The 123,427-nt window shown below is 56.8% G+C and overlaps 35 protein-coding genes across 35 annotated transcripts; 19 read left to right on the top strand and 16 right to left on the bottom strand.

Annotated features, from left to right (window-relative positions):
- Positions 1-4,027: 4,027 nt before the first annotated feature.
- GAOA-2 (Galactose oxidase) lies at positions 4,028-6,163 on the top strand (the record flags this gene model as incomplete). Its single annotated transcript, XM_036636622.1, has 1 exon — positions 4,028-6,163. The coding sequence occupies one exon, from the start codon at positions 4,028-4,030 to the stop codon at positions 6,161-6,163; it is 2,136 nt and encodes a 711-aa protein (XP_036497179.1).
- A 1,889-nt stretch (positions 6,164-8,052) lies between these two features.
- Positions 8,053-9,068, top strand: RYL2 (Ras-like GTP-binding protein RYL2; the record flags this gene model as incomplete). The annotated part of the gene is made up of 2 exons (XM_036636621.1): positions 8,053-8,245; positions 8,296-9,068. 2 exons carry the CDS (start codon positions 8,053-8,055, stop codon positions 9,066-9,068), a joined length of 966 nt encoding a protein of 321 aa, XP_036497178.1.
- A 432-nt stretch (positions 9,069-9,500) lies between these two features.
- mug81 (putative helicase mug81) lies at positions 9,501-15,473 on the bottom strand (the record flags this gene model as incomplete). Its single annotated transcript, XM_036636620.1, has 2 exons — positions 9,501-14,537; positions 14,583-15,473. 2 exons carry the CDS (start codon positions 15,471-15,473, stop codon positions 9,501-9,503), a joined length of 5,928 nt encoding a protein of 1,975 aa, XP_036497177.1.
- Positions 15,474-16,351: 878 nt separating this feature from the next.
- CGCS363_v004770 (Synaptobrevin-like protein ykt6) lies at positions 16,352-17,188 on the top strand (the record flags this gene model as incomplete). Its single annotated transcript, XM_036636619.1, has 5 exons — positions 16,352-16,372; positions 16,439-16,517; positions 16,595-16,727; positions 16,778-17,097; positions 17,148-17,188. 5 exons carry the CDS (start codon positions 16,352-16,354, stop codon positions 17,186-17,188), a joined length of 594 nt encoding a protein of 197 aa, XP_036497176.1.
- Positions 17,189-18,045: 857 nt separating this feature from the next.
- On the bottom strand, positions 18,046-20,199 carry CGCS363_v004769 (uncharacterized protein; the record flags this gene model as incomplete). The annotated part of the gene is made up of 1 exon (XM_036636618.1): positions 18,046-20,199. One exon carries the CDS (start codon positions 20,197-20,199, stop codon positions 18,046-18,048), a length of 2,154 nt encoding a protein of 717 aa, XP_036498135.1.
- A 4,470-nt stretch (positions 20,200-24,669) lies between these two features.
- cdc3 (Profilin) lies at positions 24,670-25,382 on the top strand (the record flags this gene model as incomplete). Its single annotated transcript, XM_036636617.1, has 4 exons — positions 24,670-24,682; positions 24,782-24,797; positions 24,903-24,987; positions 25,050-25,382. The coding sequence occupies 4 exons, from the start codon at positions 24,670-24,672 to the stop codon at positions 25,380-25,382; spliced, it is 447 nt and encodes a 148-aa protein (XP_036498136.1).
- Positions 25,383-25,803: 421 nt separating this feature from the next.
- Positions 25,804-26,496, bottom strand: GOT1-0 (Protein transport protein GOT1; the record flags this gene model as incomplete). Its single annotated transcript, XM_036636616.1, has 5 exons — positions 25,804-26,100; positions 26,159-26,174; positions 26,234-26,282; positions 26,347-26,373; positions 26,466-26,496. The coding sequence occupies 5 exons, from the start codon at positions 26,494-26,496 to the stop codon at positions 25,804-25,806; spliced, it is 420 nt and encodes a 139-aa protein (XP_036498127.1).
- Positions 26,497-27,427: 931 nt separating this feature from the next.
- ies6 (Chromatin-remodeling complex subunit ies6) lies at positions 27,428-28,021 on the bottom strand (the record flags this gene model as incomplete). Its single annotated transcript, XM_036636615.1, has 1 exon — positions 27,428-28,021. One exon carries the CDS (start codon positions 28,019-28,021, stop codon positions 27,428-27,430), a length of 594 nt encoding a protein of 197 aa, XP_036498128.1.
- Positions 28,022-28,270: 249 nt separating this feature from the next.
- dad4 (DASH complex subunit dad4) lies at positions 28,271-28,683 on the top strand (the record flags this gene model as incomplete). The annotated part of the gene is made up of 5 exons (XM_036636614.1): positions 28,271-28,273; positions 28,325-28,381; positions 28,430-28,474; positions 28,522-28,606; positions 28,655-28,683. 5 exons carry the CDS (start codon positions 28,271-28,273, stop codon positions 28,681-28,683), a joined length of 219 nt encoding a protein of 72 aa, XP_036498129.1.
- Positions 28,684-29,157: 474 nt separating this feature from the next.
- Positions 29,158-31,559, top strand: arp5 (Actin-like protein arp5; the record flags this gene model as incomplete). Its single annotated transcript, XM_036636613.1, has 4 exons — positions 29,158-29,335; positions 29,386-29,706; positions 29,754-31,477; positions 31,527-31,559. 4 exons carry the CDS (start codon positions 29,158-29,160, stop codon positions 31,557-31,559), a joined length of 2,256 nt encoding a protein of 751 aa, XP_036498130.1.
- A 495-nt stretch (positions 31,560-32,054) lies between these two features.
- Positions 32,055-33,948, bottom strand: kapC (putative transcription factor kapC; the record flags this gene model as incomplete). Its single annotated transcript, XM_036636612.1, has 3 exons — positions 32,055-32,516; positions 32,702-33,174; positions 33,894-33,948. The coding sequence occupies 3 exons, from the start codon at positions 33,946-33,948 to the stop codon at positions 32,055-32,057; spliced, it is 990 nt and encodes a 329-aa protein (XP_036498131.1).
- Positions 33,949-38,781: 4,833 nt separating this feature from the next.
- On the bottom strand, positions 38,782-40,143 carry CGCS363_v004762 (Uncharacterized protein; the record flags this gene model as incomplete). Its single annotated transcript, XM_036636611.1, has 1 exon — positions 38,782-40,143. One exon carries the CDS (start codon positions 40,141-40,143, stop codon positions 38,782-38,784), a length of 1,362 nt encoding a protein of 453 aa, XP_036498132.1.
- Positions 40,144-40,996: 853 nt separating this feature from the next.
- omt2 (Pterin-4-alpha-carbinolamine dehydratase) lies at positions 40,997-41,657 on the top strand (the record flags this gene model as incomplete). The annotated part of the gene is made up of 3 exons (XM_036636610.1): positions 40,997-41,263; positions 41,321-41,383; positions 41,430-41,657. 3 exons carry the CDS (start codon positions 40,997-40,999, stop codon positions 41,655-41,657), a joined length of 558 nt encoding a protein of 185 aa, XP_036498133.1.
- Positions 41,658-42,076: 419 nt separating this feature from the next.
- Positions 42,077-43,186, bottom strand: CGCS363_v004760 (Methylsterol monooxygenase; the record flags this gene model as incomplete). The annotated part of the gene is made up of 4 exons (XM_036636609.1): positions 42,077-42,730; positions 42,781-42,924; positions 42,978-43,089; positions 43,173-43,186. The coding sequence occupies 4 exons, from the start codon at positions 43,184-43,186 to the stop codon at positions 42,077-42,079; spliced, it is 924 nt and encodes a 307-aa protein (XP_036498134.1).
- Positions 43,187-48,689: 5,503 nt separating this feature from the next.
- Positions 48,690-49,608, top strand: rab8A (Ras-related protein Rab-8A; the record flags this gene model as incomplete). The annotated part of the gene is made up of 3 exons (XM_036636608.1): positions 48,690-48,719; positions 48,894-49,161; positions 49,298-49,608. The coding sequence occupies 3 exons, from the start codon at positions 48,690-48,692 to the stop codon at positions 49,606-49,608; spliced, it is 609 nt and encodes a 202-aa protein (XP_036497219.1).
- A 575-nt stretch (positions 49,609-50,183) lies between these two features.
- On the bottom strand, positions 50,184-51,749 carry CGCS363_v004758 (uncharacterized protein; the record flags this gene model as incomplete). Its single annotated transcript, XM_036636607.1, has 1 exon — positions 50,184-51,749. One exon carries the CDS (start codon positions 51,747-51,749, stop codon positions 50,184-50,186), a length of 1,566 nt encoding a protein of 521 aa, XP_036497218.1.
- Positions 51,750-58,852: 7,103 nt separating this feature from the next.
- Positions 58,853-60,343, top strand: ERG1 (Squalene monooxygenase; the record flags this gene model as incomplete). The annotated part of the gene is made up of 1 exon (XM_036636606.1): positions 58,853-60,343. The coding sequence occupies one exon, from the start codon at positions 58,853-58,855 to the stop codon at positions 60,341-60,343; it is 1,491 nt and encodes a 496-aa protein (XP_036497221.1).
- A 727-nt stretch (positions 60,344-61,070) lies between these two features.
- On the bottom strand, positions 61,071-62,392 carry ALG5 (Dolichyl-phosphate beta-glucosyltransferase; the record flags this gene model as incomplete). Its single annotated transcript, XM_036636605.1, has 3 exons — positions 61,071-61,472; positions 61,523-62,242; positions 62,315-62,392. 3 exons carry the CDS (start codon positions 62,390-62,392, stop codon positions 61,071-61,073), a joined length of 1,200 nt encoding a protein of 399 aa, XP_036497220.1.
- Positions 62,393-65,597: 3,205 nt separating this feature from the next.
- CGCS363_v004755 (uncharacterized protein) lies at positions 65,598-67,013 on the bottom strand (the record flags this gene model as incomplete). Its single annotated transcript, XM_036636604.1, has 2 exons — positions 65,598-66,472; positions 66,521-67,013. 2 exons carry the CDS (start codon positions 67,011-67,013, stop codon positions 65,598-65,600), a joined length of 1,368 nt encoding a protein of 455 aa, XP_036497223.1.
- Positions 67,014-75,034: 8,021 nt separating this feature from the next.
- On the top strand, positions 75,035-77,870 carry CGCS363_v004754 (Uncharacterized protein; the record flags this gene model as incomplete). The annotated part of the gene is made up of 4 exons (XM_036636603.1): positions 75,035-75,151; positions 75,249-75,502; positions 75,561-76,933; positions 76,984-77,870. The coding sequence occupies 4 exons, from the start codon at positions 75,035-75,037 to the stop codon at positions 77,868-77,870; spliced, it is 2,631 nt and encodes an 876-aa protein (XP_036497222.1).
- Positions 77,871-78,575: 705 nt separating this feature from the next.
- On the bottom strand, positions 78,576-81,593 carry CGCS363_v004753 (uncharacterized protein; the record flags this gene model as incomplete). The annotated part of the gene is made up of 1 exon (XM_036636602.1): positions 78,576-81,593. One exon carries the CDS (start codon positions 81,591-81,593, stop codon positions 78,576-78,578), a length of 3,018 nt encoding a protein of 1,005 aa, XP_036497225.1.
- Positions 81,594-83,074: 1,481 nt separating this feature from the next.
- On the top strand, positions 83,075-84,355 carry norB-0 (Norsolorinic acid reductase B; the record flags this gene model as incomplete). Its single annotated transcript, XM_036636601.1, has 4 exons — positions 83,075-83,366; positions 83,414-83,559; positions 83,611-83,735; positions 83,785-84,355. 4 exons carry the CDS (start codon positions 83,075-83,077, stop codon positions 84,353-84,355), a joined length of 1,134 nt encoding a protein of 377 aa, XP_036497224.1.
- A 585-nt stretch (positions 84,356-84,940) lies between these two features.
- On the top strand, positions 84,941-85,682 carry CGCS363_v004751 (uncharacterized protein; the record flags this gene model as incomplete). The annotated part of the gene is made up of 3 exons (XM_036636600.1): positions 84,941-85,134; positions 85,184-85,617; positions 85,675-85,682. The coding sequence occupies 3 exons, from the start codon at positions 84,941-84,943 to the stop codon at positions 85,680-85,682; spliced, it is 636 nt and encodes a 211-aa protein (XP_036497227.1).
- A 914-nt stretch (positions 85,683-86,596) lies between these two features.
- Positions 86,597-87,820, bottom strand: BUB3.2 (Mitotic checkpoint protein BUB3.2; the record flags this gene model as incomplete). Its single annotated transcript, XM_036636599.1, has 4 exons — positions 86,597-87,309; positions 87,360-87,442; positions 87,498-87,750; positions 87,811-87,820. The coding sequence occupies 4 exons, from the start codon at positions 87,818-87,820 to the stop codon at positions 86,597-86,599; spliced, it is 1,059 nt and encodes a 352-aa protein (XP_036497226.1).
- A 547-nt stretch (positions 87,821-88,367) lies between these two features.
- Positions 88,368-89,466, top strand: tif211 (Eukaryotic translation initiation factor 2 subunit alpha; the record flags this gene model as incomplete). The annotated part of the gene is made up of 3 exons (XM_036636598.1): positions 88,368-88,454; positions 88,559-88,929; positions 88,989-89,466. The coding sequence occupies 3 exons, from the start codon at positions 88,368-88,370 to the stop codon at positions 89,464-89,466; spliced, it is 936 nt and encodes a 311-aa protein (XP_036498193.1).
- A 428-nt stretch (positions 89,467-89,894) lies between these two features.
- On the bottom strand, positions 89,895-90,800 carry lvr-2 (Levodione reductase; the record flags this gene model as incomplete). The annotated part of the gene is made up of 3 exons (XM_036636597.1): positions 89,895-90,117; positions 90,177-90,456; positions 90,506-90,800. The coding sequence occupies 3 exons, from the start codon at positions 90,798-90,800 to the stop codon at positions 89,895-89,897; spliced, it is 798 nt and encodes a 265-aa protein (XP_036498194.1).
- Positions 90,801-92,285: 1,485 nt separating this feature from the next.
- CGCS363_v004747 (Satratoxin biosynthesis SC1 cluster protein 4) lies at positions 92,286-93,783 on the top strand (the record flags this gene model as incomplete). Its single annotated transcript, XM_036636596.1, has 5 exons — positions 92,286-92,469; positions 92,520-92,576; positions 92,624-92,694; positions 92,753-93,129; positions 93,189-93,783. 5 exons carry the CDS (start codon positions 92,286-92,288, stop codon positions 93,781-93,783), a joined length of 1,284 nt encoding a protein of 427 aa, XP_036498191.1.
- Positions 93,784-94,348: 565 nt separating this feature from the next.
- Positions 94,349-94,950, top strand: CGCS363_v004746 (Mitochondrial inner membrane protease subunit 2; the record flags this gene model as incomplete). The annotated part of the gene is made up of 2 exons (XM_036636595.1): positions 94,349-94,608; positions 94,671-94,950. The coding sequence occupies 2 exons, from the start codon at positions 94,349-94,351 to the stop codon at positions 94,948-94,950; spliced, it is 540 nt and encodes a 179-aa protein (XP_036498581.1).
- A 615-nt stretch (positions 94,951-95,565) lies between these two features.
- Positions 95,566-96,874, top strand: CGCS363_v004745 (putative mitochondrial carrier; the record flags this gene model as incomplete). Its single annotated transcript, XM_036636594.1, has 2 exons — positions 95,566-96,103; positions 96,156-96,874. 2 exons carry the CDS (start codon positions 95,566-95,568, stop codon positions 96,872-96,874), a joined length of 1,257 nt encoding a protein of 418 aa, XP_036498189.1.
- A 548-nt stretch (positions 96,875-97,422) lies between these two features.
- Positions 97,423-99,159, top strand: ash2 (Set1 complex component ash2; the record flags this gene model as incomplete). The annotated part of the gene is made up of 2 exons (XM_036636593.1): positions 97,423-97,853; positions 97,905-99,159. The coding sequence occupies 2 exons, from the start codon at positions 97,423-97,425 to the stop codon at positions 99,157-99,159; spliced, it is 1,686 nt and encodes a 561-aa protein (XP_036498579.1).
- Positions 99,160-99,491: 332 nt separating this feature from the next.
- CGCS363_v004743 (uncharacterized protein) lies at positions 99,492-100,862 on the bottom strand (the record flags this gene model as incomplete). Its single annotated transcript, XM_036636592.1, has 2 exons — positions 99,492-99,757; positions 99,809-100,862. The coding sequence occupies 2 exons, from the start codon at positions 100,860-100,862 to the stop codon at positions 99,492-99,494; spliced, it is 1,320 nt and encodes a 439-aa protein (XP_036498187.1).
- A 639-nt stretch (positions 100,863-101,501) lies between these two features.
- Positions 101,502-102,482, bottom strand: CGCS363_v004742 (Non-structural maintenance of chromosomes element 1-like protein; the record flags this gene model as incomplete). Its single annotated transcript, XM_036636591.1, has 1 exon — positions 101,502-102,482. One exon carries the CDS (start codon positions 102,480-102,482, stop codon positions 101,502-101,504), a length of 981 nt encoding a protein of 326 aa, XP_036498576.1.
- A 2,424-nt stretch (positions 102,483-104,906) lies between these two features.
- On the top strand, positions 104,907-106,361 carry CGCS363_v004741 (uncharacterized protein; the record flags this gene model as incomplete). The annotated part of the gene is made up of 5 exons (XM_036636590.1): positions 104,907-105,033; positions 105,086-105,274; positions 105,322-105,543; positions 105,594-105,819; positions 105,878-106,361. 5 exons carry the CDS (start codon positions 104,907-104,909, stop codon positions 106,359-106,361), a joined length of 1,248 nt encoding a protein of 415 aa, XP_036498573.1.
- Positions 106,362-107,376: 1,015 nt separating this feature from the next.
- Positions 107,377-109,360, top strand: CGCS363_v004740 (uncharacterized protein; the record flags this gene model as incomplete). The annotated part of the gene is made up of 2 exons (XM_036636589.1): positions 107,377-107,614; positions 107,664-109,360. The coding sequence occupies 2 exons, from the start codon at positions 107,377-107,379 to the stop codon at positions 109,358-109,360; spliced, it is 1,935 nt and encodes a 644-aa protein (XP_036498574.1).
- A 2,494-nt stretch (positions 109,361-111,854) lies between these two features.
- On the bottom strand, positions 111,855-113,010 carry CGCS363_v004739 (uncharacterized protein; the record flags this gene model as incomplete). The annotated part of the gene is made up of 3 exons (XM_036636588.1): positions 111,855-112,107; positions 112,160-112,774; positions 112,853-113,010. The coding sequence occupies 3 exons, from the start codon at positions 113,008-113,010 to the stop codon at positions 111,855-111,857; spliced, it is 1,026 nt and encodes a 341-aa protein (XP_036497317.1).
- Positions 113,011-123,427: the final 10,417 nt, after the last annotated feature.

Here is a 123,427-nt window from a genome sequence, read left to right as displayed (position 1 = left end):
GCATAGTAAGTACATGGTAGTGAAAAAATGTAATCGAGCAACCCAACCACACAAGTAGTCCAAAAATCACAGCAGCGCAAATAGGCATGCGAAAAATCATAAACAAAGAACGAACAAACATCGAGATAGAATAGTCTCTATTCATTGATAGTCCCTTTTGCACTTCACATCCTTGTCATCCACCATCGTCCGTCATTGTCTCATATGTATCCCCCCTGATTCCATGACGCCCTATCGTGGGCCTAGATTCATAGACTTGGTGTTTTGAGGCGTTCCTAGATCTAGTGACACGTTCTCGTCTTATTACACCGTCTTGCGTCGTTCAAATCCTCTACGGACAAGCCCAGACCTTATACAAGTCCACATGCAGCTCACAGTAGCTATGAGCTGAAGCTTCTTGCAGGGTCGTGAGTTTCATCTTCATATGTTGCTCATCGATGTTATCCCCCATCGTCGTCTACTGCTGTTTATGGATTACAAGCCCTGCTGCCCTGACTCCTTGTCTGAGGCGTTCCTGAAAGCAGACTTAATCACATTACTCATTTCATCGCATCCTTGACAACCAGACCCGTGGACCTGGTGACACATCTTGCTACATTCAACACTTTAGAGACGAGCCCAGACTTATATATAGATCCATAACAGCTTCTGAAGCTTCTCTGTTACTCTTTGCCACCATACTGCTGCCGTCGTCCCCTATATCGTCCGCTATCCCTTCAGTATTACCCATGCCTCTGACGCCTTATCTTCTCACCCCACATCCTAAAGCAGAAAGTGAATGAAAGCATAAGTCTGCCTGCATCCAGCTCTAGATTTCCTGTCAGCCTCTCATCCTCGGTATGGCACTACTGCTGTCATCCCTCTCATTGTCTGCTACCATCTCTCCTGCATCGCCCTTCTTCTTATCCGCGACAGTCTTAGCTAGTTCATGCCCTCAATGAGTTACCCGTCCTACCTTCTCCCGCGTGGTTCGGACGATATTCTGTTGTTTCGTTAACCTCTCTTTAAGTTCTTTTACCTATAATAATTCCTCCTACCACAGTTATAAAAGGGCTAGTAGAGCAAGCAGTCTTCTCAAACTCAGTATTAGCAGGTTAGCTTTCTCACTAGATATTAATAGGTCCATATTACAGATCCGTATTACAGGTCCGTATTATAGGTCCGTATTCCCACGTCCGTATTCCCACGTCCGCATTTCAACGTCCGCATTTCAACGTCCGCATTTCAACGTCCGCATTTCAACGTCCGCATTTCAACGTCCGCATTTCACATCCACCTTCTTAATCTGTATCCACATTCCACGTTCTCAATCTGCTTCACACCTTTACTACACACTTTCACTATGCAATCTTCTCATATATAACACACCTCCAATCTAAGTCACTACATCACTACACTATTACATCACAAAGCTACAATAAGAAGTCGCCAACCAATATAAATACACTGCAATATCTGGAATGAAACGAGAAATAGAGAGTAATTAGAGAGAGACCATATAAACTGTCTTTGCTGCTGGCAGCCTAGATGTCGGTGATAGAGACCTTTTATGACCAGAAGGCTGGCCGGCTACTATCGCAGGAGCCGCGCCCTCTTCAGGCTTGGAAGGCTCCGCGATTTTCGCGGGAGCCAGACTGACCACTGCTGCGGCTCCTGTGACATCTGCAGCAGGCAGTTGAGGAGTGGTCTCATGGACGCAGATATTCTGAGAAAGGCGTGTCGTTGTGCCCGCAAGGATCAGATCAAGGATTGGAGCGCGAGGAACTACGCAGAGCTTCATTTGCGATGGGACATGGTGACCGAGTATGCCGTGGAGGTAACCGACGGTGTCGTGACGTGAGAAGTACGGCTCAAGTGGAAATAGCTGTCTCTTCAAAGTAGATAGATGGCAAGGAAACCGACTTGAATCTGCTTTGCTTAAAGTGGTTCGAAGAGATACATCAGTGATGATTGAGTGTTTCTTGCATTTATTCGGAGAGTGTCAAAGGCTCCAAGTGAATGGCGCAGCTAGGATCGACACAGAGATTGCTTTCGAATCACAACGAGACCTGTTGGAACTGCTTCGAATTGTCAAGTAGACTAACGTTTCCCGGCGAATGACCGCAACTCGCAGGCGAAATATGAGTAGAAGCCCGCCGCAGGAAGTCTTATTTGCCGGGGACCGGGAGGGGTGTCGTCAGGGAGGCGGCAGAGCCTCCGCCCCGGCGATCGGAGTTTTGCTTTGCCTTGTCCCGTTACATCCGGCCCCGTCCAAGCGGTGACGTCAGATCGCACAAGTCGCATTGTGCATGGGAAATTCGTTCAGGAGAACAAGACGGGATACGAAGCTTCTGTGCACGAACACCCGCTGCACAGCCCATGGGGCCGGTGGGCAGATCATAAGATGTGCATAGTTATCCATCGCGTGAGCGACTCAGCTCCCGCAGACGAACATGAATGCGAGTCATACGCGCGGCGCCAACAATAAAAAAGACATTACGGTTCGGAAAAAGGGGAACGGGGGCAGCTCCACGATGGCCTTGGCCGCCCAACTTTGTTTGGTTTAGCGGCATCTCAAACGGGCAGGGGAGCGCAGGCCAAGCCCAAAAAGATCGACACACTGTATTCCTTGTTTCATAATCCGGTAGACGGGTGACCCCTGCCATCGAGGCTCCGAGATCTCTGGAAACTTTTTTGAGTTGGCGCCCTGGGAGATTTTTATCCCACATCACCTACGGATATCCCACATTTTCGGATGCTATTTTCGTTGCACAACTCCCAGCGATGAGGTCTGCGCTCAACCATGTTCCGACGCAGATTACCGGTGTTTTGAACCCGTAGGGCTGGCAGCATTTCTGCCTGTTGGGTCTGGCCATTGGAAGGCAGTTGGCCGGCGCCTCTCGTCGTATTTCTCATCGATCGTCGAAGCTATCGTGATACGAAGACGCGGTGTCGAACCAAGTGGTCCGGAGGCGTGCGGCGGTCTGTGTACGACATTGAGAGTTTGTCCTGCATGCGACAGAGGATTTTGTGCACGATGGCCTCAACCTGTGGTCGCCGGGCAATTACTCGGTCTTCTCCGTTCACCTTAATTCCTTGGCCGTGGGGAGGAATCACGCCCTCGCGGAGCAGGGGTGATGGCAGCGCGAGGTGAACGTCGACGGTGAGGCTATTGGGATGATGCTGACAGCGGCAGGTTTACGTCAGCCGAACTTCCGGTACATCAGACGACGGGAACGGACGGGAACTCTAATTGACAGCTTTTACAGCAGCGAAGCTTGTCTCGCATGAAGTTCAGACGAATTTTTTCCTACAGAGTCTTGCTCGATGGCCGTGCCGGCGATCAGTCATGCGACCCAACCGCAAGAGCCCCAGAGCAACGACGGAAACGGGGCAAACTGCGGGCCCCATGGCAGGGAAGGCCAAGGGGAAGGCGTCCAAACCTTCGATGGACGATGGCCGCCGACGTCTCTTCAGAGGTGGCCGGGCGGGCGTTTAAGCACTCCACAGGTTGCGGTGCTTTCACACGTTCGGATCCCACATCACGGCAACCTTGGCTTGGACCTCCGCCCGCCCAACACTTAGCGCGCCAGGACTCTGTTTCCACCTTATCCCTTCTCGTATGGAGAGCCTCCTGCTCGCGTTCGGTTCCTATTCGCCAGCGCCCTCTCGGCCTCGACGATGTCGTCGGTTCCCCTGGCAGACTCTATCGGGCCACACCGTACCTGCGGGATGGCGCAGCCCAGCGGGGGGCTCCCAGGTTTCCACTCCTCGATGGACCTGTGTCTCCTGGAGGGAGGACCGCAGCGCTTGGCATCGACTGAGCGTATATACAAAATGAACAAGTTTCTCCCTCCTCTTGTTTGTTTGGGACCCTCTCTTCAACGTCGCTCTCGCGGATCACCAAGAGTTGCCTTTCGTTCTTTTCCTTTAGTCTTTTCAGTGCGTTGTCCTAATAACAGATACGGTCCTTCTTTCATACGTATCTGATAATCACACTCACTCCACATACACTCACTCAACACTTACTACACTCATTCGACACAACATGGTTCGCTCAAACACTTACACGGCACTCGCTGCCGCCACACTCTTTTCACAACTGTCCTCCGCCGCCATCACCAAGTGCCCCAACGAGGAGGCCGTCTGGGAGACCCCCATCGGCGTCAAGTACACCGTCTGCCCCGGCTCCGACTACCAGTATGGCGGCAACAGCCTCCAGGTCGTCAAGGATGTGGCCTCGACCAAGGACTGCGTCCAGATCTGTGATACGGATGCCCGCTGCTACCGTGCCGTCTACGACACGGAGGACAAGCTCTGCCACGTCAAGGACAACAAGAATAACATGAACTGGGCCGCCGACGGCCGCTTCGTCTCCATCCGCATGACCAACGACCTGCCCGAGGGTTCCTTCCTCGCCACCTGCCCTTTTGACGAGGAGTCGTACAAGGTCCCCAACACCGACAAGGAGTTCCGCGTCTGCCTCAACACCGACTACACCGGCACCAGCGTCAAGATGGTCAAGGACGTCACCACCGTCCAGGCCTGTGCCGAGCTCTGCTCCAACACCAAGGACTGCACCAAGTCCGTCCACGACAACATCAACAACGTCTGCCATATCAAGGGCGCCGAGCCCGCCAACTCGCTCTTCTGGGTCCAGGACAAGCAGTTCACCACCATCCACGTCCCCGAGACCTACAACCCTGCCGTCGAGGGCAAGTGGGGAGATCTCATCCGTCTGCCTGTCATCCCCGTCGCGGCCTACATCGTCCCCGCCTACCCCCAGCCTGACAGGCTGCTCTTCTTTTCCTCCTGGGGCAAGGACGCTTTTGGCGGCGCCTCTGGCATGACCCAGTACGGCGACTACAACTTCGCCACCGGCGAGATCTCCCAGCGCACCGTCACCAACACCCACCACGACATGTTCTGCCCCGGCATCAGCCAGCTCCAGGACGGCCGCATCGTCGTCCAGGGCGGCTCCGACGCCGAGGCGGTCTCCATCTACGACCCGGCCACCAACAACTTCACCCGCGGCCCCGACATGAAGATTGCCCGCGGCTACCAGACCTCGACCACGCTGTCCAACGGCAAGATCTTCACCATTGGCGGCGCCTACTCAGGTCCCCGCGAGGGCAAGAACGGCGAGATGTACGACCCCGAGACCAACGAGTGGACCCTGCTCAACGGCGCCGACGTCAAGCCCATGCTCACCGTCGACCACGAGGGCATCTGGCGTGAGGACAACCACGCGTGGCTCTTTGGCTGGAAGAACGGCAGCGTCTACCAGGCCGGCCCCAGCAAGGACCAACACTGGTACGGCACTGACGGCGACGGCTCCGTCATGAAGGCGGCCACCCGCGACGACCAGAACGCCATGTGCGGCGTCTGGGTCATGTACGACGCCGTCGCCGGCAAGATCCTCTCCGCCGGCGGCAGCCCCGACTACACGGACAGCGTCGCCAACAACCACGCCCACATCACCACCATTGGCGAGCCCAACACCCCCGCCGAGGTCGAGCGTGTCGCCGACATGGCCTTCCCCCGCGGCTTCGCCAACGCCGTCGTCCTTCCCGACGGCCAGGTCCTCGTCACCGGCGGCCAGCGCAAGTCTCTCGTCTTCACCAACACGGACGGCATCCTCATTGCCGAGCTGTTCAACCCCGAGACCAAGGAGTGGAAGCAGATGGCGCCCATGGCCGTCCCCCGCAACTACCACTCCGTCTCCATCCTGATGCCCGACGCGACCGTCTTCTCCGGCGGCGGCGGCCTCTGCTACGTGCAGACCATCCTCGGCTCCACGGCCAAGTGCGACAAGACGGTCGACCACGCCGACGGCGAGATCTTCCAGCCGCCCTACCTCTTCAACGCGGACGGCACCCTCGCGGCGCGCCCCAACATTGCCACCATCGGCACCGACCCCGTCAAGGCCGGTGCGACCATCACCTTCACGGTCGAGAACTGCGAGGGCCCGGCCAAGGTCGCGCTGATCCGCACCGGCAGCGTCACGCACTCGTCCAACACGGACCAGCGCCGCATCCCCCTCGACTTCCAGGTCAACGGCAACGAGTACTCGGCCAAGCTGCCCGAGGACTACGGCATCCTCCTCCCCGGCTACTACTACCTGTTCGTCTCGAACGCCAACGGCACCCCCAGCGTTGCCAAGACCGTCCACGTTGTTTTGTAAGCGTTGATTTACTGCTGGATGGATAGACTATAGACAAAAGCGACAGAAGGATAATACCCCCGATAGACTACTTAATGTATAGTATAAGGTCGCGCCAAATGATGCGATGGTACTGTGACGACGTAATGAAAGAAGACTAAGATTAGAACATGGTTGCTCGCGCCGTAACGTTGATGTGTGGCGACACGTTCCAGTGGGGGCCAGATTCAGCCCAAGTTTAGAGCCTCCAATCTACCCGTGACTGCGCATTCCAACGTGAAATCGACCGAGACCTGTGAGATTTCTGTACCTGGCGCGCCAACGACCGGTTCACCGACAAAGGGGCGGCGGCTGCTGGACAAAGCCAGCGGTCGCCGGCGTGGGGGATCAGCGGTGGCGTCGTCGGACGAGATGCCGAGAACGTCGACTGATTGGGCTGGTCTGCACGTGCATTGGACGCCGTGTCGACCGGCCGGCCGTTGTTCGTCCCAATGGTCAGCAAAGCTCCGGGGCGCGTCGAGTCTGCGACGGGAGCAGCGTCCTCCGAACGTTGTTGAATGGATGCTGCTGGCTGAAAGGTGAACGATGACGCCATGCTGCATTGTAAAGATAGCGAACGGTGGGGAACAGGCTCACCACGCGACCTGCTGTTCCCACAATGCGCCGAACATCGACCGTCTAGCGTCCCTGGCGCCGTCTCGCCAGAATACAGCGCTTGTTTCAGCGGTCGCCGGCGCTGAGCCACCTCCGCGTTCACAGACCTTCCAGGGAGGTCACCCTCACCGAGGTCTGTGGTGGTGAGATAGCCTTACCTTTCTTTGGCCTACCTAGGTTTGGTTTACGAACAGTGGCAGCCTCTCGAATCACACCACCAGAGATGGGCATTCTCAGCACTACCGAATTCTGCTCTTCATGCATACGACACGACCCTCATCTAATCCATGCAGCCCTCCCCCGCCGATGGCACCTCGCCGTCTTCGTCAGCTGAGAGAGGCTCGGTGTGCACGGCGGGCAAAGCAGCATCATCCCGACAGCCTCCCCGCGGCGGGCACTAAATCCCATACCCAGGCCTCTGGAGCAGGTCTCAGAAAGAAACGAGAAACGAACGACGGTGCAACTCCAATCTCCCCCTGGAAACTTGACTTTCTGGTATTCCTTTTCGGAGAGCGTCTGTGTGCGAGTGTGTGTGTTGCAACCGTCGAGCCGGCCGTTCGTTCGCCCCGCAAAATAAAGCCGATTACATCTCACAAGACTAGTCCCCGTCCCCCCCCATGCCGTCCGTGATCAATGATCCCTCACTCTCATCCCCCCATGTTACGTACAGCGAGGGAAAATAAAACAACAAAACATCAACAAAAACACCAGCCCGCCCACCCTCGTCCCTGCCTCACCACGCACTTTCCTTATCGCACGCTTCCGTCTCCTCTTCTAGACCAAGCCGTAGAAGGCCATTCCAGCGCATACCCTTCCCCCCCCCGCCGGCATCCGAGACCACGCGCCGCATCGGCCGATCTGTGACCTCGTGGGTGCCTACATCACACTTGGCGCGGCGTGACTATCCTTAGATCCAAAAAGTGCCTTGAGAGTGCCTGTCTGCCTTCCTCGTACTACAGCAAACGAAAGCCACACCCGACTGCACCCACTACGTACCAAACATCGCATCGTGCCTCGAGTACTCGGACCACTCCTCCAGCCGAAGACTAGCACGACAGCCACACCCGGGAACCACAGCACACACACACACACGTCGTCCAGCTCGTCTCGCGAATTCTTCAACAACATTCCGGGCCCCCTTTTTCGTCACTCTCGGTCACCATCGCCGACTGCCCGAATCGAACCGATCCCGACCGATAACCAGCGCGCGACCGCGCTTCTCCCTTCTCCCCTCCTCTTTCTCCTGGCCTCTCAGAATGTCGTCCCTCGAGGCAAAGATCGTCGTCCTCGGCTCCCAGAATGTCGGCAAGACGAGCCTCGTCATGCGGTACTGCAAGGGCTCCTTCAACCCGGCACAGACGACGTCTACCGTCGGCGCGAGCTTCATGACCAAGCGCGTCGTCGACACCGATACCGACACCATGGTGCGCCTGCAGATCTGGGATACGGGTACGTCTTGCTCTCCCCAATGTTCTATACGTATCGACTAACAAACCCAGCCGGCCAGGAACGCTTCCGCTCCATATCGCGCCTCTACTACCGCGGCGCCAACGCCTGCATCCTCTGCTACTCCATCACGGACGCCCAGTCCTTCACCGAGATGGGCATCTGGCTGACCGAGCTGCGCCGCAACCTCCCCGGCGACGTCGTCCTGCACGTCGTCGGCACAAAGGCAGACATCGTCGCCCGCGACCCCTCCCGCCGCGAGGTGCCCTTCGAGCGCTGTATAGCCTACGTCGCCGAGAACCTCGCCCCGGGCCTGGCATCCACCCCGCCGCCCACGGCCACACCGACAGGCATGCCCTCGCTGCTGTCGTCCTCCGACCCGCGGACGTCCTCGTCGCAGGTGCACAGCCAGTTCGGCAGCGGCGGCGGCGGCGGAGGCGAGCCGCGGAGCCCCTCGTCGAAGCGCAGCTCGGGCTTCTGGGGCCAGGAGGTCGGGTGGGACGCGTGCCACGAGATCAGCGCCGAGAGCGGCGAGGGCGTGGAGGAGGTGTTCCGCGTGGTGACGCGCAAGCTCGTCGAGCAGAACCGCAAGATGCAGCAGGCGCTGCTCATGGCGACAGCCACCCCCGGCACGCCGGGCTACGAGTCCGGCATGGACGGCGGCTACTTTGACGGCATGAACCCGCGCGGCAGCTTCCGCGTGGGACGGGACCGGCGCAGTTGGCTCTTCTCGCCCGGCTTCTCGCCCGCCGTCACCGTCGAGCAGGGGGGCACGGAGCAGAATACCGATGATGGCGCCGCCAAGGCGAGGAGGAAGTGTTGTTGAGTGAAGGTTCTGGAAGATTGGGCCTTCCTTTATGCAACACGAGACGACGGTACGAAGAGACGGATATTTGACGACTGTTTTTTTGGGCATTCTGCGACGAACGACACGATCCGGACTGGCTGAGGACATAATCATGCAGTACACGACAAACCACATTTCTGGATCAAGCATGGTGCGAGGCGTTGGGGCATGGACTGTTGGGCTTTTCTTCAAATGGGATCACGGCACAGGTTTTGATTTTCGCATGCGGCATCACTGCATGGCTGTTTTACGGTACTGGGTTTTACAGAGAGAGCATCTCTCGCGAGAAAGCATTGTTTTGGTGGCAAAGGGGTTTCCTTTCTATCCTTGTGTATAGTTTCATCATGAGCGCGGGCTGCATTCGTCATAGCATGGCTTGGCTCCATCTAATACCATCGTGTCATCAAGGCCTTACGCCCGAGAGGCACCATTACCGCTCTGCTGTGCCTGTGCCTTCTTGGACTTGTCTACATCGTCGTCCACCACGGGCGCCGTCGGGATGTCGATCCCGCCGACCCTGTACTCTAGCCCTACATAAGCATCGCTGACGACGAGCACGTCGAGCTTCCTGCCCTGAGCGGCTTCGGGCACCTTGAAGTTGGCGCGGGCCGTAGGCTTGGAGCCGACGGCGACGCTTCTGCCGGCGCCCTGAGACCAGCCCGCGCGCTTGACGGCGATGACCTCGTCCCGGGCCGCGTCGGCCAGTACGACGAACCAGCCTTCATTTTGCGGCTTTGGGAAGCGCGGTGCGTAGACATGGGCGTCGCGCTCCGTCAGGGGGTTCAGACGGCGGAGGTCGACGGACACCGACAGCGCGGTCGTCTCCGGGACCGACACGGCGAGGTTCGGGAGCTGTGCGACGGCCTTTGCGAAGCGAGGCTGCTGGTGCGGCGCGACGGAGAGCTTTTTCGCCAGCTGCGTAACTTTGCCCGGGGATCCCAGAGCGCCAATCTTGGCGAGGGTGAGGTCCGATGTGTCGTTCTTGAGCGTGTCCACGCCCACGCCGGGAAGAATGGAGGCCGGGTGGTCGGTGGGCCAGCGAGCCGACTTGATGCACTGCAGGAGCTTGATGAACTCGAGGCAACTGGAAAGGTGGCCCAGCTCCGTGAGGACGTCGATCGAGGCCTGGATAATACGGATGGCCTGGTCAAGCACGCTGGTCTGGTCACCGACGTAATCCGTGATGGGCAGGGAGATGCGCGACATGTGCGCCTGGAGCAGGAGGAAGGCCTTCACATGGGGGTCCCACATGGGCAGGCCAAAAGAGTTGCCAGAATAAGTCAGGTTGCGGGACAGCTCGTCGTTGATGAGGTCTTCGTTGTGGCGGACCGGGAGCTCGTCGTACTCGGTCGCGCGCGACATCCACGACAGCACATCGAGAAAAGACGCCTGGGCCTTGGCGTGCTTGACGAGGTGGCGGATGGTCTTGTGAGAGAGGTAGTAGTAACTCATAATCTTGCCAAAGGGCGTGGGGTCGACATCGCCGTTGGGGAACACCTCGACGCAGCTGGACTTTGCCAGCTCACCCAGAGACTTTTCAATCATCTCAATCATGTAGTCGTTGGCCATCGTCTGCGCGGCGATGCTGTTGTGCTCCTCGGCGGAGATCTCGAGGCCGTAGTACGAGGGGTTCTTGTGCAGGCGGCGGAAGAAGAACGTCCACGTGAGGTAGTCCAGGGCGTCCTGCTTCGTGACGACAGTCTCGGCCGAGACTTCGGCGCACAAATGATTGTCGAGGACGGTGTGGAGGGAGGATTCCACGGGGAAGCCGGTGTGCAAAAAGTGCTTGTAAAAGTCCTTTTTGGCGTCTTGTGTAAAGATGCGCGCCACGCCCGAGTTGTCGAACTGCGGGCGGCCGGCGCGGCCCAGCATCTGGAGGACATCTGTCAGGTCCATGTCCTTGTAGCCCTCGATCTTGGCGTCGTAAAACTGCGTGCCCTTGACGACGACGAGGTGAGCGGGCAAGTTAACGCCCCAGGCGAGGGTACTGGTCGCGACCAGGATCTGGATCTTGTTGTTGAGGAAGAGCTCTTCGGCGAGCTGGCGGTCAGACTCGACGAGACCGGCGTGGTGCAGGCCGATGCCGAAGCTGATGGCTTCCTTGAGGGCGTCGTCCTTGACGCGGGCGAGGTTGAGCTGCAGGTCGTCCTCGTCCATGTGGAGGAACCGTCGCGGGTTGTCCTCCATGCCGCAGTAGTTGATTAGGTCTTTGGCCGTCAGGCGGGTCTGCCTTCGAGACGGGACGAACACGATGACGGGCTTGTCGGGGCTGTGGGTCTTGACCGCGAGGAACGTCGGGCGGTTCATGGACTGCATCAACGGACAGAACCCCCTGGTCTCGGGGAAGCCGTCGATGTAGAGCTCCAGCGGGACGGGGCGGACCGAGTGTCGGAAGTTGAAAAGGCCCTCCTTGACGCCGAGCCAGTTGCCCAGGTCCGTCGCGTTCGCGCAGGCCGTCGACATGCCGAGCAGGCGGACCGAGTTCTTGATGGACGCCGCAATGTAGTTCATGCGCGAGACGATGATCTCCAGAATCGGGCCGCGGTCGCCGGCGAGCAGGTGGATCTCATCAATGATGACCAGGCTGACCTGGCGGACGTAGCCTCTCGTCTGCCAGCTACGGGAGATACCGTCCCACTTCTCAGGGGTGGTGATGATTACGTCGGCGTCCTTGATCGTGCGCGTGTCGGGCGTGTTGTCACCCGTCAGCTCGACCAGCTTGAGGCCGAGGGGCCGCGCAAGCCGGGCGCCCCAGTCCTTGACACGCTCGCGGACGAGGGCCTTCATGGGGGCGATGTAGACGACCTTTGACCCGGGGCGCTCCTTGAACGCCCACCACATGGCGAGCTCCGCCGCGACCGTCTTGCCGCTGCCCGTGGGCGAGCCGAGGAGGACATTTGCAGGCGTGTGGTAGAGGGTGTGGAAGATTTGCGTCTGCATGGGGTTGAAGAACTGGAAGCGCTGGGCGTAAATCTCCTCGAGGGCCGGGTTCTTCAGGGCGCTGATGGGCAGCGGCTGCAGGTTCAGGAGGTCGGTGTAGACGCTCTCCGTGTCGGGGCGGATGAGGTGCTGGAAGGAGACGGGCGTGACCGTCTCGGCGCCGAGCCACCGGTCAGAGACCGCCCGCACGTAGATTTGATTCGGCAGGGGGTCGGAGAGGGGAATGGTGAAGTTGAGCTCGTGGTCGTCGTGAATCTTTCTCCTGTTGAGGATGAAGAACTCGTGGTGGTAAATCTCGGACGTCTCCGAATTCTCGACCCAGATGTAGTACGACTCGGACGTGCCGTGGACATGGTCGTTCCACTTGAAGTCTGGGTAGATAAACAGCTTGATGCGGAGAACGTCACGGTTAAGAGGGGCGATCTCAGCCTCGACGCTGACCGTGGGGAAGTTGTTGAGAATGTGGGCAATCTTCTTGCCGGCGCTCTGGTTGTGGACGAGGCTGCCGATCTCTGCGGGCTCCATGTCCCTCATGGCCTCGATCGACAGGTTGTCCTTGGCGTCGAGCTGGTTGAGCACCGACTTGGGAAAGTCGAACTGGTGCAGGGGGTGCTGGAACGCCCAGATGCGCTTCTCGATCGACTTGGCCAGCGTGAGCAGGACCAAGCACTGGTGGCCCCATCTCCTATTCAGGGCAATCATGAACAAGGCTCTGCAGATGCGGCCGGCCTGCTGGGCCACGTAGTTCAGGTCGTTGCCCAGCGCAAAGTCCTCCGGCTGGGCTCTGCAAATGTACGCCTGAAGCAGAATGTTCGTCTTGGCCTGGGGCGTGTCGATGCCGCTGTCGACCTCGCAGGGCACCACGTCATACTTCATCTTGGTAAGCTCCTTTTCCTCCGAGTCTCTCGACTGGATATTGTCAAACTCTCCGCTCATGCTAATCATTTTGAGGATGTCGGCCTCGGTGGCTTGCGGCTGCATCATGGTGTTGAAAATCTGGATGCTGGTGTGCAGGATGTAATACTGGCTTGCGATGCGGCCAATGTCCTTGCTGCGGAGCTCCTCGGTCACCTCGTTGAAGATGATCATCTGGCTCTGCTGGAGCGTGCGGGCCGCCTGGATCGCTAGCGTGCGGCGCCTCTGGACGAGCGTCGGGTCGTCCCTGATCTCAGCCCACTCGATGCCGTAGCTCATGGGGCTCCGTTGCATGCGGACGAACAGGTACGAGTAGCCGATCCACTGGACGGCCTCGGGGATGGACGTCACCGTGCCCAGCGCGATCTCGGCGTTGAGGTTGTCGACCAACTTCGTCGAGAACTTGGACTCGATCGGCTGCTGCTCCGTGACGGTGGTCAGGTAGTGGTGGAGCCTGTCCTGTGTCGTGCAAATCATGCCAATACCGGTGTCCTCGAACTGCGGACGACCGGCACGACCAAAGATTTGCAACACGTCGAGGATGCCGAGGTCGACAAACTTGCCGTCCTGGGCGCTGTAGACCTGGGTGCCCTTGATGACGACGGCCGCGGCGGGCAAGTTGACACCCCACGCGAGCGTCGCCGTACAGCAGAGCACTTTGAGGACTCCTTCAGCAAAGAGCCGCTCCATCAGGTTTCTGTCGGAACGGGCCATGCCGGCGTGGTGCACGCCGAGACCTTTTGGGATCAGCTCGCGCAGGTCCCGCGCCTTGGACGACTTCATATCGCGCACCGCGTTCTCGTACCCGGGATGCATGGTCGGGTCGAGGAGATCGACGCAAAAGTCTTCCACGGCCTTCTCGTACAGCATCTTGGCCGTGGCCATGGTGTCTCTCCGCGAGTGCACAAACACCATGACCTGGTGGTCCCGCTGGAGCATGTCTCTGACCTTTTCGAAGGCGACCTGGTCCAGGTTCTCCTTGGACTGCTTCGAGCCGGCCTTGCCCTTGACGCCGATGAAGTGCTGCTCCAGCGGCACGGGGCGGAAGGAGGCGTCAAAGTAAAAGAGACCCTGGTACCGGTTGACCTTGAGGAAGTCGGCCACATCAATGTAGTTGGGGAGCGTGGCACTCAGACCGACGATGCGGATCAGCGACTGGGTGCTTTCCACCTGGCGCTCCGTTCTGGCAACGAGCGACTCCAGCACAGCACCGCGTTCGTCGTGAAGCATGTGAACCTCGTCGATGATGAGGAGGCGGACCTTTTGCACCAGCTCGGTGTCGCCGGTGCCCTTTCTCGTGACGACGTCCCATTTCTCAGGGGTCGTGACGATGATTTGCGTCTGGACGATCTCGGCCTTGGTCAGGTGCATGTCTCCGGTGAACTCGCGGCACTTGATGCCAAGCCAGGCCAGTCGCTTGCCGAGCTTCTCGGTGACTTCCGCCGCGAGCGCCTTCATCGGGGCGACGTAGACGATCTTGAAGTCTTGCGCGTCGACTGCAAAGTCTGTGGTGGCCGGGTCCTCGATGGGATTGGGCGTGCAGTAGTGGCCGATGGTTTGCAGGATGGTGAGCATGGCGGCGTCCGTTTTACCCTGCACCCGTCAGTATCACCACATCTTGAGGGGATGACAACTTACAGCACCAGTGGGCGCGCAGATGAGCATGTTCTCGTTCGTCCTGTATGCCACCGGATGCACCAGACTCTGCATGCGGTTGAGCGTCTTGTACCCCTTGAAGGTCCCGCGGCAGAGGCCATCCATGTCGGTGATCTTGACCAGCTTCTGGCCGGGGCCCAGGACGCCTTTCTTTCCCGCAGGAATGGCGTACTCTTCGTACTTTTCGAACTGCAGCCTCTCACTCCCCGTGGGGAGCGCGTACTTCTTGCCAGAGTGGCTGAGAGAGTTCCCGGCATTGTACGCCTTGTAGACGTGGGGGTACTGAATCTCCTTGGTCATGGCCGGAGCGAGAGCCGCATTCTTGTGCTCGTAGTCCTGGCGTCTCAGCGCCTCCTCGCGCTGGGATTTGGTCAACAGTCGCCCAGTCGCCTCCTGGTCCCCCTGTGACTTGACGGCGGTCACAATCTCGTCGCGGTGACCGAGCAGCTCAATGATGAAGTCAAAGTCATCAAAGCCGATGAGGTCAGCCAGCTGCGACTGCAGCTCCTCGTCGCCACGGCCCGAGGTCAACACGCTCATGACCTGGCTCTGGAACACATCCTCGGCCAGGCCATTCTTCGCAGCAATGCCAGAGCACTTGCTCGCAAACCAGGCAGCGCCGTACGCGCCGTCTCCGTTGAGTGCGTCCGGGCCGTCGAGCTGGTCACTGCTGTAGTCGTCTTCGTCGTCGTCTTCGATAAAATCCCACACGTCCTGTGCGCCGTTTCCTGAGGAGTACCCCTCGTAGTCGTCGTCAAAGTCCACTTCAGATGGTGGCGCGGACGGCAGCTTCAGACCGGCCAGGGCCGTCTTCATCGCTTCGAATTGAGCCCGCCATTGGGCTTCGGCGGTGTCGAGGTCTGCGGGTGCCATTGTGAGTGAGTGTTCTATGAGATATGAGTGGTGATGGACTCGAGTGTCCGTCGACGACGATGAGACATCATCTTCATGGCACTGCACTAAACGCTGATAGAGGAGTCATTCACCGAGCAAAGTGGGGCGAACCAGCCTGCAGTGTCGTCTCTGTAGCAGTGGTGTCGTTCAGCCAGTGAAGTCCGTTTGTTGGTGGGGTTGTGGCCGTCGCCCGCCAGGCACTCGAGACACTGTACGGATGCAGCGCTGACCGCCACCCTCCACTGATGTGGACGGAGGTGAGGGCCATCCGAGCCTCCGACGACCATTGTCCTTTATGCATAAGCCCGCCCAGCCATTGACATGCTGGACCTGATGAGGCAAGGTACGCCATCATGCCGTAAATCCAGACGTCCACCCCCTGTAGCGAACTCAAAGGGCACCCATCCACGCCAGCACGCCAGGTCGGGTGCCGCACCACCTTAATTGCTCTGCAGCCTGGAGGGGCAGAGCCAGGCCAAGTTCCCCTACTTTAGTGGGCATGTGATGTATCGCCCGCCCAAGACAGCGGCCTGCCGTGCGGCCAATCCCACCATAAACCTTGACGTCGCGGAGACGTTCTCCATCTTCCTCCAACTTGGACAATCCCCTTTCTCCATTTCTCATATCAATTCCGCCAACTCCTGACATTTACCCCCGCGATACCGCCCTTTGCCTCACCCGACGACCTCGAATCGCGTTGACACACAACACCGCACAGCGCATCGCCCACACGACACCGACTTGTTCCCCCGCCCCTGAAATACCGCCGTAAGTCCAGTCGGACCTCCCCTCCCCGCCTAGACCGCCACAGGCACCACGACGATGACGATAAACTGACAGAGCAAATCGACCAGAAAATGAAGCTTCACTACATTGGCGTACGTCGACCGTCCACGCGCACTGCTCTCCGGCACAACCCGCTGACGCCATGCGCCCCCGTGTAGATCCTCCGCAACGACAGCAAGCCGGCTGTCGAGCTGTGCAGTGAGATGGAGCTGTCGGCATACTCGCGATTCACAAGAAGTACGTTTGCGACAGCACCACGGACATGGGCGGCAGCCTCGCAGACAGGCACCAGCGCTGACAGGATTGCGCCGCAGACAGCTATGCCGAGTTCATGACCCTCTTCTCCAAGAAGGTTGCCGAGTCTACCCGTCCCGGCCAGAGACAGGATATCGAGGAGGGCGACAACACGTTCCACTGCGTGGGAAGGAGCGAAGGCATCTGCGGCGTGTAAGACGTTTTGTCCTGTGTAAAGTGCGGCGGCTCACCATACGGCGTAGCATCATTTCCGACCACCAATACCCCAGTCTAGTAGCCCACCAGCTTCTCTCCAAGATCGTCGACGAGTTCCTCACCAAGCACCCGCGCTCCACGTGGGCCACCGGCGAGCCCAAGCTCGCCCTCCCCGAACTCAAGGAGTACCTCACCAAGTACCAAGACCCCCAGCAGGCCGACTCCATTCTTAAGATCCAAAAGGAGCTCGACGAGACCAAGATTGTCCTGCACAAGACCATCCAGAGTGTGCTGGAGCGCGGCGAGAAAATTGACGATCTGGTCGCCAAGAGTGACGGCCTGAGCTCCCAGAGCAAGATGTTTTACCGTGAGTCTGCCGGTGAAGTCACAGGAGGGCTTAGACTAACACACCCAAAGAACAGGCAAAGAAGCAAAACTCGTGCTGCGTCGTCATGTAAAGCTGGTCTTCTCGTAACCCCCTTATCCTCATCCTCCTTGGTCATTTCACGTCTGGCGTTGGACGTTTGGACTCGTTTCAGCATAAACACTCGCTCCGGTCACGCTCGCTAGGATTGCAATGACAGAAACATCTTGCAGAGTCGGGCCTTTCGAATGCCTCATCAGTCTTGTGGAATGAAGGCCCGTGTTCATATTTCCGCAACTTGTGAACGATAGTTCAGGAATAATACAACATTGTGTGAACACCCCTGAGACATCCCTTGGCAGTGACATACTTCACATTGGCGCTTAGTCACGCGGCGGCACATCCAAACTCATCAGAATTTGTTTGTATAGGTTTTAAGCTTTAGGATTATCTATCCAAAAAGCTTCCGTCGATCATGGATGATTCAAGACTGGATAAAAATGAACAAATCAGACTGCCCGTCCAATGTACGCGCCGCGCCCCTAGAGGTAAACCCCTTGAACAGTGGTATCGATGCGACAACCCTCGAGGTTGTATTAGAGAAAATGGAACAACAAACAACACGCCCCCCAGTGTCCTCTCAAAGTGTTTGTCAAAGTCGCTTGCAGACCGTTTTTTCTTTTGGTTGAACCCACACACACACCGCTCAAATCAAACAAATGAAACAAGAAAAAGCAGCCCAGCTCTCCAAGCATAATCGTCTCGACGCAAAAAAGTGGTCCTCCAGAGTAATAGGGTTTCGAGAATGTAATAGTCAAAAGGGGTGATTTTGAACATGACGGCCTGGGCGTCGAACGAGTGGACGAAGGGAATCGTGAAAAGAAGTGTCCGTGAAGTGGGAAGGTCGTGATAGTGTTGTCGCATAAAGGGACATAATAGTGGCGAAGGCGATCATTCTCCCTCGACAATGATGCGCTCGCTCTTGCGGTTCTGCGCAATCTGCTGCTCAAATGTCTCCCCGGGGCTGATGAGCGTCGGCGTCGAGCTCTTTGTCGACGAGAGGCGCTCGTTTCTGCCAATAGTGACCGTGTTCACGCTCACGGGGCTCCTCATGCTGGGGCTTCCGGAGGGAAGGGCCGGCGTCTTGAGCGGCCGGAGCATCCGGCGCTGCGACCTTGAGATGCTGATCTGGCGGGCAATGGAGATCTCGACGGCAGCCTTCAGCGCGTCGTCGGGCTCCGACTCGTCAAGGGACGGCTTTGTGACGTGCGTGTGGGCCGACGAGACGGATGCGGGCGATCGGTCCTTGGCGCTCGGGGCCGCGCTCGAGGGCGCCGTGGAGTCGGACAGCGTAATCATCTGCCACGCGGGCTCGTAAATGGTCGGCTTCAGCTGCTCCGTCAGGTGAATCTCCTCCGACTCCCGATCGTCGGTGGGAGAGTCGAGGAGGAGACCGGACTGCTCGGGCCCGAAGGCGAAACCGATCGGCACGTCCTGGGGCGCCCTCATCGAGTCGGGGGTCGCGGTCCTGGCTCGTCCCGAGGCCTCCGCCTTCACGGCCTCGAGGTAGTAGCGGGGTCGCGGAGGGTCGAAGCTGGACCTCGACGGGGACGGGAACGGCGACGTGTGCGAGCGGTGGCGGGGCGACGCGGGCGGGTTGTTGGCCGATTCCGAGGGCGTCGCCGGGAACAACGACAGCGAAAAGGCTGGCGACTTGAGAGGTTGCGGCGACGTCGCGCTCCTGCCCCTCATCCGCTCCTTCTCCTCCTCCTCCTTCATGACCTGGTCGTTAATCGTCTTGAGCCTGTCCAGCGTGGCCTGCCGCCTCGCCAACAACGCAGACGCCCCCTGTTGTTGCTGCTGTTGCTGCGCCTGCTGTCCCGGCGGTCCTTGCGGCTGCAGGATGCCGCCAAACATGACGCTATACCGCTCCATATTGATGCTCGGGATCTCCACGTCCAAAAAGTTTCCTGCGGGCTTCGTCGGGAGCGCGGGCACATGCATCGATACGTGCACCGGCGCCGAAATGTCCGACTTCTTCACCTTTTCACGGGTCGACCGTGTTGATGCCATCCTGCTGAGCAGCTTTGGCGGCTTCTGCTCCTTCGGGCTGGGCGGCGCGGCCATCGGCCCCGCGGTTTGTGAGCGGACCATGGCCGGTTTGCTGTCCCCCGGTCTCCTCTCGGTGTTTCGTCTTCCCAGATCAGTCGCCTGGTTGCTCGGCGGTAGGCTCTCAAACTCCCGGGTGCTGGCCATTGGTTGCTGGAGGTTCATTGGTTGTGAGATGGCGACGGGTGATGAGGCGAGCCTCTTGCTCTTTGAGCGTCCAAACAACTTCCATCGCCCCGACTTCTGTTTCGGCGCCGGTACGGGTTCCGCGGTCTCCATCGGCGAGGGTAGAGGCTCTGGTGAGGCTCTCATCATGCTGGTGCTCATGCTCGACGCCTGCGGTTGCCAGTCGTTTCTCGGCTGTGCGGGTGGTGGCGGCGGCGACGAGAACTCGGGCGGGATGTGAGTTGGGCTTCCTATTGCCATGCCAATCGCAATCGTTCCCATGTTGCTGTCCATCGAGTCTGGCGTCTGCGTCCTGACGGTGAATGTCCGAGCCGGTGAAAAGTCGCCGGGACTCTCTACCGGGGATGCTGGGTTGTCCCGTATCGGGATGTGGTACGATTTGAAGCCTCCGCGCGCCGACGACTGAGGCCTGATGTACATGTCATCCTTGGAAATCCGCCTGTCGGCAAAAGACCTGAAGCTGGCGGTGCTGTTGTTATGAGGGGAGAGCCCTCCGCTGGTGCTCGGCCGCTCGGCCATTGTTGATGATGCCTTGGAGCGAGGAGGTGTAGGCAGCGGGCGATGGCGGTACGTGTTACGAGCTTCGACGACGGCGGCGGCGGCGTCGGCGGCAGCACCCTCTGAGGAGAAGGAGGGCACGCTCTCGTTTTGAGAGAGGCTCGAGTCTTCCTTGGCCAGTTGGAAACTTGACACAAGACCCGGCTCCCCCAGGACGGGGGACTCTGGGCCGTGCGTCTGCGCACCACCGGGGGCCCCTCCACCAGTCCTCATGCTCTTCATAGATCTGGAACGGTTGACCAATTTGAACATGCTCCTCCAATGGTGCGTAGCAGGAAACCTCACAATGCTAGCGCCTGGCCGATCCTTGTTGACAGGGCTGGAAAGCAAGCAAAGCAGGCGGGCTGCCCAGGACGTGGAGCGGGGTGTTGGGTTTCGAAAAAGGAGATGATGAGAGGCGATTTGCAGAACTAGCGGCCGGGAGAGACTTCCAGGTTGGATCGTAGTTTATCTCTCTGAGAAAGTAGAGGGAATGGGCGGAAGAAAAAGGTTGATTGAGCGGGAAAAAAAATAAGACACACAGAGACCCGACGAAAATAGAGAGTAGACCCAAAACCTCCCCAACCCGGTTGCCTGTCGTACCCATACGGCATGCAAAAGACAGGAGATGACCCAGACTGGGGGTCCCTTCGACTTAACTTTACTTTGATATCATTCACTCTCGAGAGTCGCCTCTCCCGCGGCCGGGCGACCCAGAGCCCGCAGCCCGCAGCCCAGAAAGCCCAGAAGCACTCTGTTCTCGCCCCCAGCACGCGACTCGCAACTTTGTCGCCTGTTTGAGATTGATAGGACGGATATTTTAGGGGGGGCTGATCAACACAAGGATGACGAACCTCCCATCCTGTCCATGGGGTGGTCTGTGGATCAAGGGTCCCGGTCGTTTGCGAACGATAAGTCGCGTATCTTCTGCGGTCGAGTGGAGGTTGTGCGGTTTCGTGTGTCAGACTAGCGAGAACTGTAGGGAAGACGGCGGCGAAGCATGATTAACGGAGTCGTCAGCTGCATGGCATGGGCGGCCGAGAGGTCCAGAAGCATTTCACGGTCTGATTTTGTTTTGACACTGCCGTGCGCCCAGGGCTGCTGGCTTGCTGGCTCGGGGGTCTTGTGATATGCAGTACCTGCAGTAGGTGCCGGAGGGAGGGGAGCTCGAGAATAGCCTCATGTCGTGTTGCCGCGTCTGGTCATCTCCCGCCCCCATCGCGCGCGGCGGTTGCCGGCGAATGACCCAACATCGTTCTGGGTCCCTCATCACAAACCTCATCAGAGGCAATTTGAGTTCAAATTGACGACGCCCACAACCTGACGGTGCCCTTGTCGAATCGTGCCGTACCATGCCGCTAGAGGGGGGAGGGATTCGAGAAGGATGGAAAGAAGAGGAGGGTCGCATCCGTGCTCGGTCTGCGGGACATCCTTGGTTGGTTGGGTTACCCCGGCCCGGGGGACAAGCCTCAGGGTCGTCCCTGTCAGACCGCACGTCCTCTCGTCGTGGTTACGCCCCGACCGCTCAAGCCCAAGCCTCGATGAAATCGATCCGCAACGCTGGGGGGAAGGACGGCTTTGCGACAACTGACCGTTGACGTCGTCGTCGCCTGGTTAGTCTCCATGGCGAATTGGACTGCCGGGATCCGAAGATGAAGCGATGGGACTGGCCCGTCTGGACGTCGCTTTGCTGCCCACAGGCCTGAGTCGCCTGCCATCCAGACTCGCCGTGCATCGTCAACGGTCGCCGGGCTGAAGATTGCTTCATTTGAAGTTCAATCAAACAACCGATGCCGCCAGCGAATGAGAGTTACACGACGTTGCAGTCGCGGATCCTCTCCGCGCCAAAGACTCATTAACGGCGCCCTGCCCGCGCATACTCCGATCCCCCACTCTGACATCAAACGGGTCTCTGGTTTAAAATGAAAGGATCGGAGACGTTGTTGCTCATCCGGCTTCCCACCAACCACGGTCCGCTATCAAGGAAACAACCTTCTCACACAAGCTCTCTGCCCGCCCAGCGTGACGCCAGCGCAGTGCAGTGTAATCTCTCAAATCTTGGAGATTTCCCGGCTGATTCTCCCACCGCTTGTTTTCTGTTGGACCCATGGGCCGTTGCCTTGCTGGACCTCCGGGCATAACAACCCGTTGTGTCGCTCGTGCCGTCCTTGCGATCGACCAACAATGCGATGGCAATGCGATGGCAGCGCGATGGCAGCGCGATTGCGACCGGCTCGCAATGCTGGCCAAGCCACCGCGCGTGCTCGCACCCACGAGGTCGGGTGCTGTTGGTGCACGCTGTTGCTGAATAAGTCCGCCGCGAACCGTGTCAGCATCCCAACGACTCTGTGGGCTCCTAGCCCTTAGGGCCGTCGTCTCGTGTATGCGACCCGGTATTCCAGAGTGACAGGTACACCGTCCCAAAAAAGCGCACTCTGACCGCGTAGCATTAAAAAAGCGTCGTATTGAAACAGACTTCCTGGGTCACGAAGCGCTATTGCCAGGCGTCGCCGAATATTGGGGGTTTGGCTCTCGCTTGCTTTTAGGCGTGCTCTGTCTGCGCTTGGGCCGTGTGCTTCTTGCTTCTCCCAGTCGACGATAGACCCATAGTCGGATCATGTCCTGGGTTCTTGAGATGACATTTACGGATCGCTGCACATCCAGGAGCTCTGCGCGCGACAAGGCTGAACGTGACCGGGCTTCTGAGGGAGTCAGGAGGACTGGAGGATGCGACGAGGCTGCCCAGCGAGTGGGTTTCATGTGTCTTGTCCGGGGTCGACGGCCGACTGATCGTCTCAAGATTGCAAATTCGCGGGATCTGCTTTGTGGCCGGAGCGCAGACTGTCGATAAGAAAAAGCTCCGACGTTCCAGTCGCTTCTGATGTCGTCTATGATGAAGGTGTCAAAGTCTGCCCCTGGAGGCGCCCTAGCCAAACATGCCCTGGTAGCGTCCCTGGTCACATCCAGGAGCCTGACGGACGCCAGGAGAACCAAACTTGTTTGATGGTGAACCACAAACCATTCTTCCAAGGTTCGTCTGAAGGCGCTGACTTTATCGCTGCTACCGGGCGGTTGATGTGGTGATGGTTTAGTTCAGCGCTTCTAAGCCGTGAACCTGCATGCGCTGGGAGCCGCAGCACCGTCCGAGGGCTGGATGCGTCGACCCAAGGGAAGAGGCTCAAGAACCACGCTTCCTCTGCCGACGTGCTTCTCGATGCCCAGCCGCAATCCTCCCGTCCATTCTTCAGCCTTGTATGCCGGTCGTCTGGCTGTGTGTAAGACGCAGGTGCTGAGGCCGATGGGATGACAAGAGGATCAGGCAAGGAGTGATGCTGCGGATTCAAGCGTAACGCAGCCCCAGCCGACGATCCGTTGACAATGTTGCATCCCGTCCGCCGTTCCTGGGAGAGCTGAAAGAAACAATTCGCCTCACCCTTCTGCAAGCATCCGATGAGCAAGAGGCCCAGGCCTTTTTCGTTATTTGCAGCAGCCCATAACGGAGAGCCAGCCGGCTGGCCCAAAGCAGACCGGGACCGAGCTGGACGGAAAGCATGCCATCCAACGGAGGGCGAGTTGTGCTCCAGACCACGAGCGGCAGCGCGAGCGGACCTCCGTCGTCGGTGCCTTGATGTTGCCCTCTTGCAGCTGCGCGCCGTCAGTCCCAATGGGGTGTTGAGTTCACGCAGTTGCAGGCCTGAGAGTCTGCCGGCAGGCTTGGCACGACATGGGGCTCATCGTGGCTGGCGGCAGTAGGTGGCTGATGCATTGCCGTGGCGCAAATTCATGCATTCTAAAGCGGAATCGCGTCACTGCCGGCCGCACGGTGCTTAGACAGGCCAATTGGCACAGTCACCCCGCCATCACGTGATGGCAGCCTTTGGCGGGGCAGAGTCCGCAGTGAAGCTGGACGAAGGCAGTTCCTTGTTGTCGCAGAGCCCGTCTTGTTGGGGGCGGACGCTAAATGGTGTTTGCCGTGGATAGCAGGCCTGTTAATACTGCTAACGTGAGTCGAGGTAGGGAACCATCTTGCGGTAAGATATTTGGCCCCAAAGGCGGTGATGGAATGGCCCGGCGGATCACCCCTATGGAGACCGGCCGAGCTTTCTCCCCCTGGTGGTGGAGGACGATTGGCCGAGGTCGCAATGGCAACGGTCAACAAATGGACTGACCGACTGACTGACTGATGAGGCTGGTGATGTGTGCAAGCAGACGATGCTGCTGCTGCTGCTGCTGCTCCTGAGCCCGGGCCTGCGGGATAAACACAAATGCCAAAATGATGGGATCAGGTACACTGCAGGTAAGGTAGCAGAGCACAAAGCCGGCTCGGGAGGCGGTGGTCGCCTGGGAAGCCAGACAGAGTCACCACCCCGCCGCATGAATCCAGGACAAAGCAGCCCGTGGCAAGTGGAAGGGACCAGAAACACTTGTATTCGCCTAGTTGCAACCCGTGCTGAAGAAAGTACCCCGCCCCGCGGCGCTCGCCCCGGTGACGACCTCTCAGTTCATAGCGGTGTACCCCGCCCGGCCCGCTGGACCTAAAAATTGATGTATCTCTAAGAGGGGCAGGTCAGGCAGGAGGGCGACCAAGAAACACATCTCAACCCGAAATTCCTCCCTCCAATATCCCACCACACCGCGTCAAAGCTTGGGCTGCTGCACTCACACTCTTCGACTGAAGCTTCTTGTCTCTTTTTTTCCCGTATTTGCATCAGCGAGCACCAGGTTTCCTTCCACTCCTTCACCATGTCGTGGCAAGGTAAGCAGAGCAACGGCCCAGCTCTGTCCAGAGAGAGGCCATCCCCGAAAACCCCCACCTTTGCCGAAACAGAGAGCTAACCTGTCGCCTTCGTCACAGCTTATGTTGACACCAGGTAGCCGCGCACCAGAGCTCTCCCCCTTTCCCATCCCGCGCCCGTCCCGTCACGGGCACCCGATGGGAGTTACACGGACGATCATGGCTGACATGGACTTTGCAGCCTCGTTGGCACTGGCCACATTGACAAGGCCGCCATCATCAGCATCGCTGGCGACAGCACGTGGGCGTCGACCGCCGGCTTCACGGTATGTCGCGGTGTTCTGTCTCTAAACATGCCGCCGAATGCTGACTACGCTGGTGCACACAGCTTGCCGCCAACGAGATGAAGGTCATCTCCGACATTGTCAAGGGAGACGCCGGCGCCAAGGACAAGGCCTTCGCCGACGGTCTCTACATTGCCGGTGACAGATTCGTCATGGCCCGCGCCGAGGACGGCACCATCTACGCAAGAAAGGTTGGCATCACAAGCCCTGAGAAGAGGCCCAAGGGACTGACATCAAGCCAGGGACGTGACGGCATCGCCGTCGCCAAGACCAACCAGGCCATCCTCGTCGGCCACCACAACGAGAACCAGCAGGGTGGCAACGCAAACCAGGCGGTGCAGAAGCTGGCGGACTACCTGGTCGGTGTCAACTACTAAGTGTTGCGAGCGTGGAAGAGCGGCGGAGGGTGGACGGGCGGCCCATCTGAAGGCGCCCTTGGAGTTTTACCGTGTGCGAGGCAGGCTGGGCATCTCGCTCCCACACACACGATGAGGATTTGACATACGAATCGACGAACACTAGATTAGCAAGAGTTACCAATGGCGGAATCTTTGCTTAGCCACGGCCATGTCCGGAACAGAGTCCCTGAATCATGCACCACAAGGTAATGCGGAGTGCTTTCGTACAGTCATTATCTTGACACTTTGGCCAAATCGATACACCTCGACGTATGATACATGTTTGGAGAGACCAACACGCTCAAATCCAGCTGCGCCGTTCTGTGGTATACAACCCGTCTATACGCTGTCCCATTCCGACCAACCCAATAAGTGCGCCGTAACTTCAGATATCGTGTGACTAGACAGGCAGCTCCGCGTTTCGTCGACCAACACCAGACCGGTCGACCGCGACCCCAATGTACGGTCCAATAACGGGTATGTTCCTCGCGAACGCCGCAATCGTGCCCAAAAAGTCACCAAAAAGAACCATTATGCCGTAGAGCTCAATACAGAAGCCGATAAGGGGCCACCGCAACAGGATCAGGGCGAGACCGCCAAAGAAGGCCGCCGTTCCCTTTGCCTTTTGTTTACGCGCGAAGAAGAGGAGCGTCTTTTGCGGTCCGATGATTATCGTCAGGCCGATCAGGAAGAGGATCTGCGGCCGCGTCGGTCAGTTGGGTCGCACGTCAGCGTTTCAAGGGGGCAGATCGTACGTTTCCCATGGCAAGCCTGCAACAGACCGTCAGCTTCATCTCAACAGACTCGTGTGCGGGAAAAGGGGGACGTACATGGCTCGGTCAAAGAAGAGCATCACTCCTCCGATGAGGAAGAAACCTCCTGAACCGGCGTCAGCTCCGATAGACCACCAATGCGCCAGAGCTTGGATAGGGCGCAAACCTACCACCAGAGCAGAAAATGACCCCAATCTCTGTAATTCATGTCAGCGACCGTCCAGAACGGGCAGCGAGGCCTAGGCAGCGTCGTGATGCGGCCGGCGTGGAGCTCCGCGGGTCGACGTACTCTGGGAATCCGACATCCACATCGACGCCATCTTGCACGGTTTGGTTGACTGTCGAGTCGGATGGACTTGGTTTGATATCGGGGTTTGTTCGAGTGATTCAATGCGAGCCACAGGTGACTTGTGAGACTCGACGCGCAAACGTATGAAGGCCAAGGAGTTGCTGATCTGTAGCTAACTGGCGGGAGCAGACGACAACTTTTAGATTTAAGACCAGATCACTACTACACTAGGAGGAAACAAAGCCAGCGTTCCTGCCACGAAACAGGGGTTGCGCTGCTGCTGCCCGCGCTGTCACGGATCGTTTGGGGGATGGGACAACGCGCTAAAAATGCGCTGCGAGGGTTGGTCACGGCATTTGGACCAATAACAGCGGGGGGCAGACCTCGGTGGGGGTCGTGGGTGCTGATTTAACCCACGCTCACCTGTGGAAAATTTAGACGCTTCAACTCACCATCCTCACAACCATGGAGCTCACAACGACCGTCGCATGAACCGCCAGCTGGCGAGATGGCGGTTTATGCCAACGTGCTTCTCGACGCGGCATGTTTGTTGAGATTTGTCTGCTGAAGCTGCAACTCAAACACGAGTTAACGGGCACACGAGCAAGCTCACAATATGGGCAGTCGATGGACGCGGCAAGTGTCACTTCATCTAATTCGCCGCGGCGGCCGTAGCCTCGAGCTATGGCAACTGAGTATCGTCTCCCATACGTTCTCGGTAATCTGTCGATTCACAGGCGGAGAACAATCTCTGATCACGATTAAGCCGGAGTGTCATCTAGCACCCTTTGCTGAAAGGCGGAGGGCTGTGTAGTTGAGATTTGACTTTGTTGGTCGCACATATCCCAGCTGGTAGTACTGTTTTGAATACAATTCGTTTCCCATGCTCCAAGTCCCAAACAACGCGATGCCGTAACGCCTTCGCCGTGACTCCGCAAAGCAGATAACCCATTGACGCCAACTTATTTGAGAACGGTGTGCGCTCCACGCGCCTCCAGGAACTGCTCCGCCGCGCCCTGGGGCAGCGTGCGAATCAGGCCAAACACCTCCTTGTCGTGGTACCGCAGCCGCGTCTTGGGGTCGAGGTACGGCGCGGGCAGGCCCGTGATGTCGCAGTACCGCTTTGTGTGTGCCAGTGACGGCGCCGACTCGATGTTGGTGTACGTGACGGCCGGCGCGGCGCCTCCGTTGGGCTTCAGACTCTTCTCGAGAACGAGCTTCGACAGGCTGCGCGAGGCCTGGGCCAGGTTCGGCGGCAGGCCAGAGGCGTCCTTGCCGGTGGCGGGCGTCGAGGTGCCGCTCGTGGAGAGGCCGTCGTCTTGCTGACCGGCAGCCGGGGTGCCGGCGCCGCTGTTGTCATCCTGTTGCGGGGTCGCCATGGCCGAGGCTTCGCGACGGGAGGCATCGCCGAGGATGGTCTTGATGTTCTTGTTGCGGCGCTGGTTGGGGCGCCAGGACGGGTTGCGGAAGCTCTTGTGGATTGAGTGGATGTCGATCTCGTCGAGGAGGGCCTGGTGGGCGATTTGCGCCTCCGTCTGCTCTTTTGGTGCCGCCATCATGTGCTTTACGTAGATAAGGTTGGGTGAGATGTTTCGCGCAGGTCGTCACAGGCGTTGCGGATCGAATTGAGGGCGACGGGATGACGGTGCTGCTGGTTGAGGCAGTGGCAGGGGAGCTTATTCTGCCGCGGCTTACCGCTTGTCCGGTGTGCTCGGTGTACTCGGGTACCTCTGCATCTGTCCTGGCGGGGGTCGTAGCGTCAAGTAAACAAACGAACCACCTTCACACACAGCAGCGAAAGCAAGATGGTAGGCCATTGTGATGAGTCTGTTAGTTTCTACAAGCTGACGCCCGAACAGGAGAGCCCACACGAGCACCAGCAGAACCTTCTGCTTTCCCGCATCATCACCAATGTGGTATGTTTACCAGGCAGACTGCGCAGCATCGCGACTTACACGACGCAGGAGAAACTCAACGAGGCCGTCATGGTCATGAACAAGTCCTTGCAGGTAATGAAATCACATTGACATGCAGACGTCCGGTCTGACTGTGACAGGAAATCAACATCCAAAACATGAACGTCGAGCTTGTCGCTCAAATGTTCAAGAACTACCAGTCCAACGTCCTCTTCCATCTTGAGGGTATGTCCGCCTGCATCTCTTCTGCTCACATCTGCTCATTCGCATTAGCAACGGACAACTTGAAGCCACCTTCATAGATTTCCTGGGATTTTCTTTGGGGTGATGGATGATCAATGAGATATGATGAGACGAGCTGGCGAGAAGACCAAGAGGTCATGGCAGAATACCCCAGAAGAGACTGAATACACAATATGGTTAAACTGATTGACTTCTTGCTATTTCTTTGAATAAAAAGCATCCACGGATGTGGTCACCTCCCCCAGACTCAAGTCATGCTGTCCGGGCACCTGTGACCACTAACAGCTACGCCGCAGCACGTCCCGACCCACTAAATTTTACAGCCTCGTAGCTCAGGTAGCCTCGCAAGACGGCGCATCGCGACTTGAACACGACGACCGAACAGACGCATTGAACGAGACACAACTGACGCGGCCCCTTCGAGACAACCTGCAACGGCCCAGACGATTGAATCCCATCCGCTTCGAATCGACTCACACCCTCGGCATGGTCAGTCGCATCGCGACAGCCTAGACCCTTCAACGAGCATCGCGATGGCGCCCTCAGCAACCGAGGAGCTCCCTCCTCTTAAGGGACCGCCCGAGAGGACGTATCCGCCCGCCAAGATATTCCCGGTGAAGGAGGCAAAGTTTGAGAGGCCGATTGCCGTACAGCATGATGGAAGAGAAAAGGCAGCGGCGCACCCGGGTGCAGCCATCGTCATCGACAACGGTGAGCACGACGACAGCGAGCAAGGATTGCCCGCCCGCTAACAATCACAGGTTCATCGGCAGTGCGCGCCGGCTGGTCCTTCGAAGAGAAGCCCAGGCTGAACATCCCCCCGATTATGTCCAAATACCGCGACCGGAAGGCTGGCAAGACGTACTCCTTCGCCGGCAGCGATTGCTACGCCGACACGACGGCGAGGAGCCACATCCGATACGCTTTCGAGCAGGGGACGGGCATCGTCAGCAACTGGGACGTCATGGAGCACCTGCTCGACTACATCTTCCTCAAGCTCGGGCTCAACGGCGACGATGCGTCCATAGACGTGCCCATCGTCATGACGGAAGCGGTCGCCAACCTGCCGTACTCACGGAAATGTAAGCCTTGGAACCAATCTGGAGACTACACCTCTAACGCATCACAGCCATGACGGAAATCGTCTTTGAATGCTACGGCGCTCCATCTGTGGCGTACGGTATCGACTCCCTCTTCTCCTACAGACACAACAAAGGCAACACGGGCATCGTGGTCTCGTCGTCCTACACCTCCACGCACGTAATACCCGTCTACAACCACAAGGCCATGTTGAGCCAGGCCACAAGGCTCAACTGGGGCGGCTGGCACGCGGCCGAGTACCTGCTCAAGCTCATCCGGCTCAAGTACCCGGCCTTCACGGGCAAGCTCAACGTGTCGCAGGCCGAGCACATGCTGCGCGACCACGCCTACGTCTCGGAAGACTTCGACAACGAGCTGCGGGGCTACCTGGACTGGACGGGCCTCGAGGACCGGGATATTGTGATCCAGTACCCGTTCACGGAGGAGGTCGTCGTGCAAAAGACCGAGGAGGAGCTGGCCCGCATCGCCGAGCGCAAGAAGGAGAGCGGCAGGCGGTTGCAGCAGCAGGCGGCCAAGATGCGGCTGGAGAAGCTCATGCGCAAGGAGAACGAGCTGGAGCACTACAAGAAGCTGCAGGTCAAGCTGGAGCAGCAGACCAACAAGAAGGAGGTGCGCCGGCTCCTGGACAGCAACGACCTCAAGGACGAGGCCGCGTTGGAGAAGGCCATTGCCGTGCTGGACAAGGCCGTCAAGAAGGCGCGCACAAAGGACGTGGGCGGCGACGCCGAGGAGGACCAGCAGGAGCCCGTGTTCGACCTCCTCGATGTGCCGGACGAGGAGCTCGACGACGCCGGCCTCAAGGCCAAGCGGCAGCAGAAGCTCATGAAGTCGAACCACGACGCCCGCGCGCGCGCAAAGGCCGAGAAGGAGGCCGAGAAGGCGCGCATCGAGGAGGAGAAGCGGCTGGACCAGGAGCGCCGCGAAAACGACCTCGAGGGCTGGCTCGAGGAGAAGCGGCAGCGGCGCGACCTCACGCTGCAGAAGATGAAGGAGCGCGAGCGTCTCAAGCAGGACCTCGGCAACCGCAAGTCGCTCGCCTCGCAGATCCGCATGAAGAGCATCGCCAACCTGGCCTCGGACAACCCGACCAAGAAGCGGCGCCGCGGCGGCGACGACGACAACTTTGGCGCCAACGACGACGACTGGGGCGTGTACCGCCAGATCGTCGTCGGCGACAACAGCGACGACGAGCAGGAGGAGGAAGACCTGAACGCGAACCTCAAGATCTACGAGGAGGAGCTGCTCCGCTACGACCCGGACTTCACGTACGAGGACACCCACGAGGCGCAGACGGACTGGTCCAAGTCGATGCTGCACGCCTTCGCCCGCGGGCCGCGCCCGTTCGACGCGGGCTCCCAGGCCGAGCTGAACCAGATCCACCTCAACGTCGAGCGCATCCGCGTCCCCGAGGTCGTCTTCCAGCCGTCCATCGCGGGCGTCGACCAGTCCGGCCTCGTGGAGATCATCGGCGACATCCTCAACCAGCGCCTCGGCGCCGTGCCGAACCGCGACGACTTTCTGAAGGACGTCTTCCTCACGGGCGGCAACACCATGTTCCAGGGCTTCGACGAGCGGCTCCGGTCCGGCCTGACGCCGCTGCTCCCCGCCGACTCGCCGCTGCACATCCGCCGTGCCCAGAACGCTCTGCTGGACGCGTGGAAGGGCGCCGCTGGCTGGGCGGGCTCGGCCGCCTGGAAAGCCGCCACCATCACGCGCGAGGAGTACCAGGAGAAGGGGTCAGAGTATATCAAGGTGAGTCCGCTTCATGATGCAGCGCTTAGACATGCTAACACGAGCCTAGGAACACGACCTTGGCAACACTTCATATGTATGATTAGTCGGGCGCTATTGCGGGAGCTAGAATGGGTAGTCAGGGAAATGGTCAACATAGTTTACACAGTCTGTCACAATGAGACGAAAAAGTCAATTGACTCCCTTGTTCACCGTGACGAATAACAATGGTGCGATTCTGCCCAGCGAAATGTCTGTATACACATGCAAGTCCCTCCATCCAAAGCGCATCACTGCCAAGGTCCTGCTGAAACCGAGTACTTCTCGAATGCTCGAAATGAGGGCTGCTGCTGCCTCCTCTTCCACTCACACAACAACCGTTCTCTTTTGATAAGTAGCGCAAGCCTGAGGCTTTGGCCCAAAAATACCCCTACTCGGGAGTCTTGACTCAGGAGTAAGGTGGCTAGAAAATACAATTCATCCCTCAAACGCCTGCCCCTTGGTAATATCTTGACAAACCATTATACCGCAACGCCAACTAAGCATAAACATTGAAAGGCGAGGCGTCGGCCCAGGATCAGCACGTCCACGGCGAGCCCTACATCGACGCGGTCGGCGCAGCCGGAAGGCCGTCCTGCTGAAGCTGGCTGTCAATCTCCTCACCCTCGCGCCGTGTCTCGTCCTTGCCCTGCTGCTCCGGCGAGAATGCCTTTTCAAACTGCTGGCGTCCCGCGAGCTGCTCCTGGGCGGCCAGTCCTGCGACGGCCTGCGCGACGGCCTCGAGCGGCGTGCCGGCTGCCGGATTGCTGGGCGCGACCTCGGGGGCGCTCGTCGCGGCGGAGGCGGGCGGCATGGGGGGCTGCGCGAGGTTGACGTTGGGAGGGGGCTGCGGGATCTCGCCCTGGGCGTCCAGCAGCCGCGACTGCAGGTGGATGACGTATTCGCGAAGGGCGTAGTTCTCTGACTGCATCGCCTTGTAGCTCTGCTCCATCTCCATGTAGTCCCGGACCTGCTGCTCCAGCTTCTTGATGTAATGCTCCTTGCGCTGGCGGAAGGCTCTCTGTTCGACATGTTAGTCTCTGTCAATTGGCGATCAAATCAAGGGCGCGGACGTGTCAGATGCGCTTGCACCGACGGGACCGCAGTCAGACGACCCAGGTGACGCAGTAAGCACCGAGACAGCTCCTGCGACCCGCACCAGTCACGCGCCCCCGGCGATCCAGCGCAAACCGTATCAAGACATACCTGGGCAGCTCTGTTTTGCGCGGCGCGCTTCGACTGCGAGAGCTCGCGCTTCGCCTTGCTACCGGCTCCACCGTCGTCCAGCGCCATAGCTGTCGAGGCGGGATGGGTCGGAGGAGGAGGGGCAGTCGATGGGCCGGCAGCGGTAACGGGAGGAGCGGCTTGCTGAGGCGGGGGAGGGCCAGCGGGCATCATGTTCACGTCTGGCGCGTGGACGTTGCGAGCGGCTCGAAGATCGGGGTGGATGTGCGCTTCGGGGTCGGCGTTGTTGTTGGAGCTGCTGTTGTTGACTATCGGCGGCAAGACGTCAGAGGGCGGCGAGTTCGTGCCGTTACTATAGCCATGAGCAGGCGACGCGGTCGGTGGTTTGGCAGCTTGGGGACGAGCTCCGCGAGATGGGGCCGTCGCGTTGTCAGACGAGATGGGCGTGGTGTGCTGGCTTAGTAGCTCGAGCTGCGCTGCCAAGTGGGCTGTTTCTGTGGAGAGTACATATCATGTCAGCGAGACCGTCCGAAACAAACCCCGAGGCTTGTCAAGAAGCAGAGCCACTGATTTGGGTTAAATAAGACGAGTTGCAGCTCGATGGAAGCGTCGGCATCATGAAGGGGAAAAAGTTCCCGAGAGAGCAGGGGTGTGAGAGAGGCGGCTGGGAAGGTGTAAGAAGGAGAGACGGCCACAAAAGCCGCAGCTCCCTCTGTACCTGGCGCGTCTGGTTCTGGAGACTGAAAGGACCGAGATGCTGCCAGATACTGCCGCTCAAAAGACGGGGTTGGGGGGTAAGAGTGATTACATATCACCGAGAGACGAGACAGTAAAGAGAGCGGGAGAGCGCAACCTCTTGGGATATAACGGATATCGCTGATTGCAACGTAGTTTTAACGTGAAAAAGAAGCCTGTCTCGGGCAAGAGTATATGGGAGTCGGGCCAGGTACAACGGAGAAGCAGTGAGCGATGGATGATGAGGTAAGGCGACTGACAGGCTAGGTCGAGTCGATGGTAAGAAGGACGAGAGAGTGAGTGTGCAGCGCGCGAGCGCAGAGGGATGGGGATGGGACGCTCGCGGGACAGGCGGGAATTGCTCAGGCTTGAGGTGGCCGGGCGGAACGGGAGATGGAGGGCTGGATAGAGCAGGAGACGGAGATGGGAATGGCGACGCTTGGAAGGGGAATAACGAGAAAGGCAGACCACTACTCACCTGTATTAGTGGTGGTATTCGCGGACGCAGAGGGCGAGGGTGAAGCGCTCTGCATCTTCAAGCTCCGGTTCTGACTCAGCATGAAGTGGACGGAGGATTGATTACTACAGGCACCCGAGAGGACTTATAAAGAGGGCCCGGACGATGAGACTGGTGGATGAGACGGGCGACCGATGCGGCAGTTCGAATATGTTTAGGTAATCGTCTGCGACCTTAGCGCGTCGAAGAGGAGGGGAACCTGACGAGGGTGTGGGTAGCTGCGATGGGTTGTGTTGTGGGAAAAGCGTGTTGGAGGTGGACGCGGTAACGTAAGGTGAGGCAGGGAAAGTGGCCCGTGGAGGGACACAAGTATCCGAAGGTACCGTTGTGGTGAGGTAAGAACCCAGGAAAGGGAAGGCCGTCCGTCGCCCGCTTGCCGTGCGAGTGGTAAGGGTGAGTGACGGGTTGCGTTGAGGCGGGAGCAGCAGAGGTGAGCAGCAGCAGCAGCAACAACAAGGTGAGGTAAGGCAGGTGGCAGGCCGCGGATGGGTGGTGGTCGTAGCTTGGACCTTTTTCTGATCCGCGGCAGCATGCAAAATGCGTCCCGTCCCTCTTTTTTTTTTTTTTTTTTTTTTTTTTTGTCACGCCAGTTGGTACCAATGCGCCCAGGTGCGGCCAGGTGGTGGTGGTGGTGGTGGTGGTGTGGAAGGGGAGCTTGCCTGGTGGACAGCTCTGAGCTCCAGCCTCCGAGCGCACGTCGACGGGAGCTTGATGGAGGGAGGGGGTGGGTGGGAAGGCAGGTGAATGGACGAGAGGGGGGAATTGCCTGGTGGCTTAGAGAGCTGCTTTGAGGCGTTGAGTGTGTCGTGTCGTCCTGTTTCCTGGTCGCCAAAACCACGCAGGCACGCAGGATTCCTGTGATGGATGGATCGAGAGTCGAAGCTGCCTTTCGAAGGGAAAATCGAATGGCTGGGGGGCGAAGGATTGGCTGATTGGATTCGGATGCGAAAGACGAAGGGACGCGACGAGACGAAGAGAATCTCGGTAGGGCGGATGCTTGTAGCAGGTAGCAGCAGGTACCGACAAGAGGTCCCAGGGCGGTACTTTCGTCCGCTGTTCCGACCCGGTGCTCTGTTGCTGCTCGCAGGTAGCTCAATGTATCTTTCTTGGAGAGGGAGACAGCTGCCAGCCTGCCTGCCGGAGCCGACGGGGCAGATGGTCACCCAACAAGGTGAGAGTACCAGCAGACCGTCATGCTTCAGCCAACCGATCTCGGGTGTGATCTTCTCCCCAGTACTAGCACTGGTACTAGAGAAAAATGCAGGTAAGGGCGATAAGGAGCGCGCAGTGGGGCGTAGTACCTCTTTTACCTTATAAATTTCCCCAATTTAGAAATAACGTCTCCACCTATAAGTTATACAAAATTTACTCTATATCGACGAAGTACTTTCGCGCTCTAGTACTAATACTAGATATTTCCGCTTAAAACCCTGTTTTTCTTATATAAATTTCCTAGTACGCGGAGAGGGTTAGAAGTCACCCTCTCCGCGTACTAGACTCTAGTACTAGGGCGGTCAGCCGCGGCAGAACTTTTATGCCCCCCTAAAGTCACTTTTCTCTAGTACCAGTGCTAGTACTGGGGAGAAGATCACACCCCTCATCTTGTATTTCAATTCCTGAATATTGAACTTTATGCATTGCTGACGGCCATCCAATTCTGCGTTTTGTCCATTCTTCTCTGTCAAGATAGCTAGCTTATTGTGTCATCTCTTGAGTAGAGGACTGGCTACCTCTCGGCCTGAGGTAATCAATCAGGTCTGGATTCAATGGACAAGCGAATCGATGTCTCCCGCATGCTTCACCCAGCTAAATAAACAGGCTCAGCTGCGCACCGAGCTGAGGACCTGTAATTACCACATGCGCGATACCGCACAGTACCTGTCCTGCTGTGTAGCCTCGACTCAGAGGAGCTGCTTTGTCAGGCAGCACAGGTCAGCCACGTGATGCCGTCTGTTTCGATTGGCCATTCCCTTCTGGCGGCTCGCAATCGCATTTGCTTTCGAGCGGTGCTGCTGATGATTCACCGAGGTCTGTCTGGCACCCCGAGGTACCTCCTTTGACACGGAGTTGTTCCACGCATCCGATGCCCCGGCTACATGGCCGTCGGGCGTGACAAGTTACCTAGTACTGTCAGCAAGACTGGTTTGTCAGCACAGCGACAAGGGGCCGGGTCCGCCAGTGGGTTTATTGGCTGGATCTGGTCTGGCGCAAAGAGTGACGGCACCCAAACGCGATCCCATACAGAGAAAACAAATAAGCGGGACAAATTACCTCATCCGAGGCGTCTCCACAGGGGCCAACCCAACACCACGACCACGACCACGACCGCCCGCCTGCGTTAACATACTCACTTAGTACTTTAGTAGTAAGTGGCGTAAGCTAAACTTTATATAATTCTATATATACGATTAGAGTATTTATCTTATACTTAATATTTTATAAGTTTTCCTTTATATAAAACTAATACTAAGATTAAAAAGTATTAATACTATCTAGGTTTAAGATATTTTATAAAGTAAATAAACTACTTAAATATAAGAAATTTTAAATATAATACTCTCTATAGATATATTTATAAATATATTATAACTAGTTTACTATATTAGTTATTAAACTATATCTTATATAATATAAATCTTAATAGATATAAAGATTACTATAATAAGAAAACTAAACTAAAGTTTTATACTATAGTATTATATACTATATAATAATAAAACTTTAGTTTTAGCTTTATAATTAATATTATAAATAAATATAAAGTGATAAATAAAAATATATAAAAGTATAGTATATTACTACTAAGTAGTAGTTTAAAATAAGTACTTATAGCTATCTTAATAGCTAAAATTAAACTTAGAAGATTTAATATATTACTTAGAAAAAAGAATCTCTTATATTTTATTTAAAAAAACTTTATAGTTATATATTATTAAATAAAAGCTAATTTTATATAAAGTAGAAATAATATTAATTACTTTATTTATTTCTATAAACTAAAATATATAGTATAATATACTAATTTTTAATAAGTATATATATTACTCTAGGAGATAGATAGGGATAGGGATAAATAGGGATAGTGTGGGGATAAACGAACGGATAAGTATAAGTATATAGTAATCTAATATAATATACGGTTAAAAATACACTATGTTCCTTCGTAAAGGAGTCGACACACTCACGGCGAGGCGACGGACATGTCGAAAGAGCCGACCGGAACCCGGTGCCAGGCCTCTCCAACCAGACTGCGCGGCCAAGGCAGATGCATTAAATCAGGGCAGGTGAAAAGTACCCCTGTACGCAACCACGAGCGAATTTACCGAAGCCTCACCGAGATATTCCCTATTCGGCAGTAGGTAGGGCGATGCCAGCGCCATCGCGCGCGGACTGGTTCCCACGTTGCTGCTGTCAATATATCCCGCTTCACTCGACTCTCGCGTCGACATGTCAGGCTTGGGAAAAAGCCGCACTTGCAGACCGCATGGTCTCGGACAGCGAGCACCGCGACTTCCGTTGTTTGACTTACATAAGCCGGTGGCTTGGCGTACCTGCATCCACCTCTTGTTGCATTTGGCGGGGTTCAACCCCGGTACTTTCTGACGATGCGGCCTGGCCAATGACATGTTACTGACTCGATTACGTGATGATGCATTTGAGCATTGCGTCGCAAGGGTCGTTGTTGGGTTGTTCATAGACTTCTGGTAAGCCCGGGCTGACTTGTGGCAGTTGACTTTGAGGTGAAATAGAGCGCAACAACAACTTCAGATTAAATAAATAATGAGCCCAAAGGGTGCCGAACACAGCATTCAGGTTTCATACCAAGTTCACAACAACGCTCCAGAGCATTGTACCTCTAAGTAACTTAAGCCTTCACTTGGCTGTAAACGAGTGAAGTTGGAGCTGAACGTAAGAGAAGACCTCTGCCAGGTTGCTGCTTTTTTGATCCATCGGGCTCAGATCTGATAAGAGCCTGGACAGGTTCGCTGTCCATGATGCTTTGGATTGATGCAACGAATAAAAGTCGACAGATAGATACACATGAATAACAAGAGACTTCACCAAGTGCCCTTTCCACGAAGCATTCCAATCTACAGACTCTTGCATGATGGGCTCTGAGTAGCTCACTCAGCTACACATGCCACTCCGTCGGTTCAAAGGTGGTTTTCGGACTTCCGCACATCCGTCAACATTCTTCTATTCAGCTATCTAGGGATAGATCTCGCCGTTTGCGCCAAGCTATCAAATCATCCATGACATTCATCCACCACAGCTCGCCGCTTTACCGGCCATCCCATTGGCTTCCTGCCAGCAAGCTCTGCACTTACACCAAACAGCCATGTCCATCTCGGCAATGACAAGAGCAAACCACATGGATGGTACCGTGTTGTGGGGGAATCCCGCCGAGATCAGATTGGACGTCTTGCTTACTATGCAGCAACTCAAACACGGCAGCATGCATCCTTTCGAGGGAGGGGCATAGCAGACTATGATAATCAACCCAACGCCAGTCATGACAGCTCGCTAATGCATTTATAGGACGATTCCATCACCTACAAGCATGCATGGTGCACAGTCAGCGTTGCGGCGGCTGGGATGCCCCGCTCCGGCTGCGAATATGCGGAGTTATGAACGAACCGACGAGTCTGACGGCGCGAGGAGGCCCAGAGACGGGATACCACGAGCTACACAACAAACCAAGACGCAGTCTACCGTCTTGGCGGCCCTGAACTGGCGGACGAGGCTCCTCCCCCGCCGACGAGATGCGGAATACCGCTATCATTGACAAGACGATTCACCAAACTACTGATTTATTTTTTCTTGCCATGCTCTCCTCATACCAGCACACTCAAGGAAACTTGAACAACCTCCCCCCTTTCCAGACGTGCGTAATGTTCTCCTGGTTCAACAGCACCTTGATATCGTCGAGAGGACTCTTTGTAACGGCAATCAGGTCCGCATCAAACCCCTCTTTCAACTGGCCACTCAGGGGCGCCATCCCGCCGAGAACTTCAGGGGCATTGGCCGTGCCGGCCTCGATAGCCTGCAGCGGCGTCATACCCCTCTTCACGGCCCAGTAAAGCTCCCTGGCGTTGTTTCCGTGCGCCATCTCCTTGGTGTGGTCGCTGCTGAGCGTGTCCGTCCCGAGAGCGATCTTGATGCCCCTCTTGATGGCCAGAGCATACGAGTCCGCGGCCCTCTGGAGGAGCTTCTCGATCTTGCGCGCCATGTGCGGCGGCAGCGTGGGGTCCTTGCTGACAGTGTTGACAATGTGCTGTGTAGCCACGAAGATGGCGCCCTTCTCCAGCATGGCATCGGCAACCTCGTCGTCCAGGTACATGCCGTGCTCGATGCTCTTCACGCCGGCCCGCAGCGCAGCCATGATGCCCGCCTTGCCGATGGCGTGAGCCGCAACCGCTCGGCGGGAGCGCGCGGCCTCGTCGACGATGGCCTTGAGCTCGTCGTCCGAGAACTGCCTGTCTTCGGGGTCGTCCAGCACGCTCAGTACGCCGCCGCTCGAGCAGACCTTGATACACCGCGCGCCGCGACGAACCAGTAGCCTCACTTGCTTGGTGCAGTCGTCCGGGCCGTCCGCGATGGCGCAGGGCCCGCCGCACCGGGCGAAGTTGACCACCGTGTCGATGGGAGACGTGTGCTCGTCGCCGTGGCCGCCGCTGATAGACATAGCGGCGATGGAGGAGTACACGTTCGGGGCCACGAGGCGCCCAGACTCAATGGCGGGGACGAGGTCACCGGCGTACCCGCAGAGCTCTCGGACGGAGGTGTAGCCGGCCATCAGCGTCCTCTCGAGGTCTGCGACGGTGACGGCGCCGATGAGCGCATTGGAGCCGGGTAGGAAGTTGAACATGCCCTCCTTGAAGTCGGTCGCAACGTCCATGCCCATGAAGTGGACGTGGACATCCCAGAGGCCCGGCATCACGACGGGGACGCTGACGGTGTTGGCCGATCGATACTTGTCCGGCAGCTCCTTGGCCAAGCCAACGAAGGCAATCTTGTCATCCACCACGGCGACGGCGGCATCGCTGAGGGGATTGCCACGGCCGGGTATGAGCAGATCGGCCAGAATGACGGTGACGCTTTGGTCTTGTGGTGTCTGAGCAGGCGGCATCTCGTCAAGTCGGTCGGCTATGTCGAACTTGGTCGCCTGTGATGCTGCCTGTGCTGGCACCGTACGAAGAGGAACGCGCATGATACTCAATCGTTCGAGTCGTACGATGAGTTGGGTGAGCTGGCAGGTGCAACAGTTAGACGCGGAGAGACACTCGGCTGTTGACTCGTTTGCAGTGCCGCAGAGGATGAGATGAACTCTGATCAGGATTGCGTAGTACGTCGAGAAGCTTATACGGATAACGCGCGGGGTAGTTGATAACCCCTAGCTGATAACCAGGGGAGCAGATATCTTACCTGGTCCGCTTCTCCCAGTGCTATCGTAAATCAGTCAACCGGCGTCAGCAGCATGGTTTTGTCGGGACTCACCTGCCGTAACTAGAAGTGAGCTTGTTAGTGCATCACTCGGATCAGCAGTAAGCTTGATGTGGGAATACTGCCAAGCTTGGGGAAGTGATGCTACACCAAGCTTACACCCCTGGCTCACTCCATATGGGCTGCTTCCATCCACAATGGGAAGCTTGGGTCAATTACCGGCGGGATGACTTGAATCGAGGCTCTCAAAGTCGCCAGGAACCCCTCGCTCGTGAGAATGAGATTGAGGTTGATCAGCCTCTCGCGGACCGACCCGCTGAAGCCATAGCTCCTGATCATGTCCCCGAGGCCCTGTCTAGTGTATTTCGATACAAGGACTCATGCAGAAGTGCCATCGAAACTAAAGTATGAACATGAATATGAGATTCACTCGAATCAAAGTGTTGTTGCTTAGTTCATGAGGAGTGAGTTCCATTTCCCCACCTGAGCTCGGCCACAGACCAAGGTACGTACACTCAACTCCTCAAGCACCGCGGCTCCCACTGGTGGAAAAGACTTACATCACACCTCATCACCACCTCACCTCTGCCCTCACTCACCTCTCACTCCCCCCAACGGCCATGAGCGCCCCTTCACTCCTACGACACTTTGCAACACCCGCGCGGTCAGTAGCAGCAGCCTCCCGCCTTGCCTCGTCAATTCGATACACACAGCAGTTCCGCAGCATGGCCAACGCTCAACTGCAAGCCCGCTTCAGCGAGGGCTCAGATGAGGCATCCCTCTCGTCGACGCTGGACACTCTCCTCAGCAAGGGCCGCTGGGCGCTCGTAAACGAAGGCGAGGCCGTCGAGCGCAGCTTCAAGTTCAAGAACTTTGCCAAGACTTGGGTGCGTTGTAATGTTTCCCCATACCTGTAGATGTGAGGGACTGACACCACGGTCCAGGACTTCATGACGGCAGTGAGCCTGCAGTGCAAGACTCACAACCACCACCCAGAGTGGTCCAATGTATGTGTGCGCCTTCACTTTAGCGTGACGAAACTGACGGGAACAGGTCTACAACACGACCTTCATCCGCTGGACGACACATAGCCCCAAAGGCCTGTCCGTCAAAGACCTCAAGCTTGCCATGATCTGCGATGCGCTGGCCAAGGACTTTGGCGAGGTCGAGGCACCGGCTGCCGAGACCCCTGATGAGGGCGCCAGCTGCGGGATCAGGGGGCTGGCGGACAAGGCCGCCCGCACGGCCGGGGACTGCTGCGTCCCGAAGCCGAAGAACTGACGTGCCCCCACCACTACGTGAGAAGCTTTGCGGCCGGTGGGTGGATTCATGGGACGAACGGCCGGAGCACGCCCCGCCTCTGTACACTGCTGTATGATATCACTTGGGGGCCGTTTTCAACGAGTGTTGTGCTGTAATTAAGTACTTTACTACGTGCCATTGTGCGGGTGGCCTCCCCAATATTTACGTCAGAAATCGCATCAGCATTTTGCACACCCATCAGTCCCTCTTCGAACGCCGCCCCAATGATATTAACGTGACTACGTAGCCCGTCTCGGGCCGTGTCGTTCGCTTCCTTGCGGTAGTACCGTCCGCCGCGTCTACAAGTCGTATCAGGGGATACTCATCGGTATCCATAACGTGCCGTTTGCGTCGTCGCTCAGCGGCCGTGTATCGTCATAAGTCTCGTGTGACCTTGTCTACTGAGCCTTTTGAGCCTTGATGGCCTTGAGCTTGCGCTCGCGGCGCTTCTTGTGGGCCTCGGCGCCAGCCTCGGTGTCGAGGCAGTAGTCCCACCAGCGGAAGGAGGAAGCGTAGTTGCCGATGAACTTCTCGTGGTGCAGGTCGTGGTGGTCGGCGCCGGCCCAGAAGGGCAGGAAGTGACGCAAGCTCCAGGGGAAGTCGTAGCCGCTGTGGGCGTCGATGGCCTGGAAGAGACGGAGGACGATCCAGGCGTACATGGTCAGGAGGTGGAGGTCGCCGGTCAGGGTAACCCAGAAGATGGGCGAGCCGACGATTCCGATACCCAGCAGCATGACCTCGATGGGCGAGGCGTACTCGGCGGCGAGACCGAAGGGGGCCGAGTAGTAATGGTGAAGCTTGTGGATGGCCTTGTAGAGGGGGCCGTAGTGCAGGGCGCGGTGGAACCAGTAGTGCCAGGAGTCCTCCATGACGAAGAAGATGGAGATTTGCATGGCCATCTTCCAGAGGGGCGGGAAGGGGACGCCGTACTCCATGCCGCACCAGGTGGCCAGGGGGTGGAAGAGCCAGATTTGAGGCAACTCGACGGTGAAGTGGGAGATGAGGACGACCATGGCGCAGTCCCACTGCTCCTTGAGTGTCGGCATTTTTTGCTAATAACATGTTAGGTGTGTTTTCTATTGTCGAGCAGCAGGCGTCTTACGGGTTGGATCTTGTACTTGTGGAACCAGGGGATGAGGTCGAAGATGATGAAAGGCAGACTGCGGCCAAAGTAGACGGTCTCGTGCATGACGAAGCTCATGATGCCGGTGGCGAGGGTATCGTTCTGCATCCAGAGGTACCAGGCCTTCACAGTGTTAGTCGCGTCGCGCGTAGCTATCGGGTATTCGGTGAACGTACGGCCCAGAGGCGCTCAAAGTAGTTGAGCTGCACATTGTACTTGGAGACCTCCTCAAAGACGCTAAAGTAGGGCTGAGTGTGGTTGAAGGCCGTGTTGATAACGGTCGAGTTGCTGCGCAGACGGAAGCGTTAGCGGCGGGCTCGAGGATATGTCATCGGGATAGGGGGCGCGGAGGCGGTCGGGAGGACACTCACATGAAGGCGGCCATGATGGCGGGGAGCGCAGATTCGCTTCACGATGCGCAGGATTACCAGTCTGCAGGGTGAAAAGTTGTAAATCGAGTATGTAGGAAGAATGAATGAAAGCAGCCACCCTTCTCGACGATGCGCGAAGGCGAGATGCAAGCGGTGGGTGTGATAAGGAAAAAAAAGACAGCGAGCGTCAAGGTCGGAGGCAAAAGGGTCCAGGACCGGGTCTTGTTGAGGTTTTATCCATGGATCATTTCGGTTGACGGGGAAAGGAAATGGCAAGCAGCAGAAAAATACTGGACATGCCTTAGCTCGGGGTTGTGCTATGAAAACGCCCCTGCACATCGAGGTGTCAGCCAGCCAATGGCGTGTTGCGCCTGGACATGAGCCCATGCAGTCTGTGGGTCCTTCCGTCTTCCGTGGCGGGCCCGGCCAGTCAGAAGCCAGCGTGCCCTGGCGACTGGGTCGGGCGGTGTGAGGGCCACGGGAGGCGAGAGGTGTGCTAATCAGTGGGGTGGAGGGCCATTGACACGCTGAGAGAGTGCTAAAGGTACAGCGGCCACCGCAGACGCCGAGGCGCGCACGGGGCATGGAACATGGGACAGAGCTCCTTTTTTGTTCTGTGTCAAGCATGTTTCTAGACGAACGTTGCTGTCTAACGAAGCTAATGCTAAAGCAGCTTGGATGGCTTGTCGGGGGTGACAGTCAGCACTCAATTGGGGGGCTTCAGTCAGATACGGATACGGGTCATCAAGTGAAGGCGACAGACAGAAAAGGGGACGGGAGGACCAGGAGGGAAACGCCATTGTGACTGAATGGGGGATCTGATCCACTGCGCCAAGTCGCGGGCACTCGAAGGAGACCGATGTTGGGATAGCCCTATCTTATCGGCGTGCATGGGGTGCTCCTGATTCCTGCGTAGTGGCCTCGCACCTCGACAATTCGTTGCTACGCCTCTCCCAGTCTACGTGGATGATGCGCTTCCTGTTCCTCAGATCGCGCCGTGCTTCCCATTGGCGTTGGGTTAGGTGAACCATCAGCTTAGCTTGCGGTACGTACCCGTGTTCGCAACCCGAATACGAACGTGGAGGGGTGCGTCTCTCGTGGCTTGCTGGATGCTCGACACCACTGCCGCTCACTGTCGCCGTCACCTGTGTGGCCCGGACTTGACACTAAAAGAGCCTCACAAGCTATTCCGCCGCCGTTCCCCAAGCTTCAATCTGCCACACCAGATTGCCGATTGAGATCCATCTGACCTCCGCCGGGCGCTGCCTTTGTGCACCTGTCAGAAGCATGCTGGATCCACTGCTGTTGCTGCCACTCTCACCGGAACTGACGAGCGCGGACATGGGGCAGTACGTCGAAATGGCGTGTTCCGGCTGAGCCTGTTCCGCTGCATCGGTCCCAGCCTGTGATGACCGGTGCTTGGTCGCCGTGGTCTGAAAAGGCCTGCCGTCCCAATCCCAGCGTTGTCGTCGCCGTCCCGCCTCTTCCCGTCCGTCCCCGCGTTGTCATGACCGGAGCCGCGAAGCTTTCACCGCCCCGCGATGGAAACTCATGATGACTAGGCGTGGTGTTTTGTGTTTTCATTCCCGCGGCCGCGCCCCGCAAGGTTCAGCCAAGCATCGAATGAACCGACACCCGGAAGCTTGTCGACCAAAGACTAGAACTCGTGTCATCATTACTCTGGCCTCTTTTTGAACTTCATCTCTATCAGTCTCGTCGCGACAGAACGAGGGCAAATGCACCCGCTCGTCTACCCCTCCAATTGGATGGAACTCGACTTCCTCAGCGGGCACTGTAGCGGTCTGCCGCGAAGCACCGTCAGTGGCGCCAGCTCATCCGGCTGACTAAGGCACAGCGCCAGCTCAGGCATCCACACCGTCATTCCACTTCCGCCAGCACGCGCGCGGGGCCCAGGCCCGACCCTCGCAAAAGTGTTGTTCAGGGCAGTCCCGTCGTCGCTTGCTTACCTATGGCATGACGTCTACCCAATTCTCTGCTGTTCCCTTGAATGAGTATCCAACACACGCACGAAACTGCAATATTCACAGCCCAGACCAGGTCAATCACCGACCCATGAACGTGGCGGAGGAGCGCTCTCTGAGTGAGAAGCAATAATGTCTGTTGTGGCCGAGTAAGTAGCCCGTCCCGTCTTTTCCCCTCCTGCCCGCACCTCACCCGGCATCGCCCGCCAAGAAAAACAAACACAAAAACATGTGGTGGTTAACAGCATGAACACAGCCAGATCCGTCGCTTGGACGCACAGCTGGATCGAATCCCTCTGGGTCTGAGTATCTCTCAAGAAAACGGCGAGCTTGCTGCCTCGGAGCATGGCATCTTCAACTCCACCTCCGCCGACGCCCTGTCGTCGCCGAGGGTCGATGAGCTGCTGCGCATCGTGAGGGCCCTGTCCACCACCTCATCTTCACGCTCCCTGCTGCAGTCACACAAGATCCGCGCCCTGCTGACCCAGTCAAAACTGGCTGAATGGGACTTTCTGGCCGAGTACAGCGAGGGTGAGGGACGGAATCACTATCAGTCAGAAATCGAGTGGCTGCTCATCAGCAAGGCCACCGTGCAAACTTACGGAGTCATCCTCAACACACTCCTGGACCAGATCATTCCTCTCAGCGACGACATCTGGTACTGGGACGAGGTGCTCAGCTCCTACACCTACAGCAGTCTCTACACCATCCAGACGTCGCCGCTGCGTCTGTGGGCCTTGACAAAGGACGTTTACCAGGACAGCAAACACCGCTTCCAACACCTCAGCCACTCGCCCGGCGAGTTCGTGGAGTCTACGCGGACAGGCCTGGCGCAGCAATGGAGTCAGTTTTACGGCATTGTGCGAGAGAGCATCCGGGAATCCTCCATCACGACCCTGCAGCGACGAGTCTTGTCGCCCGTTGCTCTCAGCCGAGGTGAGGCCAGGCGGAAGCTGGCTCACCTCAAGCGGCTGCGCGAGATGACGGCGAGCGGTCTGGGTGTCTTGGTTGACGAAGGCCTGACGTTTGGCGTGGATGACGACGACGACAAGAGCGAGGCGGGGGTCAGCAGCCACGACTGGAAGGGCGTGGTGGAGAGGAGCGTTGCCCTCATGGACATGGTCCTCAAAGACGTCTTGAGCCTCGAGTCGGGCGTCGCCGAGTTTGAAGACAAGGTGTTTGCCGGCGTGGAGGAAGACCCGGAGCTGTCCATCCATATTGAGGACGCCAACGCCGTGGAGAAGCCCTCTGTGCTTGCGAGACGTCTCTTGAACATTCTCGACTCCGGCCTTCCCAACCACGTCGTTGCCACGCAAGAACTCGTCCGCGGCAACGGCCGCCCCTCACGACTCATCCGCTACTGGCTCCCCGCGGGAATTGCTCTGCTTTCTTCGACGACTGTGCTCCGGGTTCTGGTCAACAGGCGCGCCGAGATATTCGATTGGATCCGGGACATTGGCATCACGGTTAAGGACTTTTGGTTCAACTGGGTCATCGAGCCGGTGCGCAAGATTGTCGGAACCATCAGGCACGACTCCAACAGCGAGATTGCCATCATGAGCCGCGACAGCCTGAAGGCCGACCGCGAGAGCCTGGAACGCATGGTTGTGGACTTTGCTCTTGACAAGCCCCATTTCGCGGGCGAAGGATCGACCGCTCTCACGGACGCCCAGATCGCCGACATCAGGACCAAGGTCAGCGAGGGAGACGTCACGCCGGTCCTGCGCGCGTACGAGAAGGACCTCAGGAGCCCTTTTGTCGGCGCGGTCAAGGGCGACCTCGTTCGGTCGCTCCTGATCCAGGTGCAGAAGACCAAGGTCGACCTGGAGGTGGCCATTAGCGGAATCGACGCTCTGCTGAAGAGCCAGGAACTCGTGTTCGGCTTCGTGGGACTGACCCCCGGCGTGCTCGTCTCCATCGGCATTGTGCAATACCTCCGTGGCGTCTTCGGCGCTCGCAAGGGCGCACGGTACAGCCGCGAGGCCGGCAAGAGCATCCGGGTGCTGCGCAACATTGACCGCATCTTCTCCGAGGCAACGCCGTCGCAGAACAACCTGCTGTCTTACAAGGATCACGGCCTCCTGCTCTGCGAGGTGCACGTGCTGCGCAACCTGATGGAGAGAGTGCTGCCCCGCGACAGGCAGCACGAGTTCCTCGAAGACCTGGACGACCTCGCGAACCTCAAGGGCATCCAGGTGCAGGTCAGAGCATTGGACCGGATCCGCTGGGCGTATGCCCGGTGGCTGCAGTAAAAGATTACGACGGCCTCGGAGCCTTTAATGATTCGCACGGGTACACGGTCTCAAGGGTTTCAGCATACAGGTCACCACAGCACAGCCATTCAGACGATTGTACCATACGTGGACGCTCGCTGGAGGCATCATGAATTGTCTAGGGAGCATCGCAACTTGGTAACGGAGCTTAGCAGGCGGCATTGTCTTTGGGATGCGGTTAACTAAAAAGTTGTCTCTGCGCAATTGAGCAAGTACTTGTCAAATTCTGCCATGGACAAATGACGATATGACGAGGCGCCCGTGTGACTGACTGTGATACTGGCCATGCCAGGACCCGTGACCCGGTCTAGGCCTGGACCCTGAGAGGCGAGACAGTGCGATGACGTTGGCGTGGCTTTGCACCTCCTGGCAAACCTCGCGGTGGCGGGAGACCGATGCTCAACGGTGAGGTGACGGGGCGGACAACGCATCAACAGGGAAGTGGCCTCGTGGTGGTGGTTGGCGGTGGCAGGTGTGTTGAAGACGGCGAGGCGCGAGCAAGCGAGGCAGCTCCCGTTGTGCCGTGGAGGCTGTCAATCATGCAGGCGCCTTGCGGATATTGGGGAATGGTGAATGAATGGCCCTGTATCTTGCATGACGGATGCTGTGCTTTTTCCTCCCGCCCTTGGCCAATTCCCATTGCATATCTGCAGCGAGGTGCTTTGATTGCCCAGCAGGATTTGCTTCTTTTAGCCTTTTTGATGCCCTCCGACGCTGATCCGACGCTCGTTGAACCACCTACCAAAGGGTAACTCCAGGGAGTACCTGCGTAGCAGATGCCACCCGCTGGCCAGTGACATTACAGTGCCAGTCGAGTCCGAGTCGCTGTGATAGCTTAGCTGCCCGCCCCTCAGGCCCTCCACTGTTCCAGCACTTTCCCATCCCTCGCCCGTCGGATCGGTCAAGTAAGAGGCCGGGCAGCGTCTTACCCCAGACGATAGGCGCCACTCTTCCCCCAAGGGCGCTACGTACCGTCCTCACAGTAGAGCGGACTGTACAGTGTGCCTCGCCTCGTCCGCGACCCAGTGCTGCGTGCTGCGTACCTACATACACTACTACGACACGACAGACTACCGCCGCCAGTTTCCTACCTCATCCCAATCGACTCCCCCCGTTTCCCCGATCCGACGACACATCGCGACAACCTCACCGCACACGCCCTTGACCACGATCCGTTCCGCCGCCCACGCCGTCGGAGAAGCAGCCCGTTTCCCCCTTCACATCGGCCCCCTCGGTTTAGTCCCTGACCACCCGCCGCCAAAATGTCGAGCAACCGCAACTACGACTTTCTTGTACGTGTCGAATGCCGTGCCCCTCCTCACCTCTCGCCGCCCTTCCCTCGATGCCCCTCGTCCTCACATATCACCGTCTTCCGGGCCATCTCCAGAACTGCCCGCCGCTGCGACCGTCGCCGCCGGCGTAGAGGACAACTATGACATTGCACATATGGCTGACCAGCACCCCAGATCAAGCTGCTGCTGATCGGCGACTCGGGCGTAGGCAAGTCCTGCTGTCTGCTGCGCTTCAGCGAAGACTCCTTCACGCCGTCCTTCATCACGACCATCGGCATCGACTTCAAGATCCGCACCATCGAGTTGGACGGCAAGCGCGTCAAGCTCCAGATTTGGGATACCGCCGGCCAGGAGCGCTTCCGCACCATCACCACCGCCTACTACCGCGGCGCCATGGGCATCCTCCTCGTCTACGACGTCACGGACGAGCGGTCTTTTAACAGTATGTTCTCTCTGTCCCTTGCCGACGGTGCTCCTACACCGCAACTCGGCCCGGCGAATTACACCGCACCCACGCTCTCCACATGAGCCGGTGGACACACCCCAGGCATGTGAAGGCTGACAGGACCCCTTGACAGACATCCGCACCTGGTTCGCAAACGTCGAGCAGCACGCCACCGAGGGCGTCAACAAGATCCTCATCGGCAACAAGTGCGACTGGGAGGAGAAGCGTGTTGTCTCGACCGAGAAGGGTCAACAGCTCGCCGACGAGCTCGGCATCCCCTTCCTCGAGGTCTCGGCCAAGAGCAACATCAACATCGACAAGGCCTTCTACTCGCTCGCCGCCGACATCAAGAAGCGTCTAATCGACAACCAGAAGAACGAGCAGCCGACCGCCTCGGGCGTCAATGTCGGCGAGCAGGGCGGCGCCGGCGGAAAGTGCTGTTAGATGGGCGCTTGAGTCGTGCTGTTTGTCTGGAGCAAGATGTTGATGTTTTGGTCGATTCTGCGCTGCCGCCACTGCAATCACAGCTGAGAGAGAGAGAGGACGTTGCCGGAGGGCTGCGGACGATGATAAGAAGAACATGGCATTGATTGGTACAATAGCCTAGAAGGGATCCGGATACTGGAGAGAGGAGGCTAAGGGAGGCCGATCGAGAGAGCAGCGGGTCCATGGATTATTCGGGAGCGGGAAGACGAGAGGCCTTGCGCCGTCGACGGATTTGGCCAGCGGGCGAGCTCGAGGCCGAAAGGCGGACTGACACACTTACCCTACCTACGTACCTTGTTTTCTCAGCCGCGGAAAGAGAGTGCTGCGTGGTTTCTGTCATGTGGTTTATCGTTGCCGACAACGCCTTTCATCGCTAACCTAGAGAGCAAATATCTGGTCTGGAGTTTCGGGAATTTCTATTTTGGGTCTTTTTTTTCTAATACATCCTTTACCTACGCCTGCTGACCGAATGGGTGATGTGTGTGACGTACGTCTCGGGCATTACATATATGATACATGGTTTTGTACAGATTCTACCACACAAAGTGGGTTCTCACCGTCACGCTCTCGCCCCGCGACCGGACGAGCTCCTTGTGGTGCCACGCCCGGACGAACCGCCGTGCCTCGTGGGCGTCCGGGAACGACAGGACGAACAGCGCCGACCTGGCCGTCTCGTCCATGGTCTTCCGGGCCACCGCCTCGGGGTCGACAATCTTGGGTGCCGAGTCCTCGTCCCAGTGGTAGTCGTCCTCGGTCGGCTCCTCCAGCGGGCCCCTTTGGTGTATCCTGGGCGGGAAGTACGGACGTATGTGCTGCACCGGCCAGCCCAGGCCCCTGTCCCGCGCGTCCCGCCTAATCCACTGCGACAGCGAGCGCTGGTCGAGCGTGCCGCCCTCAAGGGACAAGACGACGGGGGAACAGGCGCGCGGGGGCGGGTCGGGGGTCATGCTCAGCAGGCCCTGCACGCTGAACGACTCCAGGCGCTTCTCGGCCGCCTTGTTGAGTTTGTAGAGGTGCAGGCTCAGCGGTGCGTTGGACGGGGCCGCGAGTGTGAAGATGTCGGGGTCGCCCGGCTCGGGAGCGGCCGCGAGGGGCGCGGCGGCGGACTGCAGACGCAAACGGGCGGCGTTGTGCCGGCGCTGGGCCTCACTCTGGTACAGCGCCGCGGCGTGGTGGGAGGCGAAGAGGATGAAGTAGCGGCCCAGCGGCTGGAGCGTGTTGTGGTCGTAGGCCTGCATGACCTTGCTGATGGAGACGCCCCAGCCGTCGAGGTGCTGGCCCTGCGGCCCGACGCGGTAGAAGTCGCTCTCGCTGAGGTTCGTGCTTGCGTTGGAGAGGATGAGCAGCGAGGACTGCTCCTTGTCTGCCGGTCCGCTGTCGCCTCTCGGGAGGGAGTCGATCCAGGCCTGGAGGTCGCCGTGGTTCACGTGTCTATCCTCGGCCGGGTCGGTCGGCTTGGGAGGGGCGTCGTCCTTGAAGAGCTCCTTGTATAGAGACGGGCACTTGCGTGCTGGCTTGGGTGCCTCGGCCTGCTCCTCCTCCGTCTTTGGTGCTGATTTGCGTAAGGGTATCACCGAACTTCCAAGGCCCCATTGCATGTTCTGCGGCGTGTCCTCCGGTTTGCTCTCCGGCTTGTCCTCCGTCTTGCTCTTTGATTTTGTCTTGCCCTTGTTGTTCCTCTTGCCCTTCTTTACCTTCTCCTTCGGCACGAGCAGGTCCGGTATCGAGGACAGTGCCGCGCTCCTGGCCTCCAGGTATTTCCTTCTCCTCTCCTCCCTGGCAGCCATCGCCGCCCTCCACTCGGTCACTTCGGACTTGTCGACATGCGTAGACGTGACGATGCGGACTTTGGTCTCGTCCTCCTTCTCGCGCTGTCGGTATGGAGCGTTGTTGTCGCCCTCTTCAGGGAACATCTCTTGGAAAATCGAGGACTGCGCTTCCTTCTTCTTGCTGTCCTTACGGTCCTCTCCGCGTCCCTCGAATTCGAGAGGGCGGGCGCTGACCCATTGAAAACGAGCCGGCTGCCTATGCCATTGCGGCGGCGGCGGCGTGCGGAGGAGCAGCAGCGGCAGCTGTCGTCGGGTCGCGATCGTGTTCATCCGTGCAACTCTGAGGGTCGAGCCGCGCAGCCCTCGTAGGTCAGCCCATTGCATGGGGTATCTGATGGGGAGCCGCCGCCGGTGCAGATTGTCGATAGGGTGGCGGGGGAGGCGATCAATGGGTGCTCGTGGCTGAGGTGACAGAGGTTGAAGGTGGTCGGAATGAAGCTGAAGCTTTTGGGCTCTTTTTCGCGATGCTACCTACCGCACGCTGCGGGACAGGTACTTTTTCGCATGTACCTTTTTTTTGTGAGCTGTGGTGGGGCAGCCAGAAAATTGTTCAGAGGTGTGGTCGAATTTTTTTTTTTTCTGGTGGCACTTACACGGCGCAGGTCATTGGAGTCATTCTGACGACCACACCATTTGGCCAAGTCGAGAAGGTTTACCCTTCTGATCGGAAGGCGCAGAGATACCCAGGTTTTCATTTGTACGTAAGATAGAACCCTTTCAGAGACACTTCAGCCCTCCATGGTCTTGCTGCGTGAATTGCGTCTTCGGTACGCCTCCGATTTGATCATCTCTCTACCGGGGTCGTCTGCTTTGCTAGAGATGCTTCACTCTACAAGTTAGATGTGACTCGGTGAGGCCGAGGTTTAACTGCAATATCACAGAGTGCCATAGTCTGACTGGTGTTTTCTCCTTTTGAATTTCATTCATGTTTTCATTTGGCAGGTTATCGCCTGCCGGCACACCTTTGGAATTGCCTGACTTTACTGTGTCTGCGCGACTATAAGATGTACACCGAGTTAATTCGATTGAGGACGACAGACAAGGGCTAGACAGAATAGAGCCCGGTAGAGCGACGACGGACGATAGTAACGGACAACGACAACGATAAGGATAGTGCTAGTGAGTATACATGGCAATATCACGGAGGGCTCGTCGTATATAAAAGCCTAGAGAATCTCAGTTGCATCTGCCCGGCCAGCCCCACTTGCCCATTCTCACTCATTTCACCCATGAACGCTCCGTTCTAACACTCTACAGAACAACGGGCGGCGACCAGAAAGATGGCCCCCAAATCGATCGAGGGCAAGGTGCGCCCTCTCGCCCCTTTCGATAAGACGCTCGAAAAGACAACGCTGAAGGGCGCATCGCGCATTTACGTCAACCGGGACTCACTCATCCAACTGACGGGAAGCGTCGACAACGGGCGAAGATGTATAGTCACCAGAGTGGGCGAGGATAAGATGACGACTGTACGCCAGGCCGCCCTCTGGACCCTGTCGGACAAGAACATCAGTCCCAACATCATCCTCATGAGTGAGGCCTACCGCGAGGCCTGCGGGTTCGAGCTCGGCGATCAGCTGACAATCACGATGCATGAGAAGACCGCCGTCCCTGACGCTGAGTCTGTAGTTATTCTGCCCGTAACAACAACGGACAGGGAAGTGAACGATATCAAGACGTTGGAGGGGGCGTGGATCGGAGTGATCAGGTTCTACTTGAGTATGCCCCCCTCCCCTTCGCCGCACCAAAGAAGCGATGCTGACCATCCAGTACGTGCTGAGCAAGTGTTCCCCGGCATGAAGTTCGAATGCGTGGCACCCGGGGCCAAACAGATTTTCAAGGTAGTGTCCGTCGACGGCCAGACGGACAACGTTGCCAAATTCGTCACATCGACAGCGCCTAGTATCATCTACAGTGAAGAGGAGGCGCCAGTCGAAGAGGTCAAGGAAGTCACAAAGCTCGACGTCAGGGGCATCCCCGGCCTCCACGCGGAAGAGAAGAAGCTGAGAGGGTTCCTGCACGGCTTCAACGGCAAGTTCTTCTACCATGGCCAGCACAAGTCTTGCGGCATCGTCATCCACGGCGGGCGAGGCACTGGCAAGTCGTACATTCTCAACCGCATCGCGGCCACCGGGTGGGGCAGGGTGTTCAAGATTGAGGAAAATGACAAGTCCTCAGCTGTGGAAGAGGTGTTCAAGCAGGCGCGGTCCCAGCAGCCCAGCATCATCCTCATTGACGGCCTCCAGTCGTTGATCGGCAAGGACAGGGCCAACTCGAGCGCCATCATCCACAGGTTGGGTCAGCAGCTCGACCAGCTGGCCGAAGAAGCCCTGCAGAACCGCGCCCTGCCCAAGGTCGTCGTCGTGGCCACTTGCCTGGACTACATGACGGACGTGCCCCCTGAGCTGCAGAAGCGCACGAGGTTCGGGCTGAGCATCCCTCTTTCAATCCCCAACGCCGAGGGCCGGCTGGAGATTCTCAAGGCACTCGACACTCCCGTCCAGCCGGCGATCAAGGACTTGATGCTCGGCAGACTCTCACAGCAGACGCACGCCTACAATGCCGACGATCTTGTTGGGCTCATCGACAACGCAAAGATCGCATCGAGACAGCGACTCGACCCCGACGGCAACGGCTTCGACGAGGAGACGATGCAGGAGCAGCAGCTCACGAGGGAGGACCTGGAGCAGGCACTGCGCAGCTCCAAGCCGACAGCCATGCACGACGTGAACCTCAAGCCGCCGACGATCCACTGGCAGGACGTGGGAGGCCAGGAGAGCCTCAAGGTGGCCCTGCAGAGAATGATTAAACTCACGACCACAAGCAATCCGTCTGTCCAAAAACTGATCCTGACCCCGCCCAAGGGCCTGCTCCTCTACGGCCCGCCCGGCTGCTCAAAGACGCTGTCAGCGCAAGCCATGGCCACCGAGTCCGGTTTCAACTTTTTTGCCGTCAAGGGCGCCGAGCTCCTCAACATGTACGTGGGCGAGTCGGAGCGTGCCGTGCGACAGCTCTTTGAACGCGCGCGCGCGGCCAGCCCGAGCATCATCTTCTTTGACGAGATCGACTCCATCGGCGGACAGCGCACCGGCAGCGGCGCCAAGAGCCAAGGCTCCGTCAACATGCTCACGACGCTGCTCACCGAGATGGACGGGTTTGAGGCCCTCTCGGGCGTGCTCATCCTGGCGGCCACCAACAGGCCGGAGCAGATGGACCCCGCGCTGCTGCGCCCCGGGCGTTTCGACCGCATCGTGTACGTCGGCCCGCCGGACGACGCCGGTCGCGAGGCCGTCTTCAAGCTGTACCTCCGCAAGCTGCCGACCGCGGCGGACGTGGACCTGGCCGAGCTGTCGCGACTGTCCGAGGGCTTCTCCGGCGCCGAGATTAAGCAGATTGTCAACGTCGCGACGGAGCCGGCCGTGGAGAAGGCGTTGGCACTGGCGGCGGACGGGAACGGAGACGGCGCCGAGAAGGAGATAGAGGTTTGTATGGAGGACTTGGTGGCCGCGATCAAGGCGTCCCCCAAGGCAATTACACCGCAGATGCTGGAGGGCTACGATAAGTGGTCCAAGCAGTTTCTCAGACACCAGAACCAGAAATAGAAGTATAAGTTGCCCCGTGCCAAGTCCCCAAGTCTCCGTTGTAATTCTTGCGAGGTGAAACCTATTCCCAGTTGACAGCCACGAGGCCAACTTTGAGAAGTGTCCGTACAAGACATTTGGAGGCATCATGCTTATACGCATCCCGATCGTGGCGGAGCTGAAGCACTTGGCAGAATGTCAACCCGCGCACGGATGGGGCAGTGAAAGTGTACATGATGCAGATGAATGAAGGCCTCAAGATGCAGACCGTACATTGCATTCGCTTGCATCTGCGTGGTCTACTTGCTGCGCATCCTGTTCGTGGTCTGACGTTGACAAGCCTGCATTCACATGCTGAAAAGAGCCAAATGAAGGTGGTGCAACTTTTGAACTGACCAACGTTGAGTCGTGATTGGCTTCTGACCACAAAAGCGGCGCTGCGGCGCCCCTTTCTGCGTACGTCTCCCACCCACCAACTACTGGACCGATGTTGGTTATCTGGTGACTGCTCCAACGACGAGCAGTCTGATTCAGGCACTGCTTACTGGTTGGCCAGCTTGGAGCCAGGGGCGTCACCTCATTCAGGTGCTGCTCGACTCTCGTCGCCCAGAGCCCTGCTTCGCTTTCCGGAAACGGCTTCCAAGCGCAGCGCAAATCTGGGGCACCAGCAAATAGGGATGGAGTACGTATCGCGTTTTCTTAGCAATATGTTGTTTTAATGGGCAAAAAACGTTATATTTTAGCGATAGTATAACGTAGGGGTACTTTTATTACGTATAGAGCTAATCTGAAATAGGCTATTATAGCTCCTCTACTATTACTTACTATAGTATTTCTTTAAAATGCTATAAGTCTAACTTAGATACTTTTTCTTAGCGAAATAAGCTTATTTCTAAACTTTCTTATATACTATATAAGTATTTAAGTACTTAAGTATTAATATAGATAAAAGTTAGTTTATTAGTATACTTAGGTATTAATCTATTATATATATAGTTATAGAGAAAATTTATTATTAAAAAAAACCTCTTAAAAAGTATAGAGTTAGTAATAATACTAAAAAGATATAAAGTAACCTTTATTAGTTTTAAACTTATACTTTTTACTACTTATTAAGCTTTAAATAGCTTTAGATTAATATGCTAAAACTTAGTATTAAGCTTAAAAATAAGATAGCTATAGTAAGCTTATATAGTAAAAAGTTTATAAGATATATAATATACCTTATTAAATAGTATTAGATTAATTAAAAAGTGTTTAATATAGTTAAAAGTAAGTATATCTAACTTTTCTATTATTATAGATAGATTAAGTGTTTATATAGTTTAGTTAGTATTATTAGTTTATTATATAAAGTATAAGTTATAGAGTTTATAGATATAAGGTTAGATTTAAGCTTCTTAAAGGCTAAGTAGGGTATTTAATGCTTTAAGCGTTTACTAAGTAGCTAGAACCTTATACTACTGAGGTAATATATACTTAAAGTAACTATAATCTACTTTAGAGAACTATTAACTTTTTATAATAAAATTAAAGAGAGCTTTTAATACTTTAAGATGCTCTTAAAAGTTACTATTAATAATATATTTAATAACCTTTTTAACTTTCTTAGGAAAGTCTATTTTTAGGATATAAAGTAATTTAGTATAGTAAATAAGTATAGTATAAGATTAGTTAAGTAATTAAACTACTTAATTTTAACTACTTTAATAAGTAATTACTAATATAATTAATAACTTCTTATAGCTATAGAGATAATATTAATAACTATAGAGGTATATATATTATAGCTTAGAGGCGTAAAAGGAGTTAATAATATAGAGGGTTTACTGAAATATCTTTTTAAAATAAAGTATCTTAAGTAGGTTTTTAAGTAAGAGTTAGAAGCTATAAGAGTTATAAAGTATAATAAAAATAGAAAGATTAAAGTAGGTTTCTAAGAAAGTATAATAGCTTCTTATAATAGGGGTTATATCTATAGTAATAGTATTAAATTAAGATAGGTTATAATTAGAAATAGTTTATAGTTTAAGCTAAATTAGATTAATAGTAGTCTTAATAGTATATTATTCTTTATTTATATCTTAAGTATACTAATAAAAAATAGAACTATTAAGAAAGTATATATATATATTAATAACTTAGTATAAAGCTATATTATTAAAGCTATTAAATATAATATTAAGGTAACTTAAGTTAGTAAGATACTTATAAACCTCTTTCTTAATATTATTATAGACTAAGTTAAGAAAGTAGTTAGTAAGGACTTTATAAGTAGGTAGTTACTATAAAGATAAGAGTTAAGTAAAGAGAGTTTTAGTTTAAAAATCCTTAAATATTATAAAGAGGTACTTATTATAAAAAATAGATAGAGCTACTTTATATTTAAGCTTTTTATTTATTAACTACTTCTTATTAAGTATTAAAGAGGCTAAAAAAGTTATAAGGGGTTATTATTACTTTTAGTATATTAAGATCTTCTAATAAAGCTAATAAGTGCTAAGGTATTTATAGAGATATATATTACTACTTATAAAGCTCTTATTATAATATTTATATTAATAATAAGTTAACTTATAAATAAAATTAGTAAGTAAGTATTAAAATTAGTTATATATAAGGAGATTATAAGAGTTACTTATACTAGTAGTAGTAGTATAGTGAAATAGTATAGTGTAGTTAGTTAATAAGATTTTTAGCTTAGATAAGCTAACTTAGCTAGAAATAGCTAATAGAGGCGTTATAGTAGTTAAAATTAGTGTTAAAGTGGAGAAAATCTGACTAGAGGGGGTTATTCCGGCTAGAACTAGCCTAATTAGGACTAGTAGTATTATATTATATTTGTTGTTTTTTAGGCGTAATACGTAATACGTTATATTTCGTGAAAAATACGTATTTCCTCTATCCCTACTAGCAAACGTCGCCCGTTAAACAAGCACGACAAGCTACCGAAAAGGCACGGCCAGGGGAGCGTGCCTGATGGTTGGGCCGAGCGAGAATCCAACGCGCATGACGGTCGTTCGACACGTGAAGGAGGCGGTGTGTGGGCACCAATTGGACGCCTGCAATTGGCTCATGGCTGACGGCGGGAGCCGCGATGGCACGACTTGTCGTTGAGATCGCCTCTTGTAATTTTTCTGGATCCTCTGTAAGCTTCACTGCAGCACCAAACCATCGTGTGCCTCTGCTGCTGCCAGTGCTGGCTGTCCAGAAGACTGTCAAGAGCTGAAAATGTAGTGGTCCCCGTACCTCTATTGCAGAATCCCGCCGTTCGGTGACCTCTCCCCGTGTAAAAAGAGACAACCGTTGCGGCGTTGAACCCGGCAGGTCACTCAATCACTTGGCGGGCTAGCAAGCAACTACCACCCCAGCTAGGTTCATGGTGCAGGGGCCCCAGGAGCCTGAAATTGTCCACTCATCACGCTTCTTTTTTTTCTTTCTGATCTGCCATCCATCGTTCGAGGCCGAACGACAATTCCAACCGGCGGCCACTTTCAAATCTCCCCGTGAACGCTCGACCTTCATAAGAACCGGCGGTGGCGGCTCCTTCTTCAACTGCCTCCCCTCTTCTCCTCGCTCGCCCACGGTCAAAACTCACCCCAACCGATTTGAGCGCATTCCCAACGCAGCAGCTCGGCCCCGACGTCCAACTACTTGGACCCCTATCAAAGCGTCATCCAAACCGCAGGAGCCCACTTCCTCGCCCGACGATAAACACACGACCTCCCCACCCTCTCCTTTGCTTCAACAGCAACACCACAGACCCAAACACACCCTCTGCAGCCGACCGAAATGATTGAGAGTCCGACAGCAGCTGCCGAAGCTCGCGCCGAGCGGCGTAGCAAGTACCACGAGGCCGACGTTGTCGTCGTCGGTGCCGGCGTCTTTGGCTGCGGTATCGCTTATGCCCTCGCCCAGCAAGGAAGAAGCGTCCTGCTCCTCGAGAGATGGATGCAGGAGCCCGACCGCATCGTCGGTGAGCTGATGCAGCCCGGCGGAATCGTCGCCCTGCGTCAGCTCGGTCTGGCGGACTGCCTCGAGGGCATCGATGCCATCCCCTGCTACGGTTACAAGGTCAGCTACCACGGCCAGGGCGTCGATATCCCCTATCCCTCCTTGGACGAGAGCGGCCGCATTGTCAGCGCCGGCGCCAATGACGCCAGCGCGAAGCAGAAGGAGGGCAGGAGCTTCCACCACGGCCGCTTCATCATGAACCTCCGCAAGGCCTGCATGAAGCAGGAGAACATCACCATTGTCGAGACCGAGGTCACCTCCACGATCCGCGGCGACGACCAGGACACCGTGCTCGGCGTGAGATCAAAGACGAAGGACAAGGCAACGGGCAAGACGAAGGACGACTACTTCTTCGGCCAGCTGACCATCATTGCCGACGGCTACGCCTCCAAGTTCCGCAAGGAGTACCTCCCCCAGGCTCCCGTTGTCAAGTCCAAGTTTTACGCCCTGGAGCTCATCGACGCCCCCATGCCCTCCCCCGGCTACGGCCACGTTGTTATTGGCAACGCCTTCCCCATCCTCCTGTATCAGATCGGCACACACGAGACCCGCGCCCTCATTGACGTGCCTGCTAACATCCCCGAGGCGTCTCCAGCCGCCGGCGGTGTCCGCGGCTACATCAAGAACTGCGTCATGCCCACACTCCCGCCACAGATGCGTCCCTGCTTCGAGGCCGCCCTCGCCGACGGCAAGATTCCCCGCTCCATGCCCAACTCATATCTCCCTCCCTCGCGCCAGACGGCCAAGGGCATGCTTCTCCTTGGAGACGCCATGAACATGCGCCACCCCTTGACGGGCGGCGGCATGACCGTCGCGTTCAACGACTGCGTCATCCTCTCGGACCTGCTGCAGCCCTCCAAGGTGCCCAACCTGGCCGATCAAAAGGCCCTGGAGGGCGTCCTGAAGGAGTTCCACTGGCGCCGCAAGAGCCTGACCTCCATCATCAACGTCTTGGCCATGGCTCTCTACGCCCTCTTCGCCGCCAACGACCGCCAGCTGCGCGCCTTGCAATTGGGTTGCTTCGACTACTTCCGTCGCGGCTACGCCTCGGAGCCCATGGCGCTCATGGGCGGCATCATGCACCAGCCTACACGCCTGGCGTATCACTTCTTCAGCGTCGCCTTCCTCGCCATCTGGCTGAACGCTTTTGAGGTCATGAGCGGCGCGCTCGGCTTCCTCAAGCTGCCGCTGGCGATGATTGACGGCATCCTCATCCTCTGGAGGGCGAGCGTCGTCTTTTTGCCCGTCATGTGGCGCGAATTGAACTAGAGCATGCTTACGGCATACATGAGGACATGTTTTGAGACATGAGCAAGCGGACGAGTGATGAATTGAAGAAGACTAAAAAAGAGATTTATTCCCCCAATCTTCTATGAGGAGGATATCGGCTGTACATATAATGCAACGCGCGGGCGGCAACACATATTTGGATCATTGGATCAACGGGGCGGTACAGGAGTATCAGGCCACACAATAATATTAATTCGTTCAAATGACTTGAGGCCACCATGCGTGATTGACCGTTCGCAACTTGTATAAAGGCCACCTGATGGCTCAGACGTGTACACACCCACCAGGGTGCTTTGCTGCATGTGTCGGCTACGAATTTGGCATTTATTCGGAACACCTACCACGTGTAAGCATCCCTGGTAACAGTGCCATCTGTAATGAAGAACACCAGCATGTGCCTGTCTGGTGGTGATGAGAAGGTCTGGGTTCTCCAGAGCTTTCTGTACATCCCGCGTCCCATTTGACGTTAGGAGTAGGACGACGTACATCTCTCTCACCCTTATCCTCACTCACAACGACAATGATCACCATTTCATGCTCTCAAATGGGGCCCTTCGCCCTCTCTATTTGGCCATGCAGCAACTCATGCCTGCATCTAATGTACCTGCCTACACTTGCTTTTATTTGGAGGCAAACATGCCCCATCCCGACTCCTCGATGCAAGATGAACAATGAAAAAGAAAAGTACCAAAACACGTCTCTCTCTCTACGTCAACCTCCGACGATAGACGCCCATCATCCAGCTACCTCGAAGCACAGCCAGGCCAATAGCCATCTTGATGCTGTCCGAGATGACGCTGAGCTTGCTTCCGGGGACCTCGTGCCAGTCGACGGGCACCTCGGCGACGTGGATGCCGGGGCTGGTGCCAATAACACTGCCGTCTTCTCCGATGACGGGGGCCGGGGGTGCCGATTCGGCGAGCAGGAGCATCTCAATGTCGAAGATCCAACCCTCGGTGTGCATATACGGGACGATGTGGGGGAGCGCGGCGCGGGTGAAGAGCTTGAAGCCGCACTGGGTGTCGCGGAGGCGCGAGGTGGCGGGCGGAGTGAGGATCATCAGGACCAGGTGGAAGGAGCGCATCAGGAAGTTGCGGAGGGCAGAACGCTGGTTGTCTGGTCAGCATATATACAACAGAAGGGGACGAGGGAGCTCACCTTCACAACGGCCTCGCTGCCGACGAGATGGGCGCGGCTGCCGATAGCAACGCCGCGGTGCGAACCGTCGACGACCTCCTCGCAGCCCTGGATCAGACGGCCGAGGTCGCTGAACTTTGTGGCGCCGTCGGCGTCGGCGAAGAGGACGTACTCGCCGCGGGCGTGACGGAAGCCGTGGGTGACGGCGCCGCCCTTGCCGCGGTTGCGCTCGAGCTTGATGATGCGCAGGACATCGTGCAGGCCGTTGTTGTGCGCGAACTCGAGGCAGACGTCCACGGTGCTGTCCCTGCTTCCGTCGTCGACGATGATGATCTCGTAGCCGGAGAGGGCCTCGGACGGGGCGTTCTTGGTGCGGCGGCGCGAAGTGGTCGGGCTGAGGATGGGCTTGGTGTCGGAGGAGGGGCGGCCAAAGTGGGCGTCCAGGTAGGCGACGGCCTCCTCGAGGGTGGGCAGGATGCGGGCCGCCTCGTTGTAGGCCGGCAGGACGACGGTGACGCGCACGTCGGCGGGCTCGATGGTCGCGCCGGAGTCGGGGACGTCGCGGGGGTCGGTCAGGTGGGCATTGGTCTCGGAGACGCGGCGCTCGGCGAACCAGCGGTCGAACCAGCAGGGCGCGGTGGTTGCGACGGGCTTGCCGGAGGCGGAGGAGGTCAGGTAAGTCCTCTCGGAGGGGAGGACGGCGCGGGGCTTTGGTGCGACGAGGTGTAGGGTGATGAAGATCTGTTTTGGGTCAATTGGTACCGTTGAAAAGTGTTGAAGGTGTTTTGGGACTGCTCCCATGGACTGAATTACCGTGAGGAGGCTAAAGGCGCCCAGGACGAGCAATGCGACGCCAAGAGTCGGCCATGATGCTTGGGTTATGTGATCCATAGCTCTGTCGCGGGTGTGACCGTGGGCTGGTATCGCCCTGTCGATCACTGTGTAGTGGGTGAGAAAAAAAAAAGAGAGAAAGAATGAAAACACGTTGGCTGTTCACCTGAAAGGAACCTGGAAGGAAGAAGAAAATAATAAAGGTGCTGCGACTGCCGCAGCTGCAGCTCAGATGGGAGGTTAACAATGAGATGAACGCGGTGCGCAGTGCTTCAGCACACCTGTTCTGGGATACGTAATGCGGAACGGCCCAGCTCAGTGCCCTGCAGCACAGCTCGTAGAAGCCCCCCTTTTGTGGCTTGACGAGGCTGGCCAATTGGGGTAAGCGGAATGCTGTGGAGGGGTAGGTCCCCTGTGGGACGCTGGAACTGTCCTTCTATTTTCGGGACGTGGGGGATGGAGCCTTGCATTAGTGCACTGGCCTGCCAAATTTCAGATGGGCATCTGCCCTGCAGTTTACTGCGTTGCGAGCGACTTTGCTAGAATCGCATGTCTGGGTTCTTTGAGGTGTTCTTTGGCACCTGGATGCGACCCAGCTTATTCATGCAGCCCGGGCTGGGTATTTCTAGTACTGGGCTCTTCAAAATTGATCTTTTTGTGAAGTATTCCATCAAATTGAGTCCTGCAACTTACCAAAAACACCAGGGGATGACCACCAGAACACTGAAGAAGCCTCTTGTCAAGCCCCCACGCTCCCAGCAGCATATCTCAGCTTCTGAATGAGATCGTCCCGGATCAACAAGGTTGCATGGAGTTGACGCGTGAGCCGAGCCACCCTCCCACGCTCTCTGCTACCCGCTTCAAGACACAAAGATACCGAGGTGCGGTCCGAACCATCCCACATTCCAGCAACCGACCCCGGCGTGGTTCAGTGCCCCGCGGTGCTACCCGGAGGCGACGACAGATTCCAGGGCTGCGCAATCGCCAGCCTATTTTGGACTGCCTGGCCCTTCCCCTTTGGTTCACCATCCCACGTCTGTTACGGTTCCTTGGGACGGCATTGCGAGTCCCGGGTCCAGTACCCAGGCCAATAAGTGACCACAACCGAAACGATGACACTGCAGGAGCAGGAAACAGTCTTGATATCGCAGCGCGTGCCGCCCCAGGGTTCAATCGGTCCCATACGCGGCGCATAAGCTGATAACGCAATCCGCTACTCCCGTCCCCAAACCTACACCAAGCCCAAGCATATCGCAATCGATTCATGGCGCGAATTTACACGAGACTGCCATGCTGACGAAAGTCACCAATACAACACAATGTGCCGTTCTGATCCAGCCAGAACGTGGCTCGTCTCTCACTATCGAACCTGGTCCAATTGCAGCCGGCTTCCGAAGCCACCAGAGGGACGTCCAAGCCCAAAGGATGTTTTCTCTCGGCCCTGATAAACGCACGAGCTTTCCCTTCTTTCCGTCTTCAAGCCACCAAACAATCCTTATTGCGTATCTGGTGGAAATTGCTGCGCAAGCCATCTGTCCCTTCCCCAGAAAGAGGCTTCCAAGTCTAGGATCATCGACGGTCCAGAACGATGTTCCCCCCGGGCCTCTCACCAACGGCATGGCTACTCAACTGCAGAGGGAACGCCTAGCAATGCCAGCGTCCAGCTGGAGCCCATCATCTCAATATAACGTCCGAGAACCTGCAGAAGACCGGCCCCGGGACCAATGAGATGGGTGCAATCAGGTGAACCGCAGCAGATAGGGAATGCAGAGACACAGAGATTGGGCGCGCGCCAGGTGGTACTGCATATGCCACGCGCTGCACAATCCTCCGCCATCACCCAATATTCGAATGGCCCTGCATGCATGCTCGGTCAATACTGCTTACTGACAAGACTGGCACGGAACACAAAGAAAACGACGCCCAGAGGAATATCTCTTACAATGACAGCAGCAAACCGAACGAGGAAGGCGGAGGTCGCCGAACCAAGACGATATCGCACGTCTACCTGAGAAGAGGCACGGGCGAGATGTGTTCGTCAGCCACGTCTGAAAACTCGCTCCGTCTCGATTCGTCCTAGGCTTCATGCAGGCTCTCGATAAGAGCTGAGCTGTCCGCCGCCCACACCGCACCCCCCAAAAAACGGCCCGCTTCAATAGTTTCCTTTGGTCCACGCTGGCCTGCCCAGATCTTGGCCCGCTGAAGACGAGGGAAAAAGACTCGAGATCCAGGCTTCTTGGTCCCTGACGATCCCAACCTCTTTCAAACCAGGACACGACCGCGGGGCCGGGACAGTCTAAATGTCGACATTTTTGACAAGCGCGGCCGGCAACCCGATAGTCATGAAGATCGCAATGCACCTACCGGCGTGAAAAGAAGAGGGGGGGAGGCCGCCCCCGTTCCTTGGATGCCGCCGGAACTAATTATAAGCTCGTCGTCTGTTCACACAAAACATCAACTAATAGGGCGGGGGACTAAAGCAAGACAAATGCCCTGTAAACCAGACTTTCCCGTGTGGCGCCAGGGGGGGGCTACCTAAAGATATCGTATTTCGGCGTCCGTGAGGCTAAAACTTGACTGGCGTATTGTACGTGCGTGCCTGAGACCTCCTGTTCCTTCGGAGAGTGTGATGGGGCATCAGCCGTTGTCTCACACCTTGTCTCGCATATCACACCGCCGAGAAAGCAGTGAGACTCGTACCATGCGATGTGCCAGAAAATACGTCACTGGAGCAAGAAACAAGCGCTGGGGAAGCATGACGTTTGGTGTGAATGTGTGTGTTTTTTGCTTCTTTTCAGTCCGTTTACCGTCCGAACATGTAGCGTGTAAATGAGACACGTCAACATCAGACCAGACGTAGCTAAAATAGAGGTAGGTAGGTAGGTAACAAGCCCGTTCCAAGGATGTTCTTCCGTGTGGCCTCCTCCTCCTCCTCCATCTGACACAGTAAAGTGAAGATAATGAAATAGGTTTGTCTATAAGTTTCCCAGTCGGTATGAGAGAAATCTGTCATCAATCGTTATGTGAAATAAGAGAATCCTAGAGCCTCGATCCTGAAGAAATGTCCAGTCCTGTTGTGGGTGTTGCTGAAGTCCAGCGCCAGCAACTGCGATTTGAATCGTGATGAAATGTTGTTGTCCGTGTTTTTCTTTCTTTTCCCGTCCCAAGTGTTGCATGGTGTGTGATCTGGCGGGATGTGCCAGATTGATATAAAACATTACTCTTAAATAACGCCGTCTTGAACAATAATGAGGGAGCAGGGGGCTTAAACCGCAACGGGCGAGCTCTTTGTTGACCAGCGGTTCTTCTTGGTCAGCTTCGAGCCGGGCTGCTTGGACAGCCGCTTACCCGACTTTGGCGCAGAGACGACCTCGGCCGGGGCGGCTGTCACCATCTCGACGGCGATGGCCTTGTTGATGGCGTCGTTGGAGACGTAGGGAGGCGTCGCCTGGCGGGATTCCTCGTACGGGACGCTGGGGATGCTGCCGTGCGGCGGCTGCTCGGTGTGCGAGTCGATCGTCTCTAGCTCGGTGAAGCGAGTGACCTTTGACTTCGACGCGTTCCGGCGGTCCTTTTGCTTCATGGCGGAGGGAGCGGCGGTCGTCGCGGGGGCGTAGGTATACGACGACGTCTCCTCTTCCTCCTCGACGGACTCGTAGACGGGCTCGGGGGTCACGCATGCGGCGGGCGTGGTGGCTGCGGACGACCTGCCGGACATGGGCGCGGAGAAGGGCATGTTACTGATGTTGAAGTTAAAGGAGGACAAGGATCCGTGGGTCGATGAGCGGGTGGACGCTGACGAAGACATGACCGGCTGAGCGGGAGGCTGAAACTGCATCGGCGGGAGAGAGGGCATGGCCGGGATGGCGTTGAAGCCTCTCATCGACGGCGGCGGTCGGGTCTTGTCGGTTGGCGAAGACTGGGGCTGGAGACCTTTGGGTGAAGTGTCGCCCTTGTCTGACGCATCTGAAGCCCGACGGGAGCTGGGATGAAGGCGATGAGCGTGGATGGAGATGGCAGGGTTGCGAGGCCCTTCGGCGCCCGTGGGAAGAGGCGGCATGGACATGTGTTTTGACGGCTTCATCTCGAGGTCTTCCTGGGAGGAGGTCGACTGGCTGGAGCTGCCGACGGGGGATCCGACTGACTCTGTCAGTAAAACATCTCATGGACTGCGCTCCCCGAACTCACCCTTGATCGATGTCGGGCTGTTGCGGCCGGACTCATATGACCTGTCCACCTCCTTGCCCTTGAGTGAGATACGGGCGGTGTCGGGGACGGAGTAGACGGAGGCGTTCTTGAGGGTTCGCTGCTCCCAAGGCATCGGGCCGGGCACGCCGCTGTAGCTGTAGGCTCTGGGCATGTTTCCTGCCGGGTTGGCGTGGGCGGAGGGATACGTGACGTGAGAGAGACTGCTTCCAACACGAGGCAGGCTGGGTCCAGGCATCCTGTTGTTGGTCAAGCCGCTCATGGCCATTGCACTCCTCCTGCGGTTCTGCTCGGCGATTCTGGGTCGGTCTTCAGCCTTCCAGCTGGACGGCGCACCGGAAAGGGCGTCAACGGCGGCATGGGTGGGCACATGGCGGTACGGCTGCTTGGGGGGCTCCTTGGCCTTGTCGGCTTGCTTCTGGCTGTGCTCCTTGGCCTGCTGCCGCGACCTCTTGATGAGAGAGAAGACAGACATGTTGAGTTGTATGAGACGGTATTATTCCAAGAATGATAACCTGTTGGCGAAAAAAGCAGACCCGGTTGGATGGATTTGAGGTGGTAGTTAAACAACGCTGGAGGCGCACAGTCGTCCTCGAGGACGGGACGTCGTATAAGTCGGGCCCGGACAGACGGTTTTGGCTATGCTCAGGCGGTACAGGTGAAACTCGGATGGTAGCCGTACCACAGACACAGTCCCAGCTCCAAAAGCCCTCTCTTGGGATTCAAAAGATTTGTCGTCTTGGCGTCGGTCGTCCGTTCGCTCATCAGCCGTTATTACGGATGATGGCTCGTGCCTTTCTGGCAGGTGGACGGACTGGTCGTCGGTAGGTTGAAGCGAGAGAACTGGAGAGTAGCCTACACGTGGGACAAGATCGGGAGGGACTCAATCAATATAATTATTACAGCCTTAGGTAAGGCCTGGTGGATAGAGGGAATGGAACAACTAATAAGAGAGAAAGAGGGTCGATGGATGAGAGGGAGTTTGCCCAGAACAGAAGCTGGGTTCGGGAGCCCTGGTTCCTTTAAGGCGTGGCAGTGTGCATGGTGTGCCGGGTGTCTCTTGTCTTGGGATTGGACATGGGAGGAGTGGCATGGGCATGGGGGTGTAGTCGCAGTAGTGCAGGTCGAGGATAGGACAGGATGGGATGCCTTCGTTAGGTGCAGATGGGTGTGCATGGAGGTCGACGTGCAGCTCGCTCGTTTTCTCTGCAGCTTCTGGCTCCCGACAGGGCCCCCAGGGTACATACTTTTCTTGGCGGACCGAACCAACCTGGAGGTCTAGGAGGAGCGCCCTTTCAGAGTACTCTCTGGAGTCCCTCTCATGGCGCCGCCGCCAGTCCCGTTCCTTGGGCTCGGAAGCAGCGTGTGATAGTGTCAAGCTGGTGCCGCTGGGCCGTCGTCATGACCGTGGTCCGCTCATCTGTCGATACCCCTGGATCGCACGGTCCGGCCTGGAAGCTGCCTTTGATGGAGACCGACGATGAGGACGACGACGACGACTCGCAATGGGGCCGGCGCAGGTCGGTCGCGGCGCGAGTAAGATCCACGGGAGGCAGAGCCACTAGCTCATGGCTGGCGGACGGTACCGAAGGCGGGCGACGAAGAGAGACGGCACGACAAGGCGTCGATGGTTTTGTCAGACTGAGAGAGTGGTGGTGATTGATGGAGAGCAACTACTGACTGATTGACGCCCCCGGATGGAATTCGCGGCCTCCGTCTCGAGCCCGCCCAGCAAATCACAGCTGCGTCGGCTCGACAAACGGCTTTCTCCCAGCTGTGCCTCTTCTGCTTGGGATCATCAGAGATCAAACGGGCCTCGTATTCAGAGCAGGTAGCGGTACCTGGCGGCAGGGATGCGCCGGCCACAGCTCGAGCCGTTATGGTCGCGGGTGCAAAAGAAAGCCTCTGGCCTAGATTCCATAGCGTCGGGGAGGAAGACAAGCCGCTAGCCAACGCCCAGGTACCCAGTACCAGATTAGGTCCAGTCCATATCATCACGGAGACTCGCGCGGGCCTCTTTTCCTCAGGTCCACGCAGGATGAGGTCCGAACAGCTGCTGGCTGCTGGCTTCTTTTGGCTGCTGCTGCTGATGCAGTTTGGCAAGGTTTGATGGCAGGAAGCTGGGGGTCTTTGGGAAATCCTTTCCCTCAGGCCCAGTCCAGAACACAACAGAACGAACCCACTGGAGTACCTGACGGGGTGGAAGTGCAGGGTCAAGAGGGGGAGAGCCAGCCGCACAGGACAGGGGCCTTGAACCCAAACTGAAGCTAAAAAGTGTGCTGGGCTGGCTCGCTTCAGGGGAGTCAATCGCTGCTGCTGGACGATGCCCGCCGATGATGATGAATTGGCGAATTGCTGATGGTGTGCCAATGCAATGTGCCCCTCCCCACCACTAAGAAAGGTAAACGGCGCTGAAAGGTCTCCTCTCCCGCAGTTTGTCGCCGCAGGCTAGGCTTGGTCGAGTAAAGGCCAGCACATCAGCTTCTTCGTCTTGTCAAACGGGCTTTCTGTTTCCAAACCCAGCCGTGGCAACGGGCGGGGATCACGCTGCTGCCATTGTTTTACGCACTCGAAAATCGTCTCGCTGGCAGTGTGGTGCGCCACTCGGCATCTGGTCTCATTACATCAACCACGCGTCGCTCTTGTTTCACCAGGCCGAATATCGACGATGGCGATGCCAGTGGCCCGCTGAGCCCGTCGTTGACGTCTGGCTTCTTTTGTCCTCCAGGCTGGCTCGGCCAAAAGAGGTAAGCAAGGGTAAACGCTCAACGATAACGACGTCGTCTGGCGAGCCTCGGGGCCATGCCGGAGGATCAGGGAAACCCCCACCCCTCACAGGGCTCGCCAGAGACACATACTGCCAGCGGCGGCCGTTCCTTGCTTTTTCTCTGGCAGTCGACATCGTGGCAGATGTTTTGGCCGCGCAGGGAGCGAGGGAGGGTATCATGTATGTCAGATTGTGCCCCTGTTGGAAACTTGCCAGTACAAGTGGATTCTGCAGTACAGTACCCGCCGGGTTGCAATAAGGTGTGGTCTGGTGGACAGACCTTTGTTTGGTGGAGGTATCCGTAGACGAGAGGTTAAGGTTGGGGGAGGGAGGTCGCGTCCGCGAAAACAAGGTTGACGGTCGGATGACGGGTAGCCATTTCCTGCCACGCTGCCGGGGCCAGGGCGGGTTTGGAATGGCAGGAATTATCGAATTGCAATCTTGCATCTCTCCATGTGATGGGGACCGGCTTCAGTTGTTATCTGTACTTACCCTCGAGTAAGCCTCTTGCAACTCTTCCATCTCCACTTACACACAATCGACATGAGCATTGCACAGAGGTTGCACAGAGGACCCCTGTGTTGTCAGCTTCAACCCGCCGTGCCCCAGGCTAGGTAAGCTTATTACTTGTTAGACACTCCAGATATCGTCTCGAGGCGTCTCCTCAAGCAAGGCATAACCTTGCCGAGTGAGAATGACAGCCACTGTGCACACAGGTCAGCCCGGCTCTTGTCTGACAACAACCTTTCCATCGCGCTGAGGTCTGATTCCAGTGCCTGAACGCCGGTTCCTGGCGCCAAGCACGACGGTCCAAACTCTTGTCGCGCTCGATGCTGTCATCCGTATTGCAGGTCCAGACGCCCCCAACTCCCCCCTCATCATACCCGACCGGGATGTGCCAATATTCTTCAGACTTCAATTTGCGCCCTTCATTTCGAAAGTCCGATTGCCCTATCTCGCACAGGTCGACATGGGCATACGGCAAATTCGCTGCCGCCGGCTTGCACACCTACCTTTTAATCCCCGACCGCCTCAAAAGCCCGTCTGCCTGCTCTCCTGTGCTCCGATGCACCGACTTGCATGTTGACCCAGCCTCCTGGACCCAAAACAGAACTGGACGGGGGGTTTCCTCCACATGAATGGTGAAAAAGCAGCATAGCACAGGCGCTGGCCGAGTCGAATTGGGTAACTACCAGGTGGTATCTCGACCCCCGGCAACTTGGCCCTGGAAATATTGTTTTCGAAAGGCCCGGCTTCCTCTTCGAAGCCTCGAGCTGAGCAATAGTCCGCGTTGCTGTCATGACGCCGTTTGAGTGGAATAACCTCACCGTGCAGCATACCGTTGCATCGCCGACGCCAGATCAGTCTTTGCTTTTTCTCTCTTATCTCTGAAGCCCCTGTGCCGGTGAGATGGCGTCTACCCACGACACCTCCTCGTGTGTACCAGACGCCCCTGCCAGACATTCAACGTCAAGGTTGTCGCCATTCAGCCTCGTCCTCTCGCGTTTCCGGCCAACGTGAGGCTGGGCATTGGCAGCGCTTGCCTGTGGCTTGCCTCAAGAGGCGCGAGATATCGTATAAACCACATGTATGTCTTGAATGGCTGCCACCACAAAGACTCCCAAAAGGCGGACGGCGAGACTAGGCCTGGGATGGAAGAGCTTGCCGTCATGCCGGGCGGGCTGGCGACACGCTGCCACGCACCAGCTGAACCAAAGTCTCAGGGAGCAGGAGGAGGGGGGGCGTGTCTCTTGATCGACCAGTCCAAGCCTAGACTGGACCGTCCCGATCAACGCATGGGTGGTGCTCTATCAATAACTACGCCATGATGCGACCCTGCCATTCGAACAATGTTCCGTCCCATCCCACCCTCGCCATGCTTCGCGTACCCGCGGGATATCATGTATGTCGCGGCCGCCGCACGGCAGCAACGCACAAGTAAAACATGTCCATATGTCAATCGTGCCGCCCGTCCTTCTTATCCTCATGCATACGGCAGAGAAATCAGATGAGATGCTTCTGCGACACAGACCGGCCGCATCACATCTTTTCGGCCTGCCTGGTCTTGGGCGGGAAAACTGGGTAATATCGCGGTCTGACATGCATATTGGCCACTCGCCAGACAACATGGGGCATGAATGGATGAGCGTCTCTCAAGCTACTTGGCTGCCCTCTCAGGCACCGACCGGAAAGCCACAGAGATAAGATGCTGAGTTGAGACGTCCCCATCGACCTTGATCTCATTCGCTCGCAGAGGGCCCTAGAAAACTTGATTGTTCTGCACCGTCGAGATTGTTGGGCTGAGGCGCCATCCGCGGACGTGCCAAGGACCCCTGTTTTCGCCCCAACTGGAATTTTCTCCGTCGCGGTGTCGCCAGCAGGTTCCGGCCCGCCCGGGTTCGCTACGGGTTCGCTATCCCCTGCTTAGGGCCCCAATGATGCTCCTTGGCTCGGCGCCAGAGTGGGAATATTTCCTTGGTCAATCCGCATATGACCCTGTCGCGACATGACAGTCAAATCTCACTGCTGGTGCGCCAATGCGTCTTCGAGATTAACGCAGAGATGAAAGACGGGCTGCTATCGTCGGCACAGGCGCAGGCAGAATCCTCATCGTCTTATCGCGCAGGCGGGATTGCAGGACTCTATTCTGGTGTCGCCGCCGCGGGCACTCGCATGACGGCAATTGGGCGTACGCCCGGCGCCGTGATTCGAGAGGTGACAACGTCGGACAAGTAACCGGCGTGAAGCTCGCATATGCGCCGTGGCCAAGAGACGCCGCCGATCCGGGAATATCGGAATAGCTTAAATCGTGAAACTGCAGCTTGCCGTTCAAATAGCCCGAACCGTCCCAGTTCCCTTTGTCTCGTTGAGGTCACCGCGCCATTTCTGCACAGTTCATGACGACGACAGATGGGTGATCAGCTCAGCCACCGCGGCCCCGATAACCGCTGAGAACGCACCCTTTTTTTCAGCCATCGCCATGCGTGTGTTGATGGACAAGGCTTGACGGCGATAGGAATGGTGGACCCCACTCGATTGCGTTCTCCCGTTGCTCTACACAAAGAAGCGCAAGTTTCGTCTCGTATCTGGCGCGACTCCATCTGATGACCGAGCATGCAGGCGAGCAACTCGCAGCTTTAGGTCCACGGAAATAGCAGCGGCGGTGGTTGAGATTCGGCCCGCGCTGACCATCATCGTCAGCACGATTGGGAAAGTCGTGCTCGAGCGACAGCAAACGTCCCAACTGCAGCTGCAGGTCTCCGGTGGACCGTCACATGCTTTGCTGGCCTCTGTATCCGTATTTGACGATAAGGCACGGTTGCCAATTCGTGGGGGGTTTGATGCGTTTCCGTCAAGATGCGGGCAGACGCAGGCAAACGCGCCTGCACCTGCTGTTGACCCTTTGGCATCGATTTCTCCAGGACGTCGCCAGTGCGTGCGTCTGTTGACATGTCCATGCAACCAACTTCTGCGGGTTGTCTGGTGAACATGAAGGATTTGCTGCTTCTTTTGGGTGACCGGCGTAGCTGACGCACAGAGGTTTTCCGATCGAATCGGGCCATGCCACCTCGATTCGACTAATATTGGAAGAATCTTATCCTGAACAGAGTTCGACGGCAAAAGAGAACGGACAGCTGTGTCATTGCTCCTGGGTCGTGCTTGGCGGTGAAAGCCGTGAAAGAACGGGAATTGGAAATGTGATATCGCGGAGATGGTAATCTGACAGCGCTGGATCCCTGCATGTTTGAATTTTGCGTTCCAGGCGAGAGGAGAGCCCTGCTTTTGCTGGCCCCAGCTGGGTGGCTCGAGCTCCCGTGATGATCTGCACGGAAGCAACCAAGCTGGAGCTGCTGATCCGTTTGGGAGCCATATTGAGACGTGGGGCACATCTGACTCTGGAGTTCTCTTGCTGCAGCTGCCCGGGACTGCGCGCTTGTTTTCACGGATGAATGCTTTGGATGCAGAGGAGACTGATGATTGCATTGAGAGCAAAGAAACCACTCAACCACTCAAGACGAGGTGGCATGGTGGGATGGACCATTGCGATGTCTGACTATCGACCACAGCTAGCCACTCGCCAGGGAACCCAACACCTCTTTGATGGTGCTTGCAAGTGGCCGTTTGTGACTGATCCCTCAAAGTCAATGTTTGGAACGGTCTCACCCTGGAGCCCACATGCATTTGCAGACTTGACAGCGGGCCAACTTCAGATGGACATCAGCTCAAAAAAGCGAGGAATGCCGCCAGGAGCTAGTGGCAGATAAACAGCCATTCCAGACAGCTGGAATCGCTCGGCGCTGATCAACAGCAGGATCAAGTGCGGGGAAGCTGACGGGAGTTGCGTTCGAGTGTGCAGTAGATCAACAACCTTGTGTTGCCAGGTTCTCCTCGGTCCCACAGAGATACCATGGATAGCTGGGCAGGGCAGAAATGAAGACCAGAGGCACCGGGCGTGCTGTGCTTCGCGGCCGAACTTAAGCTTAAGACGCGCCCAACAAAGTGACGGCTTTGGGCAGAATGGGAGAGCAAAGCCGGCCGGTTACGCGCGCCTGCAGGGTCCTCGACGTCTAACCCGATGGTTCCGTGCCTCGAACTCGTGGAGCCTGAAGTCGCACAAAAAGACGAGTAGCGAGCTCATCCCGGCACTTGATGCCTGATGCTTAGTCACCCGCGTCCCCACTTGGCGGCAAAACCGCAGACGAGCGCCTACTGAATAGAGGCAATTAGACGAGCAGCCGCAGGTTGACGCACTCCCAAAGACCGGAACTGGCCCGTGCACCGGACACTCAGTATCCACTTTAGTTAGGTAGTGCGGGTCACATACCGCTGGGCAGGAAACAGCACGAGGAGAGGAGACACTGGCCCGTGGGAGGGCAAGGTTCCAGTCCCGGTGCAGTGTCGGGTTGGGGGCAAAGTGTGGTGCGGGCAGCTGGCACTGGGCGACCGGCGCGAACTGCCAGGGAATCGTGCAGCGTTCGCCTCCTGCCCGCCGACCCTTGCGGCCCACCGCCCACCGCCGCCCACAGTGCCAGCGGACGGCGGACAGCGGGCAGCAGCGCAGCGTACATTCCGTCCCAGCCCAGCAAGCACACACTGCCTAGCACCCCGTCCCCGTCCCAGTCCCAGTCCCTCCCAGTCCAGTCCTCGCCTTTCCTGTCCGACCGACCGGATACAGCCTCAAAGTTCTCTCCATCTCATCATCAACCCCGTCCCACGCAACCCGACAAAAAATTGCGCCGCGTCGCCCCCGACGATCCGCTCCGGATTCTCGCATCGCCGGTCTTCATCTCGGACTCGCGCTGCCTGCCATTGCTGCTCCCGACTCCGTTATCGCAGTCGCGTCAGCACCCATCCTTCGCTCACCCTACGTTGCCTTGCGTCGCTCAAGTCCCGGCGCCCGCCAATCGCGCGACCCGACCGCCCCCTCCCATTTTGATGGCTCCCTGATCACTTCGTCCCTACGTCACCCGGCACTTCACGTTGCCACAAACCATCGACAACCGCATCGACGACGACGACTTCCACCGTCTTGAGTCTCGTGCCCGACCGATCTCTCGACTGCTGCGAGCCGCGCCCCATTCCAGGCGCGACCGACCGACGGGAAAGTGGCGCTCACCATCCTTAGCCAGACCGACGCTGAGCTGTCCCTTCAACAACACCTCGACCTCGCCCCCGATATCCTCAGCTACCCCCGTCTCAGCACCGAGGGGGGCACCGAACCATTGATGATGGCACAACCCGTGCCTCATCATGCGACGGACAAGAAACGCGTCAAGGTCTACGAGCTGCGCAACAATGACTGGTTCGACCGAGGCACCGGCTTCTGCACCGCTGCTTTTATGCAGGTACGTCATGTTGCGCGCCTTCTCGATCGTCACGCGTCGTCACGGTTGGGCTGCTTTTATCGTCGGATCAGATGCTAACCCGATCGCGTGCCACCAGACGGAAGATGGCCAACCTCGCGACCCCCGGGTCATTGTCGAATCGGAAGACCACCCCGACCGGCTGCTATTAGAGACCAAGATTTGCAAGGAAGACGGATTCCAAAAACAGCAAGGCAAGCCGCACATTGATGCTTCGTCTGGCGCATATCGACTGACTGAAGAAACAGAGACCCTGATCGTCTGGACGGAACCCAGCAACGGCATCGACATGGCCCTGTCTTTCCAGGAGGCTGAAGGGTGTGCCTTGATTTGGTACGGAGTTGTCTCGCCACTCAAGCGCGACCTTGTCGCTAACGATTGTCTCTTGTAGGAAATTCGTCAACAGCGTACAGCAGACCTTCCAGGGCGGGCTGGTCGCAGCGGATGACAGCCTCTCCGACGACCTCGCCATGGAGCTGCCAAGCACCATCAGTCTCCCTGCGGCAGAGATTGGAAACCTCCCAGAGATTGAGGCCAGCATGCGCATCATGAGCCAAACGGCCAGCGGGCGAGACGCCTTGGTCAAATGCCTGACGCCTCCGGGTGACTACATTGCCCGCCTGCTCCCTTTGGTCGAGATGGCCGAAGACCTCGAGAGCCTCCCCGACTTGCACCGGCTGTGCAACATTATGAAGAACATCATCCTGCTGAACGACACCGCCATCATCGAAGCGGCGGTATCGGACGCATTCGTCATCGGAGTGGTCGGCGCCCTCGAATACGACCCCGACTTCCCGAGCCACAAGGCGAATCACCGACACTGGCTGGGTAACCAGGGGCGATACAAGGAGGTGGTCCCTATCGAGGACGACAACATTCGCAAGAAGATCCACCAGACATATCGCCTTCAGTACCTGAAAGACGTCGTGCTCGCTCGCATCTTGGACGACCCCACGTTCTCCGTCCTGAATTCGTTGATCTTCTTTAACCAGGTCGACATCGTCCAGCACCTGCAGGGCAATTCCGGGTTCCTCAGCGAACTCTTCAGCATCTTCAAGCCGACCCAGCCGGACCAGAAGAAGAAGAAGGACGCCGTGCTCTTCATCCAGCAGTGCTGCGCCATCGCGAAAAATCTTCAGCCGCCGGCGCGCCAGACGCTATTCGCGAACTTCCTCCATCACGGACTCTTACAGGTCATCAACTTTGGTTTGCGTCACAACGACGTGGGCGTCCGCGTGGGTGCAACTGATGTTCTCGTGGCTTTGATCGACCACGATCCCCAGTTGATCCGCCACACAATCTACCGACAAATCACGGAACGCACAGTGCCACTTACCGATTCCCTCATCGATCTCCTTTTGGTGGAGTGCGACCTCGGTGTAAAGTCACAAATTTCAGACGCGGTGAAGGTTCTCCTCGACGTGGTACTGAGCCAACACCCCCCTCCACCAGAGCCTGTCATCGCCCCCAAGGCCAGTGCCGAATTCAACTCTCGGCGACACATTGACGTACAGCAAGATGTATATGTTAACACCTTCTACATCAACTCGGCGCCGCGTCTGTTCAAGCCACTCTTCGACTTGAAGGAGCGCAAGGACATGACCTTCCCGCTTCAGCAGGCCTCCATATTCACGTATTTGATTGAAATTTTGTGCTTCTTCATCAGGCAGCACGGACATCGCGCGAAGCAATTCATTCTCGAGCATGACGTGCTTCGTCGAGTAGCTCAGCTGCTGGCGTGCCCGGAGAAGTATCTGAAACTGGGTAAGCTCAATCGCAAGGATCACAAGGCCTCTGCTAACCACCACTCACAGTTGCCGTTCGCTTTTTCCGCACTTTGGCAAACTTGCAGGACTCCTTCTGGGACAAGCACATTATGGATCACGGGATCTTGCTGCCGCTCCTCGACCTGGTGTCCAAGTCGATGCCTCGTGACAACCTGCTCAGCTCAGCTTGCCTGGAGTTCTTTGTCTACATCAACGCACAGGATAACAAGAAGGACTACTGCAAGTTCTTGGTCCACAACTACCGAGAACGACTGGTCGCGCTCAGCTACGAGGACACCTTCAAGTCCATGGTCGCTAACTTCGACCAAACGCAAGGCTTCACTCTCGACCTCTACAACGAGTCGGAAGAGGACCACACAAAGAGGATGGGCAACCCTCACACAAGGCTGGCGGAACAGCTCCACGTGGATAGCGAGCAAGACGAGTACTTCAACACGTCTGACGACGAAGAGAACCCCGAGGCTCAGGCGTTCGATAAGATGAATGCGACAAATGGTTTTGACGGGTCGACGACTTCATCAAAACCACTGGTGGACTACCCCTCAGACGACGAGGCGGACGAGAACGCGGAAAACACGGACCCCGAGGTCTTGCCAACATCGGGTGAAAAGCAAGAGGGAGCAGACGGCATTTCCGATACGAGCAGCGAGTCGTCGTCGGTGGCGCCACCAGAACGACTGTCGGAAAAGCGGCGTCGTGAAGAGGACGACGACGACGAGCTCGGCAAGATGATGCAGAACAAGCGGAGGAACAGCAGCTCCGCGGGCTCGAACGCTTCCATGACGTCGGGCATCGTTAGGAAGAAGAAGAGCTTCGCAGACCGGACAAATCCGGCAGCGCCTAAGAAAATTGCCATCAGCATATCGCCATCCGTAAAAACGGGCGGTACGGCAAGGTCGGACGACGAATCGTAGGCGATCACGCCCGTTAACCATCTGCATGTTCGGCTATGATTGGTGATGACTGTTTCTATCTTGCTTTTATCCAAGGACGGGCGAGTTCGGTGGCCGAGGCGTTATTATCACAAAGTTCACACGGAACGGGGAAATCGAGAAGAATTGCCGAGAGTAGCTAGAGACAGAGAAAGTGAGAGAGAAGACTTTGCCATGCGGACCAGAGGCTAGAAAGTGTGTCCTGGCCAAGGACAAGCAAAGACGCCAGGCAAGAGGGCAAGTTGACATTTTGCAGGGTGTGCCGGCGAAGGCCCTCCTGAGGAGGACCAGAATGGAGAAGGCTGAGGGCCCTGTGGGCTGGGATCGTTGGCTACGTGTACCATACTTGTTGAGATGCTTCTCCAAAGGCTCGCGTGCGGCCTGCGGGCTTGTTTATTCTTCCTACGAGGCTTTTCATCGGGCGCGTAGATCCCCCCTTCTCTGAGCAAATACCAATTTGGCTTGAATCAAATGATGGAAGTGTCCGTTATGTGACTCGAATCATGATTCACTTGTGAGCTGCATCTTGTGAACTGAAATATGCCTTATATTTGGCACCTTACGGTCTATGTGTCTAGATTTACGCTTTACATTTAAATGTACACATATTTGTACATGCATAGTCCCGCCTCATCATCGTGTTCCTGTCCAACTGTGGCAGTTCAGGTATGCCTCCTGAGTGACGTGCTAGTAATACGCCCCGTCAGCTGAGTGCCGCCTCTCCGGGTGCTCGTCGCCCCAAGCTGGCTCATCGTAATCGCTGTCTGAGTAGGCCTCGGCGCTCTCCCGCTCCCACCTGGCGGCAAGTTCTGCGGCGGCGGCCTCCTGCTGGGCAGCGACACCGGTCAAGAACGTGGCCGCACGCTTGGCCTTGGCCATGCTCAGCGCCTCGGCTGTGCGCTCGCGTCCCGTCGCGGCGTCAATCATCTCCTCCTGCGCGTCGGCCTTGGAGGTGTGGTGCTCCTTGCCAAGGGCATCCCGCGCCGTCTTGACAAAGTCGAGCGTCGCCAGGTCGGATTGGATGAGCTCCTCGGCCTTTTCGGATTGGGAGGCGACGCGGAGGTAGCGGATGGCCCAATTGAGAGACTGGCGGCAGGCGCGCGTGAAGCGGTACTGGCGCTCCGCCAGCTGGGAGATGACCCAGCGCAGCTTGTCGTACTCGTGGCGCGCCGTGTAGGCGTGGAGGAGGTTTTTGAAGTTGGAGAGGCTGTAGCACAGGTCGCCGTGCCCATTGGTATTGGCGGCGGTGACGCAGATAGTGATGGCCTCACGGTAGTTGCGTACCGTAAGGCAGACCCGCGCGGCGCGGTCAAAGACGCTGTCTGCGATGTGGATGCCGTCGCTCTGCAGGCCGAACAAGACGCCCTTGATATCGTGGAACGGCCAACCGCGGCCGCCTTTATTGCCCTCAGCCTGGTGATACTTTTCGATCTGATCAAGCTTGGCAAAGACCACGGGGATGACGGCATTGCTGATGTCGTGCCCATCCGACTGGGCCTTGGACAGCAGGGTTTTGGCTCTCGGACAGGCTATGCCGTTGCTGCTGATGCTGGCCTGTACGGCCAGGCGCAGGCATCGGCTCGAGAACCCCATGTTGTTGTGCACCGCGCGGTTGTAGATGGAGTTCACCACGCCCCAGTTCTCATGCTGGGCCTCCAGGAGCATGCGCTCGTATGTCTTGCGCTCGTCGGCGGGACTGAAGCGGTGGGCGTTCAACCGGACGCGTTTGGTCACGACGGGCAAGGGGACGCTGGACAGCTGCTTGTACACCTTTTCGACAGCAGCGAACTCCTCCTTCGAGACCCCGCTTCGGGAGAGCTCGAGATATAGCTCCCTCATGTGCTCGTCGCTGTACGTCCAGTCGCGCTTGCAGCTCTTGAAGACGGCGTGCCAAAAGAGCGGGTCGGTCTGGTACCCTGCGCCTCTGCAGAACCTCAGCCACCGGACCATTGCCTTGATATCGTGGCATTTGCCGTGCCTGTCGGCGATGAAGCGGACCAGGTAGCGGTCAGGAGTCACGCCAAGCTCCTGGATGTATGTTTCCAGGAACGTCTCAGTCTCTCCCCAGGTGTGGCTCTTTGAGTAGATTTCGAGGATGCTGACGAAGATGGCATTGAACTTTACCCGCTGCTCCTCGGGAAACGGCTGCAGCGCCTTGAGGGAATTGAAGTCGGCGCGAACTGCATCCCAAAGTCCCTTGCTCGCCTTCTGCTTCGCAAATGCACCACGAAGCTCCATATCCTTCCACGCGTTGGGATATTCGATGCAAAAACTCTCAAAGTCTCTCTTTGCCAGTGCTAAGTCGTTTGCCTCGAGGCGGATCCGCACAATCGTGTGCCGGATGGCGTACGTATGTTCGATGCCGTAAAAGTCGTTGTCCAGCACATGATTGATGAGTTCCAGCGCGCCCGTGTAGCCGCGTGAGCGCTCCCACTGCTGCCACAGGATGGACTCGACCCATGTGCTTTCAACCAGCCAGCCGTCGCGCTGGCTGAAGCGGCACATGGTATCCAGAACCTCGAGTGCGGCGTAGTTGTGCGACTTGATCACGCAGTCAACCGCGAGGTCGCACATTTCCCTGGTCTGGAAGCTCGGTCTCAGGCTCTGGTACGACGAAACGAACGTGTCGATGGCCAGCGTGTATTCGTTGTGTTTGGCCAGCTGGCAGATGAACCAGGTCGTGTCAGAGAGCTGGGCTCTTGCAATGTACTTGACTCTGCCAAATACTTCCGTAATGAGGGTGCTGCGCTGCAGTTCCAGAGCCCTGGAAATCACATTCTTGCCCATTGCGATGTATTGCTGGCGCACACGGGAGGGGGCCTGGTCGATATCGGCAATGTCGGCCAAGTACAGCCTCCTGATCTGTCTGATGTGATCCGTCCGCGCAGTTTCCCCGGTAAATTTCTCCAATATGAGGGCCTCCATGAGCTCCATTGGCCGGTGCGCCAAGTAGTCGCCCAGACTGATCGGGCCATGGTTGACAATGATCCGCAGAATCTCCCCAGCGTCCGTGTAGTGGCCCTCTTGCTGGCATGCGATACACAATAGCGTAGATAACTTGATGAGCCAGTCGGGAGGTTCCCGACAGTCGGCGACGGAGGCTTGTGCTCGACGCACCAAGTCTACGGCCGCAGTCGGCGCATACTGGTTTGGATCTGACGGCGAATAGCGGGGTCCGTCCACATTCCCCAGGTGAGGATTATCTCTCAAGAACTCATCGAGCGTGTGGGCAAGCCTTCTCGTCGGCACAATGGGCTGGACAGGCTGAAATTGCGACTTTCTGGCTGCCGCAGCAGGTCTTTGATGTCGGGGCTCCCCTGATGAGCGGGACACCGGCGCCGTTCCATCAGATTCTTTCTGCTCCTTCTTTTCTTTCGGGCGTGTTGGCCGTCGGGGGTCGGGCCCAAGCCCCTGTGAAGCTTCGTACAGCTCGGCTGAAGATCGGCTCTTCGACCTTCTTGACCAGCCCGAGAAGTCTGGGTCGGTTCGGACTTCCTCCTGCAATGCCTCGATCGTGGCTCGCCCATTGGTGCTATACCGTTTCAAGGACTTCAACTTCCGCCCATTCTCGACGGCGGACCGAGCAATCTTTATGCGTTGGCGCCGCTCCTCTGCCACCAAGACGAGCGAGCAAGACGTCCCAAAGAGAAGGCCTCGCAGCGCATGGAGAGCGGCCTTGGAGGGGACTGGTGGGGGTGCAGACATTGCGCGAGCTCGACAATGTCCATGACCGATTCGGTTCGTCTATCGACTCATCTCGGAGGGCATGCGATCAATCGTTCGGGCGTGGGCGTCGTGGTGCAGCGGGAGCATGCCAATCGGCTGTTGGGAAGCACCAGGCAAATATCGAGAAACCCTTGTCGAGACCAGAATTATCGTACCATCGCCTAGCTGCCCTCGGTCGCGGTGCTCCGGGCCGCGGTGGTGGTGAAAATTCACCGGCACAGTAATTTTCCGGTGCCGTGCCGAAAGCCAGGCGGTTGGTCACAGGCGGGTGCCCTGCAGACTGCCGTAGCAACTCCACTGCATCTCCCAGTCCTTTGCACCACTACACGCTGCAACCCTCCCAAGCGAAGCCGAATGAGGTGTCATTGAGTAGGTCGGCAAGTTCTTGCAACGGAGCCTCTAATTAAATGTCTAGGCGATACCAGTGAGAGCGATGGTCCCGTTATAGCGGGTCATTCAGCACCCAAAATGGCTTCATCCATTCCTTTGGTATTCTTTAATCTGATGGTAAGGTAAGTAGCTACGGTTTGCAGACGTTTCCAGGTGCTTTGGATATCTTTATGTTGCCGTTGTACGGTCTTGCGCTTCGTATGCACCAGCGAGCCGGTGATAATGCCTGCTCACCGGCGGGATGGCTCTAGCCATGTGCAACGACACTTGGATGACCTTGGCATCAGCAACTAAGGCAGGAACGCCAGCATCGAGAACAGCAGTTCTGGCCTCGTTGACAACGTTGACTGTGTTGTGCGTGCTCACATATCAATCCCCAAGGCAAGGAGAAAGTTGCTCCGACTGCTTATGAATCCAGCTTGTCCAAAGTAGCACAGTTGCCATGTAGTTCCATTCGCCGCCTCAATCGGGCCTGCAGCCGGACCCCGCTAGCGCCTCAATATGCGAGACCATACACAATGCGAAGAATGCGAAGAGCACAATCCGAAAGCCCCTCCATGTTCGGGATTAAGACCGGTGTTTAACCAAACCACGAAGCAAGGTCATCCACTGCCGTGGCTGGGTCTCTGTGCAGGGCCTTGTTACATGGCACACGCGAGCTGGAGCATCACGGACTTAAGGCCGGTGCAGGAGCTAACTCTAAATGCCCACATATCCAATGGGACTACCGCATGCTTGAAGGCACTCGTCGAGCAATGATGAGATCACCCGCAACTGGATCTACAGCCTGCATTGCCGGCTGGGGCTGGTCCACGGGTGCGCCTCCAAGCAGCCAGTTGCACAGGTAGCGACCCGTAGTCGGTTTCGCGTCCAAGTGGGAAGGAAGCAAAGAGCGGTATAAGTTTCAACCCCTCCTTCCTCTTGGATGCCCTCTATTCACATCACCAATTCGGCACTTGAACATCACCGCTTCACTTTGAATCAACTTCACCCATCACACCTCATTTTCCCTCATCCTTTGCAACATCAAATTACACCTCCAGCACTGCACCCCAGCCGTCACACTCATCATGTCCGCCCTACCTATGGCAGCTCCCCCCAAGACCCCTCTGGGTCGCTACCGCATGCTCTCCCCTACCGCCTCCGTTCGAGTGAGCCCTCTCTGCCTCGGCGCAATGAACTTTGGCAATGCCTGGGAGGGTTACATGGGAACGTGTGACCAGAAGACCGTCGAGGGCATTCTCGACTTTTTCTACGACCAGGGCGGCAACTTCATCGATACCGCCAACAACTACCAATTCGAGGAGTCCGAGGCCTGGATCGGCGAGTGGATGAAGAAGAGAGGCGTCCGCGACCAGATGGGTACGATTGTCGAGCTCGTCACCAGTTCCTCACTAACACAGCTCTAGTCATCGCGACCAAGTACACCACCAACTTCAAAGCCGGACCGGGCGCCCCTAACATCATGGCTAACTTCACCGGCAATGGATCCAAGAGCTTGCACACATCCGTCGAGGCGAGTCTTCAGAAGCTGCAAACCAGTTACATCGACCTCGTGAGTTTCGAAATCTTCAGTTGCCAAGTGACGTCACTGATTCGCGCCTAGCTCTATGTGCACTGGTGGGATTATTCCACGTCGATCCCAGAGCTGATGCAGTCACTGAATCATCTCGTGGTGACGGGCAAGGTTCTCTACCTGGGCATCAGTGACACTCCGGCGTGGGTTGTCAGGTACGTGAGGCGCAGCATCGGATAGAAGAAACTACTGACGCCCACGCAGCAAGGCAAATGAATACGCCAGGAACCATGGCCTTCGTCAATTCTCGGTCTACCAGGGCCGCTGGTCTGCCGCCTCTCGCGACTTCGAGCGTGAGATCATCCCAATGACGAAGGCCGAAGGCATGGGCCTGGCCCCCTGGGGTGCTCTGGGCGGCGGCGCTTTCAAGACGGAAGAGCAACGCAAGTCCCAGGAGGGCCGCAAGGTTCAGGCCAGCGAAGCGCAAATCAAGATCAGCCAGGTGCTGGAGAAGATTGCCAACCGCAAGGATACCATCATCACCTCCATCGCGCTCGCATACGTCATGCACAAGACGCCTTACGTCTTCCCCATCGTCGGCGGACGTACCGTCGACCATCTGAAGCAGAATATCCAGGCGCTGACGCTCAACCTGAGCGACGAGGACATCCAAGAGATTGAGGCGGCTGTACCGTTCGACATGGGATTCCCTCACAACTTCCTGTGGGGAGAGAAGGCCCCGTCGGCCCCTGGAGAAGTCTGGCTGTTGAACATGGGAGGAACCTTTGATTACGTCCCCGAGCCCAAGGCCATTGCGCCCAAGGAAGGACAGTAGAGCTGGAGAATCAGGTCTCACCGCACGAGTTGGCGCCCGACGGACTACTGAATGTGTATGATAAGTGGGATGGGCATACTAGCACCAAAAAATGAAGCCATGACAACGCATTATACTTTTTTTTCGAATTGTTTGAAGGCATGTGTTTCGGAAGTATGAGGGTGTCGTTGACATTGTGTTTGGGGGCCTTGAGCCTCCCGCCGATCGATCTGAAAATGGAAACTGCATGTCAGATTTTGGTCCATGGGGCACACAAGTTCCATCTGCCTTCGCACGATAAGTGTATAGAGCAGATTGGCTTACAGTCGATTTGATACATAAATATCCGCCGCCTTAATAGCCCTCGGGAGCAGACGCCATGCTAGTTGCTCTGTACTGGACACCGCATGGCTCCTTCCTGACGCAGCACTAAGCACTTCCTTCCTCCTCGGCAGGCAAGCACCGCCTGACAGGGCACCTTCCAACTTCAAGTTCGAAGAGCAAACTCTTCATGACAGGCGTTTTGTCGCCTGCAACTACATGTCATAGAATCAAGAACAATTTGCCCGCCACATCACAACGCCTACTTGACACTCATCTTACATTATGCGCCGCCAATCTGAGCGCCCCCGTGGCCGCACCCTCAAAACTTATTCGAAGAAACCCCAGAGCCGCAGGTCCCTTGGCGCAGAAATATACCGCGACTTGACGGCTGGCAATAACTCTAGGGTTTCGAGCGGCGACGAATCATCCATCCGGGGAACTCCACCTATTGTCGGTCATCGCACCCCTTCAGCATCGTAAGTTATCCACGAGCAGAATTTGGGCCTGAAGACTGACAGTATGAAGGTTTCAAAGGGATGAAGAGAGCTTGCCTAAGACCAAGGAGAGTATCGCACTTACACCCGAAGAAACACACCATGACAGAGTTCAGCGTACCAAAGACCCCTATCACATTCAGACCTCGTCCATCAGCCTAGAAGAAGCTTCATCGCAAGATGATGACGATTCATCATCGAGGGACCAGCAGTCGCAATCCGATAGCTCGCCAAATTTGGGCGTCACATCCGTCGGACGGGGCGCTACACACTCGGCCATCAAAACGGAACCACGAGACTCGCCTGAGGCCTTTCCCGATGCGATGGACCGGAGTCGTGTTCCACAGCTTCATACTAAAACTGAAGGCTCTCCATTTCAGAGGCGGAAAAGAAAGAGAGCAGAGTCTCCCTTTGGGTCTGACTTCTTGGTGGCCCACCAGCCGCGACGGTTTAACCAACAAGAAGGTAAGTGACGTCGATGCGATGCTATAAAGATATGCTGACATTGCCGTAGCTTGGAAGGAACCTGATACTTCAAAGAAACGAAGTCTTCCCGTTGTTTTCGGCCCTAGAACGCCTAGTCCCGTCAAGATGCAGGGGCGCCGGAAGGTTGCAGAGATACACCCACAAGATTATAAAGTGTTGCTATCTGCGTCCCCAGTGATGCCGACCCTTCAGCGGGGTGTTCGAGACGGATTCGAACGCCGCGAGGTTCCGAAGTTCAGCAAACAATATTTCGATGGCAAGCGGCGAAGAAGGCCACCCCCAACACCCGGCCTTGGGTCGCTTCTGAGTGCCGAGAAATCGAGGGAGGTAGCTATTCTTAAGGAAGGACCAGGAACTAGAAAGACAGTGTCAGATCCCGCCAACGCGTATCTCATGTCGGGGGAAATACTGGACGAGCCTCAGGAAGTATCTCGCACAGAGTCGATGGCCTCTTCCAGCAATCGGAACGCTGATGTACGGCCTTCCGTCGAACGGCTTGCCAGTCATGTCTCCCACTCGGGCAACCCACACGACGATGGCAACCTCGAGAATGATGGAGCTGTGAGCAAAAATACCGGCATGGAGATGAGTCTGTCACATCTAATCACCAAGGCCAGGCCCTTTGAATTTTTGAGAACGCGAGACAGCAAATAGTATCATGAGAAAGGCGCAATTTGTGGAAGACAGATGGAATATCGGAGAAGAAAAATGATTGCACTACGTCAAAGAGCTAATGGCAGCCAACCTCCAGACAAAGAGCTCGATGCAGATAGATTTGCACAATCATTGCGGCTTCGCGCCTAATACAAGAGGTATCTTCTGATATAATACATACCAGGCTTTTCCGTAACCCTCCCGGTCCGTGAAAACGAACTTGCTTGCATATGGAAACCGCCTCAAACGCCATGCGCCACAGAATCCCTCGAATATCAACAGGTGATTCAAGCATTGAAGTCAATCATTTCGCGCCCTTGGGCTTGGCCTCCGCGTCACCAAGCTCGCGGACGAAAACGCTGGCCTTACCCTCGGCGCTGTAGTCCTCCATGCCTGTCTCGAAGCCGGGACAGACGCCGATGGCGAGATACTTGCCGTCCTTGGAGAACGCAAGCGCAGCAACGCTGTCGGGGAACTTTTGGTACTGCTTCATCCTGCGCTTGGCCTCGGCGTCCCAAAGCGCAACGGTGCCGTCGCCACCACCAGAGGCAAAGGTGCCATACACCGGGTGGAAGATCATGGCGTTGACCGGGTAGACAATGTCGCCCTCGCCCTCGGCGGGCGCAGCTTGGCGATGGCACTTGAAGGCGTACTTGCGCGCCTGCGACTCGGCTGAGTCCTCGAACCACTCAACGGCGACACGCCCCTCGATGCTGCTGGTGGCGTAGCCGGCGTCGTTGGGCATGCAGGAGACGGCGCGGGTCAGGAACTTGAGGGAAGACTCGCGCTGCTGCCAGGGCTTGATCTCGTGGGGTCCGGGCTGCGAAAAAAGGGCGGGCACGGCGCTGATGTCGTAGATGTTAACCAGACGGGCCGTCATGGCGACGACAACCTTGGACGGGCTGACGGCCAGGGCGTGAGGCTTGCCCGGCAAGTGGACAGTAATGTTCGGGTCGGAGGGGGACTTTGCGTTGTGGATTTGCAGGGTCTGGTCCCAGGACGCGGAGATGAGCAGGGCTGCAGGGCGTGTTAGCTGGGCTGTGTGACGGAAAGGGGCTGTGACGTACAGTGCTCCTGGCTGTACGCGACGCATCGCGCGGGCGCGGTATGTTGGGAGACTACGGACTTCTCTCCCGACTCCAGATCGACCCTGTCATGATCCGTCAGCAGGGCGCTCCTCCAGGAACGTTCAATTGCCGTCGTACCGGTAAACACAGTGGTCCAAGCACGCCGTGTAGGCCTCGTTGTCTGTCGCGCCGAAGCATACGTCAAGGACGGGGGCGCGGAACTCGACGGTCGTAATCAGAGTGCCCTGCGCATCTTCGCTGCCGCTGTGTGTGTCGTAGAGGTAGATTTTTTTGTCCCAGCACGAGACGAGTAGCCTGGTAGGTGAGTCGGGCGCATACGCGAGCGCGGAGATGGCATCGCTGGGCGGCTGCGCCAGCTCGAATTGGGATGCTGCCTGGCTGTCAGTCCTTTGAGTCGTCTCGCAGAGTCATATACGCCCTCAGCACTTACCAGGTGCCATGTTGACGTTGTAAATCGGACCAAGCTGCAGCTCTTGACCTCTACGGAGCTAGGATGGGAGCTTCGGTGTGATGTTTACATTGGCAAACTGGTTGGAGGGGCGCTCACGTGTCGATAAGCGAAGAAGCAGCTTATCGGGCGAATCAGCGCCATTTTTGCCGGGGACCACCGCCCGCGGGCCGCACCCCCACCATTGTCGGATTTCTGCGATTTTGTGAACCGCAAAGTAGCAAAATTGTGACTCGATCGCCCAATCACCAACGCAACTCTGCTCACCCAAAGAGGCCAACTTTTTCGACGCCGCCCCGAGCAATCGATCCGTACCCCGCGTCAGCGACTCGAACCCACGACGACAAGGCAGAATATCCCGCCGAGCACAGAGGAAACAAGCTGTCTCCCAGAGCAACTTGTAGGAACGTGTAAAAAGCCCGCGCGCCTCCCATCGCACCCCGCCCCTCCACACCTCTCTCGATACCTTCGACTCCCCCGTCGACCACCACCACCACCAAACACAACGCCCTCGACGACTTCGAGAACCAGCAGTCAAGATGGCGGAACCGAACTACAGCCACTTTCGATACTTCGAAAACAAGTATCCCGAGATCGACGAGTTCGTCATGGTCAACGTCAAGCAGGTTAGTCGCCCCGCTGCCCAACGCACCACCACATCGGACCCGATACAGCCGCCGGCCCCCGTTTGGAGGAGATGATGGAGCAACGCCGTCTGACAGGAGGATAGATTGCCGAGATGGGTGCCTACGTCAAGCTCCTCGAGTACGACAACATTGACGGCATGATTCTGCTTTCCGAACTCTCGAGACGTCGTATCAGAAGTATCCAGAAGCTCATTCGCGTCGGCCGCAACGAGGTCGTTGTTGTCCTCCGTGTCGACAAGGAGAAGGGATACATCGATCTCAGCAAGCGCCGTGTGTCGCCGGAGGATATTATCAAGTGCGAGGAGCGGTACAACAAGGGCAAGATGGTCCACTCCATCATGCGCCACGTTGCCGAGAAGACCCTCACCCCCATCGAGCAGCTTTATGAGACTATCGCATGGCCCCTGAACAAGAAGTACGGTCATGCGATCGACGCCTTCAAGCTGTCCATCACGTAAGTTGGATCCAAAGAGTCCGTTCAGCTGGCACAATCACTGACCAAACCGGGCGCAGCAACACCGAGGTCTGGAACGACGCCACCTTCCCCAGCGAGCCTGTCGCCGAGGAGCTCAAGTCATATATCGCGAAGCGTCTCACCCCTCAACCCACCAAGGTCCGTGCCGACGTCGAGGTCACATGCTTCGGATACGAGGGTATCGACGCCGTCAAGACCGCCCTGCGTGTCGCCGAGTCCCGCAACACCGAGCAGACCCAGGTCAAGGTCAGGCTCGTGTCCCCGCCCCTGTACGTCCTCACCAGCACATGCTTGGACAAGAACCTCGGTATCACTCGCCTCGAGGAGGCCATTGTCGACATCCGGAACAGCATCGAGGCGGCCGGCGGCTCGCTGGTCGTCAAGATGGAGCCCAAGGCCGTCACCGAGAGCGATGACGCCGAGCTGCAGGCCCTTATGGAGAAGAGAGAGCGTGAGAACGCCGAGGTCAGTGGTGACGAGAGTGTCTCGGAGAGCGACGACAACCCGGAGGTTTAGATTTCAACGGTCAAGGCAAACAAAAAAGGGGGCGGCTGGTAGAATGAGCGTACTGGCAGCTGGGAATCCGGAGTGATTCTAATGAGACGACCAAAAAAAAGTACCCATTACTTCACGTGTTCCCCAGGGTGTCATGAGTGCGGAAAAAGTGCTGCCTACGTTGGCGGGCCATTGTTATCGGGCATCGCAAGTCGGCGCGAGGCTGCCCAACATGAAGGCGTTGGGAAGGATCCGGGTCGAGCTGTTGGGTATGATGACGGCATGAGCAACGATGAGGGATTCCCCAAAGATAGCACGCATTATTCCAATAGACCCCGGCGTTGACAATACATCATAGGCGTTTAAACAAAACATCTACATGGGACAATGACAACAAAATGATCTCTATATGCTCGGTCTAGTATGGAATCTAATGCAGAGTTCCTCTTCTACTGCTTGCTGAAGCTTCCCTCGGTCCACCCGCCATCAACGTACCATGTGGCTTTATTGACGAACCTCCCCTCCGGCCCGAGTAGAAATGCGATCGACGCCGCAACCTCCCAGGGTTCGGCCAGACGTCTAGTCAGGCACGGCTGGTCCTCCGCGGTAAGCCAGAATTGCCCGCTAGGGCTGTTGAACGGCTTGTGCATCATGTCCGTGTCGATGCAGCCCCTGAGTGAGTGGTTCAGTGAATTGTCCCGTCTCGAGTGAGTCCAAAAGGGGGCACTTACGGACACAGGGCGTTCACGCGGATGCCTCTATTCGCACCCTCGAATGCGGCCACCTTGGTTATGCCTAGAAGAGCATGCTTGCTGGAGACGTAGGCTGAGACGCCCGCCGAGGCGTAGTTGCTCGTGATGCTGCCGACGTTGACGATGCTGCCGCCGTCCTTCATGTTGCGCATCTCCTCCTTCATGCAAAGGAAGGTGCCAAAGACATTGGTTACGAGGATTTCCTTGAAGTACTCCTTGGGTAGGTCCGTAATGGGAAAGATCTCTCGTTGCTCACGGGCTATTCATGTCAGTTGCTTTCCGACGCTTCGAGAGAAGGGGATACAGACCAGCAACATTTGCCGCCCCGTCCAGCTTGCCAAACTTTTCGACAGTCTCATCGATCCAGACCTTGACCATGTCATGCTCCTGGATGTCGACGACCTTGGTCATGACTCTGCCCTTGACATCGGGAATGTCCTTCTCGATGCCTTCCAGCGCCTTGGCGAGGTTCTCCGCTGTGGTGGCGCACATGGACACCTTGGCGCCGCGGATGAGGAGGTAACGAGCCAGGGCAAGACCCGTGCCGCGGCTGGCGCCCGTCACCGCGATGACCATGTCCTTGAAGGGGTAAGGGTCCGCCATCTTGTGTTCTCTTTGTCTGGAGAGGGAGGGGAAAAGGGGGGCGCCGCGGGAAGAGAGAAATGATATGTGATTAGCGGGGCGCTCGGCAGAACAATGTGATACTCAGCCGAAGAGATCTCGGGGACCTGGCAGCGGCAAGAATCAAGGGTGTAAGGAGAAAGGGGGAATGATCTGGCCTGGGAACGAGGGAGGGAAACGGAAAGAGTGTGAAGACGAGATGGGAATCATTAAATCCTCGAAATGGTACGTGGTCTGGACGATCCCGCCTCCCCGGACGGTTGTCGCGACCCATGAACCACATTCCGATTTCGTGGTGGATGTTTGCAACTCGACCCTGGTCTTTGCTAGCCAAGAGACTCATGATCCTGGGGTCGACGGCATATGCATGGGGGACCCAGATGGAACTGGTGCAAGCACTCTATCGACTGTTCTGTCTACCGGTCTGTCGAAGAAGAGGAGGTTGCGAGACATGAAGCGTTCGCAGAGGACTTGCGAAGCGCGAGAACGCTGGACGCCGCCAATCATAAGCCTGCTGCTCCAGAAGCATTTTCCTAAATAGTCAACGGTGTTACATTGCACCTGTACAGACGGCCGAAGCAACTGGTACTGCTTAATCGACCGCGCCTATGTGCTTGGCTCTCACATCTTCTCAATGTCGTCGCTGAGTCAAGGCCGTCAGGAGAACAGCCGGGCAACGAACCCCGCGCCTTGCTTGCCATTCTCAAATTCAAACCGACCCCGTCTTGTGTTGTCCGATGGTCTATGGGAGAAAAGAAGTGGCCTCTCTCCTCCTGGCGGCGGAGCACAACCCCGGCTCGAGGTGCATGAACCCCCCGGCTCCAACGGCATAAGCCAACGTCTGGACGTCCTCCATCAGCCAACCACACATCCTGCTGGTCTCATCACACCGTACATCGAAGCAAACATGACCACCTAATCGGTGCAACTCCCGTGGTACATCAAAATCTGGCTCGATGTCCGTCGTAGGATAATCTACTAGACGCTCTAGTTGCTTGCTTCCACATATAATCCCCAGAACGCCAGCCAGTGCGAAAACTACACAACACTCGCAAACACTACCGAGATTCAAGATGCGGCAGGCAGGCTATCTCGCCCTCCATCGCAGAGCATGCGAGGTCCCCGATGCGGTGACTCGAAATGGGTGGCTTGCTGATCATTCGGTGGGAGTTCCCGAGTCTCTGGCTTTCGCATTGTTCTCGCAAACAATGGCAAAACCTTTCCATTATACTCTGAACAGTCTAGGAAGAGGGGGCGAACGATTGGCAGATAACGGTCTCGAACGCCTCATCGGAGGACTAGAGAAGCAATCATGGCTTGGCCTCCTATTTTCTTGCCTCGCTTTAAACACTCCGTGATATCCACTGTGGTGTTGATAGTCACGGCCCCCAAATCCTCCAAAGGGAACACAGCCTGCAGCTTGTCCTGACCGTTTTGTATTGCACCACTTGAAGAAAGAATCACGCAATGGATTTGCCATGGACTGCGCCAGTACCGCCGGGCGAGGTGCGGACGGAGGTGAACCCGCCGACCCTGAAGGTGAAGCTGTACTCGTGGGCGTTTGTGACGACGTTCATCGCGGGGACAACGGTTGGGCTGCGAATCTTTACGAGATTCTACGTCACGAGAACGCCGTTGAATACCGATGACTGTAAGCTGTCTCCTCAAAGAAGCTCTGCTGGTGTCTAACCTCACCGGCAGACCTCATTGTCATATCGTTGCTATTCGCCATTTCGACGATTGTCGTGCTCTTCCAGCGTAAGTCTCCGAAGCCCTCAGACGCAGGCCACGCTAACCATCCCCAGAGGTCGAAGTCGGATTAGCACATCACATGTGGGATATCCTCTGGGACGTGTACAACGTCCACAACACTGGGGTAAGCGCAGACTCCGTTGATAGTGTCAGGGTAACCGGTTGCTAACCTTTGAGTGTAGTGGACAATTGCCGCGACAATCGTGTATGCCCTCAGCATCAGCTTCTCCAAGCTGTCCATTCTCTTCTTGTACCTGCGTCTGTCGCCGCAGGTATGGTTCCGACGGGGCGTCTTCTTCCTCATCGGACTGGTCGTCAGCTACTCCATCGTCTACGTCCTCATCAACATCTTTGGCTGCACACCGATCAGAGCCGGCTGGGACCTCAACATTGTGGAAAAGACTTGCGTGGACAAGTTCTCCATCTACCTGTCCCTCAGCATCGCCAACATCGCCATGGACGTCTTGATCCTGCTGCTTCCCATCCCCGTGGTTGTGCCGCTGCAGATGGCCAGGAGACAAAAGTTCTCCATCATCCTCCTCTTTGGAACAGGTGTCTTGTCAGTGCTCCGTCCCCTGAAACGACACTCCCGAGATGTTTGCTGACAAGTCTCAACAGTGTCTGTGGCGTGGCCACCAAGCGGACCGTCCATCTCCCTAAGCTGCTTGCAAGCCCGGACTATACCTGGGAAGCCGTCGAGGCGTTCATCTGGGGCTACCTGGAGCTCAATGCGGGCATGATCTGTGCCTCCGTGCCGGCGCTGAAGCCCTTCTTCATGCGGTACCTCCCGTCCTTCATCACCTCCCGACTCGGCAGCAGCAAGCGCGGGGGATCATCGCTGAACAAGTCCTCCAAGTCGCGCCTCAACACTGTCGTGGCACAGAACATGGAGCGTCGACGACGCCAGGATGAATCGTACGAGCTCAGCTCGACGGACGGCAAGAGGGACGGCGTCGAGGACGACGAGACAAAGCTGTGGTCGGGGTACCAGAAAAATGTCAAGGCTGCCCTTGGTGGCCATGCTCGCGAGACTTCGAGGCAGGTCGACGATAACAGCAACAGCAGCGTGGACACGCTGGGTGAGATGACGGGCCCGCGCAGGGGTGACAGGACCGTTGTTGTGTCGGCTGAGAGCAGTGCGCCAGGTGGGTGCGGTGAGGGATCGAACGGCATCATGGTGCGCCGCGAGACGACTGTGCAGCACGGCGCCTAGGCGTGCTCAGAGCATCGATCTGTTTGGATGTGTTGATAAAAGTTGTTGGCTTCTTTCTCTAGTCGGTGTCATGGAGGCGTGTCCAGGCGGAGATTGTTGGGAAGGGAAGCCGCTCCGTAGGCTCAAGGACATGTAATCATAATATTCTGTCCATCCACTTGCTGTTTGACTTGTGAGTCTGGTGCTGTTATGCTTTGGACCCATCTTAGAGTTGGCAGCTCTTCAGAAGACGGATGCGAGGACTTCCTCCATCTTGTAGCGAAATGAAATATGTGGGTAAAGTCGACGAGCACGACTTCATGCACAGCTGGCCATGGTATGTCTACTTAGTCGCTCAACGCACATTTGTAACAACTTTCAAGTCGAGAGACTGTCGGATGTAGTAAGGATGAAGGATTAATGCAGGAGGAAGACCGCAGAATGATTAAGGTACATGATATGATAAGCGTAGCTGATAAGATAAGATAAGAAGGTGGGATGACATCCAATCGAAAGTTTCGCCAAATAGAATACAACTGGGAAAGCTTCAGCAACCACCTCACCACACGCAGCCACCGTCGCGCCCATGAGCTTCCGATCGCTATGGGCGCGCGCACGAGGGAGCTTCCTCGGTGACACGGCAATCCGCCTGGTCGGCATTGCGACCTGGATCCCCGTCGTCATCTGGTTCAACGACCATGTCGCGACTGTGACAAAGATCAGCGGCGCCTCCATGTACCCGTACTTTAACGAGGACCGCAACAGCACCATCATCCGCGACCTGGTACTGAACTGGAGGTGGCACGCGAACGAGGACCTCAGGAGGGGCATGATTGTCACCTTCAGGTGCGTTGCTTGCGCATTGCCGACGCACTGGGTCATGACAAGCTAACACTGCAGCGCAACAGGAGCCCGTTTCACCCAGAGACCGTCGCCGTGAAGAGAATCATCGCCCTGGAGGGAGACCATGTCAAGACACGGCCACCGCACCCCCAGCCGATGGTCAGGGTGCCGCAGGGCCACATCTGGGTCGAGGGCGACGGCCCTGCGGACCAGACACTGGACAGCAACACTTACGGCCCCATATCCATGGAATTGGTGACGGGAAAGATTGTGTGGTTCTTGTACCCCTTCCGCAAGTTTGGAAGGACGAAGTGGGAGGACTTTAAGATGAAGCCGCGGGAGTGATCTAAGTGTACTGAGAGCAAGGCTTCTCTCAATGTGTATAACAGTAACTGTATCCCTACTTGACTCATCGGAAATGTAATCGAGTTTCCCACACGACCTCTGACGCTGGCACATTGTTCATATGCCGCCGGCGGGTGCTGATCCGCGTCCCCCTCGGAGGTCTCGGCAGCGCCCGACGCCAAAAGGCCGACGCCTATCGGTCTAGCGCCGGCCGCAGCTGAAATGCTTAGGTGACTCGAACTCGCGGTGACGCAGCGGGACAGGTGGACCGCTGCTGCGGCATGTGGCCCGTGCTCATCCAACAAAAATTCCAGAAGCCCGGGAACCCTGCGAAATTTCATTATCATTGATGCGTTGGACCTCGCCGCCGCCAAGTTTTTTGCCCGCGCAATAAACCCACGCGACGACCAGAATCGACGGGGAGGCCTCTCTCCTCGCCCTTGCTCTTATTCCCCCCTCTCAGCCTCGACACGGCGTCGTTGTTCCCTCCCTGGGCACCACCGACTGCCCCCACGAGACCTCGAACAAAAACCGCAGACGTCACCGAGACCGATCTCCCTCGACGACCACTGACCGGAGAGAACCTGGTGCCGACTGCGACAGACGCACCCGCAAATGTCTGTCGCTGACCGCCTCGTCAGCTACTTTGCTCCGGCCGACAACAGCGCGCGAACGATTCAGGGGGAGCTTGCGGTTTCCAACCCGGCGGCGGCGGCTTCAATTGCGGGGGATAGTCATGCCGGACAGACGGGAGGACTCTTGCCGGATATCAAAATCAGCGGACAACCACTCGTTCAGGATATGGGGCAGGGACATGGAGATCTCGAAGAGGAGGGCCGCCCGCCCTACTTCCACGCCATGATTGCCGGAGGTCTCGGGGGCTCGACGGGAGATATGCTCATGCACTCCCTGGACACAGTCAAGACGCGCCAGCAGGGCGATCCGCACATCCCGCCAAAGTACACATCACTGGGGTCGTCATACTACACGATATGGAGGCAAGAGGGCATCAGGAGAGGTCTTTACGGCGGGTGGGTGCCGGCATTGGGCGGATCGTTCCCGGGCACCATGCTATTCTTTGGCACATACGAATGGAGCAAGCGGTTCCTCATCGATCATGGCCTGCAGCACCATCTGGCGTATCTTACAGCAGGTGAGCTTTCGTGCTTGGGGAAGGAGAACCAAAGACTAATTGATCTATCCAGGCTTGCTGGGAGACTTTGCCGGTTCCATCGTTTACGTTCCGTCCGAAGTGTTAAAGACCCGCATGCAGCTGCAGGGACGCTACAACAACCCTTATTTCAAGTCAGGGTACAACTACAAGGGCACGATTGACGCCGCAAGAACCATCGTCCGCCACGAGGGTCCGGCTGCGCTCTTTTACGGCTACCAGGCGACGCTCTACCGCGATCTCCCCTTTTCAGCGCTGCAATTCATGTTTTGGGAGCAGTTTCACGCCTGGGCCCGCCAGTACAAGCAGAGCAGAGACATTGGCGTGCCTCTGGAGCTTTTGACTGGCGGTCTGGCAGGCAGTTTGGCCGGCGTAATGACGTGTCCTCTCGACGTCGTCAAGACACGGCTGCAGACACAAGTGCATCCCGACCTGTTGCCCAAGGAGAACAAACCGGCAGCCAAGGGCGCGGCGCACATCTCTGCGGCCAAGTCCCAGACGCGCAACATCTCAACGTCGTCGCCGTCAACGCACACACCGCGACCCGGCGCGGTGAACCTGCAGACGTCCTCCGTCATCACCGGCCTCAAGGTCATATACCACACGGAAGGCATCAGCGGGTGGTTCAGGGGTGTTGGTCCCCGTGGCGTTTGGACCTTTATCCAAAGCGGCACCATGCTGTTCTTGTACCAGCGTATTCTCAAGCAATTAGAGGTTTGGGACAGCGCTGCAGAGAGGGAAAGCAGCATTTGAAGAGCCGACGGTCGGCCTACTGGTGGAGGTTTGGCGGGGAGTTGGATGAGGGAAACATGTACAAACACTTCCATCTGTACACTTACGGACTTAAACATGGGACGGCGTTTGATGGCATAGTAGAAGGGCGTGGAGTCCCATAGAGCCGATAGAGCAAAGACACTGTCCACTTTATAACGACCACCTGATTATTCCAAGTGGCTTGATGTGAAGGCTGCAAAGAGACAATGAGATGCATGTGAAACCAGCTTATCGTGTAGACAGCTGAAATGCAGCCTGCAGGTACCTGCCCCGCTGGGCCTTAGTGCCCCTGAACCCCTGTCCCTGGCCCGCTAACGCCCCTGTGACGACAGAAGGGAGCTTTACGCGGGGTGTCTTATAGCTTTCTTCCAGCTCCAAAATTTCAAACCTCAAAACGCGCCGCGCGACATCGTCTCATAGCTTCATTCACGCACCTTATCCCCACCACAGCATCACCCCGACTCGAAGCGCGCACTCACTGATATAGTACTTTCGAAACACACCTCTGCACCAAGGCAGCCGTTCCAATGGCCTCCGATGCAGGCACCCCTCCCCCTCCAAGGGAGCCTACTCCAGGCGGCTCCCTGCCCTCTTCGACCGCCGTTCCATTGAAGCGACCTGCTCTCGAAGAAGACTTTACACCCTCGGTTCCCTCTCCTCTCAACCCAGACGTCAGATCTACACCGAAACCACCAGGCGCAGACGAGATGCCGGCGAAGCGCAGCAAGAAGGAGACGCTGAAGAAGCGCGAGTCCAAGGGTGTCAGCGACAGCAACCGTGGCACTCCTGACCCGAAGCATAAGGAGCCGAAGCAGAGTGACTACAGTCCCATGCGCTACAAGCTGGCGCCGCCCAAACCCTCCGATTTTGAGCCTGCGAAGCCCCCAATCTTCATCCACCACCATGACGTTCCTGCCCTCGACGGAAGCCAGGTCCAGTTCTACGAGACTTCAGAGCAGTAGGCCTCCTCCTCGCCTTGCTGCGCCAGGCACGACTAACGGCTCGATAGTGTACATAACAAGAAAAGCTATCACTACACCCACTGCATCGCGGACCCCGAGTTCCCCTCGTCGCTCTACTACCGCGGCACGGAAGCGGAGCCCTTCGGTCCCCATCTGGCGTTCGAGGACAGCGCGACACACCTCTTCTTTGACCAGTCTGGTCGCCATATAACGACCGAGAAGGGCTTCCGCATGACGCGCGCGAATGTGGCGATCCGAGAGGGTCGCTTCTACTGGGAGGTCAAGATCACGAGGGGCATGGTCGACAAGAAGGACGGCGAGGACAAGCCCGAGTCGCATGGCCACGTGCGCATGGGATTCGCGAGACGAGAAGCGTCAGTGGACGCCCCCGTTGGGTTCGATGCCTACAGCTACGGTTTCAGAGACGTTGGCGGCGAGAAGGTGTACATGTCGCGGCCAAAGGCCTTCTTTCCCGAGGGCGAGGGTATCCGAGAGGGAGACGTCATCGGCCTGGAGATTCAGCTGCCCTCGGAACGATTGCAGAGAAAGGTACTGGCCGGTCAATACAACCCGGCCGTGGACACGGGCATCGACGACGATAGCTTGGCCTTCGAGGCTCCGAACATTGTCCGCGACCGCATCCCGATCCGCTTCAAGTCGCACATCTACTTTGAGAAGATCGACTACCACACCACCAAAGAGCTCGAGGACCTCATGAACCCCTCGCCTGTGTCTTCCGGACCCGCCAACTCTGTCGAGGCGCCTCACCCCAACCACCCCGTCCCCGCCCTCCGAACGCTGCCACACTCTCACATCAAGGTGTACAAGAACGGCATCGACATGGGCACGGCCTTCCACGACCTCCTCGCGTTCCTCCCGCCAGCATCGAAGCCGCAGTCTAACATTGGCGCGCGCGATGGCCTGGACAACGGCATGCTTGGTTACTACCCCGCCGTCAGCGTTTTCAGGGGCGGTGCCGCCGAGGTCAACTTTGGCCCCGACTTTTGGTACCCTCCTCCAGGCATCGCGGGTCCGGCCGACGACGTGGACATGGTCAACGGCGGGCAGGATGAGACCAAGAAGTTCGACTATCCGGCCCTGGACGAGATCCGACCGGTGTCGGAGCGGTACACGGAACAAATCGTGGAGGACATCGTCTACGACATCATCGACGAGGTCGACTTTTGGGTCCAAGACGGCTGCAAGATCATTGACCGCTTCGGCCAGGGCGAGAAGGCCGGTCAGACGGGTATCGCGCCCACGGGTCGCGACGAGATCAAGGAATTGGTGCAGGATGATTAGGCATCATCTGTGCGATGGAAGAAGTCTCAGCGATGAGACTCTCGCTTGCTTACGAGATACCCGACTTTGCTTCTTGCGTTGTAATCCACAGTTGTACATTATACTATAAAATGGGCGGGAGGCTTGGGACGGTCCTTTCTACATAATAGCCTCTATTTTCCTAAAGCCCGGGGGGCCCCAATACGAAAAACGAATTCATTCCACAGTCGTTCATAGCCCTCGTGATATCTCAGCTTGCTAACTCATCATGCGTCCGTTCATGCTCTTTGCAAACCAAACGTTGCGGTCGTGAGAAAAGAAAAAATCTAGTCATCATTCATTCATTGGCGGAATCACTTCCGTGTCGCCCTCCTCCGTACAGACTCGGGCGTCGTTCTTCCCGAGTCCCTGCCGCTGCGTCGGCTGCGTTCGCTCCTCTCGCTCCGCGGCCTATCAGACCTAAGAGGCTCCGTTCGGGAGCGGGAGGGACCCGGCAGGGCTGGGTCATCGGGCAGCTCCTCGATACGGCCGCTGCCATCGATAATCTCGGGCGCGTTCTCGCGCTTAATGCGCTCCTCGCGGCCGCGCTTGTGGCAGTACCACAGGACGAAGAGAAGGACTGTGGCGTGTTAGTATCTGGACTGTTCATGAATCAGACTGGTGCACTTACGGAATAGCGCGACCGAGATGATCGCATTAGTGCCGATAAAGGCTGGCCATCTCAGCTTCAGCGCGTTAACGATGGCCTTGAGCATGCCCACCACGGCACCCGGCTTGGTGACCAGGTCCGAGAGGGTGGCCGGCGTGAACATCTTCTTCGCGGCGCCCTTGACGCCCTCCTCCGCGGTGACCTCGGCGGCCTGCATGCCCTGGCTCTTCGCCGCGGCCGCCAGGACCTCCGGGCCCAGACTGGCGGTGAACTTGTCGGGGAGGTTCGTGACGAGCTTCTTCATCCCGTTGGGCAGCTTGTCGAACGACTTCTTGATCGTGCCGTCCTTGTCCTCCACGAGCCTCTTGATGTCGTCGACGGCGGTCGGCACGCCGTTGACCAGGTCCTTGAGGGCGAGAGTGAACTGCCGGACCAGCTCCGAGGACTCTGCCGACAGCGGGATGGCCTTGTTGTTCTTGGCGGAGAGGTTGAGGTCGTCGAGCACGCGCGACAGGTCGTCCTTCTCCCTCGCTTCCTCGTCGGCCGGCACGGCTGTGGGCTTCACCGGCGCGAGCTGCTTGTCCTTGTCGTCGCCCTTGACCTTGGAGAACAGAAACGCGATCTTGCTGGGCTTCTTGCCCTCGACCTTGGGGTCGACCGCCACCGTGGCCGCCTTCTTGGGGGCTGCCGCCTGCTGACTCGGGGCGGTCCGCCGCGATTCGTCCGACTCCCACATGTACTCTGGTGTCTTGGTGCGCGGAGGCAGAGGCGGGCGGAGGCTCTCGTCGTCAGAGTCCGCAGCGTCCGGGTCGGACAGGATGCGTCTGAAAAAGTCTTCATCTCTGCGGTCTAGCACCGGTGCTGGCCCGCCATGGGTGCGGTCGGTGGCGGCGCTACCTGCGGGCGACAGCGAGCGGGAGCTGGTCTGGCGCCGCGACGGCGACGGTCGTGATGCTGGGTGTTGCTGCTGCGGGGTTCCGACGTTGCTGCCACTATCGTGCTCTCCGGCGGCCTCCTTTGCGTCCTTCTCCGTCTTGTACTTTTTGTACTGCTTGTAGCCAAAGTATTCCAGCATCGTGGGCGAGTGTGTGCTGGTATGAGTTGTGGACTGGCAAAGGTGAGGGGTTGAAAGGATGGCGCTCGTAGAAAGCGAGTCGTCGAAAGTTGGCGGTCGGACCGGTGGTTTTATTCGATGGCCAAGCGTCTTTTTTTGTTCTGAATCACATGTGGTGCTAAGTTGTCTGGGCCCTGGTTCTGGTTCTCGGGCGTGTATCATGCCTTGTGAGAGCTCAGGTGTGTTTAGCCACAGGAAGACCATGGTTGGGTGGTAGCCGTTGGGGTAGCTTGCACCGCCACACGTGATGTCACCACAATGCCATCTGATGATCATTCATGCCCATCGATTGGAGCCCTCCAGCGCAACGTCAAACAACCGCATGTAAGCGAGCCCGGCTGTTGGGGCCGCGACTCCACTAAGGGTCTTGCACCGCCACACTTTCATCGGAGGCCCCTCACCGGCGCATGTCGCCTCACCCTGCCGAGAACCGTTCGTCCTTGTAAAAATTGCCAGCGCAAACTCATGCAGCGCCTGGCTCGTCCAATGCATTGATTGACAGCTGTCTTGGAGCTATGGCAGGGCAATAGTTGGCAGTACTAAGCCACCAACACGGGGTATCTATCGTAGAAACTGCTCGTCGCATCCAAAATGTCGTCTTCACTCCGAGTCCTCCTCGCTCTCTCCGCCTGCCCCGTTTTCCTGCATGGACTCGTCTGCCGCATTACTCTTGCGCCCACTGGGACCACTTCTCCGGCGGCCCCTCTGGTAGGCCTCTGTGCTGGTTACGGCCTTCTCGCCGACGAACAGCCCGCCGTCCCAGTCCTTCGAGCATCGTGGACATTTCTGACTGCGTTGTGTGCGCCAGTATGCCCCCTCGCAGGTATCGTGCAGCCGCGCGTTGCAGTCGACATTCGTGCATCTCTGCCCAATGGTGACGACCTCCTTACACGCCTCGCAGAACTTGATGCGCTGCCACTCCTCCGCCGCCGCGTCTGGGTCATTGTATGAGTCGACGAGCATTCCCCTAAGCTCGAGCAGCCCCCGCGGGCTGAGAGTGTAGAAACCGTCTCTGGACTTCTCCAGCCAGCCCTGGTTCACCAGATTCACGAGCATGTCCTCCACCTCGCTGTGTTTCAATCCCTTGTCTGCAGCAGACTGCGTCGCCGCCTCGCCATTCTCGTCATTGTTGTTCTGCCGCGGGGGCCGAGCGAGCTTGATCGCTTGCATGTCAGTGATAGCCATGACTTCCATGCGTTGCGAGTTATAGGTCTCGAACAGGGCGTCCAGCAGTCTCTTAATGAAAGCTATTTGCTCGGCATTGTAGGTCGTCGCCAGCTGTGTCATCGGGTCGGAGGCGGTGTTGACGAGGGCGTATATGCGCTTCTTAGACACTTGGTGGACGGTGCTGCGGATTTCGTAGTCGAAGAAGGACACGGCTTCGGCGGCCGCGCTCACGTACGAGTCAAAGTCGTCTCTAGTGACCTGGTCGGGCGTGACTTCCTCGCCATCTTCGGCCTCGATCGTGAAAATGGCTGCCAGAATGGACTGGGCCTCTTCAAACGTAAGGGTGCCGCGGGCGAGAAACGCCTGGAGAAAGGCTTGGTTGCCGTGGTTGTAGTGTTCTGGGACGATGGGCATGTTGGCGGAATGAGGAACTGGACTGCCGCGCGCCGGCCCTGGTATCGTAAAAAGATGTAGTAGTATGCGAGGCGCGAATCAGATAAAAGACTAATGCGGTAAAGTTGCTGAAGAAGCTATCGCACGTGCGGGAGTGATGTCGTGGGGGAGGGGGAATTTTCGAGGACGCGACTCACACGCGTTTCCTACGGGCAGAAATTAATTGAAAAGAAGCTCTGGCTGGAGCTCGACGGCCCCACCAATCGACCAACACGGTGCACCGCTCGCTGAGGAAGGCGGCGTGGGGCCCCTACCGAGCCACACCACACGGTGGCTGGATCAGCGGGCTCTGAGCCTGAACCTGGAAGGCAGCATCGCCGGAGATTTCTTCTTTGGCTGGTGCGGGCAGGGGCTCTCCGCAGCAATGGGTCGGGATCTCCTCCAGAGTGGAGGTCTAGATCCTTCAGGCTTCCACCCCTGAACCTTCATGATCGGCTGAATTCAACAGTAGAAACCTTGCTGCTTGGAAGTCGCAAGTGCCACATGCCGACGACACGGCACTTTGCTGTGACTGGCGATCATACCCTCCGGTTCAAGCTGGCCGAAAGACACCGGCCTGGCGGTTATTGGGGGTCCCAAAGCCAAGGAACAAGAAGTTGGCTAGCACTATTACTACTGCCGTAGCCAAGGCAGACACAGAACGGCGCTCGTGGACGACGACGCGAATCGATCGCCGCCTCCAACTCAATCAGCACGTGGTGGTCCGACCGTTGCTCAGCTTCCAGCTGCCGTGCCGGCGGCTTCGATTCATCAATGGAAGCCTCAGCCTTCAGCAACCTTCCATCTGGCAGACTGTCAATGTCACCACCGCATGTGCCGCCGACCTTCATCTCAACAATCTGCGCCACCGCCGACCCAAACCTGCTCATTAGTCTGCGCTAGCGATAACCAACTTGCCAGATTTGGGCCCAGGTCCCGAAGCCATTGCTGTTGCTCGGGCTCCTTCGGGCATCGTTCACTGGCACTTGTTTTCTGACTCAGGAGGCCAGCTTCAACACAAAACCGCTAGCCTCATCTTCCCCCCGGGCTTTCCCTGTCTTTTGGGCGAGCTCCAAGCACCAAGCAGTCGGTACACGGCGTGGTCCCTTTGGAAATGAGCTTGGGTGATATGATTGACGTGATAATGGATCAAAGGACTGGGAAACTCTCCCTTCAGCCGCAACCTATTTTCTCGCTTGACAGACAGGATGCCACCGTCGCCGCTGACCCGACGACCAGCACTCGACGACAATAGAAGCTTGATTTGCCATTGCCATCCGTGATGGGGAGGATCCCGTCTGCAACCCGCCGCCCCATCGGTCCGGTCAGCTCTGCCGGGTTGAGGCTGGTCCGGGAAGCCCTCCGCGGTGTCCACGCACCCACATGTCTACAGTCATCAGCGAATCTGCGCCTGCAAAGCCAACCTCCACTCGCCATACATGTTTCGAGCCATCGATGCCTCAAACCCAACCGAGGGGTCTGGTTGGTCGCAACCTTGCTGCGGATAGTTCGGTCGAACTCGTACGTTGCCATGCCGCCTATACTCGCCATGGCCTAGTTCCACTGTCATCAGCCTATCCGGTCTTCTCTCTAATGACAGTTGCGACGACGCTTGCGCATTGCTGCTCCTCCTCGGCCCAACCCACGCAGCTAGTCGACGGCTTCATATTAGACGGATTGTGGCGTCCAACGTTTTCATCTCGGGTCGGCGTGTGAGACTCTGCGGTCGGCAGATGCCCGCCAGAACCGCACTTGGAACCGGCTAGAATACGTCAATGTCATTTTGTCTCGCCATGACACATTCGATGCCAGCCTCCGAAGCTATTCGCCCTTGGTGCAATATTGCTGCGATGATCATCTTCTCACACTATCGTGTTTCAACTCTCATTACCCACCGGCATCATGGTAAAACTCTTCATTGCCATCCCGAGCGCGCGCCCCGCCGGCTTCTTTGAAGGATCCCCAGCCAAGACATTTTTGGACCATCGAGGGCAAGCTTGGGGGGCGCGGGCTTCGTGAGGGAGGGCTCGTAATACGGCCCAAACCCCCCTTGTCCTGCTCCGGAGTATCCATCTCATCATTCTGCCCGCTTGTGTGTGTGCATGTGTGTCCTGATCGCACTTTATGCAGTTGCGAACGCCGGACATGGGTGATCACCCTTCCATGTTCCTGAAATCTTGGTAGCAGATTCTCAAAAGTCGTGCCCGGGGGAGTCTATCCATGCGCAGATCGCAGGGGGGGCGATCGCTGCGATCTAAGGCTGCATGATAAACATGGCCTTGCCGTTGCTTGCTCCCCAGTTCTTAATTTCTTCTTTCTTCTCCTCCCCCGTCACCTTGTTCCCTGCCGCGGTCTACGACTCCGTATTCATGTCTGGCCTATTTGGCCAGCTTCCAAGGGGGTGACATGGCCATTCAGCTGCCTCAAGAGGAGTTGGGCACAGCTATAGGAGTTCTCGTCTACTCCTTGTTCTGCCTCGCATGCAGTTGTACCATGGGATGGCTGACCTATGCCCATCGTGAGGCTATCAGCTGTAGGTTATCCCTTTGTCGTGGCCAGCAGGCAGCTGACTGTCATCAATGCAGATGTCGCACTTGTGTCATACTTCACGGGTCTCTCCACAGCCGCCTCCGTGGCCCAACAGCTTCACACGATTGTGTACTGGAGGGATATCAAGAATGCGCAGTTTCGACACTCTATCGCCAACGTTGGCAACCCTGAACTCGCCATCGCCGGACAGTCGACCGGTCTTGACCTCGTACTCTTCTACATTCGTAAGTCGTCCCTAGAGCACGAACTGCGCACGCCTGACACTCTTCAGAGTTTTACAGCTACAATGTCGAGGCGGCCTTGACCTTCTTCTGGTCCATCGCGCTCACGCAATCCATCTTCCAACTTGAGCCGGTCAAGTCTACACGAAAGCGAGCCAACTATATCGCCAAAGGCACCGCCGTTCTGCTGCCCGCCTTGCTAATGGGCATTCTCCGACTTGAGGCGGTTCAAAAGCAAGCTGTGCCTTTTCTCTTTCTGGCGGATGGAGTCAGTAAGTGACATCTGCAGCCATCGGATAGCTTCGTCTGACAACATGTCTAGTGGGCTTTTGTCTCAGCGGGAGTGGTGTTCTTCTCATCGTCATCTTGGTCAAGTACATCCACACGCGCCGCAACCTCTTATCATGGAACGTCCGCTATGGCCAACGTTCGGCCAGCACCAAGAGTAGCGACACTCTAGTGGTCGACACTAGTAACGGGAAACGCCGCCAGAGTATATACGACAGATGGCTCGTCGTTCGATTCAGCATCGCCTTTGTGGCATTAGCGTGAGAATAAACTCCTGATCCATCGCCTAGTTCCCCGACGACTGACTAGTCCTTTTAGCATTTTCCAGGTGGTCACGATCATGTTCCAAGTATCATCTGCCCGCCAAAACAACCGTGACTCGTTGAGCGACAGCCCGGACCTCAGCACGGAGCGCCTCCATCTGGACCTCATACTTTTCCTGCCCGGCGTCTCGGCGAGTCTCCTCACATTTGTCGTCTTTGGGACCACCAAAACATTCCGCGATTACCTGGTCAATAAGCTCGTACCGAAAAAGCTGCGCAGGCTGAGCAAGCAGGCGTCTCCGAGGAGAGCCCGACGGTCGATGGCGTACTCCCAGAGGAGCGGCACACGCCCGCCACGGCTGTCTCTCGACACGTATGTTGGGAACGATCTGGATGTGTACACGCCCACGCGCGACGGGGCTGGAATTCAGCTGAGAGAGTTGAATGCGGATGGCTCAAGCAAGCCGGGCGAAGACGAGTTTCCCTTGGTGCCTGAGCCGATTAAGCCTAGCAATGTTTATTTGTATCCAAAGCAGTAGTTATGATTCATGACCAAAATGATACCACCCGAGCCGAGGCTCTGTTTCGATTTGTATATCGAGGCTTTGTGTGCATTTTATAGCTGAGATTAAAGTGATGAAGTGAATCGCGAAACGATGGATCCGAAGATGTCGTCGGTCGCTCCATTGCGACGGTAATGAGCCGCTGTACAGCTTCGGGATGAATGTGCAAGAGGGAACTTATTGGCAATGATCCAGTCTTAGCTCCCTCGTCGTCGCAATTTCCAATGTCGAGACTCCTCAAAATACAGTCTGAGAAGACGATAGTACAGGAAAGAGATGAGGGTGTGGCGATGAAGTCGTTCACTTGAAATCGAATACGACGCATTTCTGATCTCACTCCATTGCTGTGATCCTGTGACATGGTTGTAGAGCCTACCTACCTACCTGGGTCAGAACCCAAGTTGAGTCAGACTTGCACTTCGGACAACTGTTGGTGTTTCGCTGTCGTCCAGCGAAGGCGACGCCTAGTTGACATGAGCACTGCTGACTAAGACAATTAGCGCCGTGCACGTCCACCGTCAAGCTCCATCAACATTCAACCTCTTTCAACCTCACCTGAGGCTCCATTGCGACGGCAAACAAACCCGACAGAGCAGGTTGTTCTATCACCTAACTCATAATTATTCACTGCGAGCGACTTCACACGACGCGACGAGCCGCCCTGGCCATCTAGAGCACTGCGGCAGGACGACGGCAGCGATTGGCCAACGTGCCCCGACTGAAGTAAACCCACCACGCGGCCAGATCCACTCACTTCCAGCTTGCGACTGAGGCGCATCACATACACAGCACCTCTGGTGCAGAATGTGCTAGCACATGAGAGACGCGCTTTTCATTTGATCTTCCTTTCTTCTTCTGGAGTCTGAGCCCTTTGTCTTTTGCATCCATATCATAGGAGAATTTCCGACGCGTCTCCTGGGTCGCCGCTACCCGAGGCGGTCGCTCAGCCTAAACAGCATCCAGCACCTTCACCTCTCTCTCACGCCTCACCATGACGGGGCCCACGTCTTCCGATGAGTTCGCGGTGGTAAACATCTGCCGGAGCGATGGCCAGGACAGTGGTCCCGGTTACTGGCCAGCCCCGGCTGATGCTGCGAAGAAGAAGGCGCCTTTGGACAAGGTACCACGGGCGAAGCCTCACATGATTCGGCTAGCCGAAGACGACCCAAGGTTCCAGGAGTGGCGTATCAAGCTGGGAATCTTGCTGAAGCAGGAGCTGAACCCAACAGGTGAGTTCAGAGCCACTCGAAATCACTCATGCGTCTAACCCTCTCACAGAAGGCCCGTCATGGCTCCTCAACTTCCCGCGGGGATACTGGTTATACGAAAAGTCTAAGCACCTTTGGGTATCAGGCTATCCCGTCAAATCCAAGCTCTTCAAGAGCCCTCAAGAGTTCGGTCTCCACCTGCTGTGGCTCCTCTCCAACTCTACGGACCGGATGGACTGCCGGTGCATTCACTGCAACGTCCGAGAGATGCCTGCCCTCGAAGAGCTGACCGTGACGGAGATCCCACGTCCGGTACCCGGGCCGACGAATGCGCAGCCCCCGTCCAAGATGCGCAAGATTACGCCGCAGATGCCGCTCAGTCGCACTGCTTCACCAGCGCCAGCAGCGGCAACCCCACCAAACCCGAAGAAGGAAACGCCCGTACCGGTTCCGACGCCCGCGCTGAAGAAGGAGACCCCCGTGCCGGTGCCGTCGATACCGCCTCGTGCCGTGCCCGTCCCGGCTCCGGCTCCGGCTCCAGCCCCCGTCCAGACACCGGTCCAGCCGCCACAGGTCCCAGTACAGGTCCCGGCACAGGCGCAGCCACAGCCACCACCGCAGCCACCGGCGCAACCCCCGGCCCAAGCCCTTCAACCTCGAGTCCAGACGCCGGCACAACAACCCCAGCAGTCTATAGCCCAGGCACCCTACCAGCAGCAGACGCAGTTCCCTCCCTACCCTCAGCAGCCGCACAACCCGGGCGCTCTGTTCCGCGTCGGAGAGATGGTTTGGCACCAAATGTCCAACGGCTGGCGCCTTGGCGTCGTGGCAGCTACGGGCATCATCAACCCCAAGAACAGCAAACCCGAGGCGCTCCAGATCCTTCCTATATCCCATTATCTCTTCGGTCAGCTTCCGGTGCAGCTCATCGAGGCGTCAGCCCGACCCTTTCTTGCCTTCTCCGTACCAAGTGTGGGCATACCAGAGCTGCAGGGCAAGGCGTACGACGACGTGCCGTGGCAGCAATTCCTTGGCAGTCTGAACCCCGAAGACACCCACCGCCGCGAGGTGATACTGTTAGATTCGTCCAAGATGGCAGCTCAGAAGATTGGCTCGTCTTACTCCTTGTTTACCCGCCTTTCGACAACCGAAGACGGCAAAAAGACGGACTACCAGGGCATTTTCCTTGGCGCGGAACGCGTCGAGCTCGGCGACGTCCTGCGTATTCGTATCACTACCGATCAGCCGGGGGTTCCGGAGGCAGCTACAAACCTGTCGGACGCTCTGCTTGGCCTTCGAGAGATTTGCACCGCGGTGGATATGCCTGGCGCGGTGTTTTTCAAGGGTGATATCTATCAGCCCATCACAGGCGATAACAAGCCTGTGGGCGGCATGCCCGTGACTGAGGACAAGCTACCGCGCCCCTTGCGCGAAGAGAGCGCCTTCCGAAACAAGTTTGCGCCGGCGGAGCGCTGGCGGTGCGTGCTTCTCCGGCACAACGCCGTCCTCCGCGAGGGCGAGCTCAAGGGCCGCTTCTATCCAACCCATAAGCTTCTTCCTCTGCTCGACGGCCAGCAAAAGGTCGGCGCCGAGGTGCAGCAAGGCATCGTCAGGGACGCGCAGCAGCGGCTCAACCAGCGCATCGACGGATTCAAGACTGGTTACATTGGGCGCAAGAGCACGCGCGCCGAGACGATTGGTCCCGCGTTGCCGCCCGGCAGTGCCATCCGCTTTGGCAACGAGGTACGAGAAGAGACAGAGGCCTAGAGAGCCTTTTCTCTACGTCCCGGGAGACCAGTGGTGGTGCCTCGCCATCATGGATATTATTACCCTTGAGATTGTCGCCAGAACTTGTCTCTGAGACAGACCATGGGCGCCGTGTGGCCACCGAGAACATTACTAGAACATACTCTTGGCCGTGGTATAAACGTTGATTGGGAGGCCGGCCATTGAAGAGGGCTGAAGAGCATTTCCTGTAGAATAGATCCAGGACCAATCATTGGAGGAGGGGCGTTGATGGAGGAAGTTTTGTAGACTAGAAAGATCACACAGCATAGCTCTCGGGGAAGCCGACGGGAGCACATATCACATCCATAGCAATCTGTTTTAAGAAGTCATGATGGCACCTCTGTTGCTTTGACCAATTCCATTGCGAACCCATCTACCGAGACATTGCCATCGACATCACAACCACACGTTACGAGGACATCAAACCAGCTCCTTCCAGTTGTGGAATTCACATGCAGGCTCGATATAGGGCCCCCGTAGATTTTCTACCCAAAAAGAAATTCACAACTCACCAATCACCGCGTCAAGTCCCGCCGCGCCACAGCCTCACCTGTCTCTCTTTCTCACACACACCAAGTCATCTCGCATGATCCAATGGCAGAGCAAAGTCCTACAATCACCCAGACCAGACTCCCGGGACCCCTCCGTCAGCACGCTACTTGGACGAAGAATATAGGCCAATTCTGCGCTTTTCATTCGTCGGTACCTGATGGCGCGTTGGAAAGAAAAAAAAAAAAGACAAGTCTTAGCCACCATCCATCAACACACCATCCAATACTCTCAGCCCCCCGTTTTTCTAGAAGGCCAAGAAGGCCGACCACACACACACACACACACACACACATACGGGCGGTTTTGTCCGTGGCGTTCCCCCCGTTCCCGCCGCCCGTCAGATTAGGAAACCAATTCACCAACCAACAGAGCAAACACACATTACGACCAGGGGCTCCGTCTCCGTCAGCACCAAAAGCCGCGGGAACCCAGGAAAATGGACCGCGCAGATCTCGTTTCCCCCCAACGAGATCTCATCCTGCAAACCCGTGGCAAAGTGTTCCAACTCACCGCCAATTTTTTTTCCTTCGTTTGATTGTCATGGGCATTACGCACGCACGCCCCTTTACGCTACCCAGGTAGGCGACCCGCGCCACACACTCACACACACACGCGCATATACCCTGCGATACGAACGCACCACACATACACACACCCCTTAATTCACACGGCCAAAATTAATCCTCTGCTTAAACCCGTCGCCCGGGCTCGTGGCTCGCTCTCACCTCTCACTCTGTACGTGCGTGCGTGCGTGCTGTCATGGGCAGATTTCCCGGGATTGCGGTTCCCCTCTGATTAGCCCCCCCTCCCTAGTTGCCGGAGACCTCGGTCAGACTTCTTGTGTGTGCGTTGCGCGCATGAACTTTGCTTTTTCGCCCTCTTGTTCGGTTTCTGGAAATATGACCTGACAGGCTACGTTACACGGTTACACGAGTCGACGTAACATCGCTGGTTGACGACTCGTCGTAAAGTCAGATGATAACGGTCTGCTAGTATGGTTAGGATAACGGCCGATGGCACATCACGGACACCGTCTGACGAAAACATCATGACACAGAAGAAACACAGCTTGTCCAAGGCGATTCTGATTTGCAAAATCCTAAACCGTTGGATACAATGATTTGTAATGGGTGATTCGTGAGAGATGGGAAGAATGTGATGAGAAAGAGAAGAATAATCCGCTTTCCGCACGGCTAGTCTGCCACCCTTGATTTTGGACCCGCGTTGTCGGTTCTGTTTGTCTGCCCATTACCGCTCTTTTCTTTCTCGCTGCAAATGCAACTCCCCTCTTCGATACAGCGCCTATCAACTCCCTTTTTGCTTTTCTCTCCGTGTCTCTCTTCGCTTCAACCGCCGTGTGTCTCCGGTTCGTCCCGTCTTCCGCGATTATGGCCTGATCCACCCCCTCCTCCCAGTTCAGGTGCGTCAGGGTACGTCTCCTATCCTTTCTTTTTCTGTTTCTTTTCAGTGTGGTGGGCAAGGTGTATGCAGCAAGTTGGAGGTTGTCATTAGTCGGCAGAAAACGGTGCCTTTTGTGTGGTCGAGGCAATGCTGGGTTCGTGGTCGCGTAGTGTGTGTGATGTGCTTCAAGGCTTCATGTTCTTCGTTATCCCTCTGGTTTCGTTGGCCGATGCAGAGAGACCGTTGTGGCGGAATGAGAAGGTTTGTGATGATGCAGATGATGGATGGTCGTGTGGTTTCGTAGTGTTGCAATATGAAAGGAACGATGAATGCTGGTTCGACGGAAAGAATCGGATGAAAACGTGCGCCCGAGGGATTTTGAAGATGAATAGGAAATGTCGCGTACTCGCTCCCGCCCCCTGCACCAAAACAGCTTCGACATCATTCACCCCGCCATGCCCGGACGCCTTCAAGTCGAATTCATAAAAGTCGGACGGTGTAAACACAGTGGAGTGTCGCATTACTTGAGTTTTAGAGCCTCGATCTTGGCTTGTATGCTCTTGAGGATTTCCGGGTCTGGTTCTGGCTCGACCTTGCGAGGCTTCAGGCGAGGACAGTTGGCGTCTTTCTTGTGTCCACACTTCTTGCACTCGGTGCCGTCCTCCGCCCCGCCGGGGTATATCGTCTTGCACTTGTAGCACTCGTGATGCGGCACAGCATTCGGCCCAAACTCGTCGCCAGGGTATCCGAACGGATACTTGTCCTTCTTGGGACTGTTGATGCGGTTAGCAGTCAGCGTCGACATGTCACGGGGGTTCAACGTACGGGTCTCTGGGACAGTCGGTGCAGCGGTTGTGGCTGCACTTGGAGCATGTCTTGCTGCCGGCGGTAAAGAGCGTCTGGCACTCGTGGCAGGTTCTGCGAACCCTCTGTCTGGGCTTCTTGTAAATGAGATCCTGTCCTCCAGTCTTGCTGGGGCGCTTGAGGACGATGTCCTTGGCATCCTTCGGATCGTACGAGTAGTCGGGGATGATGGGAGCGTTCTCCTTCTGGGCCTTGAGGATTGCGGCGCGCTTCTCCCGGCTCGCGATGCGCTCGGCCTCGGTCCGCTTGGGCGGGTAGCGGACGCACTTGGTGCAACGGACGTGCTGGCAGGTAGGGCACTCTTTGGCGGCGGCGAAGGTAGCGTTGCACTTGTGGCACGTTCGGTGAACACGCATGCGGATGGGCTTCTCGACGCGGAGAGCGGTGCCCTCGGTGGAGATCCACTCGCTCTGCTTAATCTCGAGGCCGAATCTCTCGCCCAACTTTCTGGCGCGCTCCTCAAACAGCTCGGCTCTGGGCACCTTGACGACGCCCTCGAGGTCCTCGTACTTGCTCTTGGTCGGCTCCTTGGCGGTCTCCTTGGGGGCGGCAGCAGGGGCGGCGGCGGGGGCAGGACTGTGATCATGTTAGACTCGTCATACAGGCCATTGCGATATCGCAAGAGTTGGTTGATAGGAAGTAATTGGCGCTTACGCAGTGCTGGACTGTCCGGCAGGCTGTCCAGAGGTGGAAATGGTCGACTGGCGCTTGGAGGAGGATCCCTTGAAGACGGTCTTGGCTCTAGCGAGCATCTTTCCCAGGCCCTTCTTTTCCTTCGGGACCGAAGGCCCGGCCTGCGCTGGCGAACTCATGATTGCTGTTGCTGTTGTTGTAGTGACGAAGCGTTGGTTTGCAAAACGTGGGATCCCGGGTCAATTGTGGATTTCCTGGGGTGAGTTGAAGATCTGCAGTGCACTAAAACCACAATCGAGCAGGGCTGGGATTGGTGTTTTGGCGATGCGGTTGACGGAGGAGCAATTGTGTCTCGCGGCAACGTCTTTAAGAAGCGTTGGTGGTGGCGGTCGAGAGGCGAAAAAGTGCAAAAGGTGTGTGGTTTGAGGGTGGTGGTTCGCGCTGTCGGGATTGATCAGCGGACTGGAGGCGAGAGCTGGATGTCGATCGTCGGTTGTTGCGAAGCGAGGCAGCACGGCGCAGCGGGCGACGTCGAATTGCGGCGGGTGCGGCGATGTTGACGGGCGAGAAAGGTTGAGTCCTCCACGATAGTTGTGTCTATCTCCTTCCCATTGCCTGGCGGTGAGGAAGAAGAAGAGGTCGAAATCGCGAACGACTACTTTTTTTTAGTTGTTCGGGATGAGTCGGCCGGGAAGAGGGTGTGGTGTAAGAAGGGGGGAGGATGAGGAAGAAGAGGACGGACGGGACGTGGACGGGGAGGAGGTGGTTGAAAGGAAGTCTGGAAAAAGTGGGAAGACAAGCCAAGGCCAACCAGGTGGTGTACCAACCCAAGTCAAGCGTATCCGTCCTTTTTACTGCGTAAGTGGTGCGCCGTACCGTATGCACTGCGTAAGTAGCGTACCTAGGTAGCGCAGGTAGTGGTCCCAGTGCAGCGTCCCAAGAGGGTGGTGGGAAGGCACAGGGGTTTGAAGGGGGACATGGGCAGAGGGCTCCACGTCCTTGGCCAGCAGCAAAAGTGCAGGTTGCTGGTGCTGGTGCAGTTACAAGGGCCATGCAGTTCCAGCAGCAGGGGCAGCGAACAGCGGGCAGCAGAACCAAAAAAACAACAGACGGGGGCGGAAGACCAGACCTTACCGGCGACACACCTCACCTGGGCTGGGGAGCGGTACCAAACCAAACGTGGACTGGCAGTGGTAGCACTAAAAACCCACCTCGCTGGGTGACTGCTGGTGACTGGTCACCCATCACAGCACGGTGGCTCCAGTGGCTCCCCCCAGTGGCTCCCCTCGAATGGCCGTGGCCCCATCCCGGAGACAAGGCTCCACTCTTCAGAACAAGAGCGATCCACAGTTCTCGAGTGGATAAGGTACTCTCACAACCTGGAACCCAAGCTGGTGTGGAAAGATACGTACCTGTCCCGAGGGAAGGGTGGAAGGACGCCGCGACAGACACCCGACATCCAGACAGGCCAACCAGCCAGCCAGATTCGAGCGTCAGCACAGGCGCTGCATCTGGGGCTGGGGTGTGGTGGAGCAAAGGGAGGGGGCGTCCACCCTCGCCCACCCCTCCCTCTCCTCTCTTTCACTCCTGCTTCGTTTAGTCCTTGGTAACGTAACTGCTGGGATCGATATTGCACTGACTGGCGACAGACAACCTATGGGACTGGATGACTGGCTCATAGGGGCCGTCCATCTCTCTCTGTCTCTAAGGTACCTAACAAGCAACGCACCTCACTTGTACACTCGCAACTCACATAACCACTGCACTTCTTATCCGCACATACAAGACCACCACATCGCTCTGAAGCGAAGAAGCGAAGCGGGGGTCTGTACCTTCCAATTGGGAAGCATGTCCGAGCTTTTCTGGTTTCTGCGATTGCGGGCCTGGAAAGCGGGGATCTGGGAGGGTCTTGAACCACACCCATGAACCCTGTCAACCCTGTCCAGAGGCACAACCACAACCGGGGGATTCACACGGAGCTGCTCTGGAATATGTCCGGCGCTAAGCCCTTCGGGGCCATGCCTCACCTCAGTCGCTGCGGTTGCTGTCGACACTACTGCGTGCTGTCGACACGAAAGAGCGTTCGTTCCTGGCCTGACATCCGTGATACACGTCTTAGCTAAGACTGCCGTTCCTTGGGCGTGCAGCAGGTCCCAGACTCTTCCAGACACCACATTATGGACGAGGCTCGGAGGGAGACACCCAAAGAGGGATTCCAGGAGACGGCGATATCGATCTTCGAGACCGGGACGACGTGACAGGACGTCCCCTTCGCCCTCGGCGCGCGGATGTGTCTGCCTCTCTCACCATGCACCTTCCGTCTCCCCAACGCTAACGAGCTGGGCACAGGATAGCCTCAAGGGAGAGGAAGGGCGGTGGACTAGCTGGGCCTACATAGTACCTTGCCTCGAGCTAACTTGCCTACTCTGGTATCCGTAGCCTGCTGGCCAAGTGCGCCGTAGCGCAGCCTCCAGCCGTGGTGTCCGTAGCGCCGCCTACTCAACTTAAGGTGCCGTGGTAACGTGCGGTGAAGATCCCAAGGCCAGAGCTAGAGAAAGGCCCTTTTAACACACAGATGATGGCTTTTCCAAAAGTCCCCTACCATCCAAACCAACCAACGGACCGCGGCATTCGACAAGCAAACCTTTCTTTTAGAGATCAAGCTCCGGCTTGTCGTCGTGAGACCTAATTAAAACACGACCGAGGATATCCCATTCTTTCTAGTTTCCCGCCCCCATGATTCCAATTCCCGTCTGTTGGCGGGGGCGCGGCCGACCGACCGACCGACCGACCGAACGACATACACGGTATCGTACGCCCCCAGCATATATCAATCGACAAGCCGGACATTGTAGTGTCTCACTCTCGGTCGCTTATTAGTAGATGGGGAAGGGGAAATACACTCGACGGGGGGAGGGGGTTGAAGTGTCGTGTTGAAGAACCAGAACCTCGGAACGCATACAACGCCTGACGGTTGATTGGCAATTGGCGGGAATTAGCAAGCGACGTAATTACACGTTTGGCGAGTGGGATGAGGAGTCTCTCCCATGACATTCGCTATCCGTACTCATGGACGGTAAGGTAATGACAGCAAGACCGGCCGTGCTCACCTCACATCACCTCACCACCATCGCAGCACCTGGAACCTGGCATCTGCACCTCCTAACAACACTGTGGAAGCGTGACAGCAAACTGCGTCTTCATCCTGCTGCCCACGGCCCCAAGCACCACCCACCCGACCCACGGGTATCTAGATAGCAAGCCGGACCCGAAATGGCTTAGCGGACGGGCCTCCCTTCCCTTCTTTAACTTCCCGCACTGGGTACGGAGTCCACTTGGGCAGAGCGCAAAAATCTCACTACTGCAAGAGAAGCCAAAGCCAGATGCAGAAGACTGCTTCCCCGGCGCCCCGTATCCATCCTCTTGCTTCCCAGACTCCAGTCCCAGGCTCCCAGCACATGAAAAAGAGCAACGGGGGCCCGCTGCTGCGATGAAAGAGGCATCTGGATCGTCGAGGAGGAGATCCCTTTCAGAAGAAGATGAGCAAGCAACAAAACACACAAGACAGAAAGGGCCCACCGCCTCCTGAACCTGAACCCGGCCGAGGCTTTTCGCAACACGTAGGATCGGCCACGATAGACGACAACACCATGTAATGTCTTGGATCCCGAGCATAGGGGAGAGCCGCGGTCCACGGGAATGGTAGCGGGGCGTCTGTCTGTTGTGGGAGGGAGAGAGGCCCTCTCGCTATGAATCAATATCCCGTTGATACCAGGACGGTGGAACGAGACCGCCGGCCTAGCGTCCCAGAAAGAGACACTTAGATGCCTCGGACGGGTCAGGTCAGGCACGGCACGACGATGATTACTCTTTCATTTCAGGCGCGGGGAGCGCAGAGCCCCTGGCGCGCAGGACTGCTTCATGTCGGTCTCTCACAATTAAAACACCACGCGATAGACGTTCGGCCGCATCGCCGACGGCTTCATCGGAGCGCCGCGAGCCCGACACTGCGTTCCTCACGATGGCTGTTCGCTGCTGCGACTGTGCAGTACCAAGACCTACGTGCCGGGGTGAGATGCATGTAGCCTCGGACAGGATGAAGCTCCTTCTGTTGGCTCCTCCTGTGTACGGAGTGCTGATACGTAGGACGGGTTGTTGGATGGCTCCTCTCCTCTCGCTGTCCTGTTGGAAGGCTGTACATAAGATGGGATATCCGTACAGTGCAGGACCAAACGAATAGAAATGGAATGCCCCGTGGTGCAGTGGCCCTCTCAGGTCCCAGGACCGTCCCTTGCTTAGAGGCGTTGTGGATTTGGGTTGGTCCCATGTCTCTCGCACCTAAAAGCCTCCTGACCTTATTCCCGGGCACCGACCGAGGCGATCCCAGCAGTTCATCCCCGACCCCAGAGAGGTAATCCGGACGGTAGGAGGAGGTGTTCGATTGTAATCAGCGCGTTGTGAGGATGGACATGTCTTGCCTTGGATGTTGATGTCTAGTGGTTCGGATTTGCGGCGTAGGAAGTTGGGAAGCAAGGCTTACCGCTCCTTCATCGTGCGCACGTGTCAGTCCAGCAGGCCGGGGACAGGGCGTCGCATCAGCAGAGTTTCGTTGCTTCTTTTTGCGAGTCTCTCCCAGCCTTACTGTGTTTTGCGGCGGAAGTGTTTTTCCCAGGGACACGCCCCCTAGTAGAAGAGAAGAGGAGAGTCGATCCGAGTCGAGGGCGTTCGCACTTGGGAGGACTTGGTTAAGAGCCCCGTGTGTTTCCGTGTCTCTGGTATCCGTATCTCTCAGTGTCTTACTTATGCAGTACGTACCTGCTCTTCTTTCCCTCATGCGCTGGATCCAGTCTTCCTGCTATGAGGCCCCTGATTGGTGCTGTAGACGAGAGAGATGAGATTGGGCTCCCGGGGGGCGTCCACCTCAGAGTTTAGAAACGGGGACTGGGATTTCGGGGGAGGTTTTCAGATGGAGACCTGTCGCGTTCACTGTGCACAGCGAGGCCCAGGCACCGCGCGGAGACGAACGATGCTCACCTCAGAGCCCAAGCACCCGGGCGAGCGAGCACATCTCCAGCACAAGCACCACATAAAACAGCAGCGGGGGTTTTGCTGGTCCCGTCAGGCCAGCACAGGGCGGTACGGATAGCAGGGAGACACAATCCGAGGTTGCTCTCTGCAATGTGATGTACCCGTACCACTGTGACGGCGCCATCCATCCAGCAGTGGAGGGCCCTCAAAGATTACGAAATCACCACCCGGACCACAGGAGTTTCCAGCGCCATCGCCTTTGCCAGTGCCAGCGTCCGCCAACCAGTCAGCATCGGCCAGAGAGTCAACCGGAGAAGTTGGCGCGAATCGAAACCTCTACATACCTAGTACTGGGACCGGGGGCTATGCCCAGGCACAGGGCGTGAGCTTTCTTTCTCCTGGCAAACCACACCACACCAACCTCGGGGCCAGGCTGAAGTCGAACGTCGTTTCCAGCAATTGACTACAGCACAGGTTACTACGAATACTTCACCAATGGAAGTGAAAGAGATTTAGGCGGCTCCCACGCGTACACGGCCTTCTCCACTCTCATCTTACGGCCGCACCTCTCTCTCCCAGCCCAACTGAGCGGTCACGACTATGCTTTTTCGTTCTCGAAGCATTGGCGTTGGAAATGGCCTCCCTCTCCAGAGATCCGGTCAGGCCCAAGGCCAAACACACAAACAGACAGGGCCCTTTCCAACAACCGAACCAGCTCGTTGGAAAGGGGTCTCCCATCAACCAGGACGCAACCAGCCGATTCCACGGGCTGGGCTGCGGGAGACAGATTGACCAACGCACCAACAGAGAGAAGAACCCATGAGGCTGGAGAGGCGGTCAGACATTGGACAACACCAGTGCCGCCCGCAGACCTGGGCGGAGGAGTCTCACCAACGACGCCTTCATTGACGCTGGCAGAGCCTTTTACCTAGTGATCCATCTACCATGGAAGTAATCGCACACAGCAGACCACTAATAACAGGGGTGTCCTTCTTCCATGGAAACTTCAAAAGTTCTACGCCATGCTTGTTGCTTTTGTTGCCTGCCATGCGCACGTTGGATGAGGTACCCGTACGACAGACATGTCGACTCACCTTTGTGTCACTAGCGTCCGAGTCAGTGGAAGATGTCAACGTCAATCAGGCAAGTGTCAAGTGTCGCCGTCGACGTCAACCCGTCGCCCAAGCGTGCGGGCCTCGACATGTCCGCAGTACGCACTCAGACATCTGGGCATGCTGAGGCGCCGCACACGCGACGCCATGCTCGCAATTGATCGCGCCTCGCATCGCACCAGACACCGGGAAGGAACACTATCAGTCAATGCCAATTCAACCTCTGTTGACAGGCCCTAAAGGACGCCATCGTCACCCGCACAGCCAGACGCCCAAGCCAGTGCGATACACATGTACAGCCAGCCCGCAACAATTAAACAGGAAAATGAAAAATCATGCCATCCCCGCTGCTGCACCGCAGGTCACCACCACCGCACCGCATTGCAGCGCCGGAACACCGCAAGCTGCATACCGGTGACACCCACAGCAAAAGCGGTGGACGGCTGTCAGCTACTGCTGCTGCTGCTGCTGCTGCTATTCACACAGGCCGGCGTCGACGTCGAGCTCCGCACAATTTACCAAAGCCCGTCTCCTTCTACGCCTTCTACGAATACTGCCCTGCGCCGCTGGCGGGAACCTCGCTTGGAGCGATGGCTGAATAGGCCGCCGACGATTGACGGAACCCTGGCGCCACGCCTCCCGATTCACTTGCCTTGGACACGCGAGCCGAACACGGCCTTTGCTTCCAACCGCCCTGCCGGGTCTCTGCTTAGGATGGTTGTCTCACCAGAGGACCGACCTGGACTGGTGTGTTCTAGATCTCGCCTCGAGCTTAGTCCAGACCCGGCCATCATCCCTCTCGTCGACTCAGGTTTCGCATTTATTCGGCCGTGAATGACTTACTACTGTATGGGGTACAAGCAGACGAGGGCTGCCTAATTGCCTTCCTTACCTTGGACCAAACAAAGCCAGAGGCCCCGCTCGCCCATGTTGCAAAAAGACACACACTCCGTTGCAGACACACACACAACCAGGCAGGGAATGAACGGAATGATACTGCGAAGCGTCAAACTGCATATCGACCGGCTGCGACTCTCGCGGTGGCAGGTGAGAGGTGACACGTCCTGAGGGACAGAATTGCCGCCCACATACCTTTCTGCGCTCGCGCCCAATCAAGCGTATCGCCGCCGATGCATGCGAGCCACAGAGAGGAGGTGCAAACATCTGCAAAGCCCACGCCGTTCCTGGAGAAACACACAGGTGTTCTCGTCAGGTGCAGCTAGCTACCAGCCCCCCGAATCATGGTTCATGACAGCAACGTGGATTCGTTCTGGCCAACGAGCAGCAGCTGTTGGACCAACCGCATAACAGCCGCATATGACCCGCCGCCCGTCGGGGTTGGCGATCAACACGATGGAACCCCGAAACGGCAGCTGGCCAGTCGGGTCGACAGATTCTTCAGCAATCCTGTCGACGCCTTTTCTTCGGGGAGACGAAGAGTTTACCCTACGCCGTAGGACTGGCCCGGCCGTGTCGTCCCAAGCGGTCGACAGGTTCCATCAGCCCCGCACGACTGCCACGATGTCGATGCGACTGGCCTCAATTCCGCCTCCGGCCTTTACTGGAAATGGATCTCTCTGCAGAAGCGGGGCCCGCGGGATGGCTACTCGCGGCCGTCTCTGACCAGACACCAGACAACCAGTCCCTCAACAACTTCGTTCCGTGTCGTCATGTCACGCACAACTCGAATGACTTGCAGCGGCTACATCTCGTCCGCCCCTCCGGGCGGGTGCTCGTGTATGTATCGACTGGGAACATTGCTAATATTGCTGCTGCACCGCGCCCGCTTTCCCTCTCTATCGGCCGTCTCGTTTGATGAGCAGACAGCCCATCTACATGTGCTTGCCCAAGCGGGTAGGTGGAAGGACAGCTACTCCGTCGGGCCAAACTCCAGAGATGTCTTCACCTGTAGCATCGACGGTGGCCGATCGCCCCCGCTCGTCCTGAGAGCTGCGCGGGTTTTTGTGGCGCTTCGGAACGATTTAGCTCGGATCGACGTTCCTGTGTGCTAACTACCCGCTGGACCCCCCCTTCTCCCTAATTACGGAGCACGTTGTCGGCGCCGCATCGCACTACACAATTTAAACATCATCAACTGAGTTCTGACGACCATGGGGATGCAGAGACCTGCCGAAGCCAGCCAATATCGTGTCATCACTTTGTTGGGTGCTGGAAATCGTTCGCGGTGTCTCTCATTCCACGACCTACCGACCTGCTGGAACGACTGACATCAGGTGGCGGCGGCGACACGACAGACACGGATGGCCAGACACAACCGGTGGAGTTGATTCGCTGTCCTCTCTTGCCGCCATGCACACCAGCACACCAGTTGCCGCTGTACCGGGTTCGGAGTCTTGGGGCGACCACAATCTGGTGGCCTGGAGAAACCGGCCAAGTGGTTCTCGATGGTCGGCGGTAAATGTTTGCTTGCATTCGGTCTCGTCCCTCAGATCTGCCCATTGTGGCTTCTCATGGCTTCACAAACTCCATAGCGTGCGAGCGAGACAAGAGCCATTGCCTCCCTCACCGCTCCTTGAAGACCAACCAGCAAACAATCCGTTGCCCTGGAAAAGCCTGGGATACCGAAGGATTGTTCAGAAGCAGGCACCATGAAAGAAGCATTTTCTGGAAATGGCAGTTTGGACGTCGCCAAAAACTAATAATGGGCATGCCTTAAGTCTGGGCAACTCCACTTACCCCTCTTCAACCCTCCATTGGCTCCTGTACGTTGGCGAGAACATGAAAAACACCGTCTTACAGCAACTCTACTTGGGCTTGCATCAAGCAAACAATCACCGGCCAGCTCATCGTTGACAACCGTCGTTACACACAGTCAGCACAAAGGGTTGCAACTCAGAGGGAGGCTATCGAACAAGCACTCTGCCCGGCAAACTCAAAACATGGGTCAATGAATGCTGTAGGGTAAAAGTCCAACACTTCCGAGGCAACCCCTCAACCACACTGGGAACTTTGCAACCGCGGCGAGGCAAAAGCCTTGTCGCCCCCCGAGTTTCAGAATCGCATGCCACGGTTACGCCGACGAGGCCGCGGGCGTATCGACTTATTCAGCTGAGAGCCTCACTAAACGCTGAATGGACAGGCGTGTACAGATCTCGAGGCCGTATCGCCAGCCGCCCACCCGCTGTTATTTCCGGGGTATTCTAATCTACGCCACTTCAAACAAGAGATCCCAAGCAGATGGTGCGCTTCAACGGTTTCGGTAGCCCAGATTGTCTTTGGCACTGATTGGCGCCGAGGCGTTGATCATGAGACCCTACAGTGCCCAGACCAACTCCCAAGTACGGTCTTCTTTATGACGTTTCCGCGCCGCCGTCTTTCGCTCTCGATAGACACGACCCTGCTTATGTTGCTAAATCGGTGCCTCTTCCAAATTGTTTGCGCATGTTTTGGTTTCGTTCACTGGGTAGCCAACTTTCTGACACAAAACGCACCCACCGACCAACGGCTTCTTAGTCATTAATCCGAAAGCAGCAAAGACATGGCTCGCAAGTGCGACACTGTCTGAGGAGTCCGCCGAACAGGTTTTCCGACGACGGCGAGCAATTTGTGATGATCGTGCCGAGCGTTGTGCAAATCCAACTGTCCCGCGACGACACTTTTCGCAGCCGAACCGTGTGCTTGTTGCCGCTCGGCCTCGTCCGATCATCATCTCTTCTGGAAGCCCAAGTGCTTGCGTCCCCGGTCCTTGTCAGGACGGCCCGAGACGAGGCGCCCTCCAGTGCGGGGCGGCGGTAAGGACGAACCCACGAGTCGACGTGGTTCAGTTGTTGATTATTCCTCGATTTTGCCACCGCAAGTGTGTGTATCAACATTATTATTATTATTATTATTATTCTCTCCGACGACCATTAGCATTTCCACAGCCCCAACTTTCTTGCAACCCAACACCCGCGTTCCAAGGGAGGAAAAGAATTGGGCGCGGCGCGCGGGCAAAGGCGGGGTATATTCCACATGTGGTGCCATTTCCCTGTCCTTGCGACCGGCCCGCGCTACTTTCCCCGTTTGTCAATCAACTCCGTTCCCCCTCCCCTCCAAGGCGAGGGCCCTTGCTGAAGATCCTTACTTCTGCGCCGTTGGCACTGCGAACTTTCAAATCCCGACGTGTGCTTAGAAACCAACCCCCGGGCTTTGATCAGCGCTGTGCGGATAGCAATTCGACAGTACGGACTTACAGAGTCGTAGGGGATGGCCAGCGTCATCGTCTAGTCTCTTTCGACGTGCATGCGTGCGCTGTACGGTTTGGTTGTCGTCATTAGAGTTTCGCGCAACTCTATTAGACTCTAGACTACAGATCCTTTTGGGGGGCCATGTTGGATAGGATCGTTCGGAGATAAGCAGAATTACGAGATAGTCAGATGCCAAGGAAAACGTGGTATCAAACCATGAAGCTATCTCGAGGAAGCTGTCCTACTAGTTCAGGTAAGGAGTTGGCCGG

This window comes from Colletotrichum siamense (assembly GCF_013390195.1).
Source record: "Colletotrichum siamense strain Cg363 chromosome Unknown KSG_Cg363_contig03, whole genome shotgun sequence".
Taxonomy (NCBI): Eukaryota; Fungi; Ascomycota; class Sordariomycetes; order Glomerellales; family Glomerellaceae; genus Colletotrichum; species Colletotrichum siamense.
This window is presented reverse-complemented; position numbering and strand designations above follow the sequence as displayed.